This window comes from Vitis riparia, chromosome 6 (assembly GCF_004353265.1).
Source record: "Vitis riparia cultivar Riparia Gloire de Montpellier isolate 1030 chromosome 6, EGFV_Vit.rip_1.0, whole genome shotgun sequence".
NCBI classification, from domain to species: domain Eukaryota; kingdom Viridiplantae; phylum Streptophyta; class Magnoliopsida; order Vitales; family Vitaceae; genus Vitis; species Vitis riparia.
This window is the reverse complement of record NC_048436.1, coordinates 2,435,364-2,540,964: the sequence shown is the minus strand read 5'-3', so window position 1 is coordinate 2,540,964 and position 105,601 is coordinate 2,435,364. Positions and strand designations below refer to the sequence as shown.

The 105,601-nt window shown below is 34.4% G+C and overlaps 8 protein-coding genes and 1 pseudogene across 10 annotated transcripts in view; 3 read left to right on the top strand and 6 right to left on the bottom strand.

Annotated features, from left to right (window-relative positions):
* Positions 1-14,281: 14,281 nt before the first annotated feature.
* On the top strand, positions 14,282-15,860 carry LOC117916296 (flavanone 7-O-glucoside 2''-O-beta-L-rhamnosyltransferase-like). The gene is made up of 2 exons (XM_034832251.1): positions 14,282-14,413; positions 14,469-15,860. Exons 1-2 carry the CDS (start codon positions 14,282-14,284, stop codon positions 15,858-15,860), a joined length of 1,524 nt encoding a protein of 507 aa, XP_034688142.1.
* An 8,411-nt stretch (positions 15,861-24,271) lies between these two features.
* LOC117915680 (syncoilin) lies at positions 24,272-26,119 on the bottom strand. The gene is made up of 4 exons (XM_034831312.1): positions 25,755-26,119; positions 25,117-25,227; positions 24,697-24,777; positions 24,272-24,579 (listed from the first exon to the last, which is right to left on the bottom strand). The coding sequence occupies exons 1-4, from the start codon at positions 26,004-26,006 to the stop codon at positions 24,505-24,507; spliced, it is 519 nt and encodes a 172-aa protein (XP_034687203.1). The 5' UTR covers positions 26,007-26,119; the 3' UTR covers positions 24,272-24,504.
* Positions 26,120-30,415: 4,296 nt separating this feature from the next.
* LOC117915679 lies at positions 30,416-35,888 on the top strand. The gene is made up of 3 exons (XM_034831311.1): positions 30,416-33,010; positions 34,621-34,928; positions 35,266-35,888. Exons 1-3 carry the CDS (start codon positions 30,756-30,758, stop codon positions 35,628-35,630), a joined length of 2,928 nt encoding a protein of 975 aa, XP_034687202.1. The 5' UTR covers positions 30,416-30,755; the 3' UTR covers positions 35,631-35,888.
* A 1,011-nt stretch (positions 35,889-36,899) lies between these two features.
* On the bottom strand, positions 36,900-46,528 carry LOC117916014 (annotated as a pseudogene).
* LOC117916013 (pleiotropic drug resistance protein 2-like) lies at positions 39,071-40,753 on the bottom strand. Its single transcript, XM_034831810.1, has 2 exons — positions 39,720-40,753; positions 39,071-39,608 (listed from the first exon to the last, which is right to left on the bottom strand). The coding sequence occupies exons 1-2, from the start codon at positions 39,852-39,854 to the stop codon at positions 39,342-39,344; spliced, it is 402 nt and encodes a 133-aa protein (XP_034687701.1). The 5' UTR covers positions 39,855-40,753; the 3' UTR covers positions 39,071-39,341.
* Positions 46,529-52,073: 5,545 nt separating the features above from the next.
* Positions 52,074-59,745, bottom strand: LOC117916012 (pleiotropic drug resistance protein 2-like). 3 transcript variants are annotated; one of them, XM_034831807.1, is made up of 20 exons: positions 59,173-59,743; positions 58,876-58,996; positions 58,544-58,632; positions 58,366-58,450; positions 57,866-58,156; positions 57,686-57,776; positions 56,683-57,583; positions 56,411-56,571; positions 56,200-56,303; positions 55,866-56,022; positions 55,699-55,779; positions 55,376-55,524; positions 54,784-55,113; positions 54,402-54,692; positions 54,205-54,288; positions 53,651-53,784; positions 53,288-53,515; positions 53,012-53,183; positions 52,672-52,926; positions 52,074-52,560 (listed from the first exon to the last, which is right to left on the bottom strand). In XM_034831807.1, exons 1-20 carry the CDS (start codon positions 59,538-59,540, stop codon positions 52,291-52,293), a joined length of 4,362 nt encoding a protein of 1,453 aa, XP_034687698.1. In that variant the 5' UTR covers positions 59,541-59,743; the 3' UTR covers positions 52,074-52,290. The 3 variants fall into 3 exon arrangements, with proteins under 3 accessions (XP_034687698.1, XP_034687700.1, XP_034687699.1); XM_034831808.1 differs by lacking the exon at positions 52,074-52,560 and having other exon boundaries at positions 52,834-52,926; positions 53,012-53,206; positions 59,173-59,745; XM_034831809.1 differs by lacking the exons at positions 58,366-58,450; positions 58,544-58,632; positions 58,876-58,996; positions 59,173-59,743 and adding an exon at positions 58,227-58,354.
* A 5,834-nt stretch (positions 59,746-65,579) lies between these two features.
* On the bottom strand, positions 65,580-73,163 carry LOC117916011 (pleiotropic drug resistance protein 2-like). Its single transcript, XM_034831806.1, has 20 exons — positions 72,689-73,163; positions 72,392-72,512; positions 72,024-72,112; positions 71,846-71,930; positions 71,386-71,676; positions 71,206-71,296; positions 70,201-71,101; positions 69,930-70,090; positions 69,719-69,822; positions 69,417-69,573; positions 69,249-69,329; positions 68,927-69,075; positions 68,337-68,669; positions 67,931-68,221; positions 67,735-67,818; positions 67,184-67,317; positions 66,830-67,057; positions 66,554-66,725; positions 66,213-66,467; positions 65,580-66,100 (listed from the first exon to the last, which is right to left on the bottom strand). Exons 1-20 carry the CDS (start codon positions 73,054-73,056, stop codon positions 65,831-65,833), a joined length of 4,365 nt encoding a protein of 1,454 aa, XP_034687697.1. The 5' UTR covers positions 73,057-73,163; the 3' UTR covers positions 65,580-65,830.
* A 7,851-nt stretch (positions 73,164-81,014) lies between these two features.
* On the bottom strand, positions 81,015-87,590 carry LOC117915703. The gene is made up of 3 exons (XM_034831335.1): positions 87,505-87,590; positions 81,389-81,545; positions 81,015-81,284 (listed from the first exon to the last, which is right to left on the bottom strand). Exons 2-3 carry the CDS (start codon positions 81,542-81,544, stop codon positions 81,237-81,239), a joined length of 204 nt encoding a protein of 67 aa, XP_034687226.1. The 5' UTR covers position 81,545; positions 87,505-87,590; the 3' UTR covers positions 81,015-81,236.
* An 8,549-nt stretch (positions 87,591-96,139) lies between these two features.
* The window catches only part of LOC117916507 (histone deacetylase 9-like), a 14,878-nt gene continuing 5,416 nt past the window's right edge, over positions 96,140-105,601 (top strand). Inside the window, exons 1-10 of the mRNA XM_034832580.1 lie at positions 96,140-96,253; positions 96,501-96,613; positions 96,706-96,823; positions 98,113-98,187; positions 98,253-98,472; positions 99,051-99,114; positions 101,942-102,034; positions 102,146-102,254; positions 102,462-102,511; positions 102,614-102,704. Of these exons, the coding sequence (XP_034688471.1) occupies positions 96,217-96,253; positions 96,501-96,613; positions 96,706-96,823; positions 98,113-98,187; positions 98,253-98,472; positions 99,051-99,114; positions 101,942-102,034; positions 102,146-102,254; positions 102,462-102,511; positions 102,614-102,704 (970 nt within the window). The 5' untranslated portion in view covers positions 96,140-96,216. The remainder of the gene's footprint in view (positions 96,254-96,500; positions 96,614-96,705; positions 96,824-98,112; positions 98,188-98,252; positions 98,473-99,050; positions 99,115-101,941; positions 102,035-102,145; positions 102,255-102,461; positions 102,512-102,613; positions 102,705-105,601) is intronic.

The following is a 105,601-nucleotide window of genomic DNA, read 5'->3' as shown; positions in this document are numbered from 1 at the left end:
AAATAAATAAAATAAAAAACATGTTTAGAAGTTAGTTTTTTTTTTTTAGTTGAATGTTTTTTTCGTAACTTCTCTTGATTTATGAAAAAATATATAAATAAAAAAAATTCAACAAAAGATAATAATTAGAGGACGATGAATTTGAATGGAAAATCATATTACATTTAACTATCTATCCTTTTTTTTTTTTCTTTTTTCTACTTTCTACCAAACCTTATCCCTCCAACATCCTTTCCAATTATTTTAATTTTCTAAAAATAACAATAATAGACGGAAACACAGTTAAATTAATCTATAAATCTAAATTCTTTTTCATATGTTTAATTTTTGTAAAATAATTTTTTTATCAACTTAATATTTTAAATATATAAAAAAATTTATTGTATCCGTTTTTATAATTTTAAAATTAAAAAAATTGTATCAATTTTTAATAATTTTTTATTTTTATTTTTTACCTTTTAAACCTTTTGCATACTGACCCTAACCTCCAAATTATTTCTCCACCTTCTTGGTTGTCCTCTGAAATCTCTCCCGCGATCTCTCCTTCTCACTTCCCATGGTTGCTACTTCTATAGAATTCACGCTTCTCTCTTCCTCTTTCATCTCATTACCTTCATTCCCCTACTTTTATTTCTCTCACAAACACACATATTTACTTACCTTTGTCGTTTCATATGAAGGTCAGATTGTAATCTCCACCATCACCAACATTGCCGCCATCAATTTTTCCATATGAAGGTCATATTACAATAGCCACCAATACCAACATTGTTGCCATCAATTTTCTCATTTGGAGAAGGAAATTGAGGAAAAAAACGAGAATACAAATTTGAGGGTTTGTTCATTTGAGATTTAGTTCAATTTACTGGATGATGCATTTTTTATGGTTTGAGAGTTTGTAATTTGTTCTTTGCCGGTTTTTTTTTTTTCTTCAGAGTGTAAAAAACAGGAAAACAACTTGAGATTATTCTTTAAAACTATCAAATTGAGAACACAGAAAACAAATTTGAAAACACGGACAATAATTGCCAAATATGTTTGTGAGTGTTTTATATTATGAAGAACAAAAAAATAGTTTTAAGAAACAACAACCAAACAAGCCCTAACTCTTTATCTTACAATTATGTCTCTATCTTATAATTATAATTATTTTCAAGAACAATTTTCTATTTTTCATAACAAAACAATTAAAAAAGTATGTTTGATAACTAGAAAATTATTTTCTATTTTATATTTTAAAGAACAAAAATTTACTTATTTTTTAAAAGTTATTTTAAAAAATAATTATATAAATATGTATAATGATTAAAAATAAAATTTTAAATATAAAAATTATTTTTAAAACATATTTAAAAATAGATTAACAATATTTAATGTTCTTAAATAAATTTTTGTTTTACAAAATATTATAAAATAATTTTCAAAAATTATTGTAAAAAACTATTTTTTAGAATTGATCTAAAAAAATAGTTACCAAATAAGGCTTAAGGAACCAAACTTTACATCTCAAACCTTCAACATGCATGATAAAATCTAAATTATTAGATGAGAATATAACTAACATAACCATAATATAAAATAATAAGACCGCATATACATAATGAGATTATAATAAAAAATTGTACAAAACTTGATTGAAGTAATGAAATCACAATACAAATTCGATGTGATTTTTTGATAACATTTCTCAATAAATACCAAAGTAGCAAATATAGTTGGAACCTAAAAAAAAATTTAAAATTTAAAATTAAAATAAAAAATAAAAAATTGCAGAAGCATATTTCATGTGTAAGTGGGTGAAGTGGCAAAGGAATTTTCAAGTTGTCTTCCTCGAAACTTGAAAGCACAAAGTCATACTTCTGTTAGTGACAGGAGAATCCTCCCAGCCTGCTTCCTTTCTGTCACAAAAGCAATGATGTCTTCAAAGAGTTGGAATCTGCAACAAGCACATCATATGCAAGAATCCACTGGGAAATGCTGTTCATCGTGGCATTCATTGGCAATGGGAAAGGGTTCATTTGGATATGAATTTGAGTTTGATTTTTAAGACACTAAAGTTAAACAAATGAACATCTTTCGAATATGTTCAAAGATCAATCAATTCTAACCTTGTAGAATTATATACCAATCAAGGGTCTATTAAAATATCCATCTATTGTCGACCTTTCGGCAGATCAGGTGTGAGCGGAAAATGGAAAGGATTTAGGCAAGAGGCATCATGTCGTCTTTGACAGCCAATACCACCCGTAATCTCCGCCTTAAAAATTTTCTATATATGCAAAAGTTTTGGTGACCCATGTAGATCTAATCACGTATAGGGCTCTTCTTATAGGTGTCAAGTCAGTCAGAATTAGATTGTATGGGTGCCAGTTGGATGGTTTGGAGTTTAACAAGTGTTATTCATGGGTAAACATATTTTAATTTCATTTACAGGAGTCTTGACTTTTAGGGAAGGTTATATTTCTTGTTTGATTTTTGAATTCCTTTCACACATGGTTTAATGTCTAGTTGGTCATCATGAGTTATTTTAGGTTCTTTTGAGGTGGAGTTTTATGAATGGCTTGAAATTTAACTATTTTTTAGCATCATTGGGACTTACATAAAGTTGTTTGGTGCTTTAGATTTTGTCTTTCAAAGGTGATAACTTTTTGGGAAATCATGAGTCACGAGCCTAGTCTTCTCTAGAAAATAAACATGGCTTCAAAAATCAATTAAGAACCGAAAGCATATCTTGATTTGGATGTTTCCTGACCAAATACAGTCTGCAAAATTCATTTAAGAAGAATCTAATATCATAAAAGACATTATAGATTGCGTCAAGCATGATACTAGATATGAGAAAATAGTGGTCTTTTCTCTCTTGAAAGATGGTTGGGGTTTTCTCTTTAAAATTCTCTCTAGAAGAAGATTGGAAAAAACTAAAACCCTAATCTCTAATAGGGGTATTTTCTAGGCTTCACTATGGGCTTAGGCCACCAAATGTAATTCAACTGGGTCCTAATTAATTAATTAACCCTAATGGGCTCCAATTAGTTAATTAGCTTATATCGAAAAGATAATTCATAATATTTAGTATAACCTTGAGCTTTTACCAAAACACTCTTATGGACACACTAATGAACCAAAAAACCAAATCCTTCAAATAAAATGTACCTCCATGAAATAGGAGCTTGAGTTGGGATTACAAGGACCTATAAGAAAATAATGGCTCCTTCAAAATCCAATTTGAATTCCACTAAAGAGAATCAACTGTACTCCAATATCTTATAAAATTACAATAAGGCGAACTTTAGGTTTGTGTTCTACTATCCCCTACATGTAGACCCCCTATGAATTAGTGTCCATAATTTGACAAGATAATGCTATCACCTATCAAGATTATGTCTTTAATCCTTAAATTATAGATCCACCTATTATGTGATCAATTGACATACTCTAACTCTAATGAGCATATGTTAAATTTTTAATAAGGAAATGATTATAGTCTTATAAATCACATGTCCTTTGTATCACTTAAGGGAGACACGATGTCTCACTCTTATGAGAATACCGATTACCACTAACCTTTATCAATAGTGACTTAATCTATGGATATATGACCACATTAGGGTTTCACCTGTAAGTCAAAGCCTCCTATTAATTTTGTGTTCAATATCCTCTCAAAGTTAAAAGACCATGTGACATTACTTGGTGAATCGTAACAATTGATAGTCTTACGTCATTATTCACCAAAGGTCTTATCCAATGTGCAATCATACACACTAGTGCACTCAAAATGGGAAACCCATCTTGACGGTCAAGATAGGTCATCTCTTTAATTAGGAGGTGGTGTCCTATAGTTTTTACTGGATTACCCAAATCTATGAATTAACTGTGAATAACTTATCATCTTGCAAGGAACCCATGACTTGCATTATCTGTACAACTCCTAATGCACCCCCAAGTCATTTATAATACATGTGATATGAACATGTATGCTCAGATAACCAATTAATGCATATGATATAGTAAAGTGAACAAGAAACATAAATAAATAAATTTATTAATGAATCTAAAACTATTACGCGATGTCATATTTTTTAGGGCTTTATTCCAATAGTTGACCTACTCTTATGTTGGGAGATTTGATTTAAACAAGCTTGAGCCTTCTAGTGATGAAGACAAAGAGCTTGACCCTATTGGGTTTGATGCTACCGCATTTTTTGAGGTGTAATATTCTAATGTTATTTCAAACTCTATTTGCTTATTTTTTTTGTGCACTAGGACCTATTCTACCATTTTTATGTATATACTTTTGTTTTAGGAATCAAGTTGTATGTGTTTGATGTAGGAAATCTCGAATCACTCAATTCCTTAGCCCATAATCAAGTTAGATTCATGAAAATTCCTTTAGACATCGAGATCCTAGCAAAATAATAAAAAATCAAATTTTTAAACAAAAAGGATCTAGATAATTGCTTAAGAGATACAAATGATTTGGATGTTACTAAATTAATTCTATTTGAAGAAAAACAAATCTATAGTCACTAGAAGTCTTGTACACCCATGATCTTCCACCTAATGACTCTTCTTTGTTCCTTAGAAATGGTTAGGGTTTGGAAAAGTAAAAACTAGGGCTCTCTTTTTATGGATGGTGGAAGAAGACAAAGGCTTGAAACCTTAACCCTTAAAGGGGTATTTATAGGGTTCCTTATTGGACTTAATTAACTTAAGCCTACCAAGGCCTTGAGTCACCAAATTTAGCCAAAAAAAGGTCTTAATAACTTAAGTAGCCTAACAAGGCTATCCAATCAAATAATTAGCCCAATCTAGATATATCATTCACTAACCCATATGCAATCTTATAAAATTACCAAAATACCCTTATGCACATCAATGAACTATGAGTCAATCCAACCTTCATAAACTGTGCTAACAAAGTATATGAGTTTGAGTAGGGACCGTTGAGACCTATAAGAGAACATTGGTTCCCTTAGAATCAAATTATAAAGTTGATTCAACATTCTACTATAAAGAATCTACTACACTCTAGTACTTTATGTAAATAATAATTAGACATTAAATAATTTTGGTTTGTGACCTGCTACTTATTGTATACAGTCTCCCATGAATTGGTGTTTGTAGTTTAATAGGTGAAAGTTATTAGTCTCTCAAGACTACTTTTATTATCCTTGAGTTACAAATCTTTTTATTGTGTGATCATCGAACATATCTCAACTCACAAAGAGCTTATGTCAAGTTCCACTTAAGGAACTATTATGATCATAGTTTACATGAACATACCTCCTTAGGATCACCCAAGGAGACACATTATCTCAATCCCATGAGATATCACAATGCTTTTATTGAAAATATCTATCACTATCGACTTTTATCAACAATGGCTCAATCCATAAGATATATATGATCACTTTAGGATCTCACCTGTTGGTCAAAACCACTACTAACTTTGGTACAAGCTCAATATTCTCTCAAGATTAAGAGGCAATATAATGTAGCAATTTGGTGAAGTCATGACCACTTGATAACCTTATGTCATGACTCACTGTGGGTTCTATCCAATATTGAACCATACATACTAGTGTACTTAGTATTGGAATCCCATCCCATTGACCAAGACTAATCATCCTTCTAATTAGGAGGTAGTACATTACAACTTTTAATAGGTTGACTAAGACCATGAATTGGTTGTGAACAAATCGTCTTTTTATAAAAAACCCATAACTTGGATTTTTCGTGTAACTCTTAATGCATTCAAGTCACGTATAATGCAAGAGATGAAAATTAGAATAGTCATAAAGTACACTACATGGAATGATGATAGATAAAAGTGAAATTGGAACTTTATTAATGAATAATGAACTTCAAATTTTGTTACATCATATCATACTTTTAAGGGTTCTATCCTAACATTTGAATTCTTCGAAAGCTTCATTCCAAGGCCTAAATCAATAAGGTGCATACAACTAACTTTCTAAGGACACTAGATATAGACAATGGAAGTGTTATAATCACAAAACTTAGATTTAGGTGTGCAAAAACATACTTTTGATTTGAATGTTTTGAAATTAGTTCTAGTTGATGAAGCAAATGATGCATATCTTGAAATACCTTACAATCTTTTGCACAATAGCTTTTGCGATTTGGGTTTGACACATGAGAATGGATGAATTATCCCTATAGGGATGAAGGTTAGGGCTTTCTTTCTCTAAAAGACACCCTTAAGAGGTTTTATATAGACTTCTTTGTGGGATGACTTAAGCTCATTTTGGGCTTAGGTCATTAAATCTAGACTGAATCCTAATTAATTGATTTGTTTTATTGAACTCTAACTAATTAATTAGCCCAATCCAAAAAAACAATTCATAAAATCTTGTGCAATACTGTTTATTTACCAAAATGCCTTTATGCACATATATGAATAAAGAACCCGAATATCCCTCAAACCATGTGCCACCAATGATATGGCTTGAGTAGGGACATTGAGACCTATAAGAAAATATTGGCTCTCTTAGAATCTAATTTTAAAGTTGACTCAACATCTTACTACAGATAGTCAATTACACTTCAATATCTTGTGATATTAAATTGAGATATAAAGTTCGAGTATTAACTACTGCATATAAGCTCACCATGAACTGGTGTTCATAATTTAATGAAATAAATACTGTCAACCTCTCAAGATTATCTTTATAATTCTTGAGTCTTAGACCCTTCTATTATATGATCAATTGACATACTCTAACTCTCTAAGAGCAAATGTCACTTAAGGAATTATTGTGGCTATAGTTTTCATGATTATGTCTTTAGGATCACCCAAGGGAACATATTGTGTCAACTCATAAAGGCATCATGGTGTCTTCCTTAAGAATGTTGATTCATGCCCCTTTTTTTACCTAATAGTTTGGCCAATGAGAGTCGGGCTCATTGCTTATAGAGAACAAAGGTATGGAAATTTCGTGCAAAAAGGTTTCATGGCAACAACGCCATGCTTGGATCGGTATTTGGTTTAAAAAAAAATTAAATGAGGTTTTACCATTTCGAAACTTTAAATCAAGTTAGTCGTTGAAACTCTTAGTTCTTGAACAAAAAAAAAAAAGTAATAACTATATAATGGTTAAGTCATTTCCATAGGAACAAACTTTGTATCAACTATGCCAAAGGTATAGGCTTGGGATGGTGTGAACGGAATGAAGAAAGAAAGAAAGAAACAAACAAACAAAAATATATATTTTTCTTATTTAGTTGTGCAACTTTGATTAGTGTGCATTGATCGGAAGATGTGGCTCGACTGTAAGGTGAAACAATCAAGGTAATATGCTAAAGTGTAGGATTTACAAGGTGTGCTTCATAGATGGATGAGAGAGGACACTTTATTGAGGTGCACTTTCATTGACTGACACTGCACGCCTCAAACTATTAGTGTGCATTTGGCTTTATTATGATCAATAACACACTTATGGTTGTTGAAATGTGCCTTTGTGATCCTTATGTAGGTTGGAATGAAGTAGTGTTCTCCCTTCCTCAATGTGCTCATCATTGTGCCATTATAATCACCCAAGAAAATGGGCTATTCACTTACACATCCTTACGCAATTTGGGCAAAGTCCCTTCAATGTGCTTAATGGAGCATGCGTGTAAATTGGGCTTTTGAGTGCTTAATCCAAACTACCATTGAAAGGTGCGCTCTTTTAGTGCGCTTCTCCCAGTGCGCAATTTGAGTTAACTTTCCCAAAATGTGCAATTTAGACTTAGCTATTCTTAATGCATCTTTTGGAGAATTTTATGCAAATCAGGGTGCACTATGGATGATAATGCACTCTTCTCAGGTGTGCTAGAAGTGCACCAAATGTGTTTTAACTACGCAAAATCCTCCTAAAAGGCTAGAACACATCAAACAATTTTTCTAAGATTTTAATAACAATCTAAAGCTAGGCTTGTCATAAGTGTCTTAAACATACTAAAATTAGCTCTCTTAAAGTTATCTTAATATACAATGAGTTCTCATCATGGTTTGAAATGTTGGAATTTTTCGACGAAATATCGCTAATATTTTAGTTTTCGTTGAAATTTTTGAAATTTTATTGAAATATTGACATTTATTGGTATTTTTACCGATTTTTAAGGATATTTTCCAATATTTTCGGTGGTCAACCTGGTCAACCCTTCAATTACATTGCTATTGCCCAATCACGCTGCTACCCGTCACTGTTGCTACCACCCAATCACGTTGCTACCCCTCACTATTGCTGCTTGTTGCTAGCCGCTGCTATTCAAATTTTGCCAGCCTTGTTTACGTTGATGTAGGGATTCAAATCCAGGCCAAAAATCTTGGGTTCAAGCCCAATTACCACTAGGCTAAACTCGCACTTATTAATATGTATTGGTAGTAACTTTGTTAAACTTCATTATTAAAAAATTAATTAATTAATTATAATTATTTTACTTTAAATTTGATTTATTTAATTAATAAATGCATACAAACCATTATTATATTTTTTTAACAAACATTTTTTAATATCATTTATATGTGTGGACCCCGCATTTCGGCTCATGCGTTTCCCACTCGATGGCGAGCTCGATTTTACTTTGAAAATGATTTCATATTGGTTAAAAATGACTTGGAGTCGCCACTTATTTTTGTTTTATTTTTAAAAGGGTAAACAAAATAAGAAAGAAAAACCCTAAGTGTGACTCCTTGTTTCGGAAAGGGTGGTCTGTGAAAAAACCGGATCGGGTTCGGGGGTCAGGTTACTTATCGGGAAGGTACGGTAGTGACCGTAGCACCCCTTTAAGTCCCTAAAGTCGGGTCTCTACTAATAAAATGAAGCGATCATGGCAATTGATGAGGAAATCAATGAATATCCTGAATGATCATGCACATATGCGAATCGGAACATGTATAGTGAAATATCAGAATGAGAGTGTATGCGTACCTGGGCCACGAGCCACAATGCGCTATCAAGAAACGGGATTAGTGCAAAATTAATGAATACAAAATATAGCTCATGCATATCGGGGTACAAACGGAATTCGAGCAAAATACATTAAGCACGACGATTTACGATCAACAAGGATCAAACCTAGGGCCCCCACCAAAGCCCAATTTTTCATTCATGGGCCAGTCTCACAAATCCCATGTTTTGGAATTATGGAGAATTCATTATTGCTTACCAGAAGATTATTTAGGAACTGAAAGGGGATTAAAACTATTAGAGTGAAAACCGGATCCCGGGAGTTTATTTGAAGATTAGAGTGTTTGGAATTAAATTTAAAATATTAGAGCCTCGGTAATTAAAATGAAATTTGCCAAAGAAAATGAGAAATGAACTTTAGGGAATTAAACTGGACAGATATAGATTTTGAAAGTTGAATTCGTAATAATAATAATAATAAGGAATGAACTTTAGGAAATTGAACTGCGAGAGTATAGATTTTTAATAATAATAAGAAGAAATGAACTTTAAGAAATTAAACGGCTAGAGTATAGGTTTTTAATAATAATAATAATAACAATAATAATAACAATAAATGATAATAATAATATGGATAAACGAAAAGGATTAAAAAGGGCTTTGGAATTATAAGGGCCTAAGGTGATAACAATAACGATAATAATGATAAGGATAATTACAATAACAATAAGGTTTTGAAATAATAATAATAATAATAATAATGATAACAAGATTTTGAAAGTCGAATTAATGATAACAATAATAATAATGAGATTTTAAAAATTAAATTAATAATAATAACAATGAGGTTTTGAGGGTTTGAATTAATAATAACGATAATAATAATAATAATAATAATAATAATAATAAGATTTTGAAAGTGGAATTAATAATAATAATAATAATAATAATAATAATAATAATATTAAAATTTTAAAAGGTTGGATTAATAATAAAAATAAGAATAAGATTTTGAAAGCGGAATTAATAATAATAAATAATAGTAAGATTAATGATAAGGTTTTTAAAAGGTTGGATTAATTAATAAAAATAAGAATGAGATTTTGAAGGTTGAATTGATAATGGTAATAATAATAATAATAGTAAGATTTATGATAAGATTTTTAAAAGGTTGGATTAATTAATAAAAATAAGAATAAGATTTTGAAAGTTGAATTGATAATGATAATAATAATAATAGTAAGATTTATGATAAGATTTTTAAAAGGTTGGATTAATTAATAAAAATAAGAATGAGATTTTGAAGGTTGAATTGATAATGGTAATAATAATAATAATAGTAAGATTTATGATAAGATTTTTAAAAGGTTGGATTAATTAATAAAAATAAGAATAAGATTTTGAAAGTTGAATTGATAATGATAATGATAATAGTAAGATTTTAAAAAATTGAATTAGTAATAATAAATACAATAATAATAAAGTTTAATTAACAATAATAATAATAATAGTAATAATAACATTAATAATAATAACAATAGGCTTTGAAAATGGATAAAGGTTGGAAATGGGCTTGGGCTTTTGAAAAAGGGTTAGAAGGAAGTTATGGAATGGGCCTTGGGCTTTGAAAATGGGTTGAGGTTTGGAAATGGGCTTAGGAGGTTTTTTTTTAAAAGGGGTTTTTAGGGTCCGGCCTTTAAGATGGGTTTTGAAAAGGGGTTAATAATAATAGGTTTTTTTTTAAAAGGGGTTAAAGGGTTTAGGCTAGGGTGGACATGGGCTTAGGAGATGGGAAATAGGCTTTGCTTATAATAATAATAATATCGATAATAATAACAATAACAATGTCCGTTAATAATAACAATGTCCATTAATAATAATAATACCCATTAATAATAATAATATCCATTAATAATAATAATATCCGTTAATAATAATAATAATAATAATAATAATAATATTCGTTAATAATAATAATAATAATAATGATATCTGTTAATAATAATAATAATAATAATACGTTAATTATAATAATGATAATAATTTAAAAGTTGGATTAATAATGATAATAATAGTAATATTTTAACAATAATAAGATTTTGAGAGTTCGGGTTAATAATAACAATAAGAATAATAATAGGAATATTTTAATTGAATAAATAATAATAATAATAATCGTAATATTTTAAAAGTTAAATTGATAACAATAATAATAGTAAGATTTTTAAAAGTTGAGTCGATAATAATAATAATGGTGTGATTTTGAAAGTTAAGTTAATAACATTAATAATCATAATAATAACAATAATAATGATAAGATTTTGAAATAATGATAATAATAATAATAAGGTTTTAAAAGTTGAATTAATATTAATAATAATAATAGTGGTTTTGAAAGTTTGAATTAATAGCGATAATACGAATACTATTTTAAAAGTTGAGTTAATAATAATAATAACAACAATATTTTGAAAGTTGAATTAATAGGAAATAATAATAGTAAGATTTTGAAATAATAATAATAATAATAATATAATAATATTTTGAAATAATAATAATAACAAAATTTTGAAAGTTGAATTAATAGCAATAATAATGATAATAATAGTGATAGTAATAATAGGATAATGGTTAATAATAATAATAATAATAATAATAATAATAGGATAAGACTTAATAATAATAATAATAATAATAATAATAGTGATCCCAAGCTCTTAAGCCTAAGCCCAAGCCCAAATCCAAAAACCAATCAACACAAAATTGGGCCTTGCCTTATCCCAAGCCCAGACCACCCCAAACTTGGGCCTAGTGCCCCAATCCAAGCCCAAAGTCCTCATCTTCATCTTCTTCCTTGCATATTCCCCCCCGCGGCTGCAACGTCTCCGTCACCTCCACGCGGCGGCAGCAACGGCGGTGTTCGGGGTTGTGGATCCTCCAGGCCAAGTGGACAGCCCCTCGGGCTTCGGTGGCGCGAGGAGGAGGTGCTGCCGCGGCGGCGTCTTCGGCGCAGCTGCCATGGCGGCTGGTGCAGGCGCGCGCGTGGAGGAGAGAGGCCGCGGGCGGCGGCGACGAGGAGGTGCTGCGGCGGCGGCGTCCTTGACGCTGCTGCTGCGGCGGCGGCGTCCTCGACGCTGCTGCTGCGGCGGAGGCGTCCCCGACGCTGCTGCTGCGGCGGCGGCGTCCTCGACGCTGCTGCTGCGGCGGCGGCGTCCGCGACGCTGTTGCTGCGGCGGCGGCGTTCCCGACGCTGCTGCTGCGGCGGCGGCGTCTTCGACGCTGCTGCTGCTGCGGCGGCGTCTTCGACGCTGCTGCTGCTGCGGCGGCGTCTTCGACGCTGCTGCTGTGGCGGCTGGTGCAGGCGCGCGTGGCCGGAGCGAGCGGCGGCGGCTCGGCGACGTCCAGGAGGTGCGGCCGCCATGGATCCAGCTAAACGAGCGAGCCTGAGGAGACGGGTATGAAAGGTGGCAGCCATGCAGTAATGAGGGAGAATGAGCATGGCTGCGGTGTAGAGAGAGAAGTGATGCGCGGGGGGAGTATTTTGACGTGAAGGATCCATGAAATGCAAAGAAGGAAAATGAGACGCACTCAAGGGAGCATGACGATGGCGGCGTGTATAGAGACCGAAACAAAGATCATAAGAATGATAACGGCCATACATATGCAGAGATGAACACCAAAGAAGGAAATGAAAGCGGGAACAGAGCATAGTGTGCATACAAATGGGTTCACCCCGAAACCAAACCTGTGGCCCTCGAAGTCCACAGCAAACAATGAAATATATTATCAAAAATGGTGAAATAGGCATTCAGAAATGGGAACTTACCGCGCACGATGAAACTCCTTCTCTCTGGTTTTCTTTTTCCACCCCGATCTCCTCTTCCCCTAGCTCCTCTACATTTCCTTCCTCCTTTCTCCGTTTTTAGCTTCCCCAGCAAGCCATCCTCCATCTGCCATCACCCCATCTAATCTGGCCGCCTCCTCCAGCTGAAATCCCGGGGTGGTCAGAAAATTTTAATGATGGAAAAATCCAGCTCCCTCTCTGGGGGGTCTACAATATGATAATTAAATATAAAAAATATAAATATTAAAAAATCATCATCATTTATTGTACATTATCGAATGCATTTGAATCGAATAAATTATAGTTTTAATATTAAATATATCATCATTTATCTCATTAATCCTATTTTAAAAAATTATTTTCACTTCACTTTTAAATTTTTTATATTTATCCTTTTAATTTTATTTAATTTTGAATGTTTTTATTTTAAAATATTAAAAATACAAATTTATTAAAAAATACTAAAATAAAAATAATAATGAATTTATAATATTTTATAAATTAAAATTAATTTGATTAGATAAATAATAAATTATTAAGATCAATTTATCCTTAATTATCAATATTTTTCTCTTTGATAATATATATATGTCAATTATAGTTAAAAATAATATATTAATATTCATTTTATCATTATTTTGGGTTATTTTAAAATTTTTTATGAATTTTGAATAATTTTCGCCTTACCAATATTTTTCTCTTTAATCATATATATTCATTTTATTAATATGTCAATAATATATATATTTTTTTTAATATTTCTGATATATCCATAAAATCAAAATACCGATATATCTATATTTACTGATATTTGAAACCATGATTCTCATCATATCCCCATACTAGCTTGTTGTTAGTACCTTAACAACAAAAATGAAAACAAAGAAATGGGAACTCAGTTAAAGAATCAAAGAATAAAGAACACAAAATTTAAATAAAAAATAAAGACTAAAGAATAGAACTGTATCGGACAGTCGGACTTGGTTAGTGTAGGCAAATGCAAGGTATTGTTGTCTCTCAAGTCTCAAGTTCTGAACTGCCCTTAACCAATGTCTAGACGATACAAATTTCTGATAGCTAGAAGGGGTCTTCAACAAGTAGTTTAATTATAGTGGGAAGGGCATTATGAATAATTCATTGGGATTCACTTTTATGTTATTTTATATAATGTTGACTTGGTCAATAGCATGACAAACTTTTTAAGTCTATATAAGAAAATTTTCAAATCACATACCAACGAATTCATATTAAATATTATAGAATTTCGTTATATTTGAATTTCAAAAAATACCAATAAAAAATATTAAAAAAATATAATTTTATTATAGTTAATTATACTATGAAAAATATTTAAAAAATCAGATATGATAAAAATTAGTTAAAAGCTTTTGCGTTTTCAAATTATATCATCTTTGTGTTAAAGAATTAAAATGCATAAATATTTAAATAATTTCAATTATATTTTTCATGGTAGAGGTGAACATTGGAAAATTTTATTGAAGGAAGTTCGTGGGGTGGTGCCATGTGGCACGAGGTAAAACGCAAAGAGACAGGAGGCGGTGTCTGTAATGATCAAAACAGATCCCAAGGGGCACCGTTGAATATTCCATCTTCTGAACAACCAGTCTTAGGTTTGGAGCCAGCTGTCAATTCGGTCATCTGCTTCCTAGTTCCTTAGTTTCCCCTTTCCCTTTGTGTCTGTTGACCAGTCCTTCAAGAAAGAAAGAAGCGAAGGATTCATGGATGCCAAACATCAGAGTCGGAGTGTCCTGATGCTGCCATGGTTGGGTCATGGCCACATATCACCATTCTTGGAGCTAGCTAAGAAACTTGCACAGAGAAATTTCTACATATATCTCTGTTCTACACCCATCAATCTAAAGCCCCTTAGGGACAACCTCTGTCATCGTGGCAGCACCATCTCTTCAATACAGCTCATAGATATCCACCTTCCTAGTTCTTCAGAATTGCCTTCACACTACCACACCACTAAAGACCTCCCACCCCATCTCATGTCCACCCTCAAGGCTGCCTTCGATGCCGCCAGACCCACCTTCTGTGACATCCTAAAGACCATCAAGCCCAGCCTGGTTATCTATGATTATCTACAACCATGGGCATCCATGGCTGCTTGTGAAGAGAACATCCATGCAATTGTTTTCTTGAGCGCAGGGGCCGCATGTTGTTCTTTCTACTGTCACGGTAGTCTAGATAATCCTGGTGAGAAATACCCTTTTCCAGCCTTATGTTTCCCAGAAATTGAACGCCGGAAAATCACCCAGTTCCTGCACTACACTGCTAATGGTCTCACAAACATGGAAAGGTTCCTAGGATCCATGGCAAGGTCTTCGAACATAGTGCTGATCAAGACATCAAAGGAGATTGAAGCCAAGTATATAGACTATCTTTCTGTTTTAGTGGGGAAGACGATAATACCAGTGGGGCCACTTGTTCAGGATGCTGCAAACAGAGATGATGATACAGTGATCATGGACTGGCTGAGCAAGAAGAATCCTTTTTCGGTTGTGTTTGTTTCCTTTGGAACCGAGTACTTCCTTTCCGTGGAAGAAATAGAAGAGATAGCTCATGGGCTAGAGCTCAGCACTGTTGGTTTCATATGGGTCGTGAGGTTTCATGGGGGAGATGAGAAAACTATTCATGAGGTCTTACCAGAAGGCTTTTTGCAGAGAATTGGAGAGAGGGGCATGGTGGTGGAAGGGTGGGCTCCTCAGGCAAAGATACTGTGCCATTCAAGCATTGGAGGGTTTGTGAGCCACTGTGGTTGGAGCTCAACACTAGAGGCAATCATGTTTGGTGTTCCAATCATCGCAACCCCGATGCATCTTGATCAACCCTTGAATGCTAAGTTGGTGGTGGATATTGGTGTTGGCATGGAGGCGAAGAGAGTGAATGAGAGACTTGACAGGAAAGAGGTGGCAAGAGTGATTAAAAAGGCGGTGGTGGAAGAGGAAGGGAAAGAATTGAGGAGGAAAGCTAAAGAACTAGCAGAAAGGTTGAGAGACAAGGAAGAAGAAGAGATGGATGTGGTGGTGGAGGAGCTGGTGCGGCTTGTTGGAGAATCAGAACTTGTAGCCCAGTAATATCTGCCTGGCTGGGTTAATCTATGATACCTTAGATGTGAAACTGAAAGTTAAGCCTAAGCTCAATTAGAGTGAGAATAGGAATGCTGAAATGGCTAGCTCTTTTTAATGGGAATGATACAGGTACTTCAATTAATAGTCTCCCTGATCCTTTTTCTGAATTGTTACTGTGAAAAATAATTTCTGATTTTGCATAAAGTTTCATAGCATGTTCATGAACTTATTGGAGAAGTTATGCACCTTGTTTTCAGAACAAATAGTTCTTCGTTTCCCAATGTAGTACATCACTTAATCTAAAAAATAACTGAAGTATGAGAGATCCAATCCTGAAATGGCCTCGACTCAGATGGTGACGTTCTCCACTCCCCTGTAGCATTACTTGTCCCTGCTACCAACACTTCCAGACACCCAAAAAAATTGCTCACCAAACCCTTACAATCCCATTTTCTATTTGGTAAGTCTAATTATATAACTCAAAAGAAAAAATTGTAATTATCTTCGAAGTTTGCAACTCCTCAAGAAGAGAGGTTTCGTTCTTGTAAGAAAGTTGGGTTCATCATAAGTTTCTCTAATGACTTTCAGCTTACCATGCTAACCAACTATCCATAAGATATCCATGTCAGAGGAAAAAGTTTCTAGTGTGACTTATGGATGTGCTCCCTTTAACTATATAAACGAGTTTTTAAAGTCGTTACAAATAGTATTTGAGCCCACCGCTCGGGATATTGTGTGTTTGGTCTCCTAATTTTGTGAAATATAATGAGGACGTTGTGTACCACAATCTTATAAACGGCTGTAGATGTTACCAAATCTTTCTCAAATAACTTGTGAATGAATTAAGGTCACATTTTAGACGGATGGGACTTGAAGTTGAAATGTGGTGGAATGTAACAAGCAGAACGGATTAGAACTACTTAGAATGACGAAATCACAGAAGAAAAATAGAGCGGACGGTAATGCTTATCCGCTAAGTTACTTCTCCAAACATACCATACCAACCTTTAAAATGGCTTATTCAGTCATGGTAAAACAACAGAGTGCAACAAATTCAAGGCCAATATCATTGCCTAGTTAGCATGAAACATAGCACATCTCTGTCTCTGTATCACATAAGTTAGAACAAATAATGAAGGAAGAGTCTGTTCTAGAACTTCCAAATGTGTCAGTATCAGGGAATGGATCGACCAAGAGAATCAATTCATTTAAGAACATGATATCTCCTAAATCCACCACATAAAACAAACTTATATGGAATCTAGGTGATACAATATAAGCTTGATCTGCATATAAACAAAGTTGAGGGTACATCATACGAGACAGATTCAGCATTCCTAGATTTTTGGTATTTACTTGCTTTTATTACTGGGTGAATGGCGGGGCAGCTGGAAATGAACTGGTTCATCCTTAGAACAGTTATGGGTCTTCAGCAATCCAAAGGGTTTAATGTAGTATTAATTCTTCATAATTTTGCTGCACAAGGATGCAAGTTTTCAGATAACCAAAAGTTTATCATTCAATAACAGTTGAGATCTTTAACTAAAGATGAAATTTTCACAGTAGTCAATGTTGGAGCAGTGTTGTAGCCAGACAATCGCCCCCCCAGCGTGCCTTCCACGTAGCCTCGCTGATGGTGAGAGATGGTTGGAAATGCCGTCGGTGCACTAACTTCAATGATGAAATTAGGGGAGAAAGAGAAATGGAATTAAGGGGTGCACCAACTTCAATGCCGTTGCTGCACAATGATGGAATTGGTGCACCAATTTCTTATGGTTATTTTTTTCTCTTTTATTTTGACATTTCTTTTAATATGCTCGTTTATTCTCTCATAAAACTTCTTTTAATTTTAATTTTTTTTCACTCTCTAATCTCTCCATTATTTGGATATATTAAACTTAAAATAATAATATATAACAAATAGGTAATACAATAAATTAAATAAAAACATAAATATAAAATAGATAAAAATGAAAATATTATCCCACAAAAAATATGCTTGATGATTTAAAATATTAATTATAATAATGCATTTGATAAATTAAGATTTAAATTTATAAATTATATTTTATTATTTAGAGGTTTATGATATAAGATTTTTTTATATTAATGTTAAATAAAAGATTTGTTTACTTTGTAAATCCTATCTCATGTAAAAGTAAAAAAATATATTTGTAATACTATTTTATTATTTATTTTAAATTTATCATATCAAAATCACAATAAATGATGATACTTTTATCTTTTTTCTTATTGTTAATTTTAATTTGAGGGATCTCACTTTTTGTTTGGTTAAAATCTTCAATTTTTTAATTATAATAAAATATATTTTTTCATAAAACAATTGTAGTTAACCTTTTATATTAATTTCATAAAAATAGGTATATCCTCAAGAAAAATATGTATATCCATATGTATAACCGAAACCCCTATCTCCATTATCATGGTCTATATATTCATTTGGAAACCCTGATAAGTGATTAAAGGTCCTTCCCTAGGTACATTCGTAACAAAAATAGGTACAGGTCCTCCATTAGGTACATCCTTAACAAAAATAGGTACATCCATTCTTAGGGAAATTGAAAACTTTATTTCTCTCCTCATAGTCCATATATTCATTTAGGGACCCTCAAGAAGGGATTAGAAGTTGTTCCTTACCCCATAACAAACCATGGAACCCTAGGTACATCTTTAAGAAAATTTGGTACATCTAATCCTCGGACTACCGGGACCCCTATTTCCCTTCCTATGGTTCTTCTGTTCATTTGGGGACAATCGGGAAATGATTGGAAGTCGTTCCCTACTCTGGAATGGATATTGTACATCCTTAAAAAAATTTGGTACATCCAATCCTGGGGCTAATGGGACACCTATCTCCTTACCCATAGTCCATTTGTTTCTTTGGGGACCCTTGGGAAGTAATTGGAAGTTGTTCCCCACATCGGAATGGACTTTGGTAGTCTTGGTACATTTTTTATAAAATTTGTTACATCCTTAAAAAAATTTGTTACATCAAATCCTTGAGGTACTAAGACTCCTATCTCATTATTCATGGTCCATTTATTCTTTTAGGGATCTTTGGGAAGTGATTGGAGGTTATACCCTACCCTAAAACGGACTTTGGAACCTAGGTACATCCTTAAGGAAATTTGATACATTCTTAAAAAATTTGATACATCAAATCCTTGGGCTACCGGGACACTTATCTTTTTTTCTCATAGTCCATATTATCTTTTGAGGACCCTCGGGTAGTGATTGAAAGTTGTTCCTCACTTTAGAACGAACTTTGGAATCTTAGGTACATCCTTAAGAAAATTTGGTGCATTCTTAAAAAAATTTGGTATATCCAATCTTTGAGCTACCGAGACCCCTATTTCCCTTCTTGTGGTCCATTTGTTCATTTGGGGACCCTCGAGTAATGATTGGAGGTCGTTCCCCACCTTCAGAACGAACTTTGAAACTCTAAGTATGTATTTAAAAAAATTTGGTACATCTAATCCTTGATCTATCGAGAGCTTTATCTTCCTTTCCATGGTCCATTTGTTCTTTTGGGGACCTCAGGCAGTGATTGGAGGTCATTCTCCACCCTGAAACTAAATTTGGAACCTTAGGTACACCCTTATGAAAATTTGGTACACCTATGTATTTAGAGGCAGAGTTTGAACTTATATCACACATCAAATAAGCACCCAACAAATAAATAAATAGAAGTAAATGCATTGTGATGTTTGGTATAGACAATACATTTCAATATTTAACACATTAATGTTATACCATAAAGTGTTAATGAAACTAACTTGGATTATTCATAATCTAAATGAGGCATTAATATATAATGACTATAGGTGTGATTGTGACAATTGTTATAAGTAATTAGTTTTGACAAGATTATTTACAAATATATATTTAAGCAATTAAATACTTAATGGGGTCTAGGTTGGGGAATAAAATAATTTATACTTATTTTGTAAATGATGTAAGTATTTTTGTAAGGAATATATGTGTTATTGGAAATATTTATGAGCATACGTAATTTCTTGATATATATGTACAAAAAAAAAAAAAGTGAAATTAAGGATGCACATCCATTCCTTATAAGGAAGTACCTAGGGTTTCGAAGTTTGTTCCAAGGAGGAGAACAACCTCCAATCACTTCCCAAGGGTCCTTAAAGGAACAAACAGACCATGGGTAATAAGATGGGGGTATTGGTATCTCGAGAATTGGATATACCAAATTTTGTAAAATATATACCAAGGGTTCCAAAGTCCATTTTGGGTGGGGAATGACCTCCAATCACTTTGTTATAGGTTTCCAAAGGAACAAATGGACCATGGATAATAATATAGGAGTCCTAGTGGCCCGAGGATTGGATGTAACAAATTTTGTTAAGGATATGCCAAATTTTGTAATGGATGTACCTAGGGTTCCGAAGTCCATTCTGGGGTGAGGAACGACCTCAATCACTTCCCAAGGGTCCTTAAAGAAACAAATAGACCATAGGAACTAAGATAGCACTCGAGGATTGGATGTACCAAATTTTCTTAAAGATGTACCAGGTTTTGTTAAGGATGTCCCAAATTTTGTAAAGAATATACCAATGGCTTCAAAGTTCGTTTCGAGTGGAGAACAACCTCCAATTACTTCTCCATGGAGTCCTGGTAGCCCGAGGATTAGATGTACCAAAATTTCTTAAGGATGCACTAAATTTTGTAAATGATGTACCTAGGGTTTTGTAGTCCGTTCTAGGGTAGGGAACAACCTCTAATCATTTCCCAAAGATCCCTAAAGGAATAAACGGACCATGTGTAACAAGATAGGGGTACTGGTAGCTTTAGGATTGGATGTACCAAATTTTTTTAAGGATTTGCCAAATTTTTTTAAGGATGTACCAAATTTTGTTAAGGATGCACCAAATTTGGTAAAAGATGTATCAATGGTTTCAAAGTCCATTTCAAGGTAAGGAACAACCTCCAATCACTTCCCAAGGGTCCCCAAAAAGAATAAATGGACCATGGGAAATGAGATAAGTGTCTCGTTAGCCCAATGATTTGATGTACTGAATTTTCTTAAGAATATACCTAGGTTTCCAAAATTCATTCTAAGGTGGGGATTGACCTCCAATCACTTCTCAAGGGTCCCCAAAGGAACAAATGGACCATGAGAAGAGAGATAGGTGTCTCGGTAACCCGAGGATTGGATGTACCAAAATTTCTTGAGGATGTACCCATGGTTGCAAAGTTCGTTTCGGGGTGAGGAACAATACCTCCAAACATTTCCCAAGAGTCTCTTAAGGAACATATGGACTATGGGAAAAGAGATAGAGGTCTTGTTAGTTTGAGGATTGGATGTACCAAATTTTCTTAAGGATGTATCTAAGGTTGCAAAATCAGTTTCAGGGTGGGAAACGACCTTCAATCATTGCCCGAGGTCCCCAAAGAAATAAATGGACCATGAGAAGAGAGATAGGGGTCTTGGTAACATGAGGATTGGATATACTAAATTTTCTTAAGGATGTACCAAATTTCCTTAAGAATGTACTTAAGATTTCAAAGTATGTTCCAGGGTAGGGATTGATCTCTAATCACCTCCCAAAGACTCTTAAAGGAATAAATGGACTATGACCAATAAGATAGGGCTCCCAATAGCTCAAAGATTAGATGTACCAAATTTTTTGAAGGATGTACCAAATTTCGTTAAGGGTGTACCAAATTTTGTAAATGATGTGTTAAGGGTTCCAAAATCTGTTCCGAGATGGGAACGACCTCCAATCACTTCTTGAGGGTCCCCAAAAGAATAAATGGACTATGGAAAAAGAGATAACTGTCTTGTTAGCCTAAGAATTAGATGTACTAAATTTTTTTAAGAATGTACCTAGGGTTCCAATATTCATTCTAGGATAGGGAACGACCTTAAATCATTTCCCGAGGGTCCCTAAAGAACAAACGAACCATGGGAAGGGAGATAGGGGTCCTGATAGCTTTAGGATTGGATATACCAAATTTTCTTAAGGATGTACCTAGGGTTCCATGGTTCGTTCCAAGGTTGGGAACGACCTCTAATCCCTTCCCAAGGGTCCTTAAAGGAATATATGGACTATGAGAAGGAAGAAAAAGGTTATGGTTTTCCTAAGAATGGATGTACCTATTTTTATCAAGGATATACCTAGGGGGGAGGACCTTTAATCATTTATTAAGGGTCCCAAAAGGAATATATAGGCAATGATAATGAAGATAGGGGTCTTGGTTCCCTTAGGAATGAATATACTTGTTTTTCTTAAGGATTTACCTATTTTTTATGAAATTAATATAAAAGGTTGAATACAATTTTTTATTTTTATTTTTATAAAAAATATATTTTCTTTTATATTTTATTTTAATTAAAAATTGAAGATTTTAACCAAAAAAAGAAGAAGTGAAATCCACGATCAAGTTAAAACCAAATATATATATATATATATAAAAGCACCATCACTTATTGTGATTTTGATATGATAAATTTAAAATAAAAATAAAAATAATATAAAAATAAAATAGTATTACAAAGTTCTAAAAAACATATGTATTTTTTGGTGATGTATAGTTACATGATTTCCCCTAGAATTAAACTTTGATTCAGGCATGATTGGACACTGCTTATGGGACTGACCATGGTAAGGTGGCCCTAGTGACATAAAAGAAAGTGAATTATAATTCATATTAGCGAGTAGTGTGGAGTAGTCTCAAGAATGATCCTATGATCTTCACATAAAGAGTGAAAGAGGTTGGACTATTATTCGTTTCCTATTAGTTCTAAGGCTCTTAATTTTCCTACTTGGTTTTTTATTTCAGTCTTATATTTTTGTGAAAGCATCTCTTGCTTTCTCAAAATACATACCCTTGTATACTTGTCTATGTATACCTTGTCATTTATAAAAATTATACAAAATCTTTTACCACCTTTAGTCATTATATTTTTTAAATCTCCTAAGTGACTAAGAATTAGGCTTTGTAGCTTTGATTATCTTTCCATAGTTTTACATGTTTTCTTTGTGGCTTTAGATTTCAAGCCTAATTCACATTTTCCATGGTTTTCTAGAGAAAGTTTAAGAATCAAGCAAATATTTACCTTTTTCTTGATATATAAATAGTTTATATGTCCTAGTTTACCATTCCGCAAATTATAAAAATCAATCAAGCAAAAGTAGGACTATTAATAATAATAATTTTAAAAATGTTCAATGTATGTAATAAGACCTTGATTACAATATCCCTTCTCAATTATTACATTATTTTCAGTTAACATACAACTTTGTTTGATTCAAACAAGATCCTCACTTTTTCTTTCTTATGTAGAGAAACTAATGCCAAATTCCAAGGAGTATCTGACCTATGAAGGACATTGTTTAAGGCCAGTCCCCAAGGTTAGCTTGAGGAGAACTTTCCCTTTACTAGTCATAGGAGAAGATATATAATAGTCCATGAATGTTTGTTCCTCACCTTCTTGTACTATAGTTTAGGAAGTGAATGCACTTCTACTTCCATATATGTGCCACATAGTCCTGCCTTGTCCTTTACATTGGTGACCATGATGTCCAAGGGGTTTCGTTATATACAACTTTGAGTTGAGACTAATGTGGATACTAGTTTCCTTATATCTTATAAAGAAAATTGTTGGGAAATTGCATTAAAGGAATTTGTAGGAAAAGTACGTGTGTAAAGAGTGAATATACCAATTCCACATAAGAAAGGAATGAAAACATAATCCCCAGGAGCTATATCACATAAGGTGATGTGGGATTGAAATATGCACTCTCATTCCCTTGTGAGGCTTAGAAAGTGGAGTCCAATATATACCACATAAGATTCTCATTCCTTTCCACTGTGGGATTGGAATATGTACTCTTCACACATGTACTTTTCCAACACATCGAACCTTTGGATGCTAAAAAAAAATAAAATTCAATCTTCCCTATCCCCATTGTTGTAAAGGGAACTCAAAACTTACTAACATTGGATGCTTAAAACCTACAAACATTAGATGCTGACTTTTGGACTGGTGAAAACTTTCAGCCCCCATTGTTGTAAGGAATCATATCCCCTGTCATCTTCTAAAACTGCAGCTAGGTTACTTATTTTTGTTCTAGCTTGAGAGAGTCTCTAGCACTGTCCCCATTAATGGTGGAACTTCCTTGTAAATGAAGGAATTGCAGGATCTTTAGACTCATTCATGCTTCTTAAATTCACAGGATAAATTCTCTGTAAACATATCCTTTGGTGCTCTTTCCCCCTTCTGTCTGATGGCCTTTGGAGGCCACTAAGAATAAAAAACTAATGCTTGGAGGTGGTGTTTCTTATATGAAATGATTTTTAACAGTTAGTGCTGAAAAAGAATTCAATATGGGTGGCCATCAATTAGGTGATCCTGATACAAAGGAAAATATTATAACTGAACATTCATATATCACATAAGAATAAAAGAAGACTGAAAAAGTCCGAAGTTGAGATGTGATTAGTAACAAACCTTGTTGGAGAGGTTTTTATCTTTCCAAATCAGAAAACTCTCCAAGAGCCAGTGAAATAAAAACCAAAAACCATAAAATACAACACATTGAAGAATGGTCCTAAATAAAGCACACAAAACCCACTTGGTTATTACTGTCAACACATCATCTTACTGTATGGATTCTATGTTCTTGCTCAGCTCTTCCAGCTTCTTCATCCTCAGTCTTTCACTTTCGCTCACCAGCTGATCAGTGGTTCATCAAAAGGGGGAAAAGAAAAAGAGAAAAATAAAAATAAAAATAAAAATGAGAAGAGCATGCAAAAATACAAATGAAATTGGAATCAAAGTAGAATGCTTTACCTCCATTAATTTGGTGACTAGTTGAGCTTTTTCTTTGTTTTTCTCATTGAAAGCCTCAAGAGCTTCTTTGTATTCTTTCTCCTGTTACCAATAAACTCCTTAGAAATTCTTAGTATGCATATGAATTGTGAAATCTCCAAGGTTCAGGAGTTCTTCACTGAGGAAGTAAAATCATTGCATCATGTTCTACATAGCATTTAAAGGCGAAATTGGTTGTATTACAATTGACTAATTACCGTAGTCAACCCCTGTCTGATGAATATCCTAATAATCTGACATTCAAGAACTATAAAAGCATTATGGCCTTGTGGGAAATGCTATGGAAAACACAATACAATGGTTCATTTCCACAGGAAAATCATGAAACTTTTAATCAATAGTATCATAATCAAGCAGCAAAAGACAATCATAATGATTCACCTTCTTCTGGCAACCCTGTCCCAGTGGCCTTAATTCTCGGTTAACTGCATCAATCCTTTTACGTATGATGGCAACTTCCTTCCTCATTGGATCACTGAGAGCTTCAAGCTCCTAATAGATTTTGTTTTTTATTTTAAGTGAAGCAAGCAAATATCTCATCATTAACAAGCTAAACATGATAGTTAGATACAAAAACACAATGACTTATGATTGAAGAGGACAGATAGATTAATTCATATATGAAAGTGATAATTAGGACCTTGAATAAAGAACTATTGCAGATGAAGAGAAAAGAAGACCAGTTACACTGCAATTGGTTTTACTTTCTTTAATTGCATGAAAAGGGAACAGAACTCTGCAGTTAGCTTACCAGTCCCAAATAATTATGCAAGCATAAGTTTTCTTTTCTTTTCTTTTCTTTTCTTTTCTTTCCCATGTTACCTCTGGAATCAAATAGAGGGGAGAATCATAAGTTCTTTAAAATTAAACTAAAACATAGATATATGCCAGTGGTGTTGTTTTCCCAATTCCAAACTGATTAACCTACTTCATCTACACCTACTAAAATTGATTTGAATTGATATAAGCTTTTTCAAGTAGAAGATAGCATGATCTTATGGCTAAGCCTATCAACTTACCTCTCGAATCTCTGCCAAGCGTTTAGTTTCTTCTTCAACACGACCCAGCTGAGCCTGAACCCTCTCTCTGACCTCCATCTTCTTCCTTTCGATCTCTTCTTCCTTCGCCCGAAAAGCAGACAAAGCTGATCTTGACATCTCCTCATCCTTGTCATCGGTTAATGGGCTACCGTTGTAGCTGATGACTCCAGAGTTCTTCACTTTCTGCATCTGTGACTGTTGCTGCTCCACTATCTGTCTCTGTGTAGTCATGGCTGTTCAAACAAGCCCCTTCTTCTCTTCCTTGCAATTCCCTTATCTTTTGCTTTCTGCCTTAGGAATGATGACTCTCTTTCCCCTGTTACCGGTGCTTATAAACAAAGCTAGCTTTGATGAATGTATAAGACCAACTAGCTTTCTTTACAACAAAAATTACTATCGGATGAAATGACCAAACACCCTATCTTACTTTATCATCATAAAGTTAAGAGAGGACTCTGCCTTTGTTGAATGAAATATTTTTCTGTTGAAAATCTCAAATCTTCTTTCCACTATTACCTGAATACTAACTTGATAAACCCCATCACAACTTCTCCCATTGAGGTACTTTAACTCTGCAGTATAAAGAACAATATCAGTAAATTCAATGTGGACTTCTTACCTGTAGTTTTTTCTTCCCAATTCTTTTTTTAATGAAAACTTGGTGAAGGATCAAAATGGGCCTCTTTTGGTCAGACAGCTATTTTCTTAAGTTGGTATCTTGGCAAATTCAGCCAACAGCTATAGTTCTTGCCAGTCGAGCAAATTCAAATGTATAAACAATGGTTCTACCTTCTAATATATTGTGTTTGTTTGTAGGGTCTTTTGAAGAGATCATTAAACACGGGGTGTCAATAAATTCTAAAATAACTAAAATACTTTCTTTTTCCTTGAGATTTTATGTTGGTTTGATTCATATAGATGATATTAATTTGTTGAAGTGTCCTAAAGAGTATTGGTAAATCCTCTTTTTTGCTTAAAGAGGGGTGCTTGAATTCCAAGTTTGTTTGTGGAGTGGACAGTAAGGGCTTACCTACACTACACAGATATGTAAGAGAGCCTTAGGGGACAAGACAGAGTAGGAGAGAAGGGCTGCAGCTAACTGCCTTTATCATATATCATTACCCTTCCAGCTTGGGCTTATAAGAAAGAATCTCTACTTTTTATCTTTTTAATTTTCTATCTCTTGCCGGGATACTTTTGGGGGTGTTTGGGTACCAAGAAAACGTGTTCATCTACCCTTGGTAGTTTCTAATTTTCTTACTATCTTGGGTGAACTTTGTTGTCCAGTGGGGTCTCAAGTGCAGTAGCTTCATGCATAATCTGAAGGTCAAGTGAATGATATATAGGCCTTTTTAGGCAATTTGAGTATGTGTGATCTTTTGGTTTTAAATTTTTGACCGGTGCAGGAAACATTGTTATGACCAAAAGCAAACGAGGGATTTTTCTTCTTTGCTTCCTTTCGGATTCATTTGGCTTGCAACGACTGTGAGAGAAAACGAAGGAAAAAAGAAAGGAAAATGAATAATTGGTCCGTTGAAATTTTGAATTTGATGGTATATTTGAGATTTACGGTTTGTTTGGAAAGTGTTTTTGAAAATAATTTTTTGAATAAAAACTATTTTTTGTTTTTTTATCGTCGAATTTGTTAATTAATTTAAAAAATAATTACCAAACCCGACCATAATTTTCTTTCTATTTTCCATCTGAAGCTACCAGCAAATATGAATGCTAGTACCGATTTTCCATATCCTCAAGACATGGGGGAAAGGCAGCAGATTGTGTGATCTTTCTGATACAACTGATGCATCAAACAAGAGCTTTTTCTGCTTGTGGGTGATAATCCACTTTTTGTTTTCCTAATTGATTTTGCTGGTACCCCACCTTGATTTACTCAATAGATTTAGAGGTTCCCAATATTGGGGTGTCTACTTTGTGGAGTGTTTGAAATTCAAAAAACCTGTGCAGGGTGCTGGGGAACTCATAGGCTGAGATGGGAATGCTCGGTCTCTATGATTACTTGGCCAGCCTTGTCTTCCCTTTTGCCACTGCCAAATCATAATGCCAACTCTTTTTGTGGTGATGGGGCCATGGCAGACGAAGGGGCCAGCATGGTTCTACACTTGGGGTTGGACCAAATAACCTCCCAAGTCCCAACTGCCATCAGGGCACTTTCTCATACTACTTTGCTACCCATAGTTTGCTTCTTAAATGTGTTGCTTTCTAATATGCCTACCTAGGTTACATAGTTGCACTCAAATTGCTTTCTTTAAGTGTGGTATTACTCTTTGATATGACTAAAGAGCGGGTTTGGAAGTGATTCTCTTTTAAATTACTTTTATTTGCAATGTATTTATTAGTAGTTTTCGAGTCAAAATATTTTTAAAGGGAATTTTTAAGCTATGTTTAATTTGTATAAAATTTTAAGAAAAATGAAATAAATAAGTTTAGAGTCAATATATTTTTTTTATATACTCCTTCAAACCCATTTCACCTATTTTTATTCTTTTACATAAAAATTAAATAATTTGAAAATATATATACTTTTAACTAATTTTAATTGTCTTTGATTTATATTTGTAGTGAATTTTTTTTTTTAAAAAAAGTGTTTTAATAGTATTTTTGGTGATATATTTTATGGTAAAAGTTTTTTTTGGAAGGTTCATGAATTACTTCAACGATCATCTAAGGCCCGTTTGGTCATGTTTTTTCAAACTTTTTAAAAAAAAACTATTTTAAAGTTAATAAAAAATAATTTTTTAAAACAAGTTTATTGTCAAACGGACTATACTTTTAAAAATAGGTGAAAACAACTTTTACTTGTTTTTTAAAATTATTTTCTATTTCACTTTATTTTTTTTCTAAGAACAACTATCAAATATGTTAAAAAAATTTAAAAACAAAAACCTATTTTTAAATCATACAACCAACACATTCTCCTAGATTTTTACCAAACATATGGGCTTTGTTAGTTAATTGTTTTTAAAAATGATTTTTTTTATTCTTTAAAATGAAAAAACATATTTAGCAATAAAAAAACTAGATAATAGTTTTATATTTTTAAAACAGAAAATAAAATGTTTAAAAAAATATTTTTTTTAGTTATGTCTAGTTATTTTCTTATAACATTTATATATATATAAAAAAAGTATTATTAATAAAAGTTATTTTTAAAATTTATCTAATAATATATAAAATAAGTAAAAAAATATTTTAAGTTTTTAAACAAACTTTTGTTTTATAAAATATTATTAAATTATTTTTAAAAAATTGTTTTCAAAAACATTTGCCTGATACAACCCTGAAAATGACTTCAAGCATAAAGAAGGATTCCAGTCCTTCTCAAATTCACTGTAAAAAAATTGCCTGAACTAGAGAAAAATACATGCTTAAAGCAAGAATTGGATATCTCGGGTAAATCATTTGCTGCACTGTTTGGACTGGCCCAGTTTAGCCTAAAGTCCACTAAAAATGGATGGGGTTGGGATGGGGCCTTGAAATCTGGCTTGACTTTGGGCTAAATATAGGTTTGGATTAAGATGGGCGGAAACTGAACTTGACCTGGGCCCGTCTCATCTACAAGCATGATTTTGAATCCTAAGATCCTCTCAAACAATCGGGGCGGAAATTGAGAATAATTTTTTTGTTATTTAGAATAAAAAATATAAATTTAAAATAAAAATATAAAAAATATGTTTAGTTACCAAAAAACTATTTTTTATTTTTTGTTTATTTTAATCATTTTATATTATTTTCACTTGTTTTTAAATATTATTTTAAAAAATAATTATATAAACATATAGAATAATTAAAAATAAAACACGGGATGTAAAAATTATTTTTAAAATGTATTTAAAAATATTATAAATAGATTAAAAACATTTTAAGTTTTCAAATAAATTTTTGTTCTAAAAAATTAAAAGATTATTTTAAAAAACTATTTTTTATAATTGTTTTTTAAAACAGTTATCAAATAAAACTCATGTTTATGAAAAAAATTAATTATTTTTAAAATTATGAATTTAACATTTCCTGTAATTTTATTTTTAAAAAGTAACTTATTATTTTCTCTTACTTAAGTAATCAAATAACTTTTTTTAAGAGGGAGTCGACTTTACTCGAAAAGTATTCTTAAAATCAATTTTTATGAAATAATTTTTGTTAATATTATATAAAATAAAAATCTATTTAAAAACTTGAAATATTTTTAACTATTTTTTTATATTTTAAAAATAATTTTTATTTATTTATATCACTTTATTTTAATTTTCATATAATTTTTATTTTTATTAAAAAAATATGACAATTCATAATTACATAGTCTTTTATATTGACATTTCAAATATTAAATTTAAATTAAGAGAATATTTACCAAACATGGATGCAAAATATGGTTAGATCTATGCATGATTTTGGTAACAGCGTTTCTCAAATGATTTTCAAAATTTTATTAAACGGAAACCTCCGGATAATGAGAGTAACCGCCGAATAATTTTGGGGTTGCGACTATCCCTGTGCCACGTAGGCAAAACGATCCACCTCGGACACTTAAAAGGACGCGCACCGCAAACTACTTAAAAAAGGGTCTGTCTACTCTGCTCGCGAATTGGAAATCGCTTCTGAAATTGTCCGTTATTCTTGAAACCCAAAGAAGGTGCCGGAAAATCGAAAATTGCCTCTCGATATTCATCTGAAAAGGTTTGAAGCAAGACAAATCTCCATGTAACATTGATCGAATAATGCTTCCTTCTCTCTGTTTTGGTTTTCTGCTGAAACTATCGAGGCTTTTCTCGGTTTCTTTTTTCTTTCTGTTTTCTGCTTTTGTTTCCTCAGTTCAGTTTGTTGTGCTGAGTGTGTGTTTGGTTCTCTGGGGTTAGGGTTAGGGTTTTCTATCCTTCTCAGGTTTCTTTATGTGTGCGCGCGGTTGAAGGGAGTTGAAGCTTTTTGATTTTACTGTGACTGGTTGTTTTTTCATAGGAAGTAATGCGGGGGAAAAAGTTTGGTGACATTAGAATCCAGTCTCCTACTCGGAACTCCCAACAAAGTGCGAAAAATTTGCGGATTCCTTTGGGTTCGAGACAGGATTTGAGTCGGCAAAGTGGTAACGGTTCAGGGGGGATGGGATGTTTAGATGGTTACTTGGATGGAGATAGAGATGGGCATTCGCAGAGATTTTCATTTAGCCAGGGTTTGCCATCAGTTGAGTCCCCTTCCATGAAATTCCAGTGGGAAAATCTTTTGGGGCAACGTGCAAATTTGGGTGGTAATGGGAAACCTACCATGGTTTGTGCCAGTGGTTATGGTGCTGATATTTCTAGAATGGATACTGAAAATGGTTATACCCAAAGTTGCCTCATGGGAATGGTCCCGAAATCCGTGTCAATGGTAAATGAGAGGACAAGAGCCTTTTTGCCATGCCCATCAGATTTTGGTCCTACTAATATTTCTGGCCACATTGATGGGAGATTCTCATCCTCACGGGGAAATTTGAATGTTGAGTTTCACAAGGAGAATAATGGAAGATTCTCATCCCCAAATATGGGTTCTCACAAGGAGTCTGTACTAATGGGAGACTATGCATGTGAAGCAAAGTTATTGGGAGCAGAAGTTGATGAAGATATCCGTATTCCAGATTCCCTGCCTGTACGTGGGCTTTCAGCAAGAAAATTATATGAAGATCTTCGAATCCAAGGTCATTCACTTACCGATAAGCTATCTGATAGAGAATCATATGTAGATATTCAAATTCAAGATCACCGGCTTGTACATAAGCTATCAACAAGAGAATCATGTGAAAACATTCAAATTCAAGATCATCTGATTGCAGATAAAAAAATGGCAAGAGAATTATACAAGAAAGAAGAGAAGGCAATGTTCTATCCTAGTCATAGGCGGACTTATCATTGCTGTAACGAAGAAGAGAAGTCAAATTTCTATTCAATGGATACTTCTCATCACATGATGCCCTTGGCTCAGTCTGAAGCCTCCTCCAGCGTTTCAAAGGATGATTTCCATAGGCCCTACAAGAATGGCCCAACCTTTCCTTCAGATGGATTCAGTCGTGAAACTAATGGTGAACCTTTTAGCTGGGGTGGGGATGGTCGAATGTCAGGTTTCAGATCTCCTGCAAAACCTGAACTCAGACCAAAGAGGCAGGTTCAGTTTATCCCAACAGAGTGCAAAATTTGGGACCATCCTTGCCCTGAATTATGGAGAAGTGAGAGGGGTGATCTGGGTATGGTATATGATGATCAATTTTATGGAAGGATGGCAAATGTTTGGCGAGACTGCGACCATCAGGATTTTGTGAGAGGTAGCGTTATTGATTCTGTTGTAGACAGAATTGATGATACTGAAAGCTCATATAGCAATTATATAAAAGACAGTAGACTAGGGGACCATCACAATTCTTCACAAGAATCACCAATCCACAAATATCTTGATGCAAGCAAAACACAATATGGAATAAGGCTAGATGGGGAGGTTTTGGGTTCTAGAGGTACTTGTCGTCAAGACTGTGAAAGCATGCACCAAGAAAAAGGTTATGATTTTGAAAGAGATGCTGATCCTTGGCCTTATGAAGAAAAATTACCAGCTTTAGATCATGATCCAGCCTCTGGTGTTTGCCCCCAACTGAGTTTGACATTAGAGGAGCCAGGCATGCATGAAGTTTCTGAAAATTGTCTTAAAAGAAAACGCAGTATGGACAAGAAAATGGGCAATCATAATCCCAGAAGCAAATTATCAAGCAATCGGAAAACATCTACCAAGATATGTAACCTGAGCAACAAAAATGAAGGATGGGCCAGTGAAGATATTGGTGAAATTTTTTGGTCAAAAAGGTTGGCTTGCATCCACTCATCACGCAATCTGTCAGGCATCCAAAATCGCTTAAGTCAACCCAATAAACCTGGTGGTAAAGATATAAAGAAGCGATCAGTGCCTGGCCCTCAAAATGTTCATATTTCATGCCCTGTGGTTAGAAAACATAAATCACACAAATTCCTGAAGAGAAGTTTAGATGGCTCCCATGGAAGTCTTCATATTGAAGGGGTTCCTCTGAAGACTAAGGTGAGTGCTGCAATCAATGAACTTCCTGAAGGCTCTGAGGAATTCAAGCAGCAGGTGCATAGCATGTTTCTTAAGTTTGTTAAACTGCTGAATGAGAATCCTGCTCAACGAAGAATATACACAGAGCAAGGAAAAGCTAGCAATTTAAAGTGCAGCATATGTGGCAGGTCTGTCTTCTACACCATGATGTGTGTTTAAAAGTGGAACAATTTTTGCCCCATTTTAATTTAAACCATTCATACTCTTTCTGCTGTGACCAAATGAGCACTCTCTAACTTGATTAAGAATACATTTAGTCTTGTTAGAATTTATTTGACAAGTGTTTTCATCAATGCTTACGGTTACATGAATATCTTAAAAATGGGAAGGTGACTGAAAAATTAAGGGGTAAATCTACTGCCATAACTCTCTCTTCTGGTGTAATGTAACTTCACTATAACATATAGAAGCTTAGTGGATGTGAGAACAGACCAGATTCATTGTTCCTGCCATTCTTCAGTCATTCCATGCTCCTGGATGCTAACTATTAATCAAAGGGTAGGCCAGTGATGACTGTGATGGTTTGGATTTCTTGTTGAATTTACAGTTTTCATGTGCTTATTCATGATTGATTTCCATTGGACTGCTGGGAAAGTGGGAGAAAGAAGTGGTATAGAAAAAGGAAAAGAAGGGAAGAACAAGAATGCAGAGAAGTATATAGAGAGATCCATCCATCAGAAGAAGAAAAGGAGAAGGAAGACAGGTGGCAGAAGAAGTGGCAAGATGGTGATGGTGTTGTGGCAGGTGACAATAGTGGGGTGGTAGTGTGTGGCAGTGTTGAGGACAATTGAGAAGAAAAGAACGACTCTCTGTACCATTCTAAGGATAACTAAGAATTTTGTTTTCTGATTTTTTTTCTTTTTACCAGTGATAATCTTGCCCAGCACCAGATAAAGGAAAATGTTTTCATCAGCTGTTTTGGTCCTTAGCTATTTCAAAGGGTTAAAATATCACATGGATAGACTGAGGTAGGTTGATTGAAATGTAACGACAGTATTACCCCTTAAGCAATAGAATTGCAAGAGAAATATACTTTCAAGTCTGGACATGTAAAATTGATCATGCCCTTGAAGTGTTTCTCCTTAATTTTGATCAGAAGGTGAGAATATCTTTTGGAGCATTTGGATTGGAAATTAGGACCTTCTAGAGAGATCATTTTCATTACTAAGATGCTATGTTGAACTTGATGATGAGTTAATTGAAGTATTTAAGTACTTCTCTTTGGTAGAAGTATTTAAGTAGTTCCTGGAGACACATTGTATCAGTGATTGCCAATTCCCGCCCTCTACTGGGACCTTTCTTTTTGGTTGACAGATGCTTCCAATTTGTCAAGCTAGGGTGTTTCAATAAATCAGAATCATTATTGCCTACCAAAAAAAAATCAGAACCATTATTCTTTCAGCTTTTAACTTAATCGTGCTTCAACAATTTTTAACAGTTTCTTCAGTTTTTGTGCAGGATTAGATAGATATTTTTTTGATAGGCAGGATGGGATAGATTTATATTCCTAGGAGAGTGTTACTGCCTTGTGAAATGAAGCTCCATACTTGAAGTACTACACAAATGATTATCTAGAGATATGTTCTAACTAATTATTGACTTCTGATATTTTGAAGACCTCATTCTTGCTTCCCTTACTTATTTAAGATGAAGTCGCTCCTTCATTTGTCCACCATGCTATTGATTTTGGTTTTCATATATTCTTTTAATTGCTTACTTTATCTGCATGTTGTTTCAGCAACTCCAAGGAGTTCATGAATACAATAGGCTTGGTGATGCATACCATCATGTCTCCCAAGGTTGGTCTCAGAGTGCAGCACTTGGGTTTATTCAAAGCGCTTTGTTTGCTGATGGGATGGAACAGTGAAGTGACACCTAACAAGCCATGGGCTCACCAGGTATTGCCTGCTGCTGAGTCCTTGGCTCTGAAGGAGGATCTCATTATCTGGCCTCCTGTTGTCATTGTCCACAACAGTTCCATAGGAAACAGTGATCCAGATGAGCGGATGATTGTAACCATTGATATGCTTGTGACCATTCTAAGAGGTAAACCCCCATTCCATAAAGAAATGCTTTATTTTCTCCTCAAATTTTTATGCTTAGATTTTCTTTCTCGGTTATTTTGAAATTCCTTTTGAATTTCTGTCACCCTCTCGTAATGGTTTAATTCAATGAGAATAAATGAGAAATGGGTGCTTTTGGTTTACAAGTGGGGCTGGTGCACCTATAATTTGGTTGGAAACTTGGAGACATATTTCTATGACTTACTTTCTTTTCCATAGCAGACTTCAAATTGTTGGGTCTTGTTGGTTACTTGCTTTTCGTTCTGCTTGATCTGTTGTTTTTCTTCTCCTGTTTCTCCTTTTTCACCCATCAATTGCAGATATGGGCTTTGATGGGGGAAAGACCAAGATATGCCGAGGGAAACCTGCAAATCAGAGTATCATGGTGGTGAGGTTCAATGCAACCTTTTCTGGGTTGCAAAAGGCAGAGAAACTACACAATATGTATGCTGAGAATCAACATGGGAGAGCTGAGTTCCAGCAGATCAATTTCAACAATGGCAAAACAAGCAGTTGCAGGGAAAATCGGAAGGCACAGGCAGACAAGGTGGAACATGTTTTATATGGCTACTTGGGAATTGCAGGTGACTTGGATAAACTTGATTTTGAGGCAAAGGAACGAAGTGTGGTGAAAAGCAAGAAGGAGATCTGGGCCATTGCTGATGTCCCTCTTGTAAATGAATGAGTGGCCAGCACCTGTTTATATCCATGAGGTAACTGACACGGGTTTTTGTTTTCTTGCTTTCTTTGGTTAGTGGAAAATCACAAATTCAGCTCATAAACTCTGTTTCATATGTAATTAACACAAAGCTCATTATTAGATTTGAGCTGCCCATTTCTAGTATTATGTGTACTTGATGGCTATGATCCTAAACAGACACACAAGAATGCCCACCCAAACCAGTGAAAATTGCTATTCCATGGCTACATGTTTCCACCCAAATCATGATGTGACCATTTGGTTTCGCTGTGACAGGTCTCATATGATTTCTCATTAGTCTGTTTATTTAGATTCAGATTACCTGTTTCTTATGAGTCTTCATCAACTACAAGTAAAGAGTGTTATTGCCTCTAGTTTTCTTTGCAATATCACTAGAAGTATGCTTGGTTGGAAGCACCACCCCGAAGAATTTGTGAGACCTGACTCGTTCCAGGGAAAAAGGGTTTTCCCAGACCATTATGCATTAACCAATCTAGTAGAACTTCTGTTTTGAGCCTGATTGCATGTTAATATGCATTGACCTCATTAGACGCGTAATATCTTTGGAAATATAAGAACTAATCGTCAGAATCTCATCTTTGGGATTGAATCCTTAATGCTGAAAGTGTTTTAGTTTGGGATGTGGTTCTATAAAAATGTGGTAGATGTGCACATTTAGTCTTCTTGAGCATGCTAATTTAGGTGCGTTCTTAGACAATGACACCATCTCAAAAAGGAGTTTAGTATTTTAAGGTTAAATTTGTCGCTTGACTGTAGCTCACATGATTGACGGCTCCCATTCGGTCAGGCCCAAAGTTTCCTAACTTATGATATGTGAAGAAATCCAATCTTGGGGTCGCATGGAAGGATGCACCCGTGTCAACAATCCAATCCATGCCTTGAATTATAATGTCATCATCAGAATTCAGAAGCAACATTATTGGTATTCTTGTCTTCATATTTGCCTAGGCAGTTCCCTTATTTTTCCTTTGCTTATAAATTTTGTAATTCTTCATGATGCGCACAAGTTTGCCACAATGATAACAACTAATACTTTTCCATGATTTGGACCTTGCGATTGTAAGTACTTTTGCTCCTATTTCTATTAATCGACAAGAGTAGGGAAGGATACAAGATTGATTCAACCCATTTTGTTGGAAATTTTTCTCATTAAAGTTGATCAATCCATGAATCACTTTGATCCTTGGTCTCAGGGACAATCAATGATGATCAGTCGCTCTGACATTGGATCGATTGAACATTAAGCAAATTTGAAATTTAAGATGTTTGACAACCCCCTTAGGCTTGCAACAATATTTTATCCCAAAATCATATTTTCCACATATCCATAACCTCAATGCTTTTACCATTGGCAAACACGAAGAAGAAGAGGAAGACCCAACCCAGATGAGCAAAGACCACAGGCACACGGAAGTCATGATCAAACCCCAAGTTTTCCTTCAGGAATTCATTCACTGGCATTGGGTCGCGTCTTGGTATTTCAAGCGGACTTGTCTTGTCAGCCAATTGAGATGCGATGATGCCATAGATTGTCCAAGCAACAGGGGAAGCCCAGTGGTACCACCTCCACCACACTGGGATTAGCTGCAAACATGAAATTACTTTCAAGATAACTCCTACTAACTACAACATCAATAATGTCATGAGTTAGAGAGAACACATACCGGCCAGGGGATGAGGAAACCAGAGAACGAGTTCCAGAAACTGACGACAAAGGAACTAACAATAGCAGCAATTTGATGGCCAGGAATGAGAGCAACCACCATCATCCCATACATTAAGTAGGTAGGGCACATGAATATGAAGTAATAGAAATACAAGTACGTGTCCGCTTGCCAGTGGAACCCAATCATGGAGTAAAGAAGAAGAGCATAGACCAAGGTTTGAATTGCAACATAAAGTGTCTCTAAGGCCACCAGCACAAGAGAAGATCCATATGAATCATAGATGCTGAAGGCCTTCATATTGGGTCTTTGCAGAGAAGAGAAATGAAGATGTGATATACTGTAACTCATGAATAATTTCACCTCATACCTGGGCAAATGCATAAGGCAAGAGTACATCCCCGCTGCTCGTTCTTGGTAGAATACTGTCCTCTCAATTGCAACAACAGATTGCACTGCAGAAGCATTAGTGAATCCAAGGAAAACAATGGCAGCATAGGTAGCTCCTAGTACATTCATCCAGTCTTGTTGTTTGTGTCTGTTGCCAAAATAGCATGCAGTTTGAACTTCATTAACCATTGTAGAAAACATGACGACATGTAATTCAAAATAAATACCCCAGATTTACATCTTGTCTCCTTTGTCCCAGAAGATAACACCGAATAGAACTCCAATGACGGTTGTCATGAAGAATCGGATAACATTAAATTGTGTGTTCCTCCAGTAGGAATGATGTTGTTTCCAGAAACAAGCCCTGCATTGAGTTATAAAGGATTGGGAATATTGGTGGGAAGTGAAGATCCTTTGACCCTGGTGCAGGAGTCCTTAGTTCATTAATAAGCTCCTGAATTCTCCTGAACAGTACAAAGAAAAGAGAAAATCAAGGATACAATTGGCGCAAAGACATAAGACATCAGGGAAGACAAGAAAACACACACACCCAACCCCCCAGAAAGTTTCCAAATTTTTGTTTATGACTCACTGATATAAAGTGGAGTATGCATAAACTTCTGCAAAATCAATGTCAAGTCGAGCCTCTACTGTGGAAGAGCTAATCTCCAGCATCCAGGTAGCTGGGATGTAACCGTCTTTGATCTTGGTACCTGGAACAGGCTGCAAGAGGTTTCAGGAATTAGCTGGTGCATCTGTTTTTAATCAAAGCCAAATGAATTTGATTCTGGTAACGAAAATATAAGAGAAATAGATGCTAGAATAGATAAGAGAGTTCAAGTAAGCTATCAAATAGTCCAGTTGTCGACATTGCAACATTAGAAACTTGGATGGAGGACTTCTTTTCTGAGCTAGAAAATTACGGTGACCATCATCAGAACTTAGAATGAGGCATTTGTTTTTTTCAGCACAATCAGAATGAACTTAAAATCTGAAATCAAATTGCTTTCAGTAAAAAGTTAAAAAAACAAACGACACCTTAGTCTAACACACTAGAGATCCTATGTTTCAGAAGATTTAATTTTGGGTGGAGGAAGTGGTCACCCATAAGGCTAAAACACGAGTATAAGAGAAACAAATCCTCCCTACGTCAAGACCTGGTCCTGCATGTATAGAATTGATACTAGTCCCCTCACAGAAGGGGATCCAGGCATGAAAAGACACAAGCAATATGGCTGAGAAAATGAGCTAGCCAAATCCCACAAACGGATTATAAATTAATTGGAAAACCTCTTCAGATGTCCTTCCATTACTATTCTGAAGCAAGGAGGTTCTCTGTGAGAAACACTGTTTTAATAAAGCGTTCTTTTGTAATTGATTATACAAAGTAATTATACAAACTTTGTTATGGTAAATCGATAAGAAAGAATAATTATACATACTGATAACAACATGAAAATCACAGTCGAGCAAACTTACAAAGAAGAGTGAAGGGGAAAAGAAGAAGAAACACTTCTGTTCTCTCTATTAACTATAATATTCTACAAACACTTTCCTGTTCTCTCTATTAACTATGATGTTCTACACTCTGTGTCCTGACTAAAGGATTCAAGTTTCTCTATCACCTCTGGAAGTTAATGAACTTGATGCCATAGGCAAACACGATGAAGAAGAGGAAGACCCAACCCACATGAGAAAAAACTACAGGTACAAGGAAGTCATGATCAAGACCCAATTCGTCTTTGATGAATTCATTTACTGGCATTGGACTCCTTCCAGTTATTTCAGCTTCAGATGTAATGTCACCCACTTGAGATGCGAAAATGCCGTGGATTGTCCAAGCAACTGGAGAAGCCCAGTAGTACCATCTCCACCATATTGGGATTAGCTGCAAACATGAAATGCTTTCAAGGTTAAGTGACATTCATAGTGACTAAAATGACCCCTGCTAACAATAACTACATCATCATTAATGTCATGAGTTAGTGAGGAAACATACCGGCCTGGGGATGAGGAAACCAGAGAACAAGTTCCAGAAATTTGAGAAGAAGGAACTAACAATAGCAGCAATTTGATAGTCGGGAGTAAGAGCAGTAACCATCATCCCATACATTGAGAAGTAGGTAAAGCACATTGAAAGACCAGATGTGAGTCTACAGTTAATTATTTTTGAACCACATGCCTTTGTGCTTTCTTTACTTCCTTTACTTGGATATGGTTAATGAAGTTCTCTTACTATTTTGTCAACAGATACAAACAACAAGACCTGATCAATCTATTGGGCGCCACCTATTCTGCTATTATTTTCCTAGGGACTTCAAATGCTTTTGCGGTGCAACCTATTGTAACAGTTGAGAGGACAGTATTCTACCGTGAAAGGGTAGTAGGAATGTACTCGGAGTTGCCTAATGCATTTGCTCAGGTGGGAGACAAAATAGTTCAGTTGCATTATATTTATATACGAAGGTTTTCTGCATCTATGATTTAAATGCATCCTTTCTTGTGCAAGTGGCCATAGAGACAATCTATGTTGCAATTCAAACCGGTTCTCTGGTTTGAATTGCAACATAGATTGTCTCTATGGCCACCTGCACCAGAAAAGATGCATATAAATCATAGATACCAAAGCCCTTCATACATAAACATACGGCAACTGAACTATTTTGTCTCCCACCTGAGCAAATGCATTAGGCAACTCTTGAGTATATTCCTGCTGCCTTTTCACGGTAGAATATTGTCCTCTCAACTGCTACAACAGGTTGCACCGCAAAAGCATTTGAAGTCCTGAGGAAAATAATAACAGAATAGGTGGCTCCCAATAGATTGATCAGGTCTTGTTGTTTGTATCTGTTGACAAAATAGTAAGAGAACTTCATTAACCATATCCAAGTAAAGGAAGTAAAGAAAGCACAAAGGCATGTGGTTCAAAAATAATTAACTGTAGACTCACATCTGGTCTCCTTTCCTCTAGAAGATGACACCGAATATAAAACCAATGGCAATCGTCATGAAGAACCGGATAGCATTATACTCAAGAGTTCCTCCAGTAAGAGTACTGCTGCTTCCAGAAAAAAGCCTTGCATTGAGTTACAAAGGATTGGGAGTATTGGGTGGGGAAATAAAGATATTTTGACCCTCGTGATGGAGTGCTTAGTTCTTTAATAAGATCCCGATTTCTCCTGAAAAAGATGAAACAGGAAAATTGATGGAACAATCAATATAGAGACATCCACATGCTCACACAAAAAGGGAGGTGGAAGAGAGATTGATAGCCAAAAAAAAAAAGGAGGATGGAAGGTCTTAATTTTGTTTATTACTGACTGATAAAGAGCAGAGTTGGCATAAACTTCTGCAAAATCAATGTCAAGTTGAGCCTCAACTGCCGAAGTGCTGACCTCAAGCATCCAGGTATCTGGATTGTAACCCTCTTTGATCTTGGTAACCCCTGGAACAGACTGCAAGAGGTTTCAGGAATTAGTTTAAGTTGGATACCTGATATCTGGACTCTACAGATCAAGTTCTTTGCTTTGAAAACCTTCAGTACTTGGGCAAAATACTTGCTGGTCTATACGTTTTCAATCACAAGCCAAAATTTCAGGATTTTTTTGTAGTGAAAGTAGAAGAGAACAGGTGTTAGAATATATAAGAAACTTCATGCAAAGTATCAAAAAATTTCAGTTGTATGGAAATTAACATCAGAAACTTAGACACAGAAAGAGTGCTCTTTTTCTATTCCATTATTTTTTTTCCCCATTTTCTGAAGCAAGAACCATTTGGGACTAGAAAATTGGATTTACCTACATCAGAATTTAGAAATGAGGCATGGTTGTAGCGTGATTGGGTTGGAATAAACCACATAAAGAAAAAGGGAAACGAACCTCGAGATATTCAACAATCATGTGAGACTGGTGACCAAGAGGTCCAGCGTAAATCACTTGTTCTCCTCTCTTCATCAACAGAAGCTGTAAAAATAAAAAATGATATGATGGTACAATAGAGGACATGGACCATTCATGATTATTGGCAGAAATGCAGCAAGCTTACAAGAAGGAACGACTATAAAGTTGAAATATACCTCATCAAATGCTTCAAAAATATCAATGCTCGGTTGGTGAATTGTACATACAACAGTTCGCCCAGTATCCACTGTATTCCTTACAGTACGCATCACAATTGCAGCAGCTCTAGCATCAAGGCCAAATGTGAGCTCATCTATAAATATGATGGAGGGATTAGCAACTAACTCTACAGCCATGGTGAGCCTCTTCCTCTGGTCAGTTGAAAGACCATCTACTCCCACAAGTCCAACTAGAGCATGCCTCAATGGATGGAGCTTGACCAAATCCATAACTTCTTCAACAAACATCTACAAGAAAAAAGAATATCACGTTAACTACACTGCCCATCAGCATAATCTTTAAAACATAATGGTAGTGATTCCAATGAAGAAGTGACATACCTTTCGTGTTGAATCCTTTACATCTAAAGCAAGACGGAGCCAAGCAGAGTACAAAAGAGATTCATATACTGTCACATATGGTGAGTGGATGTCGTGCTGTTCACAGTAACCGCTGACCCGAGTAAATGTGGCTTGGTTCTTTGGGTAACCAGAAATGCTTATGCTTCCTTCAATATACCCACCAGTCTTCCTCCCTGCTAGCACATCCATCAAAGTGGTCTTTCCAGCACCACTCACACCAACTAGTGCAATCAGAATACCAGGCCTGAAAGCACCACTAACATCATGCAGCAGTTGCAGACAGTCCTCTTTTACCCATTGGCTCTTCATTTCCTGATAAGGAACCAAAGTTCATCAATAGAAGTTATAGTACAACATCAGATATCTACATTGATTTCAGAACACTCTAAAAGTATCTGTAGAAAGCTCTCAAAACTGAAACATATGGCTTAAGTATTCAACCAAAACAACAAAATCACAAGAGTATAGTTGGCATTTCATCTCTTGTTTTTCAAATTTTACTAAAAACAAAGCAGAGATAGATATTGTCACATGGATGCTGTAGATATATAAGCGCTGAGAAACTTACAGCAGGCATATCCACATAGTAATTCACATGGTTGAATACAAGTGAAAGGGGCTGGAAGGGCAGAACCATTCCTTTACCTTGAGCATTTCTCACAGACATATCAGTACCTGTAATTGGTGATGTGATATTAGACAAGCAATATTGGTCTTAAAGGTGATGTTTATTTGGTTTCTTTTAAGTCAAATGTCTACTTTGGCAAATGTATCATACGGAGTCAAGCAAGAAAATAGGGAAAGCAACCAAGTTGAGATCCACAAGAGGCAGGAGTAGGACAACCAACCCTCGTTATTTGATGTCAATTGCCTCCTACCATTGTCATCAGGGTTGTCCTCCAGAAGTAGAGATTTAGTATCACCAGGAGCTGGAATTGAATTTGGGGAAAGAATCAACACATGAATCTCAATCCCATAAAATAAACCAATTAATAAATGAAAAGTATTGACTTACAATTGAGAAACGATAGCGCTGCAATGAAAAGAATGTTGAAAAGGAGAGAAAATGCGAAAAGTACACCTACACAAATCTAATACCAACGTTCATCTGAAAATAGGCCTATTTGCTTAAGAAGTGTTACTCCAACTGAATCAGTGGAATTGGTGACAAGCTGTGCAAAAGAAATGTTAAGGTATTATTAAGCTTATCTGATGGCTCTGGCTATGAAATTAACAGACCAATGTAGTTATATATGTAGGATGTGCATGGCAAAAAACCCACAAAAGAAATGGTCAAAATTCAATGCAGTTCATAAGTAGATTTCTTTTCTACAGATGGGAGTACTTACATTGTTCCATCTCTCATCAAGAAATTCATTGATGGCAATTGCATTTTGTCCATACATCATGGGTGAAGCATAGTAGCCCCATATCATCCATGGCTCAATATCAACTGCAAACCGAGAAGGAAATGGTTATATTTAAGTACAAGATTACTATGTGCAGTGTCTTAGTTAAACAATAAGAAGTTTAACAATAAAAAACAAATGAATTTCTCACCTCTGGCCACCACATAACCTCCAAGCACAAAAACAATGAGCAAAGTAAAGCTACCAAGTATGTTTGCAACAACTGGTGTCCTTCCAGTGGCTGCAAGGAAACGGAAGAGAGAGAGAGAGACATTTGATGAACACCAAACAAAGCTAAGAACTGTTTGAAGAACCTGAAAATGTTGTAGATATGTCAATAAATGAAACTCCCACTTGTGAGACTATGAGAGTCCAGTGAACATTAAACCAACATACTGAAAAGCAAGGAAAAAGTTCACATTTACCTACTGGCAGCAGGAGCAAATCCAATGGTGTAATATGTAAGAACAATCCAAATCCCAGATTCTATAAGGGAGACAGGAATTTGCAGGACCCAAATTGGCATGGCAAAAGCCCATGCAAGGTAGAACAAGAAATCCCGCTATTTATAGAACACAGGAAGCCTGAATACTGTCATTGAAAGCTCTTGCATCCCATTAAACATCACATTAATGAGACTGAAAAACAGTGCTCCCCAAAATTTTGGTGCATCTTCTAATTGACCAGATTTCATTTCTGTTCTCAAGAACACAGTCATGGCTATTGTTCCCATGATTAATAACTGGGTAGCCTTGAATATGTATACAAAACAACTCCGCTTCATCAGCAGCCATTCCCTTGAAAAACATGCTCTGAAGAGTTCCCAGTTGGATATACCGTACTTTTCCTTCACCAGAGCCGCAGGATGGGCTCTAGATTTGTCATAAGGAACCCCAATATCTTCCAAACTCTGCTGGCCAACATGGAAAGAGTTGAAGCTCCGTGCAAACTCAGGTACTGAGATATACCTGTAAGGTTGGTTCTTTCTAAACCAGTATTGTTCTTGATCCTTCTTGGAAGTTACTTCTTGCAGAAAGTCCGCAACCTCTTTCCTGTCTGGGCATCTAAATCCCATGTGCTCAAAGAATTCAAGAACATTCTCACGTGGGCCTTGGTATACAATCTTACCTTCTGAAAGAAGAATAATGTCATAAAAAAGATCATATGTTTCAGGTGGAGTTTGCAAGAGAGAGATGACCATGGTTATGTCAGAATATGGAGCATCTGCTTCATGAACTTGACAATCTGAAAGGTTGTGGAACTGTCCAGCCCTGTTGATATTTCGTCCATGAAAAATGCTTTTGCTGGTCCGACTAACATTTCACCTGCATTCGATATAATTCATTACAGTTAGAAAATTGGAGTGTTTATCAGAATCGAGTATTAAACATTCCTCCACAAAAATTCTCTAACATAACCATACATACCGGTAGTAACACGCTTCTTTTGTCCACCAGAAATGCCCCTTCTCATCTCATCTCCCACCATAATATCAGCACAAATATCCAGCCCAAGTATCTGATGGAAAATCAGAAGATGCTCGGCTTGTCAGACTGCTTGTTAAATGAGTGAATAAAGATGCAAGCGCAGAACAGAGAGTAATAAACCTTGAGAACACAATCTGTGATCAAACTGGTTTCTTGGCCAGCCATGGCTGTGGCCTTCATGAATGCATCAATCTCAGGATCTGATTTTATACCCGCTTCTTTCTCCCATATTGACAACTCAACTAGCATTTCATACCTGTTCCAACTCCCAAGCAACGTCCTGAGAAATTCAATGTCTCATGGACTGTCATCTCCCCATGGTGAAGATTATGCTGGCTGATATAAGCACATGTTCTCTGAGGGACAAATTCACTGAATTCATGACCACAGTAGGTTATTTTCCCAGTTATCTGTCCATAAAGTAATTATTAGTATGCAGAAATGAAAGCCATAGTCCATTTGATTCTTCACTTGGCCTAGCTCAAGTGAGTTTTTCATTTTCCAAAGACCAAAATGATTCAAGTTTTATTTCATTTTTCCTCCATTTTGTCAGCAACCGCACACAAGGTGAGATGACATATCAAACACAAAAACTCAAGGGGAGAGAGGATGGACAAACCCTTAGATCATCATCTTGTTCCCTTGAAAGAACTTTTAGAAAAGTTGTTTTTCCAGAGGCAGGAGGCCCAAGAAGCAGAGTCATCCTGAAGAACAATAAATCAATAGATGAATCACATGAAGTAACCTCGGAGACAAAAATTGAACACCATGCTAGTGTTTCTGAAACATGAACTCACCTTGATGGCCTTATGATTCCGCTCACATTCTGGAGTATCTTGACAACCCTTTTTTGCGATGGAGAAAGCCCAATCATTCGCATTACTCCCTATTCTCATTCATTTCAAGGAGAAAATAATTCTCAGATATTACTGGTACAAAAGCTAAGAAAGGTGAGAAAGGAATAAAACATTGACATAGGAAAAAGAAAAAGCAGGGGGAAGAAAATATTTCTCCTAAAATCATGAAATTAGGGATCACAAGCACTAATTTCCACTGCTTTTACTCTTGTGAAAAGAAAATTATACCTTATTTTCTACTCGGAAGAAAATCTCAACTCTAATTAACAGGAAAGGAAAGCAAATGAAGAGACAAAAGAAAGAAAATACCTCAACGGCATTCAACGTAGAATTGAGCAGAGTTGGAATAGCTCTAGTGCCAACATATCCATCTCCTTCAATTGACAAATCTGGAATCTCACTTCTATCTTAGGAATCTCAATCCCTACCCTGTTTCCATAAAATTCCGCAGTCAACAAAGCCTCGTAGGTCGGTAACCTCTCAATCGCAGCCCATTTCAGCTTCTCCTCGTCGTCTTGAATCTACACCTGTAAATCCTCGTTCTATTCCTTCACTCCACTTCTCGACCAAAACGCAGCGTTTTGACTGACATTTACAAGCAATGGCGGCAGCACTGGCCGGGGACGACCTGCCGCGGTCGGGGAGCATGGCCAGCAGTCGCCGGAGCTGGCGGTCGGCGAGTATAAGGGAGGTGTCGAATGCGCCGGATGAGTTTCAAAGAAGCGGTCGACAGGTGGCCGACGACGAGGAGAAGCTGAAATGGGCCGCGATTGAGAGGTAATTTCAGCTTCTCCTCGTCGTCGGCCACCTGCCGATCGCTCCTCTGAAACTCATCCGGCGCATTCGACACTCCCTTATACTCGCCGACCGCCAGCTCCGGCGACTGCTAGCCATGCTCCCCGACCGCGGCAGGTGTCCCCGGCCAGTGCTACCGCCATTGCTTGTAAATGTCAGTCAAAATGAGCGGAAAGGAGCTTTCTTCACCACAGGCAGGATTAGAAATATTTCTGATATCAAGCTTTACTAATTCGGGGTTCATTAAAAAATGATGTCTTTTCTTCCTCTGTTTTATAACTCAAATTATATGATTGAAAACTGACCAACAACAACTCTGATTCAAGCTTTCGTCACACCGCTGCATCCGCTCATGTTTCCTCACCAACACCAGCCAGCCAGCCATGCTTCATTTGACAACATGTTCACGTTTTATATCTATATATATAGATATGTATATTATCAGCATTAAATATATTAACCATATATATAAACAAATATTATAAACTATATACATATATTATAAATTAAATATAATAAAATTATTATAAATAAATTATTTTCTTGTGATTGTGACTTTTATATAATAATTATATATAAAATAAATATAAATGTATCAAATTATAAACATTATTATTAAATATCACAACTATGCATATATCATCATTTTTTTATATTATTTAATATAATTGAATTAAATGTATCATAATTTTAATATTAAATATATTTTAAATTAGACATATTATAATTAAATATCATAATATTATTATGAAATAATATTTAATGTAATTTAATAATAAATATACACTTATAAAATTCATATTTTTTATTGATGTATATGATATTATCATCAAATATGATAAATCATATCATTCATATATCAAATTTTTCAACAAAACAATTTTTAAATGTTTATTATATTTCTAATTACATTTCTACAAGGTTTTTCTTATATTTTCATGAATTTTGATCAATTTTAAGTTCATCGATATTTTTTTTCAAAATATCCATCGATATATCCGTAAAATTGAAATATTGATATATCCGTGATTATTGATATTTTCATCTTTAGCTACATCTAGTTGTTCAAACCCAAAAACAGATTTAGTGAGGCTTTTATTAATTAAATGAGTTGATAAGACATTAAAGAACCAGGTAAATATGCATGAACACTTATGTACTTTGTTCACCGGTTGCTTCATGTTTTTGTTCTCATTGATGCTTAAGGATTTATGTAACAACTAAACACTACCACCACCAATCATCTCCCACCTCACCCATTCTTTGTTCGGCGAAAATTGATAAAACCTCATGAAAATATTGAGAAAGATTCTAAGAATTGATATAATAAGTAATATTAAACATTTTAAAATTGTTTTATTGTAGTTAATATTCGACAATAATATGGAAACAAAGTGGTGTGTGCTGAAAGCTGTGAGTGAAGCATGTTGAATTGTGTGTGATGAGAGTGAAAGTGTGGCTGATGTGTGTGTGTTCATAGTGGCAACCTGGTGGTCTCTTTCTCTATGCAGCTATGCATGCCTTCTTCATCAGTTCGACTAGTGTATGTTCTCCAAAATTTAGCCGGTGGTGTTGTTCTTCACAAGCTTATGCAAATTCTCAAAATTCAGCAATCTGATGCTTGTGCTAGCAATCTGGTGGTCTCAAAATCTGATGGTGTGATCATATGCTTGTTGTTTTTCTCCTCATAGTTGTGCACTATCAACTTACCTTTCCACAATTAACAATTGTACACAATCAGCTTGCCTCCTCAAAGTTCTAAAGACTTCCCTCTAAAAATTTTGATCATTCTTTCAATATTCCCTCCAAAATTCAAATCTGTCCATTAACAGCCACCTCTCTAAAACCTTCTCATCATTTTCTCTCCAAGCCAAAACCATGTACTAAATCCATGTGACTCTTTAGAACATTCTGCCACCTTCTTTTTTCCACAAACCGTGCACCAAACAGCCTCCATTCTAGAAAAATCTGGTACTTACACCAATCCCCATCGTGTCTACAATCAGTTCAGGTGTTCTCCAAGTCCTGATGCTCTCCACTTTGCAAATTCTGATTTTTTTCCGATAAGTCTCGTGTGAATCCTCTTCAACAGCCCACTCTCATGCGCTCCTTCTAGAGAAATCCTCTTCACCATGTCATTGTCTTATGAATCTCCATTAAAATTTGTAAATATTTGATTGCACAACATTCATACTTTCATTTCATTTTTCTTTAAGAATCAATAAACATCGAAGCCACTTACATCTATAGCTTCTCGGATCTCCACTCAAACACCAACAGAACATGGTCTCCACTAAATCAACACGACTGAATCATCTAATTCCCCCCGTCAAATTTAACCATGCGAACACACGATTGCAACTCTCCAAAAATTCATTTCTCTATTTTCAGATCCAAAGTATCTCCACCAACATCATGCAAGAGGTTCTCCATCTCCAAATCTCATCGAATTTTCTCTCAAATTTTCTTCATCCGAACACACTCTTAACTTTCAGTGGAAGACTCATCAGTAGCCTCAGTATGCAAGTTCATAACAGATTCAAAAATTTATTTCCGTCCTCCACACATAATCCAAACTCCTAGTGGGGCTTAGGAGCTACAGGCTCTAAGACAGGGAACATACTAGTAGGAGTGATAAACTTTACTAGGAACACTCGTGAATGGATGCAAAAGGAAACAAAACCCAAGAGGAATAAAGAAGAAGTAAACTAATAAAAGATATTCAAACAAGTCGCATTTCATCATCTCTCCAATGGGTTTAGCAAAAATAAGTGAAGAAACTAGAGAATGGGTTTATAGCAGACACAAGAATGTGATCTTGAGACATCATATAATAGAGATGAACCCAAATTCATGCATATATCCAAGCAAAACCATGTAAGCCATAGATGATGCTGCACTAGAGAAAATCCATACACAAACCATATTAACAATAAAAAGATTCCTTCCATTAATACACCAATCTGGAAGGTTGAAAGGTGGTATAGGAAGTCAAAATGCTCATACCTGGGGTGAACCGTAGGGGGCTTTGTCAACAAACCCACATGTGGGATTTGTCTTCTGCATTGGACCTACAGCAGCCTACCCACCACCAGCCAGCCAAGCCCACAAGCAGCCCACAACAGCTCGCTTGTTCCATCAGCGTGTGGGCTTTTTATGGAACTCATTATATTTGTGAGGCCAACCATTATGCTGCACAACTCCTTTGATGCGTGTGTATATATATATATATAGAGGTAATAATGTTTTACATTAATGTTGTTTGCAAATTTTTATAATATAAAATATTTGTATTCATGTTTATTTTTATAATAATTATTAACAATAAATATGAAAATATAAATTAATTAATATAATTTTTTAAAATTTTAAAATAATAAAATGTATAGATATATAGATAAACTTAAATGTTTTAATTTTCCTCTCATATGTAAATATTATACATATTTTATTTAATAAAATTTAATATATTAATATATTTATATTTATGTTTATCATTTAATAGACATATCAAATACAAAAAAATAAAATGTTATAATTTTAATATTATATAAATTTCTTAAAATTATTTTAATTTTAATAAAATATAAATTATATATTATAACATCACCGACCGTAATTCGACCACCGATCCAACCAGTGAACCGTGAACTGATAACTTTTCTGATTCAATAACCAGACCGGTTCTGAAAACATTACCTCTACCAATTTCGAAACCCCCACCCGGTCCCTCTCTGTCTTCCCTAAAATGCCAAACACAAAACTGGGGTCAGGGTCAACACTTTTGTTTTTATTTTATTTTGATTTACTTTCTAGTTTCAAGTTCTCAGAATCTGATTACTTGTTCAAGGCAATCACTTGCAGGTTTCTTTTGCTTGCAGAATTAGAAAATAGGACTGACATGGCCTACTTTCAAATCCTTCTGTTGTCACTTCACTTGTTTGTGAGAAAGTGAAGGGTGAGATGAGCTGTTTCTCCATCCACGTGGGCTTCAAAATTTCTCTGCTTGCTATTAGCTGCCAACTCCTGCCTTGGATACTTTTTTTCTGGGTAAAAATAGCATTTGAATTTTTTTCCTTTTTTTGTTTGTTTTTTTTTTTCAAAATAAATGAACTTAGTAGATAAAAAAGAATCTATATGCCTATGTGTATAATTTACAAAATTATTAGACTAATTAAAATCATTTCACAAGAATATTAAATTAAAGAAAAACATTTTATGAAATTGTTAAATCAAATAAAATCATTTTTCAAAAGTATTAAATAAAAAACATTTTTCCAAGGCATTACTTTAAATAAAAGTATTTTTCAAAATTATTAAATTAAAATAAAGTGTTTTTTTTTCTCTAAAAGTATTAAATTAAAGAAAAGCATTTTATGAAATTGTTTAGACTAACTAGGAGCATTTTACCTAATTATTAAATTAAATACATGAGTAAGATAAAAAAAAAAAAGTACTATAAAAAATGATAAAATAACGGAAAATAAAATAAAGAAAAAAAAATGATAGATAAAATATAAATAATAAATAATTAAAAAAAAAGTACTATAAAAAATGATAAAATAACGGAAAATAAAATAAAGAAAAAAAACGATAGATAAAATATAAATAATAAATAATTAAAAAAAAAAAAAGTCATGCAACCATACAAAACAAGTCATGAAAGACATACTTAAAGATGATCTAAGCGGGTCACATAAAACTAAATGGGCTTAAGTGTTCCTAAGTGGGCCTAGATGTGCCCAAGTGGGCTTAGGAGTGTCAAAATGGGCCTAAGTGGGAATGGTGTGGCTAAGATGAGTCAAGATGTTCCTAAATGAACCGAGACGAACCTAAATGCCTAATATGGGGTCAAGGTGTTCCTAAATAAGCTATTATAAAAAGAAAAAAGGAAAATCCTAAATCTAACTCGAGTTGTCAAGGGTTACAATAGGGACTAGATAAATCTCTTAATCAAAGTCTTTAATAGTGATTCAAAGAATTAAACCACATGAGTAGCAATGAGTCATTAGGAACTATTAAGGAGTATTGAAAAAACACTTAATATGGCACAAGATAAGGACAAGAATATACCTTATGATGTGCTCGAATGATAAAATTGAGGGTCTACAACCAGTATAAGAGAAATAAATCCTTATTGGATCAAGACCCTGTCCTATATAGAATTGACATTAATCCATCACAAAAAGGGATCCGGGCATGAAAAAGAAATTAAACATAGGCAATATGGCTTAGAAAATTATAAATTAAGTAATCGGAAAACCTCTTCAGATGTCCTTCCATTACTTTGTTGAAGCAAGGAGGCTCTCGGCTAGAAACAGTGTCTTAATAAAACATTCCTTTGTAATTGATCATACAAAAGTACAAACCAAAGCATTTATGGTAAATCGACAAGAAAGAATAATTACATATTGATAACCAAAGTCAAGCAAACTTATTACAAAGAAAAACGACGGGGAAAAGAAGAGGAAACACTTTTATGTTCTCTCTATTAACTATAATATTCTACACTCTGTGTCCTAACTAAAGGATTGAAGTTTCTCTATCTCCTCTGGAAGTTAAGGAACTTGATGCCATAGGCAAACACGAAGAAGAAGAGGAAGACCCAACCCACATGAGCAAAGACTACAGGTACAAGGAAGTCATGATCAAAACCCAAATTTTCCTTGATGAATTCATTCACTGGCATTGGACTGCTTCCAGTTATTTCAAGATCAGTTGTAATGTCACCCACTTGAGATGCAAAAATGCCGTAGATTGTCCAAGCAACTGGGGAAGCCCAGTAGTACCATCTCCACCATATTGGGATTAGCTGCAAACATGAAATGCTTTCAAGGTTAAGATACATTTATGGTGACTAAAATAACCCCTACTAACTATAACTACATCACCATTAATGTCATGAGTTAGAGAGGACACATACCGGCCTGGGGATGAGGAAACCAGAGAACAAGTTCCAGAAATTAAAGAAGAAGGAACTAACAATAGCAGCAATTTGATGGCCGGGAGTGAGAGCAACAACCATCATCCCGTACAATGAGAAGTAGGTAAAGCACATGAAAATGAAGTAGTAGAAATAGAAGAACTTGTCCACTTTCCAATCGAACCCAATCATGGAGTAAAGAAGAAGAACATAAACCAAGGTTTGAATTGCAACATAAATTGTCTCTATGGCCACCTGCACAAGAAAGGATGCATATAAATCATGGATGCAGAGACCTTCATACATAAATATACTGCAACTGAGCTATTTTGTCTCCCACCTGAGCAAATGCATAAGGCAACTCTGAGTACATTCCTGCTGCTCTTTCACGGTAGAATACTGTCCTCTCAACTGCCACAACAGGTTGCACTGCAGTAGCATTTGAAGCTCCAAGGAAAAGAATAGCAGCATAGGTAGCTCCCAGTAGATTGACCAGTTCTTGTTGTTTCTGTCTGTTGAGGAAATAGTTCGTAAACTTCATTAACCACATCCAAGGAATTAAATTAGTAGAAAGCAAAAAGGAATGTAGTTCAAAATTAATTAATTCTAGGCTTACATCTGATCTCCTTTGCTCCAGAAGATGACACCGAATAAAACACCAATGACAATCGTCATGAAGAAGCGGATAGCATTATACTCAGAGTTCCTCCAGTAAGAGTAGCGCTGCTTCCAGAAACAAGCCTTGCATTGAGTTACAAAGGATTGGGAGTATTGTGTGGGGAAGTAAAGATCTTTTGACCCTGGTGCTGGAGTGCTTAGTTCATTAATAAGATCCTGAATTCTCCTGAAAAAGATGAAAAAGGAAATTGATGGAACAATCAGTATAGAGACATCCACATGCTCACACACAAAGGGGGGTGGAAGAGAGATTGATAGCCAAAAATAAGGACGGAAGGTCTCAATTTTGTTTATTACTGACCGATAAAGAGCAGAGTTGGCAAAAACTTCTGCAAAATCAATGTCAAGTTGGGCCTCAACTGCCGAAGTGCTGACCTCTAGCATCCAGGTAGCTGGATTGTAACCCTCTTTGATCTTGGTAACCCCTGGAACAGACTGCAAAAGGTTTCAGGAATTAGTTTAAGTTAGACACCTGATATTTAGACTCTACAGATCATGTTCTTTGCTTTGAAAATTTTCATAACTTGGGCAAAATACTTGCTGGTTTATATGTTTTCAATCAAAGCCAAAATTTCAGGATTTTTTGTGGTGAAAGTAGAAGAGAACAGATGTTAGAATATATAAGAAACTTCATGCAAACTATCAAAAAATTTCAGTTGTATGGAAATTAACCATCAGAAACTTAGACACAGAAAGAGTGCTCTTCTTCTATTCCATTCTTTTTTTCCCATTTTCTGAAGCGAGAACCATTTGGGACTAGAAAATTGGATTTACCTACGTCAGAATTTAGAAATGAGGCATGGTTGTAGCGGGATTGGGTTGGAATAAACCACATAAAGAAAAAGGGAAACGAACCTCAAAATATTCAACAAGCATGTGAGACTGGCGACCAAGAGGTCCGGCGTAAATCACTTGTCCTCCTCTCTTCATCAACAGAAGCTGTGAAAATAAAAAATGATATGATGGTGCAATACAGGATATGGAACAATCATGATTATAGGAAGAAATGCAGCAAGGTTATAAGAAGAAACCACTATAAAATTGAAACATACCTCATCAAATGCTTCAAAAATATCAATGCTCGGTTGGTGAATTGTACATACAACAGTTCGCCCGGTATCCACTGTATTCCTTACAGTACGCATCACGATTGCAGCAGCTCTAGCATCAAGGCCTGATGTGGGCTCATCCATAAATATGATGGAGGGATTAGCAACCAACTCTACAGCTATGGTGAGCCTCTTCCTCTGTTCTGTTGAAAGACCATCTACTCCCGGAAGTCCAACTAGAGCATGCCTCAATGGATGGAGCTCGACCAAATCCATAACTTCTTCAACAAACATCTACAAGAAGAAAGAAAATCATGTTCACTACACTGCCCATCAGCAAAATCTTTAAAACATATGGTGTAATTCCAGTGAATAAGTAGCATACCTTTCGTGTTGAATCCTTTACATCCGAAGCAAGACGGAGCCAGGCAGAGTACAAGAGAGATTCATAAACTGTCACATATGGCGAGTGGATGTCATTCTGTTCACAGTAACCACTGACCCGAGCAAATGTGGCTTGGTTCTTTGGGTAACCAGAAATGCTTATGCTTCCTTCAATGTACCCACCAGTCTTCCTTCCGGCTAACACGTCCATCAAAGTGGTCTTCCCAGCACCACTCACACCAACTAGTGCTGTTAGAATCCCAGGCCTGAAAGCTCCACTAACATCACGTAGCAGTTGCAGCCTGTCCTCTTCACCTTGGCTCTTCATTTCCTGATAAGGAACCGAAATTCGTCAATAGAAGTTATCGTATAACATCAGATATCTACATTGATTTCATAAAACTTTAAAAGCATCTGTAGCAAGCTCTCAAAACTGAAACATATGGCTTAATTATTCAACCAAAATAACAACAGCATACAAGTTTAATTCGCATTTCATCTCTTGTTCTTCAAACTTTCCCTTAAAATAAAGAAGAGATGAGATGTTGTCACATCGGTATTTTAGATATAAAGTGATGGAAAACACAACTTACAGCAGGCATATCCACATAGTAATTCACATGGTTGAATGCAAGCGGAAGGGGCTGGAAGGGCAGAACCATTCCTTTTCTAGATTCATTGTTTGCGGCACCAATAGCTGAGCTGGAACCCGCTTGAGCATTTCTCACAGCCATATCAATACCTGTAATTGGGGATGCAACATTAGACGAGCAATATTGGTCTTAAAAGATGATGTTTATTTGATTACTTTTAAGTCAAATGTGCACTTTGGCAAATGTATCATACAGAGTGAAGCAAGAAAATAGGGAAAGCTACCAAGTTGAGGTCTACAAGGGACAGGAGTAGGACAACCAACCTTCATTATTGGATATCAACTGCCTCCTACCGTTGTCATCAGAGTTGTCCTCCAGAAGTAGAGATTTAGTATCACCAGGAGCTGGAATTGAATTTGGGAAAAGAATCAACACATGAATCTCAATCCCATAAAATAAACCAATTAATAAATGAAAGGTATTGACTTACAATTGAAAAACGATAGCGCAGCAATGAAAAGAACGTTGAAAAGGAGAGAAAATGCGAAAAGCGCTCCAACACAAATCCAATACCAATGTTCCTCTGAAAATAGGCCTTTTTCCTTGAGAAGTGTTACTCCAACTGAATCAGTGGAATTGGTGACAGGCTGTGCAAAAGAAATATGAAGGTATTGTTAAGCTTATATGATGGCTCTGGCTATGAAATTAACAGACCAATGTAGTTATATATGTAGGATGTTCATGGCAGAAAACCCACAAAAGAAATGGTCAGAATTCACTGCAGTTCATGAGTAGATTTCTTTTCTACAGATGGGAGTACTTACATTGTTCCATCTCTCATCAAGAAATTCATTGATGGCAATTGCATTTTGTCCATACATCATGGGTGAAGCATAGTAGCCCCATATCATCCATGGCTGAATATCAACTGCAAACCGAGAAGAAAATGGTTATATTTAAGTACAAGATAACTATATGCAGTGTCTTAGTTGAACAATAAGAAGTTTAACAATAAAAAGCAAATGAATTTCTCACCTCTGGCCAGCACATAACCTCCAAGCACAAAAACAATGAGCAAGGTAAAGCTACCAAGTGTGTTTGCAGCAACTGGTGTCCTTCCAACGGCTGCGATGAAACGGAAGAGAGAGAGAGCCATTTGATGAACACCAAAGAAAGCTAAGAACTGTTTGAAGAACCTAAAAATGTTGGAGATATGTCAATAAGTGAAACTCCCACTTGTGAGACTATGAGATTCCAATGAGCATTAAACCAACATACTGAAAAACAAGTAAAAAGTTCACACTTACCTACTGGCAGCAGGAGCAAATCCAATGGTGTAATATGTAAGACCAATCCAAACCCCAGATTCTATAAGGGAGATAGGAATTCGCAGGACCCAAATTGGCATGGCAAAAGCCCATGCAGGGTAGAACAAGAAATCCCTCTGTTTAAAGAACACAGGAAGCCTGAATACTGTCATTGCAAGCTCTTGCACCCCATTAAACATCACATTAATGAGACTGAAAAACAGTGCTCCCCAAAATTTTGTTGCATCTTCTAATTGACCATATTTCATTTCTGTTCTCAAGAACACAGTCATGGCTATTGTTCCCATGATTAATAACTGGGTAGCCTTGAATATGTATACAAAAGAACTCCGCTTCATCAGCAGCCATTCCCTTGAAAAGCATGCTCTGAAGAGTTCCCAGTTGGATATACCATACTTTTCCTTCACCAGAGCCGCAGGATGGGCTCTAGATTTGTCATAAGGAACCCTAATATCTTCCGAAATCCGTTGGCCAACATGGAAAGAGTCGAAGCTATGTGCAAACTCAGGTACTGAGATATGCCTGTAAGGTTGGTTCTTTCTAAACCAGTATTGTTCTTGATCCTTCTTGGAAGTTACTTCTTGCAGAAAGTCCGCAACCCCTTTCCTTTCTGGGCATCTAAATCCCATATGCTCAAAGAATTCAAGAACATTCTCACGTGGGCCTTGGTATACAATCTTACCTTCTGAAAGAAGAATAATGTCATCAAAAAGATCATATGTTTCAGGTGGAGGTTGCAAGAGAGAGATGACCATGGTTATGTCCATAATATGGACCATCTGCTTCATGAATTTGACAATCTGAAAGGTTGTGGAACTGTCCAGCCCTGTTGATATTTCGTCCATGAAAAATGTTTTTGCTGGTCCAACTAACATTTCACCTGCATTTGATATAATTCATTCCAGTTTGAAAATTGGAGTGGTTATCAGAATCGAGTATTAAACATTCCTCCACAAAAATTCTCTAACATAACCATACATACCAGTAGTAACACGCTTCTTTTGTCCACCAGAAATGCCCCTTCTCATCTCATCTCCCACCATAATATCAGCACAAATATCCAGCCCAAGTATCTGGTGGACAATCAGAAGATGCTCAACTTGTCAGGCGGCTTGTTAAATGAGTGAATAAAGATGCAAGCTCAAAATAGAGGGTAACAAACCTTGAGAACATAATCTGTGATCAAACTGGTTTCTTGGCCAGCCATGGCTGTGGCCTTCATGAATGCATCAATCTCAGGATCTGGTTTTATACCTGCTTCTTTCTCCCGTTTTGACAACTCCACTAGCATTTCATACCTGGTTCCAACTCCCAAGCAACGTCCTGAGAAATTCAATGTCTCGCGGACTGTCATCTCCCCATAGTGAAGATCATGCTGGCTTATATAAGCACATGTTCTCTGAGGGACAAATTCGCTGAATTCATGACCACAGTAGGTGATTTTCCCAGTCATCTGTCCATAAAATAATTATTAGTATGCAGAAATGAAAGCCATAATCCATTTGATTCTTCACTTGGCCTACCTCAAGTGAGTTTCTCATTTTCCAAAGACCAAAATGATTCAAGTTTTATTTCATTTTTCCCCCATTTCGTCAGCAACCGCACACAGGGTGAGGTGACATATCAAACACAAAGAATTAAGGGGAGAGAGAATGGACAGACCCTTAAATCATCATCTGGTTCCCCTGAAAGTGCTTTTAGAAAAGTTGTTTTTCCAGAGGCAGGAGGCCCAAGAAGCAGAGTCATCCTGAAGAACAACAAATCAATAGATGAATCACATGAAGTAAGTTCGGAGACAAAAATTGAACACCAGACTAGTATTTCTGAAACATGAACTCACCTTGATGGCCGTATAATTCCACTTACCTCTTGGAGTATCTTGACAACCCTTTTTTTCGATGGAGAAAGTCCAATCATTCCCATTACTCCCTATTCTCAATGATTTGAAGGAGAAAATAATTTTCAGATATTACTTTGACATAGGAAAAAGAAAAAGCAGTGGAAAGAAAATATTTCTCCTAATATCATGAAATTAGGGATGACAAGCACTAATTTCCACTGCTTTTACTCATGTGAAAAGAAAATTAATACCTTATTTTCTACTAGGAAGAAAATCTCAACTCTAATCAACAGGAAAGGAAAACAAATGAAGAAACAAAAGAAAGAAAATACCTCAACGGCATTCAAAGTGGAATTGAGCAGAGTTGGAAGAGCTCTAGTCCCAACATATCCATCTCCTTCAATTGACAAATTCTGGAATCTCACTTCTATCTTAGGAATCTCAATCCCTACCCTGTTTCCATAAAATTCAGCAGTCAACAAAGCCTCCAAACGCTCAAATAAATCATTAAACAAACTTTTTGGAAAACAAAATGTTTGTCATTGGATTGAAAGCTTTTTCCTCCGTGTTTTTCCTCAATAGCCAAAGAAGCATTCGAAAACGGAGAAAAGAAGAAAGAAGAAGCAGACCTATCGATTCTGTCCCTGAGCCTCGTGAGAAACCTCTCGTTATCATCCTCAACAACTTTCAAGATACTCTCCATCAACAGCCTCTTATCTTGGGCTCCAAGATGACTAACATCAACTTCATTCTGAACAATTCTTCCATCGCTCATCACCTGCTTCAGCATCCCCTTCCTCATCCTATCGTAGGTCGGTAACCTCTCGATCGCGGCCCATTTCAGCTCCTCCTCGTCGTCTGCCACCTGCCGACTGCTCCTCTGAAACACATCCGGCGCATTCCACACCTCCCTTATACTCGCTGACCGCCAGCTCCGGCTACTGCTAGCCGTGCTCCCCGACCGCGACAGGTCGTCCCCGGCCAGTGCTGCCGCCATTGCTTGTAACCGTCAGTCAAAACTCTTCTTTTTGGTCGAGAAGTGGAGTGAAGGAATAGAACTAGAATTTACAGGTGTAGATTCAAAACGCAGCGTTTCGCTCTGAAAACCAGCGCGGAGATGAAGCTGAAGTAGCTTTCAGTAGTGAAGACTTTATACACAGAGAGATATCATACATGAAGGTGACGAGCATGCGTCGTTTGTGTACTTTTCTCCATGGACGTCGAAAAGTCAACTGTGTAGCATTCTAGATAGGGTAAACGTGGGGGTCTGTTTGGGGGAGTTGGATACCGACGGATGCGGGAATCAATGGTTAATCTTGTGTTCATATTGCTGACCGGTTCGAGCGTGTGAAACACCACACATTTTTCCCTTTGCTTAGTCGTTATTAATAGATGGGATGAAGAAATGGGAGGGTGAGTTGATTGGTCCTTAAAACAACAGCTAACGTATTTTTGGACATATTTAGGAGTCAATATTTTCAAAATAAAAATAATAATAATAATAATAAAACACATTATTAAATATTACTTATAAATGTTTTCCAAAAATTTTAAAACCAATATTAGAAAGTCAGTTAGACTTGGAAGCTTCTAAAGTCAATTTGGTTGAACCGAAGAACTTTCAAAACCTATAGCTTAAGATCTTACAATATGAGAAGCTAAAACACAAAAGGATCATTCAAAATTTAATTGATTCTTCAAATATCTATGTCCACATCGTCATATAAATATTTGTAATTTAATAAAATAAAATAAAATAAAATTGAAATATTAAAAATAAATAAACTTTTATAAACTAAGTAGGTATTTCGCAAATCAATTTAATAACTTAATTTAAGTCATTAAATGAATTAAGTATGTTTAATAAAATGATTTAATGGTATGATTTAAAGTTACAAACAATTTTAAGTAACAGTAAAAACAATTAACTTATTCTTAAGTTTACATATTTATTTTACATTTTTTCCCTCGTTATCTCCATAATCTCTTTTATTACTCCACAATACCCACTCTTACTTAAACTCTTTTACCATAATTATAATTTATGAGGATAAATATATTAATTTGATAATTTAGAATTAGTTTTAAGTTAATTTTATCAAATAATCTTAATACTTAAAATAATAATTAAGTAATAAATTTTAAGTCAACAACTTAAAATCAACTTAAATTAAGTAGTAAATTTTATCAAATATCTCCTAAGTTACCTTTTGCACCAATAGTTTTTAAAGATATTATATGAATTTTCCATTTAAAAAAATAAAAATATTTTAATAATTCAAGAAGATCCATAAATAAATGGTTTACACATGACCAAAACCCAACTCTTCCAAGTTTTAAGACTTAAAAATAGTATTTTTATTCTCTACACAACCGGATGTGGATCTTTTTACTCATTTTGCTTCATTCTATCAAGGAAAATTCTACAGTGCAACTTCAGCCATTGGATGAGAGATTTTTAATTTGAGTCGTCCAAATGGTAAGTGGTAAAATTAAAAAAAAAAAATAACCTTATGAATTTCATGCATTGGAAATACAGGGTTCCAATTTATAATATTGAAATATATCATTTCAAAGTATTGCTTAAATAATTATATTAAGAACTCATACAATATCCAAATTCTTATAAAAATCAATCAATTGGCCTTAATAATATCCTAAGTTGGAGATATGAAGGTAAATTATAATATTGAATTAATTAATAATGTTGCCTAATTAAATAAATAAAGAAGTCATAGTATATCCAAATTCATATATAAATCAATCAATTTATTAAATTTCCCATTTACAACTATGCCTAAGTAATCCAATATAAATATGAAACTATATGCAAATTTGCATTAAATAATAAATCTACCATTTCCCAAAATTCCAATTAAAAATATAGGAAAATTGAAATTATTTTAAATTTCCCATTTACAACCTATGCCTAAGTATTCCAATTTAAATCTAATACTATATGGGAAATTGTATAAAATAATCAATCTACCATTGCCCATCATTCCAATTGAAATTTTGAGAAAAATAAAATTATTTAAAACTTCCTATTTACAACCTATGCCTAAGTATTCCAATTTAAATGTAAATCTATGTGCAAATTCATATAAAAAAATTTCAATTTACCATTTCCAATCATTGCAATTATAAGTATGGGGACATTTAAATTAATTAAATTTTCCCATTTAACACATGTTTCATTAATTATTTATTATAATTTGAAACTATATGCATTTCAATTAAACAAACATTGTAATTAAATGATTAAGGTCCATGGTCAATCGATTTGGGGCACCCACGTAAAACCTTCAACCCTTCTCTCTTCCCTTCCCTTCAACATCCCTACACCCCATTCCTAGAACAAAAACCCTGTAGCCGAAACCCCAATCCATGACACCCAAAAGAGCTTCGACAACAACAGCAACCAACACTGACAAAGGGAAGAGGTCGATTGTGAAGGAAAATGTTGAGGCTCGTAAAAAGGCCACCTTTGATAAAGATATGTTCACAACCCTAGAGTTGGCACAAAGATGTAATTTTTATTTCACCAATAGAACAGTGATCCCAGGTAAGAACGTTAATTTTGCAAAGCTAGGTTATTTATGATTTGATAGCCTTTTTTCGAGAATGGGATGGCTACCTATTGTGTCCATGAAAGAGCTTGTTTATCCTAGGGTTATCAAATGTTTCTACTACAATATGACTCTCAAACGTTAATGGTGTAGAAATAAAGTTTGATGTGGCTGAACTTTGTAAGATTTTAGACATTTCGAACGAAGGATTATGTTTATATGAATCAAAGAAGTGGACAAAAGTTAATGGTTTCAAACCTTTAGAAGTTGTACAAAGGTTGTATGTCTATGAGAAGGCCAGTAGACCAATATCTCATTCCTTAATTGTGTTGAGTCAGGTCCTACAACACATGATTTAACAGTTTTCATTAATGTTATGTGATGTATGTTGTAATTGATAATGATTAAATATTGCTTATAAATTCAATTTATAAGTATAAAAGTAAGATGGACAAAAGACCCATGTGTTATTGTAAGTATGAACGTATAGGCCTTTTCATATCAAAAACACAAAAGAACAATAGTTTTTTGTTTTATCGTGTCCATTATATCATATAAATATATTTAACTAACTCATGAAAATAAATTGATATTAATGAAATACACATAGTACATTTCATTCTTTGTAACAATTTTTTTATTTTAGTAACATCTGCATTGCTTTATATAGGTTGACGAGTATGATCCACAAAAACCTCAACAACTAGTTACCAACTTACTGATGCCTAATACCTATAATAAATCTTCAAAGTCATCTTCTTCTTATTGGTTGTAGCATCATTATTTGTTCTTTATTATTTACTATCTCTCCTCTTCCTATTTTAATTATTGCTAAGTAAATATATATATTATATTTAAAATTATTATCTATAAACTCTAAAACTTTAATATATTATATTAAAATATAATGTTAGTGTCATAATACTTATAGTATTTATTTGTATTAATATTGATTATGTTAGTATACATGTAATATTTAGATGGTTATTATTATTATTATTTATATTAAAATATAATGTTAGTGTCATAATACTTATAGTATTTATTTGTATTAATATTGATTGTGTTAGTATACATGTAATATTTAGATGATTATTATTATTATTATTATTATTATTATTATTATTATTATTATCATTATCATTATTATTATTATTATCATCATCATCATCATCATTATTATTATTATTATTATTATTATTATAATTATTATTAGTCAGTTTTAGCCCAACATTTGCAAAACCTTCAAAACCAACCGATTGTTTTAGAAACCCAAAAATTTCAAAACTTCTTGTATAGCTACTTCGTATTCGTTCACATATTTAAGAGATTTTAGGTTTTTTATGTCAATGGTTAAATCTTTATTATTACTATTATTATTATTATTACAACACCCTATGACCTAACAAAGCTATCACCTCTCAAGTAAATCAATTACTCCTCATAGGCAAAAAAAATTATATATATATATATATCATCTACAAACAAGAAGTGAAACACCTCTACTCCTCATCACCCCTCCCTTGCACCTTAAAACATGAATTAGGACCATCTTCCTCTATTCTTTTTTAAATACAACCCGAGTGTATCCATTGCTAATACAAAATAAGTTAAGAGGCAAAGGACCCTCTTGCTAAAGCCCTTGCAGTTCTAAAAGAAGTTTGTGGGAGTACTATTCACTAGCACCAAGAACCTAACTATAGGGATGCACCATTTAGTCTACTCAACCCACTTCTAAACAAAACCAATTTTTTCAACCACTAATATTAGGAAATTCCAATTGACATGGTTATAAACCTTCTCAATATTTTAATTTATGGACTACTTCCTTTATGGATCCTTCAACTTTGAGTCTACTGCTTATTTTCAGTAAGCACCATATCCAAAATTTGCTTACTCTTCACAAAGATAGTTTGAGAATTAAAAACTATGTTTCCCATTATTTTCATTAGCCTATTAGCCAAAACTTTAGTTAGGAGTTTATATACTTCTACTCCTCTTTTCTCAAGGACTAACACCAAGTCCATCTAAGCTTCTCTCATGGAACTCCATGAAGAGGCTCATTACTTAGGCCCTTACAATGTCCCAATAATGATACCAAAAAGCCATAGTAAATCTATCTAGATTGAGGGCTTTATCCCCAATTAACCCAAAAAGAGCTACAAATCTTCCTCTTTTGTGAAAGGTACCTCCAAACTCCTTGAGACCTCTCTATATATCTAATGACTTAGGTGTTTCACTGATTGGTAAGTCTCCACACTCCCTCATAGGAACTAAATTTATAGAAAAGATAAAGTATGAGGAATTGTTAGGGTTACAAATATAAGAATAGGTGTCTTCGGTATAAGAATGGGTTTCTTCAACTTTCTCAAGATTTTTCATAAGTGTACTGTAGTTTTAAAAAATAATTCGTAAACTATGTTAAGGGAAATAATGTTTCCAAATTTATCATAGTTTTTCTCAACTAGGAAAGAGACTTTAGATTTGAAGCAAAAAATCCTCTCTTGAAGAAACAATTTCTTTAAAAAAAAAAATTATAGGTAAAAATTATCTCTTGAAAATACATTTTTTAAAAATTCTTTAAAAAAAAATTATAGGCTAAAATCAACTCTCAAAGAGATGATTCTTTAAAAGGAAAAAAAAAAAAATCTATGGGGGAGAAATCATTTCTTGAGAGACAATTTCAAAACATTAATTTAAAGAAAACAAAATGTTTTCATGTTTTCTTAATAATATTTTAAGAGATGTTTTCTTATATTTTAATAATATATATATTGTAAAATTAATTGATTTTATGTTTATTATTATTGATATATTATTTATAATTATAATATTTATAAAAGTATATATAAATTAAGTTTATATTAAAAAAAATATTTTGGTCTTTATCTTGAATTTTATCTTTCAATTAATTTAATTAATTATTATAAAAAATATATATTAATTTAATTTTATACTCTTTTTTCTTTCTGCTATAAATAATAAATATTTGAATATTTAAATTTTATTTATTATTGTTTTTTCTTTCACTTCCACGTTACTTCTTAATATTGTTTTCACTAACAATTATTTTCAATCAATTTAAAATATTGAGAATAAATAAAATTTTAATTGAAAAAATAAACATTTATTATATATATTATAAATAAAAAATAAAAACAAAAACTAAATTGGTTTTTATTTATAATTACAGTCAGGCCTTTCATGCTACAAAACCCAAAATCCTACCGACAAGTGAGTCTATGCTGAACCATCCTTCTCAGCGTCAGCTAGATTTCAAACAGAATTAGGAGTGGCTTAATGGATCTTGCCCTTGGACGTGAGGTGACTGATGAGGAGAAACAAACCCTTATTGGATCAAGACCCGGTCCTGTACAGAATTGATATTAATCCCCTCGCAGATAGGGATCCAGGCATGAAAAAGAAATTAAGCATAGGCAATATGGCTGAGAAGATTATAAACCAAGTACTCGGAAACCTCTTCAGATGTCCTTCCATTACTTTTTTGAAGCAAGGAGGCTCTCGGCCACAAACGGAAGCATTTATGGTAAATCGACAAGAAAGAATAATTACATACTGATAACCAAATGAAAACTAAAGTCAAGCAAACTTGTTACAAAGAAAAATGAAGGGGAAAAGAAGAGGAAACACTTTGATGTTCTCTCTATTAACTATAATATTCTATACTCTGTGTCCTAACCAAAGGGTTGAAGTTTCTCTATCTCCTCTGGAAGTTAAGGAACTTGATGCCATAGGCAAACACGAAGAAGAAGAGGAAGACCCAACCCACATGAGCAAAGACTACAGGTACAAGGAAGTCATGATCAAAACCCAAATTTTCCTTGATGAATTCATTCACTGGCATTGGACTGCTTCCAGTTATTTCAAGATCAGTTGTAATGTCACCCACTTGAGATGCAAAAATGCCGTAGATTGTCCAAGCAACTGGGGAACCCCAGTAGTACCATCTCCACCATATTGGGATTAGCTGCAAACATGAAATGCTTTCAAGGTTAAAGATATATTTATGGTGACTAAAATAGGCCCTACTAACTATAACTACATCACCATTAATGTCACGAGTTAGAGAAGACACATACCGGCCTGGGGATGAGGAAACCAGAGAACAAGTTCCAGAAACTAAGGAAGAAGGAACTAACAATAGCAGCAATTTGATGGCCGGGAGTGAGAGCAACAACCATCATCCCGTACATTGAGAAGTAGGTAAAGCACATGAATATGAAGTAGTAGAAATAGAAGAACTTGTCCACTTTCCAGTGGAACCCAATCATGGAGTAAAGAAGAAGAGCATAAACCAAGGTTTGAATCGCAACATAAATTGTCTCTATGGCCACCTGCAGAAGGAAAGATGCATATAAATCATAGATGCAGAAGACTTTCATACTTAAATATACTGCAACTGAACTATTTTGTCCCATACCTGAGCAAATGCATAAGGCAACTCCGAGTACATTCCTGCTGCTCTTTCACGGTAGAATACTGTCCTCTCAACTGCCACAACAGATTGGACTGAAGTAGCATTGGTAGCTCCGAGGAAAAGAACAGCAGCATAGGTAGCACCCAGTAGATTGATCAAGTCTTGTTGTTTGTGTCTGTCGAGAAAATAGTTTGTAAACTTCATTAACCACATCCAAGGAAGTAAATTAGTAGAAAGCAAAACGGAATGTAGTTCAAAATTAATTAATTCTAGGCTTACATCTGATCTCCTTTGCTCCAGAAGATGACACCGAATAAAACACCAATGACAATCGTCATGAAGAAGCGGATAGCATTATACTCAGAGTTCCTCCAGTAAGAGTAGTGCTGCTTCCAGAAACAAGCCTTGCATTGGGTTATAAAGGATTGGGAGTATTGGGTGGGGAAGTAAAGATCTTTTGACCCTGGTTCTGGAGTGCTTAGTTCTTTAATAAGATTCTGATTTCTCCTGAAAAAGATGAAAAAGGAAAATTGATGGAACAATCAGTATATAAACATTCCGCAAAGGGAGGTGAAAGAGGGTGGTAGCCAAAAAAAGGGAGGAAAAAAGGTCTCAATTTTGTCTATCACTGACCGATAAAGATCAGAGCTGGCATAAACTTCAGCGAAATCAATGTCAAGTTGAGCCTCAACTGCCGAACTGCTGATCTCAAGCATCCAGGTAGCTGGATTGTAACCCTCTTTGATCTTGGTAACCCCTGGAACAGACTGCAAGAGGTTTCAGGAATTAGTTTAAGTTGGATACCTGATATCTGGACTCTACAGATCAGGTTCTTGGTTTTGAAAACCTTCAGTACTTAGGCAAAATATTTGCTAGTCTATATGTTTTCAATCAAAGCCAAAATTTCAGGATTTTTTATAGTGAAAGTAGAGGAGAATAGATGTTAGAATAGATAAGAAACTTCTTGCAAACTACCAAAAAACTTCAGTTGTTTGGAAATGAACCATCAGAAACTTAGACACAGAAAGAGAGCACTTTTTCTATTCCTCTTTTTTTTTTCCCCCATTTCTGAAGTGAGAACCATTTGGGACTAGAAAATTGGATTTACCTACATCAGAATTTAGAAAGGAGGCGTGGTTTTAGCAGGCTTGGAATCAATCACATAAAGAAAAAGGGAAACGAACCTCAAAATATTCAACAAGCTTGTGAGAGTGTCGACCTAGAGGTCCGGCGTAAATGACTTGCCCTCCTCTCTTCATCAACAGCAGCTGTGAAAATAAAAAATGATATGAAGTTGAAATACAGGACATGGACCGATCATGATTACGGGCAGAAATGCAGCAAGCTACAAGAAGGTACAACTATAAAATTGAAATATACCTCATCAAATGCTTCAAAAATATCAATGCTCGGTTGGTGAATTGTACATACAACAGTTCGCCCAGTATCCACTGTATTCCTTACAGTACGCATCACAATTGCAGCAGCTCTAGCATCAAGGCCTGAAGTGGGCTCATCCATAAATACGATGGAGGGATTAGCAACCAACTCTACAGCTATGGTGAGCCTCTTCCTCTGTTCGGTTGAAAGACCACCCACACCCGGAAGTCCAACTAGAGCATGCCTCAATGGATTCAACTCAACCAAATCCATAACTTCTTCAACAAACATCTACAAAGAAGAAAGAAAATCACGTTAACTACATTGCCCATCAGCTACAATTTATTGTAACTAATCATAATCTTTAAAACATAATGGCAGTGATTCCAATGAATAAGCGACATACCTTTCGTGTTGAATCCTTTACATCTGAAGCAAGACGGAGCCAGGCAGAGTACAAGAGAGATTCATAAACCGTCACATATGGTGAGTGGATGTCGTTCTGTTCACAGTAACCGCTGACCCGAGCAAATGTGGCTTGGTTCTTTGGGTAACCAGAAATGCTTATGCTTCCTTCAATGTACCCACCAGTCTTCCTTCCTGCTAACACGTCCATCAAAGTGGTCTTTCCAGCACCACTCACACCAACTAGTGCAGTCAGAATACCAGGCCTGAAAGCACCACTAACATCACGCAGCAGTTGCAGACGGTCCTCTTCAACCCCTTCACTCTTCATTTCCTGATAAGGAACCAAGATTCATCAATAGAAGTTATAGTACAACATCAGAAATCTACATTGATTTCAGAAAACTTTAAAAGTATCTGTAGCAAGCTCTCAAAACTGAAACATATGGCTTAAGTATTCAACCAAAACAACAGCACAAGAGTTTAGTTGCCATTTCATCACCTGTTCTTCAAATTTTACTTAAACAAAGCAGAGATAGATATTGTCACATGGATACTGTAGATATATAAGCGCTGAGAAACATGACTTACAGCAGGCATATCCACATAGTAATTCACATGGCTGAATGCAAGCGAAAGGGGCTGGAAGGGCAGAACCATTCCTTTTCTAGATCCATTGTCTGCAGCACTAATAGCTGAGCTGGAATCCCCTTGAGCATTTCTCACAGCCATATCAATACCTGTAATTGGTGATGCAACATTAGATGAGCAATATTGGTCTTAAAGGCGATGCTTATTTGATTACTTTTAAGCCAAATGTCTACTTTGGGATATGTAACATACAGAGTTGAGAAAGAAAAGAGGGAAAGCGACCAAATTGAGACCTAAAAGAGGCAGGAGTAGGATTACCAACCTTCATTATTGGATGTCAATCGCCTCCTACTATTGTCATCAGGGTTGTCCTCCAGTAGTAGAGATTTAGTGTCCCCAGGAGCTGGAATTGAATTTGGGGAAAGAACCAACACATGAATCTCATTCCCATAACATAAAACCAATTAATGAATGAGAAATATTGACTTACGATTGAAGAATGTTAGCGCTGCAATGAAAAGTACATTGAAAAGGAGAGAAAATGCGAAAAGCGCTCCAACACAAATCCAATACCAATGTTCATCAGAAAATAGGCCTCTTTCCTTAAGAAGTGTTACTCCAACTGAATCAGTGGAATTGGGGACAGGCTGTGCAAATGAAACATTAAGGTATTATTAAGCTTATATGATGGCTCTGGCTATGAAATTAACGGACCAATGTAGCCACAAAAGAAATGGTTAAATTCACTACAGTTCATAAGTAGTTATCTTTTCTACAGAATGGAGTACTTACATTGTTCCATCTCTCATCAAGAAATTCATTGATGGCAATTGCATTTTGTCCATACATCATAGGTGAAGCATAGTAGCCCCATATCATCCATGGCTCAATATCAACTGCAAACCGAGAGGGAAATGGTTATATTTAAGTACAAGATAACTATATGCAGTGTCTTAGTTGAACAATAAGAAGTTTAACAATAAAAAGCAAATGAATTTCTCACCTCTGGCCACCACATAACCTCCAAGCACGAAAACAATGAGCAAGGTAAAGGTACCAAGTGTGTTTGCAACAACTGGTGTCCTTCCAGCGGCTGCGATGAAACGGAAGAGAGAGAGAGCCATTTGATGAACACCAAAGAAAGCTAAGAACTGTTTGAAGAACCTGAAAATGTGGGAGATATGTCAATAAATGAAACTCCCTCTTGTGAGACAATGAGATCTAAAGAGCATTAAACCAACAAACTGAAAAACAAGTAAAAAGTCTGCACTTACCTACTGGCAGCAGGAGCAAATCCAATGGTGTAATATGTAAGAACAATCCAAATCCCAGATTCCATCAGGGAGACAGGAATTCGGAGGACCCAAATTGGCAGGGCAAAAGCCCATGCAGGGAAAAACAAGAAATCCCGTTGTTTAAAGAACACAGGAAGCCTGAAAACTGTCATTGCAAGCTCTGCCATCCCATTAAACATTACATTAACGAGACTGAAAAACAGTGCTCCCCAAAATTTTGGTGCATCTCCTAACTGACCAGATTTCATTTCTGTTCTCAAGAAGACAGTCATGGCTATTGTTCCCATGATTAATAACTGGCTAGTCTTGAATATGTATACAAAAGAATTCCGCTTCATCAGCAGCCATTCCCTTGAAAAGCATGCTCTGAAGAGTTCCCAGTTGGAGATACCATACTTTTCCTTCACCAGAGCAGCTGGATGGGCTCTAGATTTGTCATAAGGAACACTAATATCTTCTGAGATCTGCTGGCCAATGTGGAAAGAGTTGAAGCTCCGTGCAAACTCAGGTACTGAGATATACCTGTAAGGTTGGTTTTTCCTAAACCAGTATTGCTCTTGGTCCTTCTTGGAAGTTACTTCTTGCAGAAAGTCCGCAACCCCTTTCCTTTCTGGACATCTAAAGCCCATATGCTCAAAGAATTCAAGAACATTCTCACGCGGACCTTGGTATACAATCTTGCCCTCTGAAAGAAGAATAATGTCATCAAAAAGATCATATGTTTCAGGTGCAGGTTGCAAGAGAGAGATGACCATGGTTATATCCATAATATGGACCATCTGCTTCATGAACTTGACAATCTGAAAGGTTGTGGAACTGTCCAACCCTGTTGATATTTCATCCATGAAAAATGCTTTTGCTGGTCCAACTAACATTTCACCTGCATTCAATATAATTCATTCCAGTTAGAAATTTAGAAAGTGATTATCAGAATTGAGTATCAAACATTCCTTCACAAAAATTCTCTAACATAACTATACATACCAGTAGTAACACGCTTCTTTTGTCCACCAGAAATGCCCCTTCTCATCTCATCTCCAACCATAATATCAGCACAAATATCCAGCCCAAGTATCTGATGGAAAATCAGTAGATGATCAGCTTGTCAGGCTGCTTGGTAAATGAGTGAATAAAGATTCAATTTCAGAATAGAGTGCAACAAACCTTGAGAACATAATCTGTGATCAAACTGGTTTCTTGGCCAGCCATGGCTGTGGCCTTCATGAATGCATCAATCTCAGGATCTGGTTTTATACCTGCTTCTTTCTCCCGTCTTGACAACTCCACTAGCATTTCATACCTGGTTCCAACTCCCAAGCAACGTCCTGAGAAATCCAATGTCTCACGGACTGTCATCTCCCCATAGTGAAGATCATGCTGGCTGATATAAGCGCATGTTCTCTGGGGAACGAATTCGGAGAATTCATGACCACAGTAGGTGATTTTGCCAGTTATCTGTTCATAAAATAATTATTAGTATGCGGAAAAGAAAGTCATAATCCATTTGATTATGTACTTAGGCCTAGGTCAAGTGAGTTTTTCATTTTCAAAAGAACAAAATGATTCAAGTTTTATTTCATTTTTGTCAAACTCAAAGAATTAAGGGGAGAGAGAATGGACAAACCCTTAGATTATCATCTGGTTCCCCTGAAAGTGCTTTTAGAAAAGTTGTTTTTCCGGAGGCAGGAGGCCCAAGAAGCAGAGTCATCCTGAAGAGCAATAAATCAATAGATGAATCACATGAAGTAAGTTCGAAGACAAAAATTGAACACCATACTAGTATTCCTGAAACATGAACTCACCTTGATGGCCTTATAATTCCGCTTACGTCTTGGAGTATCTTGACAACCCTTTTTTTGGATGGAGAAAGACCAATCATTCCCATTACACCCTATTCACATTAATTTCAAGGAAAATATAATTCTCAGATATTACTGCTAGAAAGCTAGGAAAATGGAGAAAGGAAGAAAACATTGACATAGGAGAAAGAAAAAGCAGGGGAAAGAAAATATTTCTCCTAATATCATGAAATTAGGGATCACAAGCACCAATTTCCACTGCTTTTACTCATTTGAAAAGAAAATTATACCTTTTTCTCTACTCGGAAGAAAATCTCAACTCTAATTAACAGGAAAGGAAAGCAAATGAAGAAACAAAAGAAAGAAGATACCTCAACGGCATTCAAAGTGGAATTGAGCAGAGTTGGAAGAGCTCTAGTCCCAACATATCCATCTCCTTCAATTGAAAAATTCTGGAATCTCACTTCTATCTTAGGAATCTCAATCCCTACCCTGTATCCATAAAATTCAACAATAAACAAAGCCTCCAAACACTCAAATAAATCATTAAACAAACTTTTTGGAAAACAAAATGTTTTTCATTGGATTGAAAGTTTTTTCCTCCGTGTTTTTCCTTAATAGCCGAAGAAGCATTCGAAAGCGGAGAAAAGGAGAAAGAAGAAGCAGACCTATCGGTTCTGTCCCTGAGCCTCGTGAGAAACCTCTCGTTATCATCCTCAACAACTTTCAAGATACTCTCCATCAACTGCCTCTTATCTTGGGGTCCAAGATGACTAACATCAACTTCATTTTGAACAATTCTTCCATTGCTCAACACCTGCTTCAGCATCCCCTTCCTCATCCGATCGTAGGTCGGTAACCTCTCAATCGCGGCCCATTTAAGTTCCTCCTCGTCGTCGGCCTCCTGCCGACCGCTCCTCTGAAACACATCCGGCGCATTCCACACCTCCCGTATACTCGCCGACCTCCAGCTCCTGCGACTGCTCGCCATGCTCGCCGACCGCGCCAGGTCGTCCCCGGCCAGTGCTGACGCCATTGCTTGTAAATGTCAGTCAAAACAGTGCGTTTTGGTCGAGAAGTGGAGTGAAGGAATCAACGTGATTTTCCACGTGTAGATTCAAAACGCAATGTTTCTCTCTGAAAACGAGAGCGGAGGTGAAGCTGAAGGAGCTTTCAGTAGTGATGACTTTATAGGGAGAGAGTCAGCGATCATACATGAAGGTGACGAGCATGCGTCTTGTGTGTGCTCTTTCTCGCTCTACTTTCTCTCTCTAAAAATGGGTCAAATTTGGCGCCACGCGCGTTGAAAAGTTAACAAATGATTCGCTGTGTCGCATTCTGGTCGTGTAAACATGGGGGTTTTGTTTTGGAGCGTTGGATGAGGACGGATGCCGGAATCAACGGTTAATTTTGGGTGTATATTGCTGACCTGTTACAGAAGCTTCCATTAAGCGATCCTTAAAAAAATTCCGGGTGGGTTTTGTTACTTTTGTATCCCGCAAGGCGTTTAAAGCGCGTGTAATCTGTTTGCTTAATTGTTAATTTGTCATTAATAAATGTGATGAAGAATTGGGCGCGTAGGTTCACGTGGGCCCACATGATCTGTATTCCCTAAGAAAATATTTAATTTTTAAACCAAAATTCTAAATTTTGACTCTTACAACTTGGAAAATACGATCCGGATGTAACTTGGTATCCAAAAGACCAAAACCCAAAATCTTCTAAAAATATTTTTAAAACAGCATTTAATTTAATCATAATTAAATATAATTTACAAAAATAAAAATTGAGTAGAAATGATGAAAAAGTCGATCAGATTTGAAAACTTAAGATGTCAATTCAGATAAAAATTTCATTGATTTTTCAAATATGAACGGCTACATTCGGATACCCATATTTGTAATCTAACGCAATATATTTGACATATTGACAAGGGTTGACATATTGACATATTAATTGGAGCTTAATATGGAAGTTGACTATGTGAATTGTGAAGTGTTTTAACTCTATAGAAGAGGAAAGTAAAGACAAAGTGTATTTAAGTCCATTTATAAGAATTTTTTTTGGATAAAAACTAAAATATCATAATATGAAACAATGAAATAATGAACCAATATATACATAAACAATGAAACGTTAACGGGCATACATAAGCTAATAATATGTTATCGAATAAACATTTAGTTGATTCATAGACCAAAGTGATCCCCTTTCTTCTTAATTCGACGTACCGATTTTATATGTAATTATTTTTACATGTCATATAAAAAAAATCCATGTATTAATGTGAAATTATGGTTATCCTCAATTTTCAAATTAGGGTTGTTGGAGAGGTTTAAAAAATTTATCTTGTATTTGATGCAATAACCTAGATTAATATGTAATAAAAGATGAAAATAAATAAATAAATAAAATGATTGAGCACAAACTTATTCTCTCCTTTTAAGACTCACTTTGGCATTTTTGTTTTTATTTTCTTTGCTCCTACTTTGTATGATAGGAAATAGGGGTGATATTGGAGCAGGTTTATTCGGGAACATTCCATGTAGTCAATCATTAATAGAATGGGTTTGAGATAAAGATAAATAGATTAAGGGTTTGTTTAGATTAAAAAAAAAAAAAAAAAAAGTAGATTGGTAAGTCTAATAAGATATAGAGATGGGTTTTTCAAGCACCCATCTCTCCTTACCTCTAAGGACGAGATTGTAAAAATGATAAATGTGTTTAGGATAGGTTTGGAAATTTTCTTTTTTTTTTAGGAAAAAAAACTTAATTTAGGACCACCTTGTCCCTATTGTATTTACATATATAAAAAGTATTTTAATTTAAATCTTTTTTCATATCCTTTTAAACACATCAAATTAGAAAACTATTCCTCAATTAAAATAAATTATAAAATTTTATAATTTTGATGCAATTTAAATTTTTTAAAAATAAATAAATACTATCGAAACATAACAAATATAAAAAAATTTCATACTCACCCTATCTTGTTTGTTTTATTTTATTATATTTTTTAGAGACATGAATATGTTTAAAGAATCATGACGAGTACGAGGTTGAATAAAGTTATCTTTACTCCATCTACTTGTCATCCCAATTTATATATTTTCTCGTATCATCTCATTTTGTCTTATTTATGCACATAATTAAATAAAAAATTGTTTTAAATTATTTATTTATTTATTTATTTTTCTTTATTAACACAAGTAAAATAAAAGAAATAATTCTCATAAAAATAAATTATAAATTTTATCACATGGAAATGGGCTCCATCGTGAGCTTGTCTCGTTGCGAGTAACAAATTAGTGTTATACTCTCAACGGCTTCCGAGTCTTCAACATCGATCTTACCGGTCACATAGGTGGTTGTTTTTCAGGGGATTCGCACATTCGTACATCGGTTGTTGTTCACGCTCCATAACACGCGTGATTTGGCATGAATAGGAAAGAAGGGAGGGGCCGGACCGCCACTTTCACCCCCAGCCCCCCCACATCCACATCAACATCTAGAAGAGCAATAAAGTAGCGAGGATTTCCACCCTCCCACGCCAAACATTCTATCATTTACTTTGACTAAAGCCAAATAAATATTGAATATGAAGGGCGGGCCCATCACCTATCATCCTCGGAATCCCATGAGCTTCACATGTCCCTCTCACCCAACAGATTGTCAAAGTTGATATTTTGCCCTATGGGTATTGTATTAGCCTTTTTAATCCCCATGTGGGGCCACCCCCTCCATTATTATTTCATTTCTCTCAATAAAATATTAAAAACTATATATATTTTTTAACAACCACTTTTCCCATATTATTTTTTTGTTTATTTCAGTAATTAACACGTGTTTAATTTAGTGTGTATTTCACGATGTTTTTACTTAAGTTATATTGGTTTCCGGAAAACACTAAAAAAAGAAAAAAAATATTAAAAATATATATATTTTCTCAAATTTAAATTTAATATATAAAAAAAAATTTAAATATAATTAAAATTATATAAAAATTATACATTTTTAAATTATTTAACTTTTACGTAGAAAAAAAATGAAAGGAGTTTGAAGTAATATACAAAATCAAATATGATTTATTAATTTTAAATCTATTTTTTATTTTTCTTCATTTTTAACGTAAAGTATTTTTAGTAAAAATATTTTCTCTAAATGTATTTTTAACCACAAAGTTTGCTATATAAATATTTTTAGAAGAATAATCTATAAAATATTTCTTTAAAAAGTAAAAACACTATAAGTGATTTTTCAAATTTTTAAAAATATTTTCTTTAAAAACCTTTTTTAGGTTAAAAATAATTTTAAAAACAATACAAAATGAATTTTTAATATATGCTTTTATACAATTTTGATTTTTTCTTTTTAAAATTAGAAATTTCTATATAAAAATAAAACATCCTATATGAAAGCTTAAATTTATTTTGTATCTTTAAAAATTACTATAAAAAAATTTAAAATTTGAGGTATTAAAATTTTTTGAGTACCTCGATATCTTAATCAATTTCTAAATTACTATTTTTTAAATGTATGTCTATAAACATTCTTACATCTTATATAAAAGTTATTATTATTTTATTATTTAAAAAAAAAACATAAACAGTATCCAAATAAATATTTCGGTTTTACAAATTTTTAATAATTTATGTCTTATTTTAGCTTCTTTTTTAAATAAATTACTTGATAAATAAAATAATTTCAATATAATTTATATAAAGTTTTGAATGGAGTAAATTGGGAAAGTTGTGTTAGATGGAGTCATAACATGCTATAAAAAATTGAATTTGTGCCCATATTAAATAGGTGGTGATAACACAAATTCAACATCCTTGTCACCCTTATCCTTTTAAGTATGGAGCACTCATTGCAATGTAGCATTCAATAATACTTGGAAAACAATGTTGTTGGACAAGTCTAAGTGACTGATTCTTGAACTTCCTTTTTCCCTTGCTTCTAGTATTATTGGATTGGTAGCACCATTTATATATATAGGTTACATATTTGGAGTATATAATCAAGTTGATTGAAATTAAATTAGAAAATTGATGAAAAACTTGAATATTAAGTTTAGGGTTTTTTGGATTCGAAGAGAAAAACATCATTGCTCGATTTGTAAGTGTGGACTATGATACCATGAAAATTTTGATAATTCGATAATATAAACTTTCAATTTTATCATTTTTTTTTTCAGAATTTTACGTAAAGAATATGCATGAATTATTTAATTAAAAAAATTAATGTATGATGAATTATACAAGGATCAAAGAGAAAGACCTTGTTTGTCGATTTTCAAGTATGGACTCTGATGTTATAAAAACTTTGATAGTTTAATAACAGAAGTTTTAAGTTTTATTACAACTTTAATTAAAAATCTAAATGAGGGACTAAATCATTTATTAGATCTAATTCATGATTTTGGGTATCTTCATAGCCAAGGGTTTATTTACCTTCATAGTATATGAGATGTGATATAGGAGTGTCAATTTACCCTCTCTTGCTTCCTCAAATAATCCAATTTTTTGACCAAAAAATTCTTCCACTTCAACTCCTCTTTTTCAAAAGTAGATAGTTTTGTATGAAGGTGGGCATGTCGAAGTCATTGGCCAAGCTAAAGTCTTCCCAATGCATATGATGACCAAACTCTAAAGTCTTTTGTTATGATAGTCAAAGTTTGTAAATTTGAGCATAACTTACAAATAAAAAAAATTACTTGTATATAAGAGATGACCAAACCATTGCACTGAAAACACATATGATTGGCTCGAAACTATAATCACCAAGTGATTGATTATGTGAATAATTAAGAAATTAATGTTGTAATCAGAATTGATCCGAATGATCGTACTAAGTTTAGTTTTGGTAAAATCAAAGGTTTTATCATATTTTCATTGATATAGTGGATTGATATACCTTATTCATGGATTGATACATATATTTTTTTGTTTATATTCCTACATTTTGATAACATTAATTACTTAAAATTAATTAAACTCATCTTCCAAAATTTATCATCCGAGATAAGATACAAAGAATCTAAATTTGGTTCATTGATAGAGAAAAAAAATCATAAAACTTTTATCGCAATTTAATTTTCAATTCTCTTTCTTGGTATTAAACATCATGAAATTTCTCGTAATTAGTCTATAGATATAGAAGTTTTAGGGCATTAAAAAATTGGCAAAGACAAGAAACAATGAAGTTGAAGTAATTTAGAAGAGGCTTACCTCAAGTTAAAACTAGCTTTATTGGGTTATTTAATCGTACTTAATGCAAGGAGCATAAGAAAATGCCACCGAAAGGAACCATTCTTCAGGAGATGCTGTCACACAAAATTAAACTAACACACAACATTAATTAAACATTGACCATATTAAACGATGAAAATATCACTTGGGATTTGGGTGGGGTCCTTTCCTCATCTAGAAGGCCCCTTTTTCCACTCCCCAAAGTTTGGGCAAGACATTATATTTTCCTTTTGTCAACAAAAAATTTCAGGGACCATCCCTTGTAGATGGTGAACACAACAATGCATCATGGCCCAAAGCCTAAAATCATTCCCTTAAGTCATGGAAAATGATTCCTGACTTTGTGATTCAAAATTTACTATTGTTTTTCATTGAAAAGCATAGTGTATGGTTAACCACTGTGATGTTACTTCTAGAAATATGATTGGTTTCCAAGAAAATGGGAAGGGGGTGACCCAACAACTCCAGGCAGGAGATTTTCCCTGCTCTGAGGGTGCCCTTTTATTCAGTGAACGACATACCCTCCTGAGGCTCGAGGCTTTCATACCATGCAGAAAAGGCCAGTGTGCTCCACCAGAAAGAAATGGTCATAAGTCAATCTGATTGACTGTCACCAGGGTGACGCCGGTCAATCAAGTGCTAAGCCATGTCAATAATCCAACGCAACAAAATGCTTTTGTTGATATAGAGAGATGCTTTTATTTACACGTACATATGTAGATGCTTTTGTTTATACGCATAGAGAGAGAGAGAGAGAGAGAGAGAGGGATTAAGATATGTGAAGCTGTCTGGATATGGTTCATCATGGGCCAAAGGGACACACAAAAAAGGTCAAAACAATTATTCTCTCCCCAAATCCCAAAATTCAAAACTTCAATCAAAGACAGCTTTTTCTTTATAAATAGTTGACGCTTTCCCATGAGAGAAATTTGTTTTTAAAATTTGGTTGGAAAATCCAAAAATAATTGAAAACAATTCTTAGAATCATCTTTAAAAACTAATTGAAAACAATTCTTAGAACCATCTTTAAAAACTAATTTTAAAAAAAATCAAAAAAAAAAATAGTAAACTTTATGTAAAACATAATAACTTTTATAAAGTTACATAAACTTTGTTTAAAAAATTGAAATATCAAAAAGTTTTTACTACCTCAAAATTTATATTTTTTTGAAAGTAATTTTCAAATATATACAATAAATCTACACTTCTTATAGATACCTTAAAATAAAAAACAAGACAGACCGCAACTTAGGTAGGTTGGTCTAAACTAACCCAAATCCAACTCGAATTTAGAAACAATTAACTTGAATTAAACCCAATCTAAAATCTAACTTGAGGTACTTAACCCAAACCCAACGTAACCTTATTTTTCTAAATTTGAATTGAATTTAGGTTATTCAAATTAGACTTGAGTCGATTGGGTTAGATTTGACTTAATCGAGTTAGACTCAAATTGATCATTTTTAAAATAAATAAATAATATATTTATATGAAAATGTAAATAGTAAATATGACAAAATTTTAAGATAGTAACGCAAGAATAAACATAAATTTATATTTAAAATATATATATAATATAACATAATTTGACACTTTTTTTCTTAAAAATAGAAAAAAAATTATTATATATGATAATATACATTATAAATATCATTAAAACATTAAATTGGGATCAAATTAGGCTTAAATTGTCCGAACCTTAACCTGATCCTAACCCAAATTAAACTCAATTGAAAAAACCTAACCCAAGTCTAGCCTGAGTATTAACAATGATTAAGTTAACTCGTTCAAGTTGCACTCCTAACTAAAAGTGTATTCAATTGAAAACTAAGAAATATACTTTCCTACACTTTCACCTTCTTTATTTATTTAAGAAATATGAGAAAAAATATATATTTTAATATTTTCCCTTCTCTTTTCCTTAATAAATATATACATATATTTTACTTCATAACAATAGTATAACAATAAAGATTGAAAAATGTATACCAAACAAACGCTCACTCAAGGGGGTTTTTTAATTTAATAGAAAAAAAATATTCACATGACTCCAGTGTTTGACAATAGAATGCAAAACGCAGTCGAAAAATGCTTGACCATCTAGATGATTATGTCCTTGGAAATTTTAGAGAATGGGTAGTTCCACTGCCTCCACTCTGAAAATTGAATTAAACATGCAAAGTCTTTTTCATCTCAGTACAGAAAGACAACGAGAATGTGAAAACCTCATTTGTTTAAAAAAGAAAATAAGCTCACAAATTTCAAACCACAATTTGTCTCATTGCATTCTTGTCAGCAACCAAACAGAAAGAAGCAGCTTGCATGCCTGGGACCATCAAGTGGCAGAGCCACTCTGTCATTTGGATGAGTGGAGCTGAGTGCAGACTGTAGCTATTAAAAGTGCCTGATTTAATAATATGATAATATCCACTTGTCTAATGGGGGTTTATATTTATCCTAAGTAAATTTACTCCAACCAAGCCTATGATCTTTTCTTGCTTTGGCACTGTTTACTTGGGAGGACTCGTAAACCATCAATAATATATTGAAGCAAAGCCATCTATAAACATCACTGCCTGGACCATCAGCCCAGCTGAAGCACACTTGATGCTTCGGGCTAACTCACTACAGGCGCAAGCCCTGCATGAGCTTCAGCTCACCTATAAAGGTCCTTTATTTTTCTTATTTTTCTCTTGACCTCTCGGTATGATGATGGCAGGAGGACTAAAACAAGTAGCTGAAATGCAGGATTCAATGGCTCTCAATATAAAAACTAGACAAACAAACAGTCAACAAGAAAGTTTCATCTTTCCATTGGTGATCCCAGATTGCAAACTAAGCATTTATTAGAGGTAGAAAACAATATGCTTCAACAAACAACTCTAGTCAAATTCCAACAGCATGCAATTTTTTGAAATTTTAGCTGCCAATCATATAGGCCATTATCTAACAGATTTTTGCCTCTTCATTCTTTCTTTCCAATCCCATGAGACATATTATAGATCCCTTGTGCCTGGACAAAATGCATGACAACCAAATCACAATAAGGCACAGGAACTCGATCTGATTTGTCAATCAAGATTTGATGAAAAGTCTTCAAAGTCAAAAGAGACTTACAATAAGAGCAATGGAAGTAGCTGCCAAAGCAGCAGGAATGGCAACTGAGGTAATCTTGTCCATTGGTCCTTTCAGGTATGTGTGCTTATGGATGCTCTGGAAAAATCGTTGCTTCTCAAAAAGCCTCTCTCTTGGAACAAAAGGTGGCTCTGTCATCCTGCACTATGAGTTGAAACCTAAATAAATGTCATCTAATATAAGCAACTTGCTGGATCTAAATATATGACTCTTAACTCTCACTCACATAGTGTTTCATCATATTCCTTTTTTTTACTCTTTCTTGGGATTGAAATTCTGCCATGTTTCTTATTGACTCTTCTTTTCATATGAACTTTTTTAGAACACCACACACTCACTCAAAACAACCAACACCCACCATCTGCCCCACAACAGTCCCACCTCACAAAACACCCACATGCAAGCTAAAAAAAGGGGGCTAAAAAAAGGGCTCAGGGTAAAGGGAGAAAGGATTCAATCACCTCCCATTAGCATACTTCCTATCACTCTCCCTGTCCCAAAAAAAACAGAAAGCATTGTCCATCTCCACACAATATAGAATGATAAACTTCTCTTGAATGCAAAAGTCATTTTGCTTCCAATAAATGCAATGCACAACATCATTATAGCACCAAATGCATAAACAAACCCATGAATTCACTGAGTTTCTACACTTAGACAATGCGGGCTTTACTAAAATATGGCACTGTCCTCAAAGTGCAAAATGAACAAACTAATTGGCTTGAAGTATTCGATTAAGACTTTGCTTCAAAATGCAGCCTGCCTATAACATGATGAGAAATGTTCCAACCCAAATTAATAGCTCAAAACAGATTGTCCCAGAATGACATTGTCAAGTGACTTAAGAGTTCATTTTGGAGCAATTTTAGGAGGGTTAGAATTGCTTTCTAATGTTTGAAAGCATTTTCTCTACAAAAACTAGGCATTTGGTAAAGTTTTAAAATTGTGGAGAAGCACTTTCAGTGATTATTGAACTGGCACTTGGTGGGTGCTTTGCACAAAAAATAACATTTTGTTATGTGACATATCATAAAGAAACATTATCAAAAGTACTTTTTTAGTATATCCAAACATCAACTAGTTCTATAAAACCATTTGTGACAGGAGTGCTATTGGCAAAAAGCATTGTAGGCTAAAACATTTTTTCATAATCACTCTCAAACGAGCCCTTAGTTTCTGAAGTACTTATAAAAGGAAAACAAAAGGCAGAAACAATTCCATTCTCTCTACCACATCAACTGAATCTGTCCTTTTTCAAGTGTTAATGTTTTCATTTAATATCCTTAATTTTTCTAGCCTAATAATGGAAATGCCAAGGGCCTCACCAATCAAATGAGCCTGAGGCTCAATAAATGACAGCAAAAGAATCTCCCCCCACAATGAGATTAGAAATTCCCAAGAAAAGTCGTTGTTTAACAACTCTGATGATCCAACTGAACCCTATCAAATGGTAGGGAGAAAAAATGGGATGGAAATTTCTTATTTGGTTAGCTATGAAAAATAAAAAGGAAATAAGAATATAATGAAAATTATTAGATACCTATACATCTTGAAATTCTTCATTCTTTATATAATAAAGGATAAAATTAAAAGCATGGGAGAAAATTTTATTAAGCTTAAACATATTTTCTATTTTCCTTCACTCGTTCTCTCCATACCTCCATTTTTTATTTTTTTTGTTTGATAACCGAGGAACCTTCCATGGCCAAGCCCTTAGGACTCTCCATGGGGACCCAAACCTCAAGGTGTTAACCACCCTGCAACAACCAACACCAGGTAAATTTAGGGTATCATCAGTGGTAGGATTCAAACCTAGGACCATGTGCCACTTACTAGGACCACACTTCCCAATGTTCTCTCCATACCTCCTTATTTTCTTTTCACTTCTATAGCAAGTCCAAATCCAAAAGCTTTGGACACACTTGAACAAGGATCTCTATGGTTCCTCCTAGCTCGTCAAATGCCCTATTGACCAAAGAAAACAACATCTCAAATCCCACAACCAAAAAAATGAGTGGAGAAATAAATAAGCTCCATAACAATGATGCTTGATGGAATGCTAAAATTCCTCAATGCCAAAACTCACTAGAAGTGGAAAATGAACTCTAGAAACTTCTCCAAGAGCTTAGCACTGTTCACCAGGAAAAGGAGCCAAAAGCCCTCAGGTGTATACAAAGACTTAGTAACTTGTTAGATAGGGTTATAAGTCAAATATTTATATATGGTATAATAGGGTAACATTTACTAGAATAACTCTAAGGTATACCACAAAATTTTTCAGAAAATAGTTTCTTGTGTCACATGTAGACAAAAAAATTCATGTTCAAGACAAAAGCAAGACACATATATGCATGTCTAGACTAGCTTGGTCCCAAATAGTCATATCACATGTGGGCAAACAAAAAATTGTCCAGTGATCCTCTTCATAATCAGATAAAATCATAAATAAATAAACAAACAAATAAATAAATAATGTCACCTCTGCAACATATGTCTGTCAAAATATGCAATGGAACATGCTGAAAGGAAGCAATTAATGACATTTTATTGTAATCTAAGCATATTCCATGCTCCCTACAAATCATGCTAGACTGGAAGGAAATAGCAAGCTATACAAATGTACATTCTGACCTTATCATGTTTGCTCATTGTGAGGATCCAATTAACCATTTCATGACAACAACACCTGATGGGGGAAAGCCTTTTAAAGTTTATTCAAAGAAGAAAATGAAGACCTGAGTAAACTTTAAGTAGGATTGATATTAATTAGGATTGAATTGGGATTGGTATTTGTTGGAGTCTAATTAGGATTAACTAGTTGAGTTATAATATAATTAGAATTTGAGTTATGATAGGTTATTAGAGTCCTAGTAGACCTTGGATTTCTTAGAGAAGCCTATAAATAGGCTAATCAATGTAATCAAAGGAATGAATTTGATGAATAATATTATACTTTCTTTCATTGCAAGGTTGCAACCCTCAATGGTGAGACTCCATTGATTTTCTTCTAGGTGAGACTCCTATAAGGCCTTAGTGAGACTCTAAGGTTTTCCATCTTTTCTTCATTGTTTATTCTTTCTCTCTATTTCTTATCTTATAATTTTCTCTACCATAAAAATTATTCCTTGTTCCTCTCCTTACACCCTAAAAATAAAACCCTAGCCCACCTACCCTTGAGTGTAGACAACCATCCTAGGGTTGTCCTACATCAGCACCTTAAACACATCATTTGTTGTTAAATAATATTAATCCAATACATCATGATCACTTTATTTTGAGTACCATGTTTCCTAATGATGGTCAATTCTCATTCACATACATCAAACATATAACCCCCCACCCCCCTTGTTCATACATATCAGTTCTATAAAGAAAGCCATCCATTCCCTTAGTGCTATTGGGAAAATAGACCATTTAGGTGTCATTGGAGTACTTTTTCATTTTAAAAATAAATGACATGAATGGAAAACTGTTTTTTCCATACTTTCTTATATTCAAAAAATATTATTTTCAAATTTTGAAATTATAACAACCAAATATGTTTTATAAAAAAAAATTCAAAAATTAAAATTGAAGTGCATCCAAACGACATCTTAGAAACTACCATGAATTTTAAATAGCTTGGTAACAGAACATCTGAATCAAAAGTCTTGGGAACAATGAAATTGAAAACATAACCCAATAAGCTTTGTTTTAAGCAAATAAGATATTACAAAATGAGTGCCAAAAAGCAGGTGCAAACCACACACAAAAGTATTCAACCAAGGGTAAATAAAATTCATTACTTTCTTCACTCAATCACTTCTTAAACAAAAATGTCATATTTTCAAGACTTGTATAGCCCTGAACCATATCACAATGAATGAATTGTACATATTTTTTTGGTAGGACAAAAAAATAATATGTACAATTCATTCATTGTGCAAAGCAATATGAATGAATTATACATATGTAAGTACTCACACAGACATGGCATGTATAACTGTGCGTGCGACATGTTTTTGATTGCATAAAAGGTCTTACAAGAAGGTGAGCTGGATGCAGATTTCCACTGCATATTGCTTTGCACATACCCAAATTATGACAATCACTTTGTTTATATTGTGTCATACTCCCTTTCAAATATGTAAACATGATACTCTTGATGCAATTACAATGGAGTATCCCTGAGAGTTAACCAAAAGCACAAGGCATGCTCGTTAAGTTACATTTATCCGAAAGGATTGCCTGATTGGTAATTTAAATTAAGGTAACTAATTGCTAAATCCTAACCCAGGCAATAAAACAAGCTTAGTGAATCATAACCAATCCCAAGTCCCTCTAGCATTAATGGTTAAATGGGTAATTTTTCAGCAAATCCTTATGGGAAAATATCACCTCCTAACTCAAGAAATATTTTAAAGGGGGTGGACATGATACTCTAGTGCTTTAGAGGACATGCAAGCCAATGCCCATTTCAAGATATTGCTTCAAAATACCCTCAAAACATTTGGCAGAAAAGGTAGCCAACTCATCAATTCAGTTTCACATTCTCAGAGAGCCAATACATTGAATGAAGTTTTCCCAACCATATAGAAAAAATTATCTGAGTTCAAGATGATTTGATTCTTTCTGTTGCAAAGGGGTCAACAAATAGAGTTTATAAAATACCTATTGATGCTTTGTGAACTCTCCAGAGAAAGATTTTGTTATAGCAACATTGTTCCTCAGAACGGACATTAGACATTTCAATGTGATCATTAATTGTTTCAAATCTTCAACCTATAAGAGGCCAATCTAAATCAATCTTCTCATTCCAAATTGTGTAGATAGCAACCAAGTTTGGGAACCAGGCAGATCTTTGTAAAATCAAAGTACATCCTTAGGAACTGAAGTAGGTCCAAGAAAGTGACAAGACAAATCCTCATCCTGTCCATATAGCAGATTGGAAATTATAATGGGTTTCACTACTCAGATGGCTGGTGAAAAATAACTAACTTTTGTGTCACAATGCAAGATTCATTGTGGAACTGCGGCAACTGCCTCAAGCTAATCTCACAGCCAGTCAATAAAAAGTTTGTTAATTCATCTTAAACTTGAAACCAAGTGGCCTTTAGAGATGTAAATTAGCTGGTCTCAGAGTAATCAATCCCAAAAACAAACATTCCTAGTGACATTAAGCAGCTTGGCAGGCATCTCCAAAAAATGCAAGAAAAACAAGGAAAATACTAATATGGCTTACAGTTATTTTTTTAAAATTAAAAAAAGAAAAAAGAAAAAATCAGTTTGCAAATACTTTATGGTCATTTTCCTTGTAATTAGTTTATCGTCATTTTCCTTTCATGGTTTCCTTTCTGACATCTAAAAAAGTGTCAAGCTTCATTTGGATATGGTGAAATGTGCTTCAAAAGAGAAATGGCGAAATTTACTTCAAAACTAAATTCCTTTCTCATCAACATTACCTTTCCCTTTTCCTTTTTTCCTTTCCCTTTCCCTTCTTCTTTTTAGTTCAAATGGACCCATATCATCACCTTTTATTTTCCAAAATCCTCATACCTAAATCCAATCTCAAGCTAATCAAACAAAATTCATGCAAATCAATCCATGAATCCAAGGCCAGTTTGGCTAAGAATAACTCATACTTTCCAGTTCATAGTTATTATAATTAACATGCCCCACCAACTCCAAAAGAACATACAAACATATCATTAAAGAAAATGCTCGTGCATGAATTGACCCAAACCTCTACCGAGGCAACCCGCAAAGAGTGCGGCTGTAGATTCAGATCCTCAGCCAAACTTGCGAAACGTTCAGTAATATTTGCATAAAACCAACCATCAATAACAAGGAAAACCATTTACAGATCAGAAATGCCCAACCAAATCAATAAACAATAACAACACAAACCAAACAACGTAATCAATATTGACAGAAACAGATTATTCAGATCAAAGACACATCATACGAATAAAAAAGAATAATGAGAAGAAATAACCAACGCTAGATCTTTTATAAAAATAAAAAAAAAATGCGAAGGAAGAGATGAAACCCTAATGTTGAATCAGGGAAATGTAGATGATGAAGAAAAAAAAAACTACACGAAATTGGAAGGTTAAGACCTGAGAAAATCTGAACCTGCGTAGGTTGAGCAGAAAAATGGGAGAGACACTGAGCGGACACAAGATTTCGGCTATTTAATAACGCTTTTTTTTTTTATCTAAATTTGATATTAGTTATTTATTAAGAATTACCATAAATAATCATTTATGAAAAAAAAAAAAAAAGCACCGCTTTTAAAGAAATTTATTAAATTATAATAAAAATAATATTATAAAAGTATAGATCTTGTATGACTACAAATATTAAATGATAATGAGACATAAATTATTTTAAAAACGAATTTGCCCATTATTGTGGAAAATGGTATATATAGACATTTATATGCAAAGAAAATGGTAGACATCAAAAGTTTAGTTGATTAAATTATCATTAAATTGATTATTAAAATTTTAACAGTTTAGTTTATCAAAATTTGGACTTGATAAGTGATGGGTCATACATACTGGGCATGTGTCATATATTCAAAAGGTGACACATGGTGAAATTTAGAAGGATATAAAATTAAGTCTTGCAAATAAAATAAATCGTCCAATTAAAGTAAAAAATAATTAAAACTAAAAATAATAAAAGAAAACTTCAAGTTAAGCGAAAATTAAAAATAAATATTCTTTTATTAATAAATTTTCTTGATAAATGAAACAAGATACTAAAAATCAATGAATGAAAATTTTTTAATTAAGCAATCAAATATTGAGGATTTCAAATTTAATTTTGTTATTTTACCCATAAATAATTGTACATCCTGTAATAAAAGGATCAACAAAACAACTTAACCCAAGAAAATAAATTTTGTGAAATCTCTCTATATAACTCCAAAAAATGACAGAAGTACTACACATATGTTCTTTATCATGCAACAAGTCATTCGGGTGTACTCACAAATTTCATGAAAGTCCTGCAATGTAAGTAGAACAATAAGAAAAATATGTGAAACAAAATATTTTATTAAATTCATAAATTGTGGAGTACAATCTTTGTGGCAATATTATTTTGCAAAATAATATGTTCCTCTAATTATTTCATCTTGATTACAATTTGAATAATGATGATGCAAATATTTTCTTGATTAGAAATCAATCAAAGGCCGTAAATGGCTTATCCCCGAATGAACTTCTTGAAATATAAAGATCATGTGTAGTACTTCTATCGTTTCTTTTCTTGGACTCACAGAGATATTTTGTAAAGGTTTTTTTTTCCTTCTTTGTGAATTTTTTCCCCATATAAAGCAATTTTGCCAGTCCGAAGTCTCTTCATTGAATAAAATCACCCATATTTATAGGTAAAATTAAGAAAAATTAAATTTTGGAATTCCTCGAGATTTAATTGCTTGATTTTAGCAACTTGTCTTCTTCATTAAGGAAATTTACGAAGAATTTATTTACTTATTTATATTCTCTTTTGATTTGTTTCCTTTATAAATTTGTCAATACAATTTTTTGTTTTATTTTAATTCTCTTTTAACAACAATTGAGAGATATTTTTTTGGAAGTCTAAATTTTGTAACTTTCCAAATTTAGCCACATGTCACATTTTTAGCATATGTCATGTGTCAAATATGTATAAGACCTATCACTTTTCAATCCCAAATTTTGTCGAATTGAGGAGCCATATTTTTTTTTTTGAAGACCAATTTAATGATAATTTATTTTACTAAAAAATTTAATGTCTACAAATGCCTCCACTCCAAGACTTATCACATACATACCCTACAATGTATGAGAGGTGGGTCTTGAAGTTACCCTTTGTTCTTTTTTGAATTTTTTTTTTCAAATACATATTTTAATAAAAAGTTTCCTATTTCAAAAATATCTATTTCCCACCAAATGAGGATCTTGTATTAACAAAAAAAGTTTCTAATTTGAACATCCACTTTCCCTTTTTCATAGACATCTTTTCTTCTGATTTATACTCCCTATTTATATTTATATAAAGAGGACAATAATTTTAAAAATCCAATTTAAACTCTCTCAGAGAAGTCTTTTTATCCTTGTAGCATAGAGATGATAAGGCATGCGTGGAGTAGCGCTAGTGGAGCCTCACCATGACAGGTGGTTGGCACATAATAGAGACGACTTTGTATGGACAACTCTCCATGAGGATGATGACATGGGCAACTCCTTAACATTATATGAATTAGCCCAATCCAAAAATATCACTCACTTATCCATGTGCAACCTTATGTAATTACCAAAACGCTCTTATACACCAAAGTGAACTAAAAACTCATCCAACTTTCATAAGTCGTGCCAACAAGGAATATGAACTTAAAGTGGGGACCACTAGGACTCATAGGAGTATTGACTTCCTTATAATCAAATTCTGAAATTGACTCAACATTTTACTATAAAGATTCAACTACACTCTAATACCTTATGTATATTACAACAAGACACTAAGTGCTTAGGTCTGTGATCTACTATCCACTGCATGCAAACTCCCCATGAACTGGTGTCCGTAATCTAACAAGGTAGTGTTATTACCTATCAAGATTACCTCTCAAATAATTGAGTTACATATCTCACTTATTATGTGATCAAACAACATATTCTAACTCCAAGGAGCATATGTCAAATTCCACTAAATGAATTACTGTGGCCACAGATTTCATAATTACATGTCATTTAGATAACCCAAAGGGACACACTATCTCAATCCCATGAGATATCATTGTGTCTTTAGTGAGAGTAACTATTCCTACTAGCCTCCATCAATAGTGACTCAATCCATAGAGATATATGACCACTTTAGGGTCTCACCCATAGGTCAAAGCCTTATGTTGATTTTGGTACAAGTTCAATATCCTCTCAAGGTTAAGAGTCTATGTAATATAGTAGTTTGGTGAATCATGACAATTGATAGCCTTGTGTCATGATTCACCGTAAGTCTTGTCCAAAGTACATCATATACACTAGTACACTCACCATGGGAAACTCATCATGACGACCAAAATAAGTTGTCCCTCCAATTAAGAGGTGGTGTATTACAGTCTCTACTGGATAACCAAAATCCATGAACCAACTGTGGACAACTTATCTACTTCTAAGGAACCCATAACTTGCATCTTCCATGCAACTCTTAATGCACTCAAATCATGTACAATGTAAGAGACATGAGTCAAATGCTCAAATCAATGTCAATACACTAAAGGAATAACATGAGATAGTTAAAGTCTAACTTTGTTACATCATATCTTACTTTTAGGGGCTTAATCCCAACAAACTTCCACTAACCCCAAAAGAAAATTGGGCACTACAAAAAGATTGTGTTCCATACTCATATCACCTCCTTATACTATCTCATAATAAGGTAACACTTGTTCTTTATGTGTTTCCTCTTCTAGTAGTACTTCAGTTTTTTAGATTATTCCACCATCCCACTATTATCTCATAATGGGATCTTAGATAATATAGCCAAGGGAACTACCCATAAGCCAAAAGGCTTCCTTTGTTGTTATGGAAAAAACAAAAAACCACTTAGAGTGTACACATACCTAAAGGTAGACCTGCAAGTCTTCATCAAACTGAAATCCAATTTTCCAGTACAGAAAGAGTACCAACTCATCGTAAAGACTCACAAACATATAATCCCTCGTTCTCCAAAGATACTAAAGTATATGTTTGACATTTGCCTAAAGCTCTAATTAGAAAATAGAATAATATCCACTCATTATTCCTATAATAAAACAAATATTTGGTTTAGCACATAGCATCGCATACTTAAGGCTATCCATTTAAGAGGCATTGGATACCATCTTAATGTGATCTCTCTCCTTAGATGTCCAAGGACATTGTTCTTAAGAAAGACATATCCAAATCCAAAGAATAACAAACCTTGGAGTTTTGCATCATGTGCTTAACCAAATACTTATCTATGTAAGTGACATGACACAATTTTTCTATTCTTACATGCCTACAGGACCTTAACCCCAACAATATATTGCGTCTTCCTCTAGATTTTCGTATAGAACTAAGTAGACTATCATATCTTGACTAATGACAATATCCATACTTCAAATCCAATGAGTATATTATCATCTACCTATAAGATCTTAGAGCATCACCATGCTTCCTTGTGCCTTTTTGTACACACAAGGTCATTTGCTATGAAAATGTTTGGTTGTTGTATCTTACAAATGTGACACATTGCAATAGATAAGAGTAATCTGATGGATTTGAGTATGACCACTGTTGAAAAGGTTTTCCATAGTTGAAACAAAGTTTCAAACTATAACATTTAGCTACAATCTTAGCCACATAAAACTCAAGTTTTCCATCTACTCTTGTGTTCCTCTTGTAGACCAACTTACACCTATGAGTTTTATTCTTTTAGGTACTTCTACATGAACCAAACTATGTTAGAATACAAAGATTCTAACTACCTTTTCATAACTCCTTACCTTAAGTGAGCACAAACATTACTTACCGCTTCATCATAAGTTGTGGGATATGAACTTTCCTACTATGATGAGACACTAATGTATTAGAAATCATAGGTGAGAAAACAAAGGCTATGCTTAGTTAAGAAAAACACCCAAAAGAGGGGGAGTGGGGCGTGGGGGGGTGAATTGGGTTTTTAAAATCTTTTCAATCACAACAAATTCAAACACAATATAAGTAAGATAAAGAGATAGAGTTTAGAGAATTCAAACTCGGGTTTATAGTGGTTCGACACTTCCTTGCCTACGTCCACTCTCCTCAATCTCCTAACCGAGTGAGAGTTCCACTAACTTGAAATTTCAACCAAGCTTCCAATCTTTTTACACTTGGATTCTGGCTCCAATGGGCTTTTACATAATCTCTTCAAGATTCAAACCTCTTGAAGGCTTTAACACTCATATTTTTACAAAAATAATCCATCAACCTAGCTTAAGGATAATTCAAATACAAGACAAAGTTAGGATAACACAAGAGTGCACTAAATGATATGCAAGTGGTGATTTAATGCACTATGAAAGAAATGAGAGTTTTTTTTTTTTTTTTTATCAAGAACAGGTAGGTAGGCTATTAAATGCAAGTGTTCTCTTGTCAATAAATGAAGTGGAGCTCTCAATTTATAGGTTTCTAAGCTTAAGAGTCAAAAACAGCAAAAGGTAACCTCGTCCGGTCGAGTTAGGGGTTGACCGATTCACTAGCTGTTGGAGCATTTAATGTATGATAGGTTACCGTTGCCTCAAACGGACCTCAAACGGGAAGAGAAGGCTATTGGGAGAGAGAAAAACTTTTTGGCCTCCTTCGACCGGCCTCGACCGGACGAGCACAACCGGTCGACCGGTTGAGCCTTTTTGGCCCCGAAAACCTATTTTTTTAATTCATTTCTTTTCTAACACTTAGGCAAGGTCTTTAGGTGAATTATTAAGAAAATTATAAAACATTTTGCCTAAGGTACATTAGTTAAAAACTCGGGTTTTAATCAAATCGAAGTTTTAAAGAATAAACCGAGTTTTCTAAGTTGCATGAAATGTGTGAAAATCCTAAGTGCATTCATGCATTCATCTTACATTAGTTTCCTATGATCACAAGTCTTCCAAATGTCTCGAACTTGTATCTATTTGGTCATTTGATGAATTTTCGAGTTTATGCCTGAGATTCTTAACCATTAAACAAATTAGTCACTTAACCATGGTTTGTTATCATTGATTCATGCCTAATTGGTGTCTCAGCTGATTCGTGTCCAGCTGGTGCTCCTTGATTGAGGGATTAATCAACAAAATTTATAACCTATTACACCATATACTAGGGTAGCAAAGACAAAGCTACTATAGCATAGTGACTCTAGGATCGTTCACTGGGATGAGTTTTCACTTCACAAATGATATTAATTCAAAGCTGAATTGGTGCCTTTTCATTTCAAGGTTAGCTTTAAAAGAAAACATAAAGATGTTTGAATGAAAAAGGAAAGGTTTTAAGCTAACCAAAAGTGGTAACTGATTTTACTTATAAAGAAAAGTGTTTCTTGGAGTTTAGATCACTAGGCTCAGATTCCTCATACAAAAAGGGAGTTCCGGTCACTTGTTTCTTTTCCTCGCATTAGAGAATTAACATATAGTTCCTTCTCTAACCGGTGTTGTACAGATGCTTCCTATTAATGGGTTCAAACACTAAATCCCTTTCACTGATGCATCTTGTAATGGCTCATACCTCTCACCTAGCACTTGCCATTCAAGGTGATCTTTAACCTTGGATTACCCATCAAAAGCTCGCAAGAGGTAACTAATGGATGTCTCCTAAGAGTCCAAAAGCTTACCAAGTGTTGGCAATTCTAGAAAATCCTACCTTTAAGTCACCTCCCAGAGGCTCGCAAGGGGTAAACTAGTGAATCTCCATGGATGGAAATCACTTGCCTTACCAAGTGTTGGCCCAGGTGATTTAAAAGTGTTTTAAGTTAACTAAAAAGATAAAAACCATCAACGGGTCACACTTTCTCTTCATTAAAAACTAAAACAACAAAACTTCCAATTTATGCATGTGGAAACTTACCCGAATACCTTAGCTCCAAGAGACAAAGAGCTTAGCCTCTCATCCTCTGAGGAAAAATCCTCAGAGTTTGATTGGCTAGAAAGAAAAAGAACAAGAAAACAAAAATATATAGAAGAAACAGAGCAAGTGCTCTGTTCGTTGCTTACATATATCTATGATGGATTCTCCTGCAACAACCCCCTCCGAGAGTCCTCCAGAGAGTTTATATAGGAAGGTAATTACCCTTCCTTGGATACTTCCTAGCTAAGGAATTACATGAGTGGCTGAATACAAGGAGAAAATGGAAATTTAGACACAAAAATATCAGAAGAAAAGATCTAAAAGAGTCGGTGCACAACTATCGGGAAGCTTCAGGACCGTTGCACTGTGCAAAATGAGGTCTGCGAGATTTTGCAGATGTACAAAAAGGGTTGCGAAATTACTCCGCAGCAACCGGTTGGTTTCGCACCTTTGCGAAGTGGTCTTCCAGCTTGCGGCTATCGGCTTCCAACTTGACGTGAAACTTCAGGGGGAATTCACAGCACTGTGCAAAAGTGTTGCGAAATATCTCGCAACAAAAGAGTGATTTAGCAGCACTTTGCAAAATCTTCCTTCAGCTTGGAGCAGTTGCCTTTAAAAGACTGTAACTTCCTCATTTCAGCTCCAAATTGCACATGGTTTGAAGCATTGGATTGTTGACTTCCTAAGCTTTCAAATGACATATTGTATGCATAAATTGGACATCAGGAAGTACTCCAAAAGTTGCTGCAGTGACTGTCATCAAGAATGCTTCATGGCTGGATTCTCTTTGCTTCCCCTTTGCATTCCAGACTTGTTTATGGCAAAAGTGCTTCAAGGCTTTGATTCTTCATTCCTCTAAGCTTCCCATTGCTTGCCAAGGATTCCATATAACTCTCCTCAATCTCATAATGCTTTGGTGATCAAAATACTAACAAAAACACCAAAACTTACACAATTTGATTAGAATTGATTGAAAGGGGCCTTAACATGCTAATTGGGTTAAAAGGTACTAACTACTACTCAAAAGTGTTTAAAAGGATTAATTAAAAGCTATCAAATAGCACTTTTTGAGTAGTAATCAATCATCAAAACTCGATTAGGAGAACCCTTGGGCTAACAATAGGAATAATGTTTCTTTATTCCTCTAGATCCATAGCATCATATGCAATGTGAAACTATCTTCTAATATATCCTCCAATTTGTATCACTCTTTGTCTTATTTCTTATCATATAGTCTTCACCAAAAATCTAATATTTGTGTCAACAAATATCTTATGATGATCCTGATTATAAAGGTAATAACTCAAAAATCCTCTTAAATATCCTATAAATTGATATACCTCTTAAGAAAAAGAGGTATTACACAGTTTATAAGACATATCCCCAAAAGAATCCAGGAAAAAAATGATCAACCTATCCACAATCTCACTATATCTAACAAAGTTTAATATTTTCTTTCTACCTCTCCATTTTGTAATGGAGACCTTGGTGCACATAACTAGGAAATAATCCCATACTTCAATGGAGACCCTTGAATTTTTTCTAATAGATCTTTCATGTAAGTCCAATGTTTAATATGTGATTGAATTTATTTTGGATTATTATAAATAACAAAAATTCTCATAAGTTTAATCTAAACCATATAATTCAATTGTGATGATAAAAAAATATATAATGATTGATTTAATTGAATTAATTAGATACAAAGATAAAAATTATTAATTTAAGATATTTCAATATATTTTAAGTATTAAAAATATTAGAAATACTTTTTATAATCACTTTTAAATGTAATATTAATAACTTAAATTAAATCATTAAATTATATTAAGTTATTAAGTTGATTTATCGAACATTTTGACTACTTTTTATTTACAAAAAATTATTGAAAGGAGAGAACTCCCTAGGCATATTTGACTTAATTTAGAAAATTATTATATTTTTCCCTGATCAAGAAAAATTATTTTTTTTCATTATTTTTTTTTGTAGCCATTTTCCTCAAAACACTTTCAAAAATAATTTTTGTGCATTTAATGTTATATTTATAATATTTTAAAATATGATGCTAGGGAATATTCCTCATTTCATTTGAGAATGACATAGGCGTAATTACATTAAAAATGAGGGGCACACAGAGCTATTCCTGATATTCATCTTCCTTTCTACTAGGGAGGAAGCAGAGATGGTCAATGCTCAGTGACCATACATCTTCTTCCTCCACCGCTCTTCGCTAAAATGCGCTCTAAGGACAGGATCTCCTACTTCTACGACGGTCCTATTCGATTTCTTTCTTTCTGTTACGAATAGTTCAAATTCGCTACTTCCCCTCTGTTTGGTTCCCCAGAGACCGGACGAAAACAAAAAAAAAGAAAAAAAAAAGTTTTAAGTCAATTCGTTATTCAGGATTAGTTTTTTGAACGAAGAAGATTCAAGATTTCAAAATTTTGAACTCTTTTTTGGAAATGAAACAGAGCTTCTGGAATATTTCAGGGTTTAAGAGTTTTAATTGGGCGTTGCAGGTGATGTGGGAAGTGTGTACTTTGGGCCCAACCATCCAATGAAGCCGCATCGGCTTTGTATGACTCACCATCTCGTACTCTCTTACGAACTTCACAAGAAGATGGAAATCTATGTTGGTTATTGCAAATTGGATTTTTCCCTGATTTGTTTGTACATTGAATGGTCTATTTTATTTTTTGATTATTTTTGTTGCGGAAAATGCAGAGGCCTCACAAGGCGTATCCAGTTGAGCTTGCCCAGTTTCATTCTGCAGACTATGTGGAGTTTCTGCATCGGATAACCCCTGACACACAACATTTATTCTTGAATGAATTAGCAAAATGTATGACTTGTTATATTCAGTGAATCTGTGTCCTTTCTTATGCATTTGGTGTTCTTGTTGGTATGAAAGGTGAAAATATTTCTACGCATACATTGCCTTTCTTAACATATCTTAAGAGACCGTTTGGGGAGTGATTAAAAATAGTGTTTTTGTAGTGTTTTGTGTAATGCATTATATAACAAACAAGTGATTTTTGGAAGAATAATCTATCATGATTGTTTAGCAAATGATTCTCCATACTTTAAAAGTGAATTTAAAAAAATTATAAAACACCTAGAGTGCGTTTGGCAGTTGTTCTAGGAAGTGTTTATAGCCTTTCTAACACTTGAAAATTTTTATCTTTCAAGTGTTAAAAAGATTAGAAATATTTCGTTGAATCACTACCAAACCCACTCTTAATTTTTGTAAGAAAATGCTTCCAAGCATAAAGAAACATTTTTAGCCCCTTTCAACAACACTTAAAGTTTAGGAATCACTTCAAGTGATTCTCCACATTTTAAAAGTGATTTTCAAAATTTTATTGAATACCCAATTTTTGTAAGAATGCGCTTCCAAGCATAAGGAAGTGTTTTTAACCACTTTCAAAATCACTCCCAAATGGGCTCTTTATTATTTTGTCTTGAGTTTAAATTTTTTAAGAAAGATTTACAGGATGCTAGGTTTTAGTTGTTCATCTTATTAGAGTTTGAGTTTTAATAGCGAGCTCTTTTGAAATGTGTTGTTTGCGGTTTCTGCCATGACTTTGTACTGAATTGTTTATAGTTTCTGATCATGGCCTTAAACGTGTCAATTATTGTGTGAATTTTAGAATGAACTAAATTTAGTATGTTACAACCATGCAATTTTCCAGAAAGATTGATAGGATTTTGGCATTTGTTTGCAACTAGAAAGGAAGTTCTATAGTTTGTGTTGTTAGGGACTTGGGATTACCTTGTACTTGGGATCACCTGGTCTTGTGATTTTACACAAGTCTATGTGTGCAGTAAAATTGAGGATAATCAGTTGCTGGGCAGGTTGTTAAAATTGAGCAAGTATGTTAGATGCTTGAAGTCTATATAGTGTTTCAACCATGCAATTTTCATCCATGTTTCTAGTTTGAGTTTCTCTACGTTAATTCTCACTATCACCTTCTCTCTATTGTCAAGTGATAGATTTTGATTTCAATTTTAGTTTCTCGTGTGCATGGAAACCCTTTAGTCTAACTATGAAATTAATCAAATCCCATAGACTTCTAATTAACTTTTTTAGATTTATTAGTGTCAAGTTTCATTTTTCCTTTCTTTCCCCAGATAATCTTGGAGAAGATTGCCCTGTCTTCGAAAATTTATTTGAGTTTTGTCAAATTTATGCTGGTGGAACAATAGGTAAGTTCCCTTATTATTGCCGTTATGCATGTTTTGTCATCTTAACCGTTGTGGTTTGCAAGCAGATGCTGCACGCAGATTAAACAATCAGCTTTGTGACATTGCTATAAATTGGGCTGGTGGATTGCACCATGCAAAGAAGTGTGAGGCATCTGGATTTTGTTACATCAATGACTTGGTTTTGGGGATTTTGGAGCTTCTAAAACATCATGCACGTGTCCTTTATATCGATATAGATGTGCATCATGGTGATGGTGTAGAAGAAGCCTTTTATTTCACAGACAGGTGGTGAAACCTTCCTATTTTGTTATTAATTCTGACCATGAAAGGATGGTAAAGCCATTGAAGACATTAAATTTAATTTATAAGTTCAATATTAACATCATGTTGCTCACTGCTACATTTATCAAATGTTCAGGTTGCTTTAAAATTATAGATGCAACTACGGGTGGTTAGTTTTTAAAATGTGTTGATATAATCATATAAACATCTGTTAAGTTCATTGCATATGTTGGACAATCAATCTTTGTGACTATTGCATCTATGTTTCATAACACAGAATGAACTTGTGAAACAGAGAATGTGCTGTATCCATGTATGAAAAGTTTCATGTTCATCAGACATTTTTATTTTACATGTAAAACCACTATTTGCTCTTGTTGTATTCTTATCATTTTCTGGTTGCGTGTGATCCATAGTGAAATAATGGTTCCATATTGCTAACTATGTCTGACATCAAGTATTAGGGACTAGTACTTTCTCTATGAATATGACCCACTGAAAAAGATGCATGCAGAGTTAGATTTATAGAGATTACATATTTTTTGCAACTCATTTTAAATTGGTCTATTTCAACACAACAGGGTGATGACTGTTAGTTTTCACAAGTATGGGGATATGTTCTTTCCTGGAACAGGTGATGTTAAGGTATTTTTCTAACACGTTGCTGTTTATTTTTAGTTTTTCCATCAGTAACTTTACATGGGTTAATTTCTGCAAGGGTTCATCTCATATACCCAATCAATTAGTTTTGAGCAGCCTTTATCTTAGCCTCAGTTGTTTGCTCCTGTTCAACTTATAATCCTTTGTTCTTTTTGGGGAGCATATGTTCAGTTATCAAGGTTCTAATTTGTTTCATATGTTCTGTAAACTATAAGTAATTTTGATTTTTCAATCTTATCAGTTGTGAGCTCAAAGATCAGTACATTGTACCCTATCTTGATGTTTACTATCCCATTTATTGGTTATTTCAAAGTTGGGAATCTATGCTGTCTTGGATCCAATCCTTCTCCTTATATGTCTTGGTTTAAAAACTTTCAGCAGTAATTAGTGGTAACTTAACAACAAAATAAAGTTTTATAAAGTGTAAAATTTGTATGGAAGGATGGAATTTATGCCAGTATGTAACTAATAGAGATTTAACTTTTGAAACCTGTATCATTTTTTCAAATTAAAAAACTTATGTTGTTCTTCTGACAGCTCTAAACAAGAAGAACAAGGCAATGAAACTGAGAAAGCTGTTACTTTTCTGGAAACCATTTCTGTTTTCTCATGACTACCTGAGTACTCATTAGAGCTTTTACTCTTAAAACTTAAGGCACAGCTGGGATTGACATGAGGGGATAGGGATGACCATGTTCCTGGGAGTGAACTCCAGGCAAATATGAAGTCTTGGACATCAGTTGCATAATCTGTGTCAAGGCTTGCAAGCTCAAATGTGACCTTGACCAACCAATCTGAATCTAGTTGAAGCCTTGCCAAGTGACTGGCAGAGATTTGGGCTTCAATGTATCCAGCACCGAATAGTCAATTCATGAAAAACCTTTATCCAGCTTTTAATTAGTTTACCATATGTGTATGCTTTTTTTGAATCAGCAACAAACTATTCATTGATATGAATTTTACGTGCAAGGATGAGAAATCCCTCCAAAAATACAATGGATGATTAAAAAAAGAGGAAATACCTAACAAGAGCAACAATATCGCTATAACAATCAAGGAGGAAACAAGAACATGTACAAAATATAACATGTTTAATTAGTTTACCATATTTCGAAGAGAAAACAAAGAGAAATCATCTTCTTATATGCAATGCAACTCTCCTTTTCTTGCGGCTTTGGGGTAATCATATGAGAGATAAGGCATTATGTGTGTGTGCACAAACAGGTAAATTTGGAGAAAATCCCATTGTAAACTCTTATTTTTCTTAAATATTCTGTAACTATAGAAAGTTATAAAAAGTAAATGCATAATATAAAAAAAAGAAATATTATGAAGAAATCTATTTTACAAGTTATCCATATGTTGACCATTTATATTTTATTAGGAAAACTGATCTTCTTGAACTTTGAAATTCCTACTGGCAAGTTTTGGAAATATTATTAAAGATAAATACATCAAGTGGTGAGTTTTGACAAACTTCTACACTGTCATGCTGAAACTACCTGTAGCCTTTGTTGTCTTTTGAGAACAGACTTTAACTTATGGTTTACAAAGCATTTCAATGAGTACAACTGAGGAAGAAAACTATGGATACAAACAAGGAAGAATCACTAGATATAAGCACAAAAATATCAATGGCAAAGCTATGTATCTTGGAGGGTTATGAGATGCTGCTTGACCTGAGAAAGCTTTGATGGTGCCTACTGTATATTTTTTCCTTCTGGATTGTAGCCAAACAAACAATCTAATGAATATTGAAATGAAAACCTTGTTGTTTATTGGGAACTTGATTACCTGAAATATTCTTCACTCAACTTCTTCCTTGTGAAAATTTAAAACAAGTTACTCATGCTGAAAGCTCCTTAGAATTATGTACATCAATGTGGTTTGGTCTCTTTCAATAGGAACTAAAACCACTGAAATGCATTTATGCAAGGAGGCATATATCTTATCATCCTTCCACTGTTTTTCATATTAAGTTTGCAAACTGACTGATGTATGGGAACATGAGTTAATCTTAAAATGCTTGCATAACTTTTCCCCAATTCATGTTTGCAATATTGTTATGATTATTTTTTTTTTGCCTACAAAAACCTCACCGATTTTCCTAATCAACTTGTGCATGTCCACCTGGTTCAGTTTGCTACAAAGTATATTGTTTCTCGTCACTTTTCTCTGAGAGCCTTAAATCTATTGAATCAATACTAGGATGTGTTTAATGTAAAAACCTGTCATTTAAACCATCTTTGTGACACTAATTAAATTTTCATCGTATCAATTTTTTGATCCTCGTCTTTTCCATTACAATTCCTGCTAAGCTAATATAAAGCATCAATTTTCTTGCACTTTTAGATTAGAAATATTATAGAGTTGGAAACTTATTGGAGCTCTTTTCCTTTAACCAAATACGTATTCAAAATGCTTTGTCTATTATTTTTCACAGATGTTGAATTTCTAGGATCTTGAGGGCATGAAAATAATTGCTGTATGAAAAAAATTACCCTTTTTTGGCCTTGTAATCCAGCTATATTGGTGTGCTTCCCTAATTCACATTCCATGGTTGGAAGTTCAAGTAACATAGTATGTTGGGCAGGCAGTGGGGTATTGGTTTAGGTGTGGGGTTTGGTCTGGTCCGGACTGGTTTCATTTGGTTTCGTTTTAAGGGGTAGTGTTTTATGTATGTGTTTGTTCTGTGCTCTTAATGTGCATCAATTTTTTTATTCTTGTGTTTGGAAATCTACTTATAATTAGTTCCAAGTCTTGTTCCAATCCTAACTTGGAGGGATATTTATCGATATGATATATTTTGAAGGAAATAGGAGAAAGAGAGGGAAAATTTTATGCCATAAATGTCCCACTCAAGGATGGAATAGATGACACTAGCTTTACTCGACTGTTCAAAACAGTAAGTTGTGGTAACCAACCTAAGGTCATGATTGATGTGATTTATTTATTTATTTTTATGATTAAATTGTGTCGAGTCTAAATTTTTTGCTTGCAAATATCCATTGTGTAGATTATTGCCAAGGTTGTTGAAATATATCAGCCAGGTGTGATAGTTCTTCAATGTGGGGCAGATTCTCTTGCTGGGGACCGCTTGGGCTGTTTCAACCTCTCCATTGATGGTGCAAATCTCCTTGTAATTGAAAATTTTTCCTTTTTTGTCTGTGGCTACAATTGGAATGCTCTTTATGTTTTCTTAAAACATTTTCAAATATACACCATTCTATTTCTCATTCCTTTGTTGGACATATCCAATTGGGTTGAGTTAGTAATGATTGGGCTTTGATTATAATGTTTGCTTGCTGGCGCCATTGCAATGCTTCTTACAGGGCATGCTGAATGTGTCAGAATTGTGAAGAAATTCAATTTGCCCTTACTGGTACACTTGTAATTTAAACTAATTTTACATTGTTATTCATTATCTTCATACATTGGGTATGATAAAGCTTTTTTCCCCTTTTCCCACCTTTTTTTACTGCAGGTTACTGGAGGTGGGGGATATACAAAAGAGAATGTTGCTCGATGTTGGACTGTTGAAACAGGGGTGCTTTTAGATACTGAACTTCCCAATGGTATGTAAAGATGAATTTGTTTCCTTCTATTGCCTGCTAGTTTTATATAATACATAGGTTAATGTGAATGATTCTTCTGAAACTTTGTGCAATAGTTAGTGCTATGATAACAAAGTTACAAGGTTTAAAGTATCGGCCAAGTCCGGTACAACTTGGCTAAGTCATATACACTTCAGTAAGGTCCCGACAAGTCTGATACCTGATACATGTTTTTGCACTAACTTGGTGGAAAATTGGTAAAACCTGTTTAACTTGGTCGGGTTCTTGAGAAGCCTAGGTTGTAAAGTCTAGTTCACCAAAACTACTTCAAGTTAACTCAGATCCATGGCTTCAAACCCCTGAAACAATATAAGCTTCTTTGTTTTTATTGGATTGAACGACAGTGAGTGGTAGCATTAGGATTGGCTAGGCATCACCGCAAAAGATTGTAATGTCGACCCTCTTCTTCAATCTTCCTTGCTTACTTGCCAATTGCATCGGTGCCTTGGTTAAACGGCAATGTCTTTCTTTGTTGACAATCTGTGACAAGTCCAATCACGTGGGTGGGTGGTTGGGACGATGGGTGATGTGGTGCTGCAACAATCCCTCTACATATGCTCTGTTTTTTGTTAAGAATTTAGGAATTAGGAATGTTGATGGATTTAGGAAATTTTAATATATTCCTTCTATGAAATTAAGTAAATGGTTTATGAACTTAAGTAAAACTTTAAATGATGATGTATTCCTAATATTTTTTATAGTGGTATTCCTAATATATGGTAATTTATCCATAAAATTAATTGTATAGGATATTCATAAGAAATTGAAAACATAACAAATTGATGTAATTGTTACAAGTATTAAGTATGAATATATAACAATTTTAAAATAGACATGGATTTAATCACCAATAATAAATTAATAAATTTAATTATATAAATATAACAAAATAAATATATTATTTAATACCATAATACTTAATTATAGTATTTTAAAATATTTTCAGTATATTTGTATATATAGTTAAATATTTAATAGTTATTAGTTATATTTAATGGTTTAAAATTATATACTAATGTAACTATAAATATTAAATGAAAGAAGATTATTTGATTAATTCTTGAGTTATATCTAATTGTGTTTATGTTTTTTTTTTGTGCAATTGTAATAAATTTGAAATACTTTTTAGTTTTTAATTAGTATATTTTGTGTATCAGCTGATACTGATATGAGATGTCGAAACGAATGTGTCTCAAGATTTCCCAAATCAGTGAACAATACTGTGATTTTGAACCATGATAATTTAGGCTTTCTAAACCAAGGATTAAAGTATAGGTGATTATATTGTTTTCCTTTTAGGATGCAGATAGGGATATGTCATAATTGGTGAAGAATATTTTTTTTTTTCCAATGTTATTTTCATTGTTTTTAAAAGTTTCAGTTCTGAATAAATTCAAAGTTGGTGTTGATAGCTTCTTAGAATGAAGATTTAAGCACCTCCCAATCTCACTCTCTAGCTCCCTCCCTCTTCTCTATTGGGTGAAATCCACAGGCTTCCTAGTTTTAAGAAAAGCATGGTTTTTAAAATCGGACCGAATCGGCCGGTCCTATTGGTCCAACCGTTGACTGGTGGCCTTTTTGGTCCGGTCCTCTCTTTTGAGCCAGACATCCATTGACCTGTTCGCAAACCGCCTGAGCCAACTATTGAACCGGAAAACCAGATGAATTAGGTGGTTATCTATCCAAAGCCCACCCCCTTTGCTACCTTATTTTTGCCAAAAGGTGGCCCAAAGTGCAAGCCCAATCTCACGGCCCACCAACCCAAAGTGTAGGCCCAACCTCACGACCCACTAGCCAATTGTCAACTTCTTGTTGAATGAGGCTTTTAAAGCCCTTTTTATCTCCCTCCATTTTTTATGTGGGACAATTGAATGAATATTTTAAAGAAAAATTACATTTATAACTACATGAGGAGAGCTTGAACCCCAGACCCCAGGTTAAAGCAAAGCTGGTGGCACCACTCTACTATGCCCCCTTTGCTATTAACATTGATAAAAAAAAAAAAACAAATAAATTGCATATGTTATTTCAAAAAAATAATATAAATAATATATATATATATATATATATATAAATTTTCTTCCATTTTCAATATATTTTTATATTTAAATATTATACATGGTTTATTTAAAAAATTTTAAAATATTAATACATTTATATAAAAGATGAAAAAATAAATATCATTGATTTTAATTTTTTAAAATTATTTTAAATTTTAATAAAATATAAATTATATATTTATAATCTCACCGATTCGACCGTGGTTCAACCATCGGTCCAACCGTTAAACTGTGAACCGGTAACTTTTCCAGTTCAATGACTGGTCCGGTTTTTAAAACATTGAAGAAAAGTAAAAGAACATGTGGATCAATTTGGCCAGCTTAGAGATGTATGTTCCTTTTTTCTTTCTGAATCTCACTGGCTTCTGCTTGATTTTCTTACCTTACCCAACCTTTTCCTTTCTCTGTTAAGGAAAAATATTTAAGTGCATTTTCTATACCTTAGGATTAACGTGGTATGAGTATTATTTTCCCTCTTCTTGAGATAGTTTATATTTGCCTTGGTCAGATTTGATAGGTTGGGTGTTTAGTTTTCTCGGTTAATCTTGTAATATCCCTAAATTCACAGGGCTCTATTATGCACTTAAGTATCCAGTTTATCTGTAAAGCACTCATGTTGACATGGCATTGATAGTGTTAAACTGCCCTGCTCAGATTTTGATGCATTTTTATCACTTTTCTGGCTGGTGGTAACCAGTAAGCTATGCTCTTGATTTTGTTGGGGGAATTCCATGTTTGTGTGAGGAAGAATCTTGGTAGAGTCAGAGAGTTGCCTTTCTATTTTTAAACTGTCAGCTG

Coding starts and splice junctions, on each gene's coding strand:
- LOC117916296 (XM_034832251.1), top strand. CDS start 14,282: ATGTGGCACGAGGTAAAACGCAAAGAGACAGGAGGCGGTGTCTGTAAT. Junction 14,414..14,468: donor TGGAGCCAGCTGTCAATTCG/GTCATCTGCTTC, acceptor TCTGTTGACCAG/TCCTTCAAGAAAGAAAGAAG.
- LOC117915680 (XM_034831312.1), bottom strand. CDS start 26,006: ATGACTACACAGAGACAGATAGTGGAGCAGCAACAGTCACAGATGCAG. Junction 25,228..25,754: donor GCTTGGCAGAGATTCGAGAG/GTAAGTTGATAG, acceptor AAAATCTATTAG/GAGCTTGAAGCTCTCAGTGA. Junction 24,778..25,116: donor GACAGGGTTGCCAGAAGAAG/GTGAATCATTAT, acceptor TATTGGTAACAG/GAGAAAGAATACAAAGAAGC.
- LOC117915679 (XM_034831311.1), top strand. CDS start 30,756: ATGCGGGGGAAAAAGTTTGGTGACATTAGAATCCAGTCTCCTACTCGG. Junction 33,011..34,620: donor AAGTGCAGCATATGTGGCAG/GTCTGTCTTCTA, acceptor ATGTTGTTTCAG/CAACTCCAAGGAGTTCATGA. Junction 34,929..35,265: donor GCTTGTGACCATTCTAAGAG/GTAAACCCCCAT, acceptor CATCAATTGCAG/ATATGGGCTTTGATGGGGGA.
- LOC117916013 (XM_034831810.1), bottom strand. CDS start 39,854: ATGTGCTTTACCTACTTCTCAATGTATGGGATGATGGTTACTGCTCTT. Junction 39,609..39,719: donor GTTTCCTCATCCCCAGGCCG/GTATGTTTCCTC, acceptor TCATGTTTGCAG/CTAATCCCAATATGGTGGAG.
- LOC117916012 (XM_034831807.1), bottom strand. CDS start 59,540: ATGGCGGCAGCACTGGCCGGGGACGACCTGTCGCGGTCGGGGAGCACG. Junction 57,584..57,685: donor AAAGAAGCGTGTTACTACTG/GTATGTATGGTT, acceptor TATCAAATGCAG/GTGAAATGTTAGTTGGACCA. Junction 52,927..53,011: donor TGCCTTATGCATTTGCTCAG/GTGGGAGACAAA, acceptor TTTCTTGTGCAG/GTGGCCATAGAGACAATTTA.
- LOC117916011 (XM_034831806.1), bottom strand. CDS start 73,056: ATGGCGTCAGCACTGGCCGGGGACGACCTGGCGCGGTCGGCGAGCATG. Junction 69,823..69,929: donor AGGTTATGTGGTGGCCAGAG/GTGAGAAATTCA, acceptor CTCGGTTTGCAG/TTGATATTGAGCCATGGATG. Junction 68,222..68,336: donor TAAAGGATTCAACACGAAAG/GTATGTCGCTTA, acceptor TCTTCTTTGTAG/ATGTTTGTTGAAGAAGTTAT.
- LOC117915703 (XM_034831335.1), bottom strand. CDS start 81,544: ATGACAGAGCCACCTTTTGTTCCAAGAGAGAGGCTTTTTGAGAAGCAA. Junction 81,285..81,388: donor CTACTTCCATTGCTCTTATT/GTAAGTCTCTTT, acceptor CATTTTGTCCAG/GCACAAGGGATCTATAATAT.